The sequence below is a fragment of the Misgurnus anguillicaudatus genome, chromosome 14 (genome assembly GCF_027580225.2).
Source record: "Misgurnus anguillicaudatus chromosome 14, ASM2758022v2, whole genome shotgun sequence".
Taxonomy (NCBI): domain Eukaryota; kingdom Metazoa; phylum Chordata; class Actinopteri; order Cypriniformes; family Cobitidae; genus Misgurnus; species Misgurnus anguillicaudatus.
This window is the reverse complement of record NC_073350.2, coordinates 34,792,034-34,905,898: the sequence shown is the minus strand read 5'-3', so window position 1 is coordinate 34,905,898 and position 113,865 is coordinate 34,792,034. Positions and strand designations below refer to the sequence as shown.

Here is a 113,865-nt window from a genome sequence, read left to right as displayed (position 1 = left end):
AAAGAGGAAAAAAGTTTGAAAGAGAAAAAATTTTGAAAGAGAAAAAAGTTTAAGAGTAAAAAAATTTGAAAGAGAAAAAAATTAAAATAGAAAAAGTTTGAAAGAGGATTTTTTTAAAGAGACAAAAATTTTGAAAGACAAAAAAATTGAAAGACAAAAACAATTTAAAAGACGAAAAACAATTTGAAAAAGAAAAAAAATTGAAAGAGAAAAATATTTTGATAGAGGAAAAAAGTTTGAAAGAGAAAAAAATTAGAAAAAATTTGAGAAAACAAATTCAAAGAGATAAAATTCTTAGGCCTCGGAAAGAAAGAACAGCTATACAGAAAATCACTGAAGCACAAAAAGTACAAACTTTATAGAAATTAGAAAATCGGACCATTGTACAACAAAAAAAGTAAATAAGACCCATTATTACTATAATCTTTAATTGCTCAAAACATCTAATCATCCCAAAATGTGTTACATTAAAAAGGAAAAATGCTCAGACATGCCAGAGTTTATTTTTAAGGTTTTGTAAGAAATGCAACTTTGTGGGCAATTTAACATGATAACATTAACACCCTCTTCAAGATGCATTGCCCCATTTGAAAACCCTTCAGGTCAGTTTCATGACTTTATTCTTATTCTTCATTCTGTATTGTTTGTCAGGTGAAACCGTCAGAGAGAGAGAGAGACTTGGGTTCACTGATTCATGTCTTGTGCATACAGAGCAGATAGTAAACTAGCATGTTTTCTAAAATGAAGAGTGGCACAGTGACCCAGAGGAGACGCATTTAAAGCACATAAAACACAAAGATGAAGAAGAAAACGGTCTAGAGACGAAGCCTTCGGAGGAAAAGCCTCAGGAACAAATGGGTTTATTCTGACAGTGAATTCAGTCGAGGCCTCGTTTGATCTCACATCTCTGATAGATGAAATTTGGTATTCTCTCTGAGAAATGAAGGGGAAGAGAAAATAGCCCGAGGAGAACGAGCCTGAAGATGGAAAGAAGCGCTGAAGCTTGCGAGCAGACAAAAGGGAAACGGCTTGAGAACGAACAACAGTTATGATTTCAAAGACATAGCACAGACGTGACATCAGTGACCTAAAGTAAGAGTCACGTGTGGCGAAATTATACAAGATTATTACTCTGAATCTGGAGCAGTTTCTTTAATTTGCTTGTTAAAGGTGCCAAAGAATGCATGTTACTAATCTGTTAAATTGTTCTCTAATATCTATACAGAAAATGCAAAAATGATCCAGAGTCAGTTAGTCAGTTTTACATGTCCATTTACAACCCTGGGATTTGCCTTTAGATTGAAATGGTCTATACCTTATTTGAAAGAGTCATGAATAATAATGCTCTGCTGTGATTGGCTGTTTCTCCAAGCAGCTCCTTCAGTAGCTCTGTGTGTATGTATGCTTTATTTTTATAATAATTAGTATTTATTAATACACTACATTATTACTTCATAGAAAAAATGTCATGTTTTGAATTTCTGGAGTTTTGTATGATCTTAACATCATCAGTAACCTGGAGATGTCATCAGATAAAAGAGAAACCTGAAGAGATCTTTGAGTTTCACTGACAAAAATCTCATGAAATCTCACATCAGCTTTTGTATCTGTGTGCGTGTCTGTGTGCATGTCTGTGTGTGTGTGTGTGTGTGTGTGTGTGTGTGTGTGTGTGTGTGTGTGTGTGTGTGTGTGTGTGTGTGTGTGTGTGTGTGTGTGTGTGTGTGTGTGTGTGTGTGTGTGTGTGTGTGTGTGTGTGTGTTGTCTCACTCTGCAGTGTGTTAATTAGCCATCTCTTTGGTTGAGGTTAGTCACATCTTTAATTGAATAATTGTGCGTGCGTGCATGCGTGTGTGTGTGTGTGTGTGTGTGTGTGTGTGTGTGTGTGTGTGTGTGTTTCTCAGGCTCTGTTAATCCTTCACTCGGCTGTACACACAGACAGCAGCACTACATTACAGCCTCATTAGATCAGTGATCTCTTGAGCCCTGCTCTCAACACACCATTACAAATCTTTCTCTCTCTCTCTCTCTCTCTCTCTCTCTTCCTAAACCTTACATAATAATAACATTTAACAAGAAATATTAGGTTATAATGTTTAAAGGTGCAGTTCGTCAATTTTAGGATGATCTATTGACATGAGAAATTAAATATAATATGTATAACTATATTTTCAGTGGTGTATACAGCCCTTACACAATGATTTTTCATGTATTTATTACCTTAGAATGAGATATTTTTATATGTCTACACACACCGTGGGTCGCCATTTTGCACCGCCATGTTTCTACAGTAGCCTTAAATGTCCAAACTACTCTAAAGAGCGTGTTTCGTTACTGTTGTCTTTGATATTGATGTTTGTCCTATAGCGGCTACTGTAGCTTCTCTATCCGTTTTAAAAAGGGGGGTGAGCTTGAAAAGAGGAAAAAAAATTGAAAGAGAAAAACAATATGAAAGAGGAAAGAAGTTTGAAAGAGGAAAACATTTGAAAGAGAAAAACATTTTGAAAGAGAAAAAAATTGAGACAAAAAAAATTTAGCTGCTTTTTTATTAGTTTCTCTATGCGTTTTGATAAGGGGGGTGAGCTTGAAAAGAGGAAAAAATTGGAAAGAGAAAAAATTTTGAAAGAGAAAAAAAAAATCAAGAAAAATATTGAAAAAGAAAAACAATTTGAAGAGGAAAAAAGTCTGAAAGAGGAAAACAATTTGAAAGAGGAAAAAAATTTGAAAGAGAAAAAAATTTGAAAGAGAAAAAAAAAATCAAGAAAAATATTGAAAAAGAAAAACAATTTGAAGAGGAAAAAAGTCTGAAAGACAAAAACTATTTGAAAGAGGAAAAAAATAACTTGAAAGAGAAAACATTTTGAAAGAGAAAAAAATTTGAGACAAAAAAATTTTAGCGGCTTTTTTATCAGCTTCTCTATGCATTTTGAAAAGGGGGGTGAGCTTGAAAAGAGGAAAAAAATTGGAAAAAGAAAAAATTTTGAAAGAGAAAAAAAATGAAAGACAAAAACAATTTGAAAAAAGGAAAATTTGAAAAAGAAAAAACTATTTGAAAGAGGAAAACAATTTTGAAAGAGAAAAAAAATGGAAATAGGGAAAAAATTTGAAATAAAAAATTTAAATAAATAAAATTGTAAAGAGGTAAAAAAATTGAAAGACAAAAAATTGCCAGCCACAACAACAAAACAAAAAGTGAAAATCTGCACACTGCACCTTTAAATATATCAAGACTAAAGACATAAAACAGAAAAATTATAAAGAAAACAGACATGCTTGACTTTACAACTTACCAATATTATCCTGACCAGGTTTTTATATATATATGTGTGTGTGTGTGTGTGTGTGTGTGTGTGTGTGTGTGTGTGTGTGTGTGTGTGTGTGTGTGTGTGTGTGTGTGTGTGTGTGTGTGTGTGTGTATAGATATATTGTTGACAGCCATCCCAAACCTTTATATTACTATTTATTTAGTATTTATTTGTATTATTATCTATTTATTATTATGATCTCGAGCGTTGGTTGCTGCTTAGTCAGTATTGTGGCCGGTGTATTTGTTGCTTTGTTGTTTTGGTTTTATGCCAATCTATGGAAAATGACGTCACTGACAGTGTTTCTCTGTTTTTGTGTATGCTAATTAAGTGTTGACTTGTCTTGTTGATACAACTGGTGGGCTAAAAACTGAATTGCCCTTCGGGGATAAAATAAAGTTGTTTGAAAAAAAATAACCTGTATATATACAGTATATGGCTCTTCATAACAGAAACTAGTTTTAAACCCAGTTGAAGGTCTGGAGTAAAGACAGGGTCTGGGAATCCTCTCGCCTGACCCGTACCGGTCAAGAGCTCAGCTATTGTACTGCTTAATTCATAAGAGGTGAATGAGAGAGAGAGAGAAAGAGAGAGAGAGACCTCCTGAAGCACTCTTTAGTTTTAAACTCAATGCTCTTAACACTGGAAATGAGTTGGTGGCCTGCCGGTCGTCTCACACAGTGAAGAAATCTCAGATCTCTGTCTTGTTGCTCTCAGAGAGTCGCCTGCGGGCAGACCGGAGACACGGCTCTCCAGCGGTATTAATGGTGACATGTTGACTGAAAGACTATTGATGAAAGGGAAAGACGCCATTGGACGACGTAACGCTTTAAAGGAGCCGAGGATGGAGAGGCTCAGAGGTTCCTCATCAAACTCAGGTGCTTTATTCAGTGTGAGCTCTGAACGAGAGCGCCGGATCTCATGTTTTATTAGCACAGAACGCCACGCACCCTTTAATCTTTATAATAAAGAGCAGCGTGACGGCTCCTCCTCCATTCTGTCGTACAGATTTACTCCTGACAGCGCAGCAGAGGATTCTGGGTGTTCAGAGAACTTCTCCCCTGGTGGCATTGAACTCCTATCATCAGAGTCACATCAGATAGGACCAGAAAACACAAGAAATAATTCATTCAAATAAAATGATTTATTAAACAGCTGCATTTTTGTCATAAAATTTCTGCAGCTTTACAAACACAGCCGTTTCCAGCCATTTTACCACCCTAGATGAAACTCCTATTAGCACCCCCAAACAAGATCATACAATTTTACATACAATATTACAAACACAAATCATGTAAATATCATGTGATCGTGCAACACTTAAATCTTAAATGCATTCAATAAATTCAACAAAGCAGTTAAATATAAAATGACCTTTTTAATCTGTGTGCTGTTTACTGAACCAATTTTTTAATTTGCCTTTAAAATGACCTTTAAACGCATCTAATAAACTATTAAAATTTCCATGTAATTAATGATCAGGCAGTAATTCTCTGATCCAATGGCATAACGGCATCATATTGACAGTACCCAGCCTAATGGTGGATCACATGTTAGGGTGGCTGTGCCCACGTTGTGCCACTCGTTGGATAAGTTTTGTACTTAAGAGCCAAATTAGATTTTGAAATACATTTGATGACAAATTAAATTTTATTTATTCATCAACACTCAATTATTACTGTACTATACATGGACATTTATCTTTATCTACTGTCTACTGTTGGTGAAATATTTTGCTGTCCATTCTGTGTCCATGTTTATTGTACATAACAACACACTTGACAAATACTGTTAAAAATCTATATTAGTGTAATCACAAGTTCAGTGAATATAGTGAATACTTTAATGTAAGTACTGCAAGTAATACAAAGTTGTCAGTAAGCAGCACTTGTATTTTGTAAAGAGTCAGCAATCCAACTGCAAATGTTGCCAATTGCGTCATCTCTGGTGTCCTGTTCTTCCTCATACTCTTCATCTGCCTCTCAGACTGTTTCCAATTCACACAATTGGAAAAAAATACCATTAGTTATACCACGGGTCTGTTGAATGCTGCATTCTGATTGGCTGAGAAATGTTCTATGGGTGTTGATTATTTTTCTGTAAACCGCACACCTAATTTTTCAAATGTCTTAAAAATAGGCACCAGAGCAATGTTTGTGGTAACCGTGGTATAAGAGGAATAATTGACTCCGGTCCTTTGAATTGTTTGAAAATAGTGCACACCTGCGGTGTAACGGCACTCCGCTTCGCGTCGTGCCGCATTACCACCTTGGTGTGCATTATTTTCTTATAATTCAATGGCCCGTCGTCAATTATTCCTTACATAAAAGTGTGAAGAATTTTGAGTTGTTGTGTTTACTCGATGATAACGGTTGTAGTTGTTTTCAACTTTTGCCTGCCTGTGTTTAGCATTTATAAAACAATTGCATTGCAGTGTGAAATGTGTGTTTTAGTGAAAAGTTTGTTTAGAGTTTTGCAAAAAGAGTGCATGATTTGACAAAAGGGTTTAGGCCACTATGAATTTGGTTCAGAGATTGGGCTTTAGTGTTTTAGCAATTCAGAAAAACTGTAAGTCAATGAAGCATCAGTCAAAATGTATACGCACTCTTTGGTGCCCCCTGCAGCAGGTGATGCCCTAGGCAACCGCCTAGTTTGCCTATGCCTAGAAATGGCCCTAAATTAAAAATAAATTTATTACAATAAAGTAACTTTATTATTTACTTTTCTTCTCTCTGTAATGTTGCTTCAATGTTGCATTATGACTGACAAAATGTTTTTATGTCTGGAGCAAATATTTATTTGTTCTGATACATGTTAACAAATAATGTTATGTTACAGACTATTATTAAAATGCTAACGCTAAAGCAAAAGCATTTACAGAAATACATGAAGAATGTTGTTTCACTGTGGAAACCGTCACAGATGGCTTTTAAAGTGTCATGTGAAGGGGAAACATGAAACTCAAACCCTGATGAGGCCGGTAGAGACATGTCAAACATTACAAACACCAGAACAGAAGGACAGGCGGGTGGACGTACCGCGATATCTCTGAAAACTGTCTCTGCCTGTCTTTAAATGACTTAGGATTCTCATGTTTTGCTCAGATGTTCCTCTTTCATAGCCTGAGAGATCTAATAAAGTTAGATGTTTTATTCATTTCTAAAGGAGAAGAAAAATAAATACAAAGTCAATTGTTGACATACAGCAAAAATTTTAAACAATGAAATGAACGCAGATGCTTAGATTATTTGGCATTGGAATCTGATGAGAAATGTTTGACTAAGAAATCTGAGGTTTGATCTGAGACAGATTTCTAATACAACTAATCATAAAAATTGAGATCACTCAAATGAGAAACATCTGGGACGTGAAAAACTATTTAAGTGCATTGTATTGTGTTGTCTTTGAGGATTCATTGAGATATCTAAGAGGTCTAATTTGAAATTTTTCTCAGTAGTTAAGTGAAACATTGAAGGAATGGTGAAACGCAATCCAGAGGCAGAGCCAGAAGAAATCTTTCATGCAGTGGCAAATGATGAAGATCTTGTAAAAGTAAAGGTGGTATCCTGGAGGTGCGCGGTCCTCAGGGGACGATTTTTAAGACTTATTAATATCTCATGGCCCTGTCCCACTGACTTCTGCCACCCTCATTATAATAAAACCCCATCCAACCAATCAGAAGGTGCGGTTGATACCACAGTGAATGTTGAGGGTCAGGAGGGTTGGGTCTGGTGAATATTAATATTTCTAACTGCATTATTCTACGGGTCACAGATGAGACCCTGAGGCAGAAAACACACTGAATCTGACCCATTTCAGAGACACCACACTGAGAATAAAACACAAAGAAGATCTCGGAGTGTTTCGATCCCATACAAATCCTAATGAGATCAAATCAGACTAAACAAAACTTCATCACAGGTGCTTACTGTATGAGACTCACAGTTTAAAAATCAAAGAGATGCACATTATAAATGCATTTGTGTCGTCTCTATATCATTTCCATTTTTTATACACAGCTAGTTAGTGGTGCTTGCATTTATGCAAAGCATCACTATTACTATTGCTCATACTTATTATAATTTATTTATTATTCTTATATCTGGACACTTTTTCGGCGCGTAACTCGTCCCGCACGGTTTGTCGTAGACCAGTGAAACAGGGCTCAAAATGACCGGCTTATTGAGGACACGTCTGCTATGACTTTTATAAGGGATCGGGTGCAGGATTTCCGAAAGGGGGGCGAAAAACCACCCGAAAAATCCCATTGACTTAACATTGCGCCCAACTTTGACGAGTCATAGCTCCGCTCGAGGATTTTGTAAAAACATGTGGGTTACAACATTTGAAGAGGGTGGTAGGCTCTGTAACAACATGGATCACAATGGGGTGTAAGTTGTACCCCTGGGGTGTAAGAGGCACCCGAAAATTCCCATTGACTTATAATGGGGCAGGAAACATGCCCATATAAGGGAATAAAACAGTTCCAGATGGGATATCTTTGCTTTACAGTGTCGTAGAGATAAGTGGGTGGGCTCATTTCACTCGGGCATCCAATCAGTCTCTCAGGATCATCCCAGAGCTATTAAGCCACGCCCCTAGCAACAATTTTGGGCACCCTAGCAACATCTCCCATAGACTGCCATTATAAAATGCCCAGATGGATATCTTTGCTTTACAGTGTCATAGAGAGATGGGGGTGGGCTCATTTTACTCAGGCATCCAATCAGTCCCTCAGGATCCTTACATAGGTATTAAGCCACGCCCCTAGCAACCACTTTTGAGCACCCTAGCAACATAAAATTCAAACAGTTATATCTCAACATCCGAACATCGTAGAGACACGGGGGTTGGACCATTTTACTTGTGACTAGGGGTGTAACAATTGGGCACATCATTGGCCACCTCCAAGCCACGCCCCTAGCAACCAAATACAGTACCCTAGCAACAGAGTAAACAAAGCCTTATATCTCCGCATCAGAACATCGTAGAGACACAGGGGTTGGATCGTTTGACTCGTGATTCGGAGGGTAATCACTAGTGGATGCCGTTTTTTCCCTAGCAACCAAATACAGTACCCTAGCAACAGCGTAAACAAAGCCTTATATCTCCGCATCAGAACATCGTAGAGACACGGGGGTTGGACCATTTGACTTGTGACTCGAAGGGTAATCACTAGTGGATGCCATTTTTTCCCTAGCAACCAAATACAGTACCCTAGCAACAGAGTAAACAAAGCCTTATATCTCCGCATCAGAACATCGTAGAGACATGGGGGTTGGACCGTTTGACTTGTGACTCGGCATGTAATCACTAGTGGATGCCAATTTTTTCCCTAGCAACCAAATACAGTACCCTAGCAACAGAGTAAACAAAGCCTTATATCTCCGCATCAGAACATCGTAGAGACACGGGGGTTGGACCGTTTGACTCGTGACTCAGAGTGTAATCATTATGGGATGCCAATTTTTTCCCTAGCAACCAAATACAGTACCCTAGCAACAGAGTAAACAAAGCCTTATATCTCCGCCTCAGAACATCGTAGAGACACGGGGGTTGGACCGTTTGACTCGTGACTCGGAGTGTAATCATTATGGGATGCCAATTTTTTCCCTAGCAACCAAATACAGTACCCTAGCAACAGAGTAAACAAAGCCTTATATCTCCACACCAGAACATCGTAGAGACACGGGGGTTGGACCGTTTGACTCGTGACTCAGAGTGTAATCACTATGGGATGCCATTTTTTTCCATAGCAACCAAATACAGTACCCTAGCAACAGAGTAAACAAAGCCTTATATCTCCGCATCAGAACATCGTAGAGACATGGGGGTTGGACCGTTTGACTTGTGACTCGGTGTGTAATCATTATGGGATGCCAATTTTTTCCCTAGCAACCAAATACAGTACCCTAGCAACAGAGTAAACAAAGCCTTATATCTCCGCCTCAGAACATCGTAGAGACACGGGGGTTGGACCGTTTGACTCGTGACTCGGAGGGTAATCACTAGTGGATGCCATTTTTTCCCCTAGCAACCAAATTCAGTACCCTAGCAACAGAGTAAACAAAGCCTTATATCTCCGCATCAGAACATCGTAGAGACAAGGGGGTTGGACCGTTTGACTCGTGACTCGGAGGGTAATCACTAGTGGATGCCATTTTTTTCCCTAGCAACCAAATACAGTACCCTAGCAACAGAGTAAACAAAGCCTTATATCTCCGCATCAGAACATCGTAGAGACACGGGGGTTGGACCGTTTGACTCGTGACTTGGAGTGTAATCACCAATGGATGCCAATTTTCCCCCTAGCAACCAAATACAGTACCCTAGCAACAGAGTAAACAAAGCCTTATATCTCCGCATCAGAACATTGTACAGACACGGGGGTTGGACCGTTTTACTTTTGGCTTGGAGGATAATCATATATGTTACCCAGAATTTTGCCACGGCAAGCACCACTTCACATTTTCTTCAGGAAATGTACCTATCTAGTTATAAATACTAGCCAAACACACATGTATTTAAAACAAAACTTTATATTAAGATATATATTTGTACAATTGAGCACATTCTCAAAATGTGGTTTTACTCACTTTTGGGTACAGATTTACCCCCATAATATGGTGAAGACCCCCCCCATACACACATATAGCCCACTGTATATCTGATATGGGACAGCTTTTGTAGGAATGCTAACTCAAGTGTTTTAAGTTGGTTTAGATTTACCAGAAATAAGATTTAACCCCTCAGAAGCCCTGCGGGCATTGACAGCCCTCATCTGTACCTGCATACACAACCTCACTTTCCCATCAGACTCACTGCTCACAAACAACAGAACTGAATCAGGAGATCTGATCTGAGGTCAGTTCACAGCAGATGAGCACAGACACCTGAGAACAGGAAACAGGATGAAAAGAGAGATGATGTTTGTTTTAATGCAGCTTTCATGTGGCGGTACAGGACAGAGATACATCCCTGTGTGTGTGTGTGTGTGTGTGTGTGTGTGTGTGTGTGTGTGTGTGTGTGTGTGTGTGTGTGTGTGTGTGTGTGTGTGTTGATAATAAACCAGTTATTATTAGTGTTGGGGAAAGTTACTTTTAAAAGTAATGCATTAAGATATTAAGTTACTCTCCAAAACAGTAACTAATTGTGTTACTTAGTTACTTTTCATGGAAAGTAATTCTTGCATTACTTTTAAGTTACTTTTGCGTTACTTTTCCTTACTTGGATGAGGCTTGATCCCTTTCAGGCCTTGCAGGTGTTTTATGATCGCAAAAATGTCAATCTCTGGGCTGCCATCTCTGTTTCTGACTCAAACTGTTCCCGCTCAGACCCACAGAGCGTTAATATGTTCAGTTTAATTCAGTACATTATTTTATTTTTAAATTGAACTAATTAAACTGAAAAGTAATTTTTTTTAAAGAGTAACTCAAATATTAATGTGTACTTTTATAAAGTAATGCGTTACTTTACTCGTTACTTCAGAAAAGTAATATTATTATGTAATGTGTGTTACTTTAAATGCGTTACCCCAACACTGGGCTGTATCATACTGTATGTTTATAGTGTATTAAAGATTTTCTGTATTGTGACTGTAAGTAATTATCCAGAAAACACCAGCATGATGATTTCTGTACAGACAAACATTATTATCTGAAAATGTACAATCTAGGAATATTCTTTGATTGAAAGTGAATTGTGGTTATAATCGAAGTGCACAAAATAAGAACTGAATGAATGAAGGTGCATGTATGTCATGGTGCAAGAGTTTCTTACCTGGTTAAAGGAGGTTTACACAATCATTTAGAATCTGAGTGAATGTTTGAGCCTTTTACCTTTATTCAGAAAAGACATTTAAGAGTGACCAGAGACTTTATTAAAGGGACAATAAGTAGGATTTACCCCCATCTAGTGGTGAAATTGTATTTCGCATTCAACTCTCTAGCGCCTCACTTTTCCAAACGCGTGTTGCAACTATGGTTGCCGTTATGTAATCGCTGATCTCCTTGTCCGTTGCAGCTGGTTGACGTGTTCTGAATGAAATGCGTTGTGGAAATGCATTGGTAGGTTAGTGCTTTTTGTCCCTCACTGCTATTATAGTTTATCGGTATGGCGGAACGACATGGAAGCCTCCTTGGACTTACCCGTTCAATGCAAGTAAAGAGGAGAAATTCTAAGATTACCAAGAAAAGTCAGATCACTGGCAGAGGTCATTTGACACCAACGAGGACATATTTATGAATAAAGACATTGATTTTGATTAATAAAACACTTAAAACCTTACTTACTGTCCCTTTAAAGATTTTTGCAGCAATATGACATTTGTGAAAATAAGGCATTTTAATTACTGACCAATAACCTTTTCATTGTCTTTAAATCTGAACTCTTCATAAATCTTGATGATATTTGAATGAAAATGATATTTTAAACAGCACCAAAAGGCAGTTTTTTAATGTAAAAGAAGACACTTGTGTATATGAAGAGGTCTGTAAGTGGGACAGATACAAGAATATTTCTCATTTGTTTTTTCTTCTACCTTTAAGTTCAGCAGCAGCCCACGAGAGAAATTCTGCATTACAGGTCTGTCAGTGTCATGAAATAATGACACATAAATATTCATGCCATGTTTCTATGCAAAATAGCATCTGTTTTAAACTAACCTACCATCTGTTTTTGGGACTTCTAGGGACAATTGTGATACAGAGCTCTTGTGATATCTGATGTGAAGAGATGAATGCTTTTATTTCTCTTCTAGATCTCATATAATGAAAACCTCATCAAACAAGTAGAAATATTCACTGTCTGTTTTTATACTGTAGAGCTTGCGTGAAACACGACTGTTTCTGCTGTTTTATGATTTCAGGGCAGTCGGATAAAAGACAAATGGAGTTTTACTGCCAAAACAGAACTGGTTTTGTTACCGATCTGGGTTACCTGACATCACTGTTCAACTCACATGACCACTCATCTATAACCCATCTGTCTCATTTCATCCTTCTACGAATGAGGGAAAATGATAGCTGATCCTCTCAGTTAAATTTAGAGCGGATCTTCACAAACACCAGCAGCTTTTAGCACCCGAGTTGTTGAACACACACATTATAGGTGGGAAAACATTCCCAGTATCCCTTTGGCATGCAGGTCGGTGTGAATGCAAAGAGAAAGATGAGAAGAGCTGAGAGATCTGGTCAAGACCTTGAACGGTGATGTCGCGTCTGACGTCACTTTAATGAGAGAGCTTACAGTTCATAAGACTGATGCACACGATCATGAAAATGTGTCATATGATCAAATTCTGTTTATTATGTTTAATTATAAGAGAGGCTTCCAGTTATTATATCATCTTAATCTCTTCATTTTGGTAGTCTGGTCAAATAATAAGAAAATAGATGTAAAAAATGCAGTAAGAATGAACACATTGCATTATGGGAAACACATGTCCTGTGGCTGTATACGACACACGGGGGACACTGAATGTTTTTGGCCACAAAAGAGTTAAAGGGGGGGATTACTTTCCAGCCCAAACCTTCTTACCGTGATAAAACAAACAGCCAGAGACCATCAAAGCCCAACAGACACCTGACTTTCATCTACACACCACACGAGGTCAACAATCTAACAACGGTTTGAACATAAATAATGCAGCTCACATCTTCACAAACACTGAAGCGTTTCTGAAGAGAGAGAGAAATAAAGTTGCTTCAGGTAAAGTCAGATTTCAAACACAATCCTAAAATACCCAGAAAACAAATATGCATATCATTCACTAAGTGTATGTTTGACTGACATTTCTACTTGAATCTGAATTAACCATGAGGACCATAAACCAGTTTGACCGAAAACCAAATAAAATACAAAAACAACAAAATTCTTAAACCATGTTCTTTTATAGGTAAAGCTTTTGTTTCTATATTAATATAGCCGTTTAAACTTTTGGTAAGAATTTATTTTACGGTGTCTTTGTTACACGTGTAATTATTATAGTAATAACAGTAAATTATTCATATATTATGCAACTATATTGTTAATCATTATTTTATGCAATACTTAAATGTAGAATTATACAGAGCCCCTAAGGCGACATGGAGAAAAAATTAAATAAAGTTTAGTTTCGCGTGCGCACATGAAACTTATCGCATTTAGTTTCGCGTTTGCATGTGAAACTTTTGTGCGTGCACGTGAAACTTGAAAAAAAACTTCTGCACTTGAAGGTTTCACATGTGTGCACATGAAACTAAACTTTAGATTTTTTTACTCCAATGTCACCTTAAGGGCTCGGTAGATTACAATGTAAGGTAAACTAAATTAAAATAAAAGTAAAATAAAGTATCCAAACCCAAATTGTCTATTTAACAAAGATGCTGTTACTACGGAGCCCCTAAGGGGACATGGAGCAAAAATTAAATAAAGTGAAACTTTTGTGCGCGCAAAACTATCGAGTTTAGTATCGCGTGCTGCGAAAGTTTCACGTGAGCACACAAAACTAAACTTTAAAAAAAATTCTGCACATGAAGGTTTTGCGTGAGCACATGAAATTAAAAAATTCTTAGATTTTTAACTCCAATGTCACCTTAGGGGCTCAGTATGTTACTACAGACTGTTGAACTCAAATATAAACACCAAAAACTGAGGTATCATCCGACTCATTCAGTATATTGTAGTCTTCAGAGTAAACTCACAGTCAGTTCAGTACTGATCACTGATCAGTCTATTATATACGCTACATTTCCAAAGACATCTTCACAGACCCGTATACCAGCAGACATCGAGTGGTCAGTATCCAGCTCCTATAAGAGATCCTAACAATGACCTTAAATCCGACCAGAGGTCATCATCTCATCTATGTCTGTATAAGAGAAGAAGAGACGCGGGTCTGATAATATCTGATTATATTATATGCAGAGCAGCTCGCTCGGCCTGTCATGGTTTAATCATCAGCAAGGATGATAGATGGTGTTTATTTTACCATGATGGAACGCAACCCCCTGGATGATGATAATTGCAATAAAACGGACAGACCGAGCCGGACGACTTATTAAATTATCAAACTATAATTTGCATTAATGTCTGCGTTTTGGGGCTTCCTGACAGGCGACGACGTGGCCGCTGGCTGCTTGCAGTGGAAAGCGTTTCACCTTCACAGCTGTTACCCTTGACCTTTAACTCACATTACTAAAGCTTTCCTATCTATAAAATACACTTCCACACACAACCTCTTTAAATTCATATACATGATAGCAATATGCTCTCGTTTCCATGAGAAAACATCAGATTAAACAATGACAGAAACTAAATGTGTCCCAGGATTCAGTGGTCACCAACCAGACGGCTGAAAGTCTCAGGTGAAAGGGATTTAAAGATGAGATTTAACTCAAGTGATCCTGACACTCAAATCTGACTCTGTTTCTGGTATCATGAATGTTTATTAGTGGAACATCTTAACAGCACAATAAGGTTGTATTTGTTAATGCATTACACTGTAACAACTTTCTGTAGAAATGACAGTATTACTGCCAGCTGGTTGCCAGTAACTTACTGAAGATTTTACATTTATGTTATTTACTGGTAACAGTTTGTTCAAAGTTAAATGAACATTTTCAGTCTTTATCTTCACTGTAAAAAAGACCGTAGAAATTACAGTGTTACTTGCAGCTGTTTGCCGGTAATTTACCGTTTTAAATTGATGTTATTTAATGGCAACATTTTGTTCAAAGTTAAATGAACATTAAACATTTACAAGTCTTTGTATTTACAGAGTAAAACTAAAATAACAGCATCAAGCAAAGCATTCTGGGAAACAAAATCTGAAGCAAAAAAAAGTTTGATGATGATTCCTGGTTCCCAGAATGCTTTGCATGAAGCTTCTATTGTATAGTTTTATTCTGTAAAGATAAAGACTTGTTAATTTTTAAAATTGATTTAACTTTGAACAAACTCTTGCCAGTACATAACATAAATTTTAATCTATGGAAAGTTACCGGTAACCAGCTGCATTACAGCATTTTTTTCAGTGATAGCTAACATGAAATAACAATGAACAATACTTTCATAGCATTTGTTAATTTTAGTTTGTGTTATTTTCAGCATTTAAAACACATTTTGAAAATCAGAAGTTGTAACTAACTATTAGTTTAGGCACTATGAACTAACATGAACAACTGTACTGGCATTAACTAACATTGACAAAATTAATAAATGCTGAAAACTATGTTGATTATTTTTAGTTCACCTTATGATGCACTTATTAATGTTAACTAATCTTATTGTAAAGTTTTACATTGGTTTCTTAATCGTTTTAAATATAATCTTTTTATGAAAATATTTTTTTTATTAACTGCTTCTTCCCTAAAACATAATTTCAACATTAAACGTCATTATAGATGGCAATATCAAGTCCTTTACTTTATTTATAGTTTGATGATTTAACAATTACACACTGGAAAAAATCTTACACTTTTTTATTAAATCAACTCAGATTTACAAGTCATTTTAACTTACTATTATTTATCTTGACTAGAGCTACAACTTATTTTATAAGTTATAACAACTTATCTGTAGTTATAACAACTCATCCCTAGTAAAGATAAATAATGAGTTTATTTAATAAAAACATTTAAGGCAGCAAATAGTTTTTTTACAGTGCACTTAAATGTGAATAACAGTCCAAATGAAAAAGTGAAGTGTATCCGACTATCAGCTATAGTGTCACATCTGTATGATCTGAAGTTCAGATGCCCATGACACAGATTCAGCAGTTTGTAAAGCACATTTACTATTCAATCATGTAAAACAACATCAGTTGTCATTTTTAAGGAAGAATTTGAAGGAACTCACAGGAGAAAGGGAAACTCTGGTGAGATGCCAGCTGGACGGGAATGAAGAAGGAAAAAAACCAATGGTCCTGATGCTCTTTTAAGTGCCATCTATCAGAGGAATTCATAAATCTGATTTCTTTCTCTGTTTGACTGAAACCAATGTTGTTGTTAATCCAGAGAATAATTGGGGCAAATTCATAAAGCTATAACCCATTAGAGGACTGCATTACAGTTCAAACAAACATGTGAACGTGTTACGCATGCACTAAAGGGTTAACGACACGCCGTAATCTGAGGGTCTTTTAATATTACAGAAAACAAATCATTTCCTGTGAGGAATAAAAGAGAAGAGAACCTGCGTCCCGCTGATATCCTCCAGGCTTTAACCATTAACCGTGTTTATGATCACAAAACAAACAATAACAAACAACAGAAACAGCACCAGAGTCATTAACAGAGGTGGCAATTTCAAACAGATGTGAGGCGGTTTTGGCCGTGACCCAGTCGGTGTTAAATACAGAGACCGATCGACTGCAAAAGCTCCAAAAGCCTCTCGCAGCCAATCAGAGAGGTGCGTGTGTCTCTGATGGCCCCGGGGTCAGGGGTCACCTGAGCTAAAGCAGATCAGAGGGGCCGAGGGCCTGGAGCCCGGACACGGTCATAAATCCAACGGCTCAGAGGAAGCCATCCTTTACCCCACGGTTACATTAAAAACAATCAGGCACTTTCATCAGGCACCCGGTTCCTCAGAGACTCACCAAACCATCAGAGATTCATTGTGTTTCAAACGCTGCATGAGAAAACTCAATACAGCTGACAAAAAGGTTGAATAAAAGAAAAATATCTTCCGTATATTTCATTCTTTCAAACGAATTTATACACAAATTCACATTGATTGTTTAATTATTGGAGTTCTTTAAATTCAATCCCAAATTCAACTTTTGCAGTTTTAAGATGCTTAAGTGTCTGTAACGGAGGTTTGGCTCAGTTTATCCCCCGGTTTGTCTACTAACTGTTCAACAATAAAAGTGCATGCATGCAACAAGTTTTTTGTTCCACAGTCGCATTACTGAATCATTAAGAGTTCATGAATCCTCAGCACAACACTCCCTCTAGTGGAGCACACAAACATCAACATTAACATCTGCTCTTTTATTCATTTCTGCATGCAAAACACATGAAGTAAATATGTCAATACAAACAAAGGGGTGTTTTTATATTCATGATTTTATTTGATTGAAATCCACTGCAACAGTTTTGACTTTAATCCTTATTTCTAGATGTATTGTGCTCATTTTAGTCCAGCGTCTAACAAAAGCAAACATCAGAAGTGACAAAGTCAGCAAATGTAATAGACTGAGTGCATGACAAGACCATAAAAAACATTTTTCCTAAAATGCATGTAAAAACATTCATATTTTGTTAATGAAACATGAATTTGAACTTGTTTTCTCTGAAGTATTCAAGATTGGAAAACACTGCATCATTTTTTTGTTATTTTGACCATGTTTTCCCCATTTCAGTGTTCAGTAAATAAATGCAAATGTAGTCGACCGAATGAAACATAAATGATTATTTTACTTAAACACCTATAAATATTTAATCTAGAAAAATTTTCCTGCATTTTTTTCCGTGGCTCTATATGTTGCAAAACATGTGTCATAAATTCATCAAAGTATACATTTTTATCAGCAATCTGAATTAATTATAATCCGTTTAAAATCTTTTTAAAAGCGTACCACCACCCCAGTTCCAGCTTCTGTATGCATATTAAGATTCAACACTCATATCACAACCTGCTCCAATACCAAATATACCAAATGTGTTTTTCTTTACTTTGTAAAGCATCATTGCACCAGACGGGTGTTTTATTTCATCTACCGGTGGCTGAATCTCAGACTGAAGTGTTTCCAGTAAAGCTCCTGGTATGTTTGGTTATCTTCTCAGTTTCTTAAACCTTTAGGGGTGGTTTCCCGTACAGGCTTTAGATTAATCCAGGATTAGGTCTTACTTATATCAGGACATTTAAGTTGTTTTTACAAATACACTTTACAAAAAACAATACAGGTGTGCATCTTAAGACAAAACCACATATTTTAAGATATGTCAGTGCAAAATGTTTTTAAATGAAGGCAAGTTAAACGTGCACTTTAGTCTGAAACTAAAGCCCTGTCCGGGAAACTGGCCCATAAATTCTTGACCTCACAGACAAAACCATAATCATAATTTTTTAAAAGTTGGCTAATTCATATGAATTCGTACAAAGTGAATCATACAAAATCACAAAATGTTTAGAAAAAAACTACAATGATCCCTGGACCCTAAACCCAACGTCAGGGGGTTAATGCAAATCGCACAAAAATGTACAAAGTTGGTGGTAAAAATTCATATGTAAAGCTTGTAGGCCTGTGAATTGCCATGGGGCCGCGTTGGATGACCATTTTTTAAGGTACTTTTTTATGTGTACTTCTACTACACATTTAAAGCATGCACTTCATGACAGCCCAAATTTTGTAGACACGTGGTTTTGAGATCCTTCAATCTTCTGACGGTGTTTTAGGATTAAGGGTTCATAAACGTACAGGCCTAATGCTTCAGTCCACAACATACAAGCAGAGATCAAGCAGAAAGTGTGGTGGAGTGTTGTGTAAAAGTCACACCAGTACAGATCTGATGGTTGAGACAATGACATTGGGGGCAAATTGACTGCAATGCGACGGCTTTACATTTCATAGTCTGCCCAATTACATCTTCATAATCAGAATGGATGACAGAAGGGCCGATTCACCCCCGCCAGAATCCCAGTACACGAGACATCTACCGTCAATCTGACAGGCCTCACATGGGCCGAGGGAGCCGAGCACATACATATTAATCAGGCCCATTAGATGTGTTAAACGCGGGCCAGTACGGAGAGGTTCGGTGGGTGCCTCAGACCTCCAGGTCTGCATCTCATCACCGCGGCCTCCCTTCCTCCCAACATCCATCGGCGCGTCGACCCGCTCGGCTGCCGGCGTCTGCCGCAGTCCGCCCTTCCCAGCGTGCACCGCGGCGGGCGGACTCCCACGAGCCCGCGCTCGCTCCCTGCCATCTGCCGTGATTTATAGAAAACGAGCGATGATTTATGGTCCAGTCAGCGCACAATGAAGTCGTCCTCTTTCATTCGCGTGACCTCCGTGACCCAGCCGCCAGTCCCGGCCAGGTTTGGGAAATATGCTCTAATCATACACTAAAAAGATGTTTAAACAGCGAGGTCTGGCGGAGGGAATTGAGGCCTTTAATAGAATTAATTTCCTTCAGCTCAGTGAATGTTGATGAGGTAAAAGCTCGCGGTGGTGCAGCGGAGACTCAACGCGACCACCAGAGAGAGACGGGCAGCTAATGATAACTCCATACACCTCATCCTTAAATAAACTCTTACAGGTGTACCTACTGTGGGAATCTTGTGTAACAACACAGGTGAAATCTACAGCCAAAAAACAAATGAAAGCTTCATGTATGGAGAAATATATACTAAACCAAGCAAATATGAGATTAGTCATTTTAATCTAAGCCAAGTGGGTCTTTTTGATTCTGAATGAAGAAATGAATGACTTAATTTACACATGATCCATATACAGCACTTCAAAAAACCTATAGTGCCAAAAATGTATTGTGCAATGCCACATAATACAAATGAAAGAATTTTATATGCAAACATGGAAGCATAAAAGTTGACCTTAAAGTTGGGTTAATAATGTGCAAACTATGAGACTTTTTAGTGCAAAATATTATTAATCTGAGAATGAATCTTACAGTAAATCAATTTCTGCCTGTTAACAGATCTGTCAGCACAGACGCTGAAGAATAAATCTAGATATTACAGACTAATATAATCAGAGACATTTTCAGCTTCAGTGCATCTCTCATGGTAAAGATGATGTTTTTGATTTGACTATAAGAACAATGATGGGGTGTCATCTGTAGGCATTCATAATTCTGACTGTCATTGATAATTCACACATCGTTCTGTCATTCACAAAGAGCTCAGAGGACGATCAGATCTGTTGTTAAGCTACGTATTTGTATTATATTCACATACCATCATATTTCATCTTTCAACCAAAGCACACTAAAATACAACATCCCACAATCCACTTTTAGTGTGAGCATAATTTACCGTTTTACACAAAATCTTATTGAAAACAAATAAATGCATTCACTGTGCTGTGAAAGTTTTAGGAATTTTGTAAAGTAGGAATGCCTTCAAAAATTTATTTTGTAAAGCAATTTTAATTAACACTTAACTTTTTTTCCTCTTTCTTCATGTAATAATAGACAGATGCAATGATGGTGAGGCCAGATATGTGGACTCCTTGGGCTGTCACAATGATTAAATAATCACGTCATCGCGATTGTTTGCTCTCATCGCAATGATTTCAGATCACCGCAATGATTGCACATCTCCCTAAAAACACAAGAGGGAGCTGCAGGAATTTATTTTGTTTGCAGCCACTACAGACATGTGGTGCAGTACTAAAATGACCTTAGTAGGAATGACTACTATTTATGGCCTGTTCTGTGCATTTTTATTTTATTTATTTTTTTCAAACACTTTATTGTGTTTATTTCTTATGAAGAATTTTCAGTTTTTGAAAGATATATTCATTAAGTAATTACTTTTAAATATGTGTTATGTGTATTAATATTTACTGCCAGGTAAACCTTGAAAAAGATTTAATTTACATAATCACAACAATGTGTGAAAATTATTTCATGAACAAACAAAAATATATGAGAATTAAATGTCAAAGCAATAAAACAGGTGATTCATTGTCATAACCGCCACAACTTATTAGAAAATTAACCATCAGCCAAATTTCATAACCGTGACAGCCCTACTTGTGCATACAAAAATCTTACTGCATTATTAAAAATAATAGCAAACTGATGTTCCCTACATCTAAATAACAGTAAATAAAACTCAAACATGTCTGTATATAGTGTCATACACACATTAGCAGTGATTAGAAGAGTCTGAGCTGTTTTGTCGCCCTCTGCTGATCACATTCACAACTGCACATACATGACCTGTTAGTTTTATAAAGCATAACTCTCCATCAGTACAAAAATAATAATGATATCATGAAGTCGAATAAAATGAGCTTTGAGATCTGGAATTAAATGATGAAAACTACTTAATTTCACTAGTTTAAATCTTGAAATAAATGTCACTATTTATACATTATAAAATGATGTGTTATGCTATTTAACAAATTGGGGCGGTTTCCCGGACAGGGTTTAGGTTAATCCAGGACTAGGCCTTAGTTTAATTAGGTAATATAACTAGTTTTAACTAAAAACATTACTGGCGTGCATTTTGAGGCAAAACAAAGGGCACTGATGTACGTAATACCGAACCCCTAAGGTGACATTGGAGTAAAAAAATCAAACGTTTAGTTTCATGTGCTCACGTGAAACCTTCATGTGCAGAATTGTTTTTAAGTTTAGTTTCGCTATCCTGGTTCTACCAGACTCTCGTACATTTCATTGTAGTACTGAAGGAAAATGAAATTGAGCAGAAGTGTGTAGGAGGGCGCAGTCAGGCTAAAGTTTTGCACGCTCACATGAAACTTAACTTTATTTAATTTTTTCTCCATGTCCCCGTAGGGGCTCCGTAATACCAAGATATGTCTAAAATATAAAATATATATTTAAGACATGATATACATTTATTTTAGTCTAGGACTAGTCTAATCCCTGTTCAGGAAACTATGGGGCGGTTTCCCGGACAGGGATTAGACTAGTCCTAGACTAAAATAAATGTAAGAGCTGTCTAAACTGAAAACAACTTGCACTGACATGTCTTACAATACATCAGTGCACTTTGTTTAGCCTCAAAATGCACACAAGTAATGTTTTTAGTAAGGCATGTTTGTTAAAACTAGTTATATTTCCTAATTAAACTAAGGCCTATTACTGGATTAAGCTAATCCCTGTCCGGGAAACCACTCCCATATGTGTAAAATTGAGTTAAAAGTACGTGTACATTTTGTCCCATAAATATCACCGTTTGTGTTGTTTTTAACAGATGCATTTTTACAGTGTAGAAAAATAAAGTTATATTGGTAGATAACCGGGCTTGAGACATCTATAAAGTTAGATAGTTGTAAAGGTCTCAGCAGTGAATGTCCAGTGAGTGTTGAGACATCAGAAAGACATCAGATGAAAGAGAATCTCATTACATCTATCTGCTCTCCTCCATCACATCATCACATCACAGTCAATCTGAAGACTTTCTGAAGAGTCTGTCAGTATCTGCCAGCTTGTTTGGATGCGTTTTAAAACACAGCACATATAATAAAAGTGTGTTATTACTGCCTTCATTAACATATTAACAACTGTCTCTTATAAAGCACTCTTTCTTACTGATTTTGTGAAATATTTTGACCTATAACATTCATATAAATCTTTTAAAAGGACAGAAATGATTTCTAGTTTGGCTTCAGGCTGTTCTGGGTTCAGTTCATGTCTCTAACACTAATTAAATCTTCTCTGACGAAACATCCTGCAATTATAAACTCTTCAGATTGATCTGATCTCAATATAACACCTGCATGAATATTTCAACACGTGTGAGATGACAATCACTGCATTATCAAACTATTCATATTATATACTCAACATACTTGTCAAGTGGTTGATGTCCTCAAGGCAACATTATGTTGATTCTGACAACATTTCAATCAACCAATCAGATTTCAGAAATAAGATTAGTTTGTTTCAGGTTTAAGTTTAAAAGCAGGATCTGCTTCCAGATCAGTGTTTTTCACTTCATTGGGTTCATTTATGAGGTGGGGGTTTAGGTTTCATTTACAAAAATGTTGCCCTCGTGTCGGCACAATGTGTTCTCCTGAGGACATCAACCACTTGGCAAAATCAGGTCGAGCACAGATAGTCACAAAATGACACGTCCGTCACCCAATTTTTAAAAACTGAAATCTTTCTAAATAAGAAAAAACACTCACTGCACAGAAATGTCAAACTTTGAGGTTTAGTTTATTTGGAGTGAATCAAGTTTACAGACTGTAAGGTGAAAGTCAAAGAAAAGAAGTCAGATGTACAGCTTTAATAAAAGAATAAATCAGAGGATATTAAATCAACACTGCAGATGTCTTTTTGTACTGAAATGAAGAAAGTGTTTAAGTGTTTTAATCTCCCATCACTTCTGTACATGAACTTATTTTAGTCATATAGTTTGTGATCATGAGTTATACAGAGTTGCTCTTAATAATGTAGCTGAACTAAAGTCTCAAGTATCTTTATAATGCGTCATATTTAATAATTAGGGGTGAGCGGGGCAGAAACTAACACAGGGTACATCTTTATACAGTGCTGAGCAATCTGTGCTTTTAGTTTTTATCTCTTAACTGTCAGAAGATCTCCTGTGAAGTTGTGAAAAGTTTTGATGTGTTTTGGTTAAGCTATTGAATGTAATTGTAATTACAAATGTAAAGTGTCATTGTAGGTGTTTACAGTTTTTCTCAGTCGCTTTGGTACATTTCTCGAATCATACTCACAATTTGCAAAACAGTAAGTGCATTTCTCAAAACAATTCGGACAAGTAGCAAAACATCATGGATAACCTGCAAAAGCCACTCTTTTACTCAAAATACTTAGTTCATCTCTCAAAATTAAATATCTGTGTCAATGAACATGTTGGTGCCATCAGAATGACAAGTCCTTGTGTCATTGTGTACGGATAAGACAGTCAAATTGTTTAGTCATGTTGTCATTATAACAGTTACTCTGTAGGGATGTTCTGATGTAAACTATGGCTACAGTTTTGACGACAAGTATTGTAAATTGTAAGTTACACTTAGTATAAGTTATGTGTAAGTTTGATTGCATGAGACTTGACAAAATGTACATTTACGCTTTTACTGTTTGTACTGTAATTCGTTGAAAGACCATGTCATTGCCATAAAGAAAGATAAAGACAGCACTGCAAGCACTGCATAGCATAAAGAGAAAAAATGAGAAGAAATGTGAACATGATAGATGTCTAAAAGATGTCTAACCATAGCCCAAGAATAGATGATGCACATACTTTTAGAACATGTAAAAGAAATGAAAGCAAACACCTTGAACACACTTTGCTTACATGTTGGAATAACATACATCTTCAAGTTATTTTGGCAAAAATGGCATGTAACCAAATTCAAGGTTATTTAGGGTAGAAGTGGGTTACTCATAGCCGGACTATATTGGGTCAATAGTTAGCAGTCATTTCAACGTCTCGGTTTTTGCTTGCTGGGGACGTTTCTGTCTGTTAGAGAAAGTCAAGATTCACCTTGGAGCAATTTACCAATTCAGGACAGATTTAGAAAAAATGTCTAATGGAAATGTATAGAAATATGTTTGACCATATTCTGTATTTTGACAACATGTTCAACCATTTTGCATGTAAAGACTTATACTATGAACTGATGCCTAAATATTGTGGGGGGTGAGACTATTCAACAGAGACCCGTTATAATACATTTTGATCAACATGACATAAGCAACTGATAATGTAGGAAAAAGCAGAGAATTGTACATAATCATTTGCATGGATGTACCAAAGCATTTGCAACTTGTTCAAAGAAATGAGAAACTGCTTTTTTGATGTGCACAAGTGACACAATGATGTGAGAATTGAACAAGCAGTTTTGAGAATTTCAATTCTGATCTGAGAAATGTACCAAAGCGACTGAGAAAAACTGTATTTGTAGCAGAGATGTGTGTGTGTTGATTGTGTAAAAAAATTATTTATCTAACTAAATTTTTTTGAATGATAGAGCCAAAGTCAAAAAGCGTTAGTTTGTGCTCCGCTCCTACTCATATGAAATCAAAGATTTAAGGATCATTAAATATTCATGCTAAACATCTTGTAACTACTGTAACAAATCAAACTTTAAAATATATCATCTTCATCATTTCTGATAAATTAATCATTTATTTTGTGTGTGTGTCTCTGTGTTTGTGCATGTGTGTGCTTGTGTGTGTGTGTGTGTGTGTGTGTGTGTGTGTGTGTGTGTGTGTGTGTGTGTGTGTGTGTGTGTGTGTGTGTGTGTGTGTGTGTGTGTGTGTGTGTGTGTGTGCTCTTTGGGATTTCTAACTACAGTTTTAAGATATTGTCAGTGTGTTTTTTTAGAAATGGCTGTGAAAGTAAATGAAAGCAAAACGACTGAAAGACTAAAGTTAAACATTCAGAGTGAAACAATTAAGCACCAAGATTTAAAACAGTTTAACAAACAGCTACACAAACTTTACTAAAACCAGAAAACTGGGTATAAACAACATTTTGATGAATTAAATCCAATTTGGATTATTTTTGTTCAATCTATTTCTCTAAAGAGTTTCACAGATAACTTCACTTTTAGAGTGCATTTCATGACACTGCGTTTAGGTTAAATATAACAGACTATCAATATTTGTCCTGCAAGATAAGTAAAATCTTTAAATGGGAAAAGCACAACTCATTCAGATTTGCTCTTTGAGAGATTTCATGTATGTAACATTGAGATTTTTTTTCAATACTTCTGTTCAAAGGCTCTTAAATCACAAAATGAGAAACTCTTTCTGTCTCTCTTAGTGTTGAAATGTCACGGTCCTCTTAAAACACATTCACTAAACAAAAAGTGATTATAAACCAAATCTTTCTTCCACACTAACATCCAACAAAATCTTAATATTAGCACTTCATAACAATAATGTATAAATACAATCTTTTGTTCTTGCATATTTTTAAATGTTCATTCATTGTAATCCTCATCACAGACTGAAAGTAGTGTTTGTTTCTGTTAGAAACTCGACTGGAAGTCTTTCAGTGGATTTACATTCACTAATGCCGTAATATCTCCTCTTAAATGATTTGATGTAAAGTTAAGCATGTGCTTTAAACATGACGAGGATAAACATCACAGCAAAAGCTTTCAAATAAATGTGAAATACTTTGATTGTGATAAACATGAGAAACATCCTTCTGGTAAAGAATTAAAACCCCACTGATGCTTTCCTCAAATTGTTGTTTGCAGATTTTTGTTTAAACTCAAATACAGCCGATCACAAACCCGACAGGCTGCAGTTAAGTGTTAAAATATCATAAAAGAAAGCATATTTACATCATAGTGCCTAAACAAAATCTACATACATGATAAAGGACTGCAGCACTTATATGTGCAAAACTGCTTGTGAGCGTTTGGAAATGAGTCAGGATTAAAATGGATTCAATAACAGCGTGGACAGATGAGATACAGATGTGATGGGTACCAGATTCAGCTGTGTGATGAGATATCAGATGAGCTGCTACTGGTGCTGGTGGTGGTTTGAGCTCGTTTGATGTAAAGATTCAACAGTTTCATCTGCACAAAGAGAAAACACACAAAAAAACAAATCACATCTGATCCTAAACCAGCTGAGATACATTTTAAGACGTCATAGACACGTTTCCTTGGATTTCAATTCAGTTATATATATAATTCAGTACTAAACAATTCTCAGCAGAAAGAGTTTGTTGCATATTTTATTTATTAACTCTTTCCACGCCATTGACAAATTATCTTGTCAATTAAGAGAAAACATTTCCCTGCCAATGACGCTTTCCTGACGAGTTTTTAGGGTAATCTATTATTCACTAGATACATAATACCCAATTCATAAAAAAATGAAGCAAAAACTAATTTAATTAATTTTAAACTCTGTATATGTTTTGATCGTCGTTTTGAATCTGTTTTAAAAAAAATCCCTTTACAAAAATGCAATTATTTCAGCTTTTTGCTCAATTTTTTATATTTTTTACGAAACCTACCCATAGGTAGAAATGAAGATAAGATGAAAAGTTTTTTTCTTGTTTTGTTTGTTGATATATTTGTATGTTTATATTTATAGAAGAACATTTTCGTGGAAGGGATTTTGTAAAACTTCAAAAAATGCTGGTGGGCAACTTTTAAAAAGGCTGGCGGGAAATGAGTTAAAATGCTAACATCAAACTCTACTGGTGTCACTGTGTTTGATGTGAGTTGTGCTGTTTGTCTATTTTAATCTCTTTACTTCATTGGAGGCATTTAAAAATAAAACTAACCTGATAAACCTTCAATGCAATAAAAGCAAAAATATCAGATTTAACAAGATTGAGCGCAGTGGCGGATGGGGGGGCGGAACAGTCTATTTAAGTTTTAAATTTTTGCCAGATGTTTAGTGTTCTTACTCAAATCAGCCTGAGGGTGGCGCTCTGAGGTTGACTGGCAGGCACTAAAATTATATATTAAAAGCCCAAACAGACATTTAAGGAGATTGCCCAGGAATAAGTCTTTGTCATATAGTGAAAATTGCACTCCTATCAGTCCTGAATTTAGCAGTTGCCAAAATTGCCAATTCAGATTTGAGGACGCTGATTGGCTAAATTTGATGTCATATCATAATATGCGTTCATTTCTTGAATCAGCAGCTGGCTAAACTTCTACAAAGACCCGCCTCCTGTGGGCAATTTTTCGATTGCCCCACAGCTGAACTTGAGATGTGCAGACAGGCAAAGGGAACTATAGGGAAAAGCCACAAACGATTTTCTGTTATGTTACATCATATAAATATACATTTTTATATTTTACAAAATAAAAGTGATTTTATTTTTTGTGTGCAAGGCACGTGGGCAGCGCCCTAGCGCCCTCTATTGACCAGCTGCCACTGCCTATTACTATAAATAAAGAAATAAATAAATATATATATATATATATATATATATATTAGGGCCGGGACTCGATTAAAAAAATTAATCTAATTAATTAGAGGCTTTGTAATTAATTAATCTAAATTAATCGCATTTTAATCACATATAAATATTTGACCTGAGAACATTAAGAAGTATTTTTTTAAATTTTACATGGATTTTTAGTATACACTCTTAGAAAGGATGTGTTAATTTTTTACACATCATTGTGCGGTAAGCTTACATTATGTGTAATTTTAACACATTATGTGTAATTTTGTGTTGATTTTGTGTTCAAGTTTAACACATGTTAACACGCAGTTAGTGTGTTGTCCCAGAATCAACACTAATGTGTTGTTTTTAACACATTCGTTCTAAGAGTGTACCATGAATAATGACTGAATACATAAGCTTTAGCAACAAAATATTGTTTATTGAAGTATTGAAGTCCCCAGTATTGAAGTATTGAAGTCCCCAGTTCGTCAAAATATGACGCGAAAGGTATACCCTCCGCGTCAACATATTGACGCATGGTCAAGTGTCGTCAAATATTGACGCCATGGGGTGAGACAGAACCCGACCGAGGTTTTCATCTAACCCGCCCGCAACTCGGACCGCAAAGAAAAATATATATATATATTATACCCGACCCGCTTCCTGGCCCGCATTTCTTAAAGTAGTCATTTGTTTAATAATTGCAGGGTTTGGGACTTCTCAGGTTTTGACTGCCTGTGTTCCGGTACCTATTTGCGCGGATCCCCCACCTCACGTATAAAAACAACAAAACATAATATACTATATAGCCTATAATAAAATTAAAATATATAAAAAATATATTATGCACATTTTTAAGTTGCACATCGTTTATAGTTTTCTTAAGTGGGATTCGGATGTGAAAAGCGCTGCATAATGTACGCGCCTTTAGTCTTACCATTGAAACTTAACTAAATTAAAAAGTAAGAGGTGATTTATAGCTTTAGCCTACATAAATACTTATTGCTTTAATGTTGCGAGTTCCTCTTCAGCTTTTCTTGCTGTTATGTTTATAATAGTTCATTGTTCAGAGTTCATATTGATGATCTTATAGCCCATTTAAAAATGTTCTTACAAACTGACTCTATTCGTCAGAAAAACACAATTTAACTTTTTTCCTTTACCTGCCGTCGCTGTTCTCTGTGCGTGTCCTCCGTCAAAGTAGCCTATTAAAATTAATATGAAGTTGATTTTTAAAAGTCTTAAGCACACCGCAAATCAAATGTGCTGCTATTATGCTCTAAATGCGCGTGTAAATTTAATTTCTGGGCACTGCCAGGCTGATTTTTTGAAAAGTAAGTGATATAGGCTACTCACTGCATGTTTTGGCATTCGGTAGCATATGCATCAATGAGATGCACGGTGTTGCTTTTAATGTTCTTTTTAATTTATATTCACAAAACCTAACAACAAAACATTGTTTATAATTACGAGACAAATTATTTGAAACGAAATTCGTTTTAAAGTAGCAAACAAAACTTAAATTAAACTCGTAATAAGCTAAATAAATTGAAACAAAACAACATTACAACAATATTTAAACCCAACAATACTCAAACATTAACATATAACAGACATTAGGATACATGTTAAAATAATCTGTAGTTTGTTGGTATATGTTATTTGGGCAAAACCTCCGTTGCAAACCTCCATTTACCAGAATAAATCATTTTTACTTTGAAATTGATGCGTTGTCACGTTAAAATCAGCTGTTCGTTTAGGTTCCGTCTACTTTTATTTACACTGCAGCACAACCCCGGAGTTCACGAACTAAAACAGAGTCTGCAGCATTTACGAATGACTCCGTTAATAAGTGCGATTAAAATGCGTTAAAATGTTTAACGCGTTATTTTTTTTGTAATTAATTAATCTTAATTAACGCGTTAAAGTCCCGGCCCTAATATATATATATGATAATGCAATGGTTGTCTGTAGGAGGAGCTCTGTATAGGTAAGTGAGGTGCATGCAAAGTAGATGAAACCACCTACAAAATTTCAAAAACAAAAATTGATGTCAGGTTTTTTTAAGATTTTAGAGATATCTGTCTTTTCCCATTCAAGTCAAAATGACTTCAGTCTTTCCTGACTGAAATTACTGCCCAGAGGGATTGCCAACATGACCGCCTAGTGACACGACTCCTTAAAGGGAGTATGGTAAAAAAGTATGCCAACTAGCTTTAGTCAGTCCCTCAAGGATTTCGTGATTTATTTTTGTGCTTTTTGCGATCAAAATGACTGATTTTGTGGCAGTAATTTTCAGAAATTCCTTATTATGAAAATAATGCATTATACTAGCTTACAATTAAAAACTTTAAAATTAAAAAAGAGATAATGTAGGATATGTGCTCAGGAAATTGTGATTGACTATTTATTGTGGGGCGCAGGGTTTCTGGTAGTGGGGTGCAGCGTGCTTGTTTATGGGCGTTAGTAAAAAAAAGTCAGAAATGTTCACCAAGTTGTTTACTCTGTATCATCACAGAATATTACATAATTTTATAAAAAAATTATGAGACCTTTTGAATTTTTGCGATTATTTTGCAATGAACTAACAAATTATGCACAATCACAAAATAACACAACATATTGTGCTGTGTGTCGCGAAGGGAAGATTTAGTTTCCCTGTATGCTTGTTTACTGTGTTTGTTCTGTTTGACCTTGCTGCCTGTGAGCTGCTGTAGGTGTGGCTTCAGATCTTCACCAATCACAGAATAAATGGCCACCAGACAGAAGACGCTGGCCTTACGAACGCTGCTCTCTGTGTTATCATAGCCCTAAAACAAACACACACAAACACTTCAGTCTACACATCACACTGTCATCTACATGATTTAACAAACACCAGACAGGTGTGTACTGTACAACCACATTCACACAGCACTTTGGTCCCAAAATTTGGTCCCAGAGTCTTCTGTGAAACACAAACACATCCTGTAAATCGTGTTGTAGTGAGGACGAGCGTGTCATCGCAACAAGAAGTTATAGTTCAGTTCTTTGATACAGGGATTTAAACGCAGATCAACATTCACAATGAGAAATGTCTGCAAACTGGACTGAAGCAGAGATCAGGGAGCTCGTCACTATCAGCAATGAAGTTGAGATCATTCATCAGCATGACAGAACAGCGCTTCACACGCTCCTCGTCATAAATTAAAATGCATGCACAGATAATTATGAAACAATTTGAAAAAATATGTAACGTGTCTTTACAGGATCTTTACGGTATGTATGTGAATGCGGAAAATTATTGGCAGTGTGAATGAGCATTATCTGTGTATTTTCCGTATTCTCTGTGTGAAAATGAGTTACCTGTAGCAGACCTGGAATGATGTCAGGCAAGAGCTGAAGCAGGGAATCCTGGGAAATGCGCTCAATGACTCTAGTCTGCATTTTGATGGCTGCGAGGTCGATGGGATAATCTGCCGTCTGGATGATGGGACACAAAACTTTGACGCATTGTTCAGAATGAATGGAGTTGGCCAAAGTGGACGCCGTCTCTTCAGCGGCCCGAACCACCTGTGTGACATAAAAGACGCGTGACAGATCTCAGATACGCAGCATGCGATTAAAGACAAACTGATCTCACTCACCTCTTTATGACTGTCTTTATGAGCCTCCAGTGTTTTCATGATGGTCAGTTCTGCATAGTTTTTAAAGCGCGCAGGCTGACTGCGCATGATCTCTTTGAGTACGCGTAGAGCCAGCGCTCGGATGGTGTGCTGCACACAATACCACACGACGGTCAACGCTTTGACAGAAAAAACACTCGTGATACACGAAGACTAAAAATAACTCACGTCTTTGTCTCCCAGCGTCTCTAACAGCAACAGCAGCATGGTTTTAAAATGCTCTTCCCATACAGCCAGACTGTCATCACGGGTAACCTTTAGTAACTCCAGTAAAGCGGCCCGCCTCTCCTCCACACGCTCGCTGTGATTGGACAGCTCCTTCAGCAGGTCACCGACCATCTCCAGGTGAGGCCTGGGTCCTGTCCAATGACAATCAGCCATAGAGATAAATATAACACAACATTTGTGTTTTTTTGGTAAAAACAGAACTGTACTGTTTTTACTACAGTAATGTACTGTAGTGGACCACTTTAATAGGGTTTAAACTATTAGTTATCAATGGTGAAATACTTTAGTTTCAGTGACATCAATAACTCTGTATGTTTTATTATTAAAATGCTTTTCTTTTATCTCTGTTTGACAACAATATATTTTAGTGCTGGGCAAAGATTAATCGCGATTAATCGCATACAAAATAAAAGTGATTTTTGGCATAATATATGAGTGTGTGCTGTGTGTAATTATTATGTGTTTATAAATACACACACATTCACGTATGTATTTAAGAAACATTTACATGTGTACATATATTTATTTATATTTTTATATATTCTATATTATATATAAAAACAATAATTGATATATAAATAAAAAAATCTAAAATGAATATATGTATGTGTGTGTGGTTAAATATACATAATAATTACACACAATACACACACATATATTATGCAAAAAATCACTTTTATTTTGTGTGCGATTAATCTTTGCCCAGCACTAATATTTATACTTGCATGTAAAAGATATATTAATAATTTACACCTAGAAATATATTTAAGGTTTTTTCGACATAAACACAGACGTTTATTAAAGTAAATCTGACAGAACTGTGTGGTTTGTGACTAGGGCTGTCAAAACATTAATCGCGATTAATCGCAAACTAAATAAAAGTTTGTGTTTGCGTAATATATTTGTGTGTGAATTATTATGTATATATAAATACACAGATACATAAATCTTTTTTTATTATAATTATAATATTAAAATCTAAATAAAAAAAATATATGTATCACGATACGGTTCGCTGCGGTACATTGCAATACTTTTTCTTTTTTTATCACAAATGTAAAAAAATAGAGCAGATTGTTTTTCTTTTTTTAAAAGCCAAAGTACTTCCACACGTTGGCTTTGGAAGCTGCAGAGTTTTTAAATTTTCTACCATTTTCTCACTCCCGCTAACCTCTGAGACATATGTATACATATATACAAATGTGTAAATATATACAACTAATTACACACAGTGGACACACATATATAATGTAAAAACAAACTTATTTTGTACGCGATTAATCGCGATTATCTTTGACAGCCCTATATGTAACACGTGATTACATTTGAGAAACATTCTCATACCTGCAGAAAAGCTTTTAGCACGCATGATTTTGTTTTCACCGTGGTCGTGACCTGAGAAAGAAAAGAGATATTCATGTTGTGTTTGTGAAGCTCACAGAGCGCTTCAGCATCAGGACCGATGGATTATTTACCATCTCTGAGCTCTGTGCCATCTCTCACAGCAGGTGTTGTTTTCTCATAGACACTGATGGAGTCGCTGTAGTTATACGGGTTGTATTCTCTTGTGCCGCTGAATGACCGCGGGGATGGTGTGTTTAATAAAGATGTTTTATTGTCCAGAGCGGTGCGACCTCCTTCTGTCACTCCTGCTGATAGACGCGAGTCCACACCTGTCTGAAATACACAGACAGTCCGGACATCAGAAAAATATCAGACTAGCGTGAAGGTAAAGCTAATCTTTTACATAATAGCGATGACGCTGGACGCGACGATTCTCTCAGACCAATCAGTGATCTACAGTGTTTTCTACGAACTGCACCCAGTGGAAAAGCTCCCAAAAGAAAACTGACCTGACCAAACCCATGGGATGCTATGCAATGGAAAAGCGTCATTAGTTTTGGTAAATCATTCTCTGAAGCATGTGAAAAAATAGCTCATTGACATGTGGCTCCCCTTGTGATGTCAGAAGGGGATCTTATTAAAATAATACCACCCCTTAATCTGCACTATCCAACCACAGCACTGACATTTAGTGCAGAGATTATCTCATTTGCACTTTAAAAGACACCCCCCCACGCCAAAAAATGATACATTTTTGCTCACACCTACTAAGTGACATTTTTACCATGTTATAATGAATTATCTGTGGGGTATTTTGAGCTAAAACTTCACATACAAACTCTGAGGACACCAAATATTTATTGGACATCTTTAAAAAGTCTTGTTAAATGTCCACTTTAATAGTGTATAGGTATTTTGAAGGGGAAAAAAGCATCATGCAGAAACTCACTGTATCATCCCGCCTGCCGTCACGTTTGATCGGCTCTGTCATCTCCTCCTGATTGTGTAAGCTGAAGGTCTGGATGGCCTCTGTTACTCCTCTTAATGAGCTGAAGATCTCATCTGAGTTCATGTTTTCTGTGTCATACTCCAACATACTGCACACACACACAAACACATTGATATTAACAAGAGATCTGGCATTTTAACACCGGATGAGACGAGATGATGGGAATAATGGTGGGAATGTTGATGGGAATGTTTATACTGTTGAATGTTGCGATAACTGTATTTTTTGTGATATATCATTTTCCTAGAGAGATGCTATTTTTTATTATATAATTTAGATATGTAATTATCATACTGAAACAAACAGGTAATACATATTCTTCTGATGTAATTAAATCTAACTCAAAGCTAAAAAAAGCGAGTTTTCCTTGCTCGTCTCTACTCCTGCCATACTTATTTTCTGCTCTCTGCTTTGAGCCGATAGGTTCATCGTTACGCCTGCGATCTAGCCAATTGCATAACAGTATAAGACCTAATTGGCGGGTATTTAGTAAGGCCCTTTCTGATTTGGACAATCTAAGCATGCAACACACAAATGATAGACATGCAAAATAAATGTAAGTTATTGCAACTCTCTGCGATATGGATATCACATATACTGTTATCAAGATAACTATCATTTTTCGGTATATCGTGCAGCATTAGTTATGAATCAAAAAATTTTTTAAACATGATGCAATGACCTCCAGTGTTGGGGAAAGTTACTTTTAAAAGTAATGCATTACAATATTAAGTTACTCCCCAAAAAGTAACTAATTGCGTTACTTAGTTACTTTTCATGGAAAGTAATGCTTACGTTACTTTTAAGTTGCTTTTGTGTTACTTTTTCTTACTTGGATGAGGCTTGATCCCTTTCAGGCCTTGCAGGTGTTTTATGATCGCAAAAATGTCAAGCTCTGGCCTGCCGTCTCCGTTTCTGACTTAAACTGTTCCCGCTCACACTGAAAAAAATGATTCATTGAATTTAATAAATTTTTTTAAGGTAAATGGTTGCAATCAATTTATTTAAGCTACATTTAAACAAAAAAGATTAGTAAAGTAAAATAAAATATAAAACTTTTGTTTAAATGTAGCTTAAATAAATTGATTGCAACCACTTACCTTAAAAAAAAATATTAAATTCAATGAATCATTTTTTTCAGTGCAGACCCACAGAGCGTTAATATGTTCAGTTTAATTCAGTACATTATTTTATTTTTAAATTGAACTAATTAAACTGAAAAGTAACTCGCATTACTTTTTTAAAAAAGTAACTCAAATATTAATGTGTACATTTATAAAGTAATGCATTCAGAAAAGTAATATTATTATGTAATGTGCGTTACTTGTAATGCGTTACCCCCAACACTGATGACCTCAACTATGAGAATGAGATTTTTGCTTTTCTGCGAAAGAGATGAAGGACCCAGCACCCGGCCTTGGTGTGTTACCTGGGCGAGTGAGCTCTCCGATGAGCTCTGAGAGGAGGGGTGGAGGGGCCGGGGTAAAAGTGTGAGAGAGGAGAGGAAAACTTTGAGCTCCAGCCCCAGAAACCACTGAGACATGAACCACAGACGAAGACAGAAAGACAAAAGAATACTGAAAGACACTAGTTCTCCAACTAACTGACTAACCGAGTTAATCTTGCTGAATCATTTTGACGTTTGGAGCAAAACACAACGAGAAAAGTCATGCATTTGCCACACACCAATCCGTGCCCAGACAGAAACTGGTGACTTTGAATGTTACCTGAAGACAGCTAGTTTTCAATGTGTTTGCTGTGAGATGTACCTTGGAGAAAGTCCTTCACGTGAACAGTTTGTGGGTGACATCAGGGGGCTCGTCCGGGTAACGGGATGTTTTGGGGGGGTCCGTCCCATAGTGTTGCTGGGAGATGCCTGAGACTGAAAAAATACATCAGCAATATGAGTGAATAGCCCACTATGTTTCAGATAACACTCAGATGGTATTTTGATATGAACATCATCTGTACTACTGCGGTAGAGAGGGTGCTGTTCTTCAGATGGTTGTGGAGCAGTTTCGTGGCTCCGTCCTGGAAGGTTTTGGGCAGAGCGGCCAACAGCATGGTGAACTCCGGGGTGTTGAGCTCGAACAGGGAGATCAACACCATCTGAGCAGCCTGAAAAAACACAAACAACATGAACACACACAACCAGAACACACAAACCTACGGTGTCTTTCAAGTTCGTATCATCACAGCAGACCTCAGGCAGACAACATATTTAACTTGACATCAAATCAAGCTGTGATGGACAGCATTCAGTCTTTTAATACAGTCAGATACTAAACTGTCCTACGTGTACAGACTAGAGACATCTGGGCCACGAACAATACAGCATATAAGATTATATTAATACCAAAACACATTTGGTATAAGTTATTGGGTCTTATACCACGGGTCTGTTGAATGCTGCATTCTGATTGGCTGAGAAATGTTCTATGGGTGTTGATTATTTTTCTGTAAACTGCACACCTATCTTTTCAAATGTCTTAAAAGTAGGCACCAGAGCAATGTTTGTGGTAACCGTGGTATAAGTGGAATAATTGACTCCGGTCCTTTGAATTATTTGAAAATAATGCACACCTGCGGTGTAACGGCACGACGCGTGCATTATTTTCTTATAATTCAATGGCCCGTCGTCAATTATTCCTTACTTATTCACCAAGCATGGGTACACACGAATTTGTGATGTTTTCACAAACAAATCATGATTCAACAAAATCTTTCGTACTAAAATTTCTTGTAAATGAAATTTAGACAAATATCACACGTACGCAAATGATTAGTGAATGAGACCCATTGTGTCTTATCAGTCTCATAATCTGAAGGTTGTGAGTTCGTGCCTCACACGGGGCACCGTGACTTTTATGGGATGGTGATGGCAAGACACATGCCTTTGGTGACACACGCCACTGTGACACACCATTGTGTCCCTGAGCAAGACACTTGCGTGCGACCTCTGACATATATAGCAATTATAAGTCGCTTTGGATAAAAGCGTCAGCTAAATGAGTAAGTAAAGTGTCTAAATGGGGCATGAATGAACATTAGATTTAATTTATAGTCTGTTGAACAGTCTGTCCACAGCTTTGTTTTCATTGGTGTCAAATCTAATATGATTTCGACTCAGAACAATGCCAACAGTAACTTAATTTAAGTGTTACTGTAATATTAAAGAGTTATGGTACATTCACACAGGGCGTAAGCGTTAACGCTTCTCATTTACTTTGAACAGGTGATGTCATGCATTGCTAAACTAAATTGTGGATCCGTCTGCGTCACGTCCCTGCCGTTGCTCACGGCAGAAGTTGAACATTTCTCAACTTTTCAAGTGCCAACTTGTGCGTCAGCCAATCAGATCGCTTTTTGCAAATAACCTAGTGCAGAGCCAGCCAATTACGTTTATGCAAGACCGGAGAAGAGAGGAGCATGTGTTGCGGCCAGTGTGATTGGCTATTGGCCACGCTTCAGACACGCCTTCCCACAAGCGTTAACGCTGATGCCTTGTGTGAATGTACCATTAGAAATAAAGAAAGATTTGACCAGCTGCTCATAGCGTCACACAAACATGCTGATCGAGAATATTAGCAAACGTTGCATCAAAATGTTATCCTGTAGAGAAGGTGCACAATCCTTAATCTGAAGATCATCGCACAAAGCAGAAGTGTTAGAAAAGCCCAAGGGTGCAGATCACCTTCAGAGGTTAAAGGTGACAGTTCAGGGGTCACTACCTGCTTACAACTCTCCTCCAGATTACTTTCACCCGGCAGGGAGGCTACAGTGCTGCTCCTGCCAGACACCTCCTCATTCACCCAACTATAGAGGTTCTGACAGCCAGCAGGAGACACATCAGAACAATTTCTGACACACAACTATCGACAAACATGAATGTCCGTTTCATGAACCTACTGACCTTCCTCACATCTGAGCTCTTTGGTTCTGTGGTCCACGTGATGATCCGAGAGACGGCCAGACGCGTCTCGCTGGAGTTCACGAAGTCTGAGGTATCCATCTGCCTGGCCAAAGATTCAATGTATTTCAGGATGGCCACCTTTACCTGCACAAACACAAATGGCTCTTGGTGTTTTTGACCGGGTGTGCCTCATAAGTCTTGAAAAGTGAAGCCGCTGGCTCTTTGATCGCCCCCTGGTGGCTGGCTGCAGTACAAGTCATAAACCCCGCCCTCTCCATTCAAACGAATGGGACTCTTCTCTAAATAAAAATATTACTTACACTTCCAATAAAAGTTTCTGAAAGATGGTATTGGTCCTTTTTAGGTAGTTGTTACCACACTGATATATGTTCAATTGTTCATTTTTGTGATGCATTTTATTTTAGCTAGTAGACACGCGGCGTGTCGTTATGATTGCCGTGGTTGAATTGGGCACGCAAGCGTTTGGGTGGAAGTTTGATACTACAGCTCCGCCTCTGGCTCCACGGACGATTCCTTCTGCGCATGCCTTGGCTCCAAACTGCCTTTTTTACGTAACATGGCAGCGACCATGGTCAGACATTTTTGGCTTCAATTCATTACAATGGAGGGAGGCGACTTCGCGTCGTCCATCTATGTTTTTGACACAAACTCTACATTTAAAAGTTGAATGGCACAAATCCAACGCACAACCCATACGGCAAAAAAATACATTTTAAATATATGCTAAATACATTTTGTAGAAAGTAATGCTCAATTGAATATATTTTTGAATTTGAAAGTATACTTCATATATTAACATTATATTTCAAAATGTATTTCAGGGGCAACAAATATATTTCTAATTTTACAATCTATATTGCCAAAATATATTTTAAATATATGCTAAACACACGTTAACTCTTTCACCGCCATTGACGTGTTATCTCATCAATTAACTCTTTCACCGTCAGCGTTTTTAAAAACAGTTGCCAGCCAGCGCCAGCGTTTTTCATGATTTTCACCAAAGTTCAATGCCTTCCAGAAAATGTTCTTCTTTAAATATATAAACATACACTATACCAAATGAAAGAACAGACCCTCTGCTTTCAAAAAAAAAAAAAAAAAACGTTTTATCCTACCTTTAGTGTTTTTTTTTGTAATCAGCTTTTGAATATGGGTAGGTTTCTGCAAAAACACCACATTTTGAGCAAAAAGCAGAGATAATTCCATTTTTGTGACGAACTTTTCATAAAGATCCCATTCAGAGCGATCTTTAAAACAGACACGGACATGCAGCCGCTTGCCATAGGGCAATACTTCCGGGTTTAAAAAGTTGCGGAATTGCGGAAAGACGGAAAATCTCGTCATTGGCGGGGAAGCGTTTTCTCTTAATTGACGAGATATCTCGTCAATGGCGGTGAAAGAGTTAAGAGAAAACATATCCCTGCCAATGACTCTTTCATGATGAGTTTTTATGGTAATCTGTAATTCTGCTATTATCCACTACATGGCGATCTTACCCAAATTATTAAAAACGCAAGCAAAAACTGATTTAATTAATTTAAACTCTGTGTATGTTTTGATAATCATTCTGAATCTGATCTCTAACAAAAGTCCTTTACAAAAATGCAATTATTTTAGGTTTTTGCTGAAAATTTGGTATTTTTAAAGAAACCTACCCATATTAGTTTATAAAAAGAGAACAAATTAATATAGAATGAAAAGTTTTTTCCTGTTTTGTTTGTTTGAAAGCAGAAGGTCTGTTTTTTTTAAAGGCTGGCGGGGAATGAGTTAATTTTATAAAGTATATTGTTGAAGTTGAAAATATATTTAATTTTAACCTTTTTAAAACAAACTTTTATGTTTACAGGTTCATAACATAAACAAAGTTTTTCTTCCAATATAACTTAAATATATTTCCTTGGATTTAAATATATGGAGGGCAAAATATATTTGCATTATGCATTAAAATGTATTTATTTTTAAAATATATTTCAAAATATATCAAAAATATCCCAAAATATTTGTAGCAAATATATTTTCTGGCCATTTTTGTACATTTTGAAATATATTTAAAAACAAAAATTTGCTGTATGAGAAGCACAACAGCTACATTTTATGAAACTAGATGGCGAAAACTTTTTTTTGACTTTTTTGGATCCACATCACAACAAATCTACAGCAGGTGCAAGTGTTAAGCAGAGCTCCTGGGACCGACCTTGAGGTTTGGAGTTTGTGTCTGATCAACAATGAAGCGCATGAGGATGTTGAACTGTTGATCGTACGGGAACGAATCTCTGTGAAATACACAAGAAACAACAGACGTGAAGCAGAAACTCTGATGAAGAGCGCTGAAGATGAGTGAGAAGAGGCTGGAGAGAGACCTGGTGACATCTAGTGCCCTTTGAACTTTAGCCTGGACCGAGCCCAGAAGATCGGCTCCCATTTTCTTCAGCAGCTGTGTGAGCAGAACAAACAACCAATCCTGCAGCTCCTCTCTGTGAAGCAGAATAAAATCCACCAGCGTCTCGAGGAACATGCTGAACACCTGAAATCAAACCCAAGAGTTTTAAAACATCTGGAGAAATGTGTGGTATAAAAATGCTCAGATAAGCTTTAATATACTCACTCTCTGATGAAGCGGTCCAAACCAGCATGAGAAGATGAGACAGAAGATGATTATTATCAGATGACATAACATCACATGAAAACTCTAGATGTATGACTATATGATTTATGTCACCTTGCTGTGAGGATCTGCGAACATTCTGGTGAAGATCTCACACAATCTCTTCAGCTCCACACGACTGAAACACAAAGCCATGATAGCATCGTCTAATTCGAGGCAGATCCTGAGGTTTTGCTCTGTATGGAGCAGGTTTATGGAGTTTGTACCTGAGGACTCTTTGGCTCTTCAGAAGGTTCTGGAGTCCCAGAAGTCCTTCCTTCCTCTCAGACCAGTTGGAGCTGGCGCAATGATTCAGAATCTCGGCCACGTCCTCCGTCTGACGCAGGTAATGAGGAATCCCACCGCTTCGTGAGCTGAAGGAACGCTCTGAACACGCGCTGGACGCGTCACTTGTGGCGTCATCATCAGAACACATACCTGGAGATTCAAACCGGCGTCTCGTCGGCCTCCGCTATGAGCAGGTTGTAAACAAGCACGTTAATAATGAATATAATAGGAATGCTAAATAAATAAAGGCTTCATGACTTCAAAGCTTTATATTCATGAGTTATTCAGTCATTAACTCAATCCCCGCCAGCATTTTTTGTGATTTTAACAAAATGCCTTTCAGGAAAATTTTCTTCTATAAGTATATAAACATACCAACATCAAATGAAAAAACACCCTTCTTTTAAACAAACAAACAAACAAACAAAACAAGGAAAAACTTTCATCCTATCTTCATTTATCTTCATAAATATGGGTAGTTTTCTTCAAAAAGAACACATTTTGAGCCAAAAGCTTGCATTTTTGTAAAGGAATTTTGTTACAGAACGGTTATCAAAACGTACACAGAGTTTTAAATATTGAAAAATTTGTTTTTGCTTCAGTCTTTTATAAATTGGGTAAGAGCGCCAAGGTAGTGGATAATTAGAATTACAGATTACCGTAAAAACTCATCAGAAAAGGGTCATTGGCAGGAAAAGTTTTCTCTTAATTGATGAGATAACTTGTCAATGGCGGGGAAATAGTTAATCGAGCGCCGCAGGGATGATGTATTTTTGTAGGCTAACTCAGAAGTTAGTGGGACACCGGTTACCCCGCCAAAAAGCCCGTTCATTTTTCCAATAGATTTTTGGATTATCGCAAAAAATTTGCTCTGTGACACACATATTGTCAAATAAGTTAATCTTAACACATGAATATAAATTTTATGAATTTTGAAATGTAAATGCGTTTATTAATTGCCTAATTTTGACTTCAAAGTTGTGTTGATATCAAACTTTTGTTAAACACAAAGCTTATTTTTTGTGATAATTCAAAAGTCAAAAATGAATAGGCTTTTTTGTGAAGGAACCAGTGTCCCGTTAACGTCCGGGTTAGCCTACAAAAAACCATCATCCCTGTGCACTATATGGACTATATGGACATGCAACATATTATGAAAATTTTACCCAAAATATAAAGACAAACAAGAAATAATATTGATATGATCTACCTTATTCCTGGAGTCTCCTAAAAGCTGTCAATGGAGAGAGAGAGAGAGAGAGAGAGAATAGAAAGTAGTGAGAGATAAAAGTGTGAGTGTATGGTGTATGAGAGATGTCTGTAGCACTTGAGAAATAACATGAGTGGAAAAGATGAAGAAAAAGGTCAGATTGTGCTGAAAGATTATAAAGAATCAGAAATGTGTTTGAAGACAGTAAACAGGGTATATTTTGATGTTGATTCCTGAATCTCACCAGAGCATCAGCAACAGCAGCTTCCACCTCTGAGCCTGTATTTAATATCCTCATGGCATTAACAGATGCTGAGATACGAGCCTGATGGATAAGACCAAAGCGATCTGAGAGAGAAACAGAGACAGAACTTATTCAATCAAGAACTTCTTATTCGCCCACAAAACCTTCTGCAAATTATACATGAATTTGACTAATATGTGCAATAAACAATAAGATAAGAACATTTGAATGCAAATTTTCAAAATGTAAAAAACAGACTTACAATAAATAATAAAGCATAATAAAACCAGAGTTCACAGCACTGACCAATGAAAGGGAACATTTCACAAGACTTTTTAAAGATGTCAAATAAATATTTGGTGTCCCCAGAGCACATATGTGAAGTTTTAGCTCAAAATATCATATAAATAATTTATTATAACATGTTAAAATTGGTGTGAGCAGAAATGTGATGTTTTGTGTGTGTCCTTTAAATGCAAATGATCTGATCTCTGCACTAAATGTCAGTGCTGTGGTTGGATAGTGCAGATTAAGGGGCTGCATTATTATAATAAGATCCCCTTCTGACATCACAAGGGGAGCCAGATTTCAATGAGCTATTTTTTCACATACTTGCAAAGATTTGTTTACCAAAACTAAGTTACCGGGTTGATCTTTTTTCACATTTTCTAGGTTAATAGAAACACTGGGGACCCAATTATAGCATTTAAACATGGAAAAAGTCCGATTTTCATGATATGTCCCCAATAAGGATGTTTCTTTTAGTATTTTCAAAATAAATTTTTCACAGAAGTAAAATATATTTTATTGGCTAGAAGTTGCTGAATGTGAGTATTTTTGGGCAGATGTAATGGAAACCCTGAAATTTTCATTACATTTCACTGCCCAAAAATGATGCCGATTCAGATTATCAATGACTGTGGAAACTCTGTAATCAAACACATACACATGGAAACAAAGAAACAAAATAATCCAGTTCACATCCAGGACAACTGAACTGTATTATTTCACACTATTAAACCCTGCATCAGTACCAGTTTTTATCAAAAGATCAGAGTCTCTGGTGCCACCCTGTGGCGAAGCTTTGAACTCATGATGTCCTATTTCAATAAATCCTTATAGTCTCACAGTTAACCTGGATGTGTCTGGTTTCTGAATGTTTAATCTCTAATAAATGCTGGATCTGGTGCCGTGACCCGGATGACATGCAAGTCACCTGTCTGCAGCACGTCACCCGCCGTCAATGCGCTGGTGGAGCGAGAGTGCCTGTGGGATGCTGGGAAGGATCAGGAAGCATGTAAAACATCAACCCATATACAAGCTCATAAACACACTGACAGAGAAGCTTAAACCAAGAAAAGGTTTTTTAGAAGAGAACTTAGAAAAGACATGATTGAGTCACAGCCAGCGTTGGATGATAGATTATATTCATCTATTGTTCACCATCGATTTGTTCATGATGTAAATTGAGATAAAATTTTACAATTTGGTTATTGACTACTAAAAGGCTATAAACAGTGTCATTCAAATAGTTTTGTGACTTTTTATGAGAGCGCATTGATCAGTACGAGCTCACTGAACAGACATATTTAATCTGAATTAAACTTCAATAACAAAAACTGATACGTTTGATTCATTTGCATGAATTAGTTTCAACTTTTATTTATTTATTTTTCTTAAATTATACATGCATGTTTGTGTATTTATATATACACAGTAGTACACACATATATGATGTAAACACACATTTTTATTCCACAAACGATTAGTCGCGATTAATCGTTTTGCAACTCGAATGTCAATTATTGTTGATGTTTATTGTATCCTTATTGGTGCATATAAGAGAGCATTTAAGTTTATGCATTTGGCTCTCACATTTATCCATTATTTGAGATACAGGAAATATTTTAATATTATCATTTCTGCTGTTGTTTTACTGTTTAAAAAAACAGAAACAGGCCTTAATAACATTAAACTGTTTCTGGCTCTTACCCAGCGGACTGAACGCTCGTGCCGGGCTGGTGTCACGACTGCTTTCTCGGCTGGTGTCACGACTACAACCCTGACTCATGCTGGGCCGTGGGATGCGACTGCCCCGTACTTAAACACATACGGCAGGAGAACAGCAGGACAGAACAGAGAAAGAGACGAAGATGAGACGAGGAAGAAGAAGAGAGACAGCAGAGAGCATCAGACACAGATGTGTGTTTTAATGATTAGTAAAGGTTTATTACCCTCTCTGCCCCGGCTGGGACTCGTCTCTCGACTGCAGCCTTGACTCCGTGGGATCTTACTGCGTTTGTCCGATGGCGTTCCAGCTCCTCGAGGGATTCTTCCAGAAAAACGAGCCAAGAGCTTTCCAGGTGAAGTTGTGCGACTTCCGGCTGTGACAGTCACATGCAGATCATTAAAACACACTTTTTACGTAAGAGAATCAGTCGTACTGTAAATCCATATCTAACATCAATAAAGGCTGATGGGACAAAACAAGCAGATGACACGAAACACACAGATGAAATGACTGCAAAATAATATCAATAACATTATGAATGAAGCCAGAACGAACCAATCAGAAAATAACAAAACAATCAGCAGCTGCGCAGGTGGTGAAGCGTCTGCGCAGAGGGAAACACATGCAGACCATGAATTATGTTTTGTTGCATACCGTGACTCTTACCACCCACTGGATTTGCTGATCTGGATCCTTGATGCAGGACAGTGAAGACAGTCAATGAAACTACATTACCCATAACTGTCACATCAACATGAACTGATGGTTGCAATGGGCAACGATCTAAAGCACGCTGATGCTAATGAAACAGTAAAGGAGGAGAGATGTGCTGCATCTGAAAACGCCTACTTTCATACAATAAAAAATATGCGATTTCGGACGCAATGATGGCGTTTAATTGATGCAACCTGAATGTAACAGTGTCTTGTGATGTCATTTAAAAACTCACGTTGTGATTGGGACACAGTTTTGGCTCGGCTCCGCCCCCTGCTCTCTGTCACAGAGGCTCTGCCCCCAGCAGCGGTTTCTGAACTCTGTCGTCTTGTTCGCACACGACCTTCACATGGACAGAGAAAAACACAAAGAAGATGATGGATATGATTTAAAACCAACATATATCTACAAACATCACAAAATAATGAACAATAAACAACCCAGACACCAGACGACTCAGGGCCGGATCTGCGCCAAAGTCAACAGCTCCGGTGCAAATCCGGCCCAGATGATGAACATTTATAAGACTTAAATTCAATGTCAATGCTCAGCAAAGCAACACTGAACACAGATGCACGTACTCATCATGCTGTTTAACATATACACGAACAAATCTGATCACACGTGTATCTGATCTAATGTAAACATACACAACCGGTCCAGCTGAAACACACAGATCATCATATAAGCTTTAAATAAACACATGAGTGCAGGTGATTACTGAAATGATTTCTAAATGTTTTACGAAATTTTGTAACAAAACATATTTTTATTTAATGTACAAAACCAACCTTGGCAGATCTTTGGTCAACATCTAAAACTGAAACGCACACTTGCCTATAATCAATAATACCTGTATCAACCATATAACATTGTCTTCATATCTGTCTCATGAAGACTGACAACATTACAACACAAAACTGACAGCCATATAAACACACACGCATCTTACCCTTCACATTATTACCAGCAGCAGCATCTTTAAGTTCAGAGGAGGTGAGCAGGTGTAATAGATAGATATTAACATCCATTATAAACACTCTTTATCTATCATCATGTCTAATATTCACCTCCTGATGTATGTCTGTGAATGTGCAAGCGCTGGTTGTTTTACCCAGAGATGCGTAGGAGCCGGGCGGCAGGGCTGCGGCTGAGCTGAATGGGGTGGCAGTGGGTACAGCGGGCATGCGTGATTTGGCGCTGGTTGCTGCGTTGACATCGACATCACTGCGCGAGCGCTGCATCGAACCGGACGCAGAGGACGTGCGAGAACTCATAGATTTAGCTGTGAGAGACATTATTCAAATAAAAATAAAACATGAATTCTGATTCTTGACAGATACTGGAAAAAAATGATGTTCTTACATTTGTATAATACGCTATATGTACTAAAATGAGCTTACTTCTGCTTAAGTTGCTTGCGACAGGCGTTTTTGCAGGTAACGTCCGACTAAAAGACAAATTAAGAAAAATCAAAAGAGAGAAAGAAAAAATATGACACACTAGCGAGTGATCACTACAAAGGCAGCACACAGGTTTTCTTACTTAAGACTCTCTTGAGAGCTGGAGGACGAGCGGTCGGACAGAGGAAGAGACGCGACGCTGTCTGAACTCTTCATGTGAGACTGCAGAGCTTTCTGATAGGTCAATTCAAGAGCCTGAAACAGATGCTCCGCCTCTTTACTGAAGTGTGAATGAAAACCCCAGTAACACCTAAAACCAAACCATCAAGACAATGACAAACTGATATCGCTGTAATCGCAGATAATCAGACAAAAAGGCTTTCAGTTTCTCAAAAGGGAGGTGCTAATAATAAAATATTTGGTCAAATGCAAAGAAGGCAATCCCAGAATGTACTGAGACAAGCTAGATGACAATCCCCAGGGTGAAGAGGCCAAAGAAAATGTTATGTTTAAATCTAATCATTTAATTTTACTGAAAAGTATTAATAAAGTTCGTGGCTGTTAATTTATGAAAAACAGTAAACTTAAGAGATGTTATTGTCTGAGAAGACAGCTGTCTGTGTGGACACCACATCTGGGATTGAAACTGAAAATCAGTAACTACATTTACATGCAACCAAATAATCCATCTGTGATCGTATTGATGACTCAATCGGATTGTAAAGCCTCCATGTAAACACTATGATTGAGGTCGATCGGATGCAAATTTAGATTGGATGCAAATTTCGATCGTATTGAAAGGTGTGGTGTAGTTCGATCCGTGATCCGATTATCAGGAGAAAAGTATGCATGTAAACGCGTGAATCATAGTATTTTCTTAATCGAATGCAAAAATACGTTTGTGCACATGCAGAGAAGAATTGTGCTTAAGTTCATATCGTATATTTAACTTTTATTTACGCATCACATGATTCACAGAAACATGCAATACCAAGGCAATGGCAACACACATTATTTAGGTAATGGGGTCACACGCTGTACATTGTGCAGCATTCATGTCTTTTATAACATTAGGCTACAAACAGCAATAAAATAGTTCCTGCTTTTCCAAAAAAAAAAAAATGTTTGCCTATATCTGAAAACTTCTTAAGAACAACTTTCTCAAACTCAACTTTGACTTTGAACATTTATCCAGATACACTCACCTAAAGGATTATTAGGAACACCTGTTCAATTTCTCATTAATGCAATGGTGTGGGGGATGTTTTCTTGGCACACTTAAGGCCCTCTTAGGGCGCACTCACACTATCCAAACCGAACCGAGCTCGGGCACGTTTGACCCCCTAAGCCTGGTTTGTTTGACTAGTGTGATCGCTCTGTTCCGCGCCCCCCGCGACGCGGCCGGGTTGCAGAGGTGGGCCGGAGCGCGGTTCACTTGGGCTCAGGCGCGGAAGGCTGTGGTGTGAGCGCAATCGCGCCTGAGCGCGATTCAAAAGGTGAAGACGTCAGTTGCGCGACCACTCACCTTCATCTGTCTCCGTAAAAACCCTTTGATGCGCGCAGCGGGGTTACGTGAATGTCCGAGCAGCACACGTGACAGATCAAACTAAGCAATATGATATGACATGTGAGAGGGCTGTCTGTAATTGCGCACCAAACGACTCCGGGTAAAAAACACAGACTTATCATTACAGTGGGTTCCAGTGTTAAGAGAGAGCTTTCAGCAGGATAATTCACCATGTCACAAAGCTCGAATCATTTTAAATTGGTTTCTTGAACATGACAATGAGTTCACTGTACTAAAATGGCCCAATAGAGCATCTTTGGGATGTGGTGGAACGGGAGCTTCTTGCTCTGGATGTGCATCCCACAAATCTCCATCAACTGCAAGATGTTATACTATCAATATGGGCCAACATTTCTAAAGAATGCTTTCAGCACCTTGTTGAATCAATGCCACAGAGAATTAAGGCAGTTCTGAAGGTCAAACACAGTATTAGTATGGTGTTCCTAATAATCCTTTAGTTAAGTGTAAAGTGTGAACTCGACAAAAGATACATTGCCAAGTCCTCTGCTTTTTTTTGTGGAGCTCAGATTTGGTCTACTGTTAAAACGGGTTTCAGTGAGTTGATTTTTTTCTGTGTGTTAAAGGATTTCGTTTATGGGCTCTGAATAGTCTTTGAGATGCTTCTGGGTTAGTTTTGATTTGAATGTCCATTGGGCTGGTTTGATACGCTAATCTGGCAATCCTGGCTGTGCAGAGGATTGGTTCGAATTATATAGAATGTACATGTAAACAAACATTTGAATCGCATTGTAATGTTTAGGGTACACGGTACTGTCATTATCTGCAATTTGATTAAATTTAGTTGGATTGACAAAATGTTGTGCATGTGAACATAGCTAGTGAGAATCTGTTATCTCTATTATCAGTCAAACACACATACAGGAATCACTTACTTTCTCGCTACTGATCTGGCTTCAGCATCTGCATCATGAACTCCTTTCTTGATGGTCTCTACGAGAACAGTGATGTGTCTGCAGAATAATCATACAAAACCATCATTATAGCAAAACCTGATCCCCATTGACTCCTCTGCAAACTTCAATGATTTTAATGACATCATTCTGCACTTCAGATTCTCCTCAGATTCCAGGCTGTGAGCGAGACTATTGGCTTTTTAAAAAGAGGGAGGGGTCACAGAATATGCCCCGCCTTAACTTACTGTTTCAGTAAACATTATGTCAATGCACTGAACAAAGCACTTCTTTGGGTCTTTAAGCCACCTAAACTACTGTCACATGACTGAAAAATGGTTAGTCTCAGGTTTGTGTGTGTATAAACGTATAACTCACCTGTCTAATGAACTCGTCTGCCACTCCTGCAGCAAAAGATCCAAAAACTCAAAACATCGCCTGCAAGACAGAGAAAAGATTTCTGTTATCAATCACTCATATGAGTAAGGATGTGTTCATTTACGTGTGTGCGTGTGTGTGTGTGTGTGTGTGTGTGTGTGTGTGCGTGCATCTCTGTGTGTCTGTCTGTATGGTCCTCTCACCGTCTGACGGCCACAGATTTAGATGTGCAGTTGATGGTCATGATGGGAATGAGTCGAGGATAGTGAGTATGCTGAAACACATCACACAACATCACTAAAACACAAACACACAAGTTTACAGTGTTTTTCTAATATGACATTTATATTTTCTCATACAAACTGCACATTTATTATAAAACAATGCTGTTAAAAAGAGTTGGATTACAGTATGTCAGCTGTCCACTTCTAAACAGAGATACAGAATCACTTCTTTTGGTTTTCTCAATATTTATTGAATATTTATTGAACTGTCTTAAAGGTGTAAGATGAGATATATAACTAACATTCAGATTAATCTTATCAATCAGGTTTGTCATTCAACATCACACTTGGTTGTGTATCAGACAGGTCATGTGTGTTGTGTCTGTATAATAAACGCACTCGTATTATTAGTCGAATGGCAGCGACTCCAGACGTGGCCATGACTTTGGCACTATTAGGGACGAGATTCAGTAACATCGGCATGATGCTTTCTGCTCCGTGATCAAATTTATTCCCCAACACAGACGACAGATGCCTGAAAGAGAGAAGATAAGAGATAACAGTGAGCTGTCTACCTAGACAACACACGTGTGTTCATAATAAAACAGCTTCTGACCCGTTCATCTGTGTGCTTTTATGCTTATTAGAAAACATCCTAAAGAATAACATGTTAATGCCAAACTCACTTGTGAATAAAGTCTGTTGTGTGGCACATATATGATGTCTACATAAGCAGAGTTTAGTAAGAACATTATATGTGTGTGCTGTTTCATCAGTGAAGCAGATCTGAACATCATGCTGGAGTTCATCCAATGTTTAAAACAAAAGCACTTTAGTAAATTGACTCATTTCATTACACCTCAGTCAGTCAGAATCACTGCAGTCTTTAACTAAAACCAGGCACCACAAACATCTCCATCAGCAGAGATCATGTTACACTGTTTATACTAGGGTAAATACACAATACATGACTGAAATATTAAATAATGTCAAAACCAGGAAATCATTTAAGTTATGCTTGTTTACAAGTATGTATATAATCTTGAGTATATCAGTATGGATTGTTTTTTGCATCTGATGGAGCGTTTGGACCTGCAGGTTGTAGTGTGTGACGTCAGACCTAACAAGCATGTAATATAATAGACACACATGCTGATAACTTACCCGAGTGTAATACAGGCCTCACGCACCACCTGTGACCGCAGATCTTTGACAGAAAGTTTAAAAGCCCCTTCAAGCTGTCGTAACTGTTGGGTAAAACCCTCGTAGTGGGACGCACCGGCCAACACCAGGGAACGCACCTTCTTCAGCTGAAAACCAATCAAATACTGATTTACTCTACAGAGGTTAAAGGTCACAATCAATGCATCATCCTGAAATACTGGATTAGTGTAACACATATGAGACGCTCATTTAAAGTTACAACACAATCCCTATCAGAACCATTAAAGGTGCCACAGAATGCATTGTAATAATCTGTTCTCTGATATCTACACAGAAAGTTTGTGACTTTATTACATGTAAAAATGATCCAGAGTCAATTTTAAATGTCCATTTAGGATTTGTCTTTATAATGAAATGGTCTATTATTACCTTATTTGAAAGGGTCATGAATAATAATGTTGCTCTGATTGGCTGTTTCTCCTTCAGTAGCTCTGTGTGTGTGTAAACAGATCTTATGTTTGAGTCTGTATCAGATGAAGAGACAGATTTTGAGTAATAATCAATTGTTTAGAGATTGTTAATGGACGTTTCTGAGTGTTAAGTTTTTTTCAGTATGGACCTGCAAAACGTATGTAAGATAACGTCAATAGTAGAACTTCAGTTTAAACGTTAGCATATAGCATTAACTAGCATATAGCGCTAACTCAGCAGTCACAACTTTGTTTTTAGCTTTGTAACAACATTGTACTTAATTTAACGTAATGTATCTGGACTGTGACGTCACAGTTGGTGTTATGTTGTTATTGGTCTGTTTTCCAGCTGTCTTTTGCATGCACAAGGTTTACATAAGAAGAACAAAACAATCGTGTTTGAGGCTCATGATATGTCATTAACATGTACACAACTCTTATTATTCATCTATGCCTACAATAAATACAGTTTTACATTCTATGGCACCTTTAAGAACGGGAATTAAACACCCATGATCGACCAATCAGAATCAAGTATTCTAGAGCGACATCACTCACTGCAGTCACTCGCTGCTCCCAGTCGTGTTTGTCATCTGAGAGAGTTTCTCTGATCTTGTTCATGGATTCCTCCAGCTCACGGCCAGAGTAGATCTGTGAGGAAACAACAGCGTCATCAAACTTACTTACTGTACATCAAAGATCTGATGTCAGACTGGCTCATCTCCAGAGATCACTACTGGAAAAACCATCAGATCCAGTGTGGGCACAGGACGTCCTGTAACAGCCCATCAACATCAGCTGGGTATCGATCTGTCCTGATAGAGCTCCTGACATACAGATTCATTTAATAGTAAAGACTTATCTGTTCTTTAAAAAAAGAAAAATTCAAAACAACCCTTTCTAATTCATCATTTATTAAATAACTATATGCGCTCAGAAATCTTGACTTGTTTGACTGGCCCCGAAATATGCCAGGACGAGAGGTTAACCAAATGTAAAAGAGGTCACTGTTTAATAGCATAAGGGCAAATGATTAAAAATATCAATCATGATAAGTATTAAACTGGCCTGTACAGCAGGCACGTCCTCAAAGGCACGAATGAAGTCTTCTTCATCAACGCCTCCAGCACTCGAACCTTCTTTACCTGAAGAAAACACCATCAGGAGGATTAAAGAGAAATCTAAATCATCTGATGCACACAAACCGACAGATGGATCTTCACCTGAACTCTTTGAGCTCGTCCGCCGCAGGGATCCCGTCCGCCGCACCGATGACGCTCCTTTAGATAAAGACGAGGAACGTCCTCCATCCACAGATTCATCATCATCAATGTTCTTATCTAAAGACACAGAGAACAAATCAGCTTTCAATATCACAGATAAATAAATAAAAAACTTTCCAAGTATTATCTCATGAAATCCTACACACTGCAATTCTGTTGTGACCCAATTCAAAATAATCACACAGTTTGCAGTTTTCCACATCTTTTGATTGTCAGAATATAATCTGCCTCTTCATTGATGATTTTAAACAATCTGTCGATGTCTGATAGTGGAAGATAATGCATTTATCTGCCAATGCCGACCATTACAGGTCAATATATCAGTGTGCATATTTGTTTCAGCGCTGTCAGACTGTATCTGTTATATCCGAGATCAAACATTAGTCGGATATCTACACTGAACGACTTTGAAATATCAATGCAATTGCAAACAATTTCATGCTATCTGTGTTGTTTTATTCATGAGTGGTGGCTTTAAGAGCCCACTGTCCTCTCATCCATGTGAAATTGCTTAGGAAACCCCGCGTGGACGGATAATTCCCCTCGAGCAGCTCATGTGAAACACCAGCACTGAAATCTGACAGATCGACGATCAATTGCTTTGAATTATTTACACACACACACATTCATCATACAGTCGAGTCAACATCGCTCGCTCACAATCACCATTCAAACAAACTCCAGAAAATAAATACACACACTTACACATTACACTCATTGTGATGATAATTATACACATTTCAGAGCCAAAACCAGAAACCTAGCAGAAAACCTGATCAAACATTACTTTATAATCAACTGCTCATTTAATCTCCAAATGTCCCTAAAAAAAGGTTTGTCTTTAGTTTACATTCACCTGAACCCACACACACTATTATACACACACCAAGTCTTTAACATTATTTATGTGTCCTTCTGGAGACTGTAGCTGATTTTACTATGCCTGTGGGGACAGTTGATCATCATTAAAGTAGACAAAAAACAGAACCACAAATACACACACACACACACACACACAGCTCACAGACACACACGTGCAGTCCCCTGCATGCAGCATTTAATCAAAGCTATCAGATTTCACACACAGTTGCAGAAAGACAGAGAGAGATGCATGCAGCCCGCTAACATTCATGAACATCACACACAATCCATTCTGTGTTTAAGCAATAAAAACACACAACACAAAAACACTCATCCACCCTCCTTGTGTCTGACCACCATCCACCAAAAAAAACGTGTCGGCCGCTCGCATCCCCCTGTGACCTACTGATGCTGCCCTCTTCACCTCATCTCCTGTGTCTCTCGCTCTCTCTCTCTCTCTCTCTCTCTCTCTGTTCATGCAGTATAAAGTCAGATGCTTACAAGCACAGATTCTCCGACACACCAGCTTCCTCAACATACTGCCACGCTTTCCCACGCTGCCTCATTCTGATAGAGCATCCACCGGCGACCTGACCCCTCCCTGCTTCTCTCTCTCTCTCTCTCAACACAGGATCAGGTTAGGTTGATCCATCACTGATTAAGCCCCGCCCCACACTTCACCAATTGGAGAAGAAGATGCTGAAATATATGCATACTGCATAGAGTGCATACTACTAGTAGTAAAGTATAGCTCAAAGAGTAAAGTACAGCAACATCAAGGTCATGGGTTCATTTCTCATAAAACACAGCTAGTGATCACACACACATGCACAGAAACACACACACACACACACACACACACACACACACACACACACACACACATATCTTACATGTACTGAGACTAATTATCTGACAAATACAGAAATGTAAATATAGTAGACATTTTCAGTGGTCACTTGGCCGCATAACACATCATCTCAGTAATAAAGAGGATTATTTCTGCATTTTTAAGTTAATTTTTAGGCAGTCCCATGAAATAAATCAAGAAAATATTATTGATATTTATCTCAATTAAACACTTCATAAACATAGACATGGATGAAAAAGTCACACTAACAGCTGACTAAAGTTGTGTAATCCAAACCATCAGTTCATGACATCACACACAACAGCATGATGTCATCACCACTCACCCAATGATGTCATCATAACCTCAAATCTAATGCTGCAGTCCATGAAGCCATAAAAGTCATTATCAGCAACCTTACACTGATACAGTTATTATTGCATTGACATTTATGAGCTTTATATATTTATAATGATTGTGTTCAAAACTAGAAACAGGCTGCACCACCACATATAGGCGTGTTTTGAAAGCTTCTTATTCTTCTGAGACATTTATGTGTTTGTGTTTTAATACACATTCAAGACACTGGAAACAAATCCCTTCTTTAAATCAGTATAGGAAGATAAGTTACAACAAAAAACAATAATGAGTAACATCTAATCACAGCAGACACATCTGTGACACATCAACATTTACTATCAGATAACTTTACAATGTTATGAGCACATAAACGGATAAAAAGATCCTTCATCTTTTACAGAAAAAAACAAGGTATTCAAGGCAATAAAGTGTTAATAATGCTGATTCCCCATTCTGTCTGTAAATGAAAGAAATCAAACTAAAGAAAATGCGTTCAGACTGAAATGAAATGAGGTGATTACCAGAAGACAACAGATGAAACCCTAAAACACACGAAATCACAGATGCACCTGCAACCCTCGAGCACAAACACCTCGAAAAACATTTACCATGTTTGACTTTATATTACTCTGATCTTATCAATGATGAAAGGTCTGATGTGCAGTTACAAAGCTGTATACACGAGTACAGATGTTATCACTATATTCAGCTTCTTACGGTTATAATTTAAGCCTCAAACTGTGCAACAAGTACTTTTAAAAATGATCAGACGTGTAGATATCAAAGTGGTCCTACAGTAAAGCAATATGACAGACAGACAGACAGACAGTAATGTCTAACTCCACTATGCAGAAGACAACACTGAGATGAGGTAAACTGCTCAAAGCTAAAGTGTCTCATATTTACATAAATGATCTGAAACCAAACCTACCAACACAGACACACAGAGAGAAACTGGGACAGTGAGAAAACAATGAAATTAATCTTACCAGTGATGCTTTCACAAACACAAAGACATCATCTCATCTCATCATCTCTTAAAGATGCTCTGACACTTTATATACAGCACCTGAGGACCTGATGAGTCTTTCATCTTTTAATATACATCGCTCTCTCTTTCAAAAGCATTAAAGCACGGTTCATTCTCTCACCTGCAGACAGAATCATATTCCCAGACCTCTGAACATCATCAAATCTCTTAAAGATCAAGTTTAACCTGAAACAAACACATAAAAAAGGTTTGTTAGATCACATTGCAAGAAAGATAAATTACACAGAGTCAAAAGTTTGATCTGTCAAATGAGAAAGCACAGTAGATAAAAATAAAACTCATTTACAAACTAATCTGCTGCTCTGTTTTAGATAGTAAAATAATTATGTAATTATTGGGTCAGTTTTATTATGCAAGTTCATAAAACATTCATCCGTCAGCTACAATTTCGCCTACTTTTTGTTTATGAACATGTGCATAAATAAAAAGGTTAACAATCTGTTTGCCCTAAAAACACAAAATATACTTTAACTTATTTGCTTAAGTTAAATTATTTATTTTTTCTTAAAAATATATTTGATTTGTAAACATTATTTGTAAAAAGTGTAAAATGTTTGGACTGAGCTCTTGTTGCATTTACAACGTTTTCACCAGCAGGTGGCGCCATATTTAGGTGATTCGAGACAGTGAATCATTTTTCGGAGCAATTGGTTCAATTGATTCGATGCTTTGAAAAGCTTCGTTTGTACCATCACTAGCTGTTGTCGCTATTATTGATATAATACATATGCAGAATGGTTGTAAATAATACCGTGACTGTGGAAGGCCTTTTTTCCCCAAATCCATGCGAACTCTTTCTCCAACATGTCTGTAAATCTCCACCAAGCAATTCATGGCACCATCCCGAACCTGCAGTTCAGCCCACAGTAAACCATAAATAATCATTTAGATAGTTAACATGTCAACTTGTAAAACTAATTTAGCAAATCTTTGTCGTACTAAAACATAGCACGCTTTAATCAGCTAAATGTAAATAATTAAACTATTTTGAAGCAGTTCCTGTGTTCACCAGCAGAGGGCGCCCAAGACCGAAACATTATAAACCCAACTCTCCACAGTCACAGATGATCTCTTACCTGACTCGTGGGGTCTCCCAACAGATGACAAATATGAGGAACAATCTTGCTAAGTGTTAAACCTTGGGCCCCGTATCTGCAAAGTTATAAGACGTTGAGTAAAAGTAAAAAATGCTCAAAATGAAATCTGTATCATTGATATGCTGCACATACACATTAAGAGTTGAAATAAGACAAAAGCAAACAGCTTCTCTGGTCCGACTGTTTTTGTGTTTGAATCCAGCCAGCATTCGGTCCCAAACATACTGAAAATATAAGATTATTCATCAGTTTTTGTTCATCAGGTAACCTGTAGACAGTGTAATATAAAGCAGATGTTTCACCTGTGGAGTGGCGGATTGGTCCATCATTTTTAAGAGCAGTGTTTGTGCTTGGTCTCGAACCTGATCTTTAGTGTCACCTAAACGATCAATTAAACTAGGAAGAACTGAAAGACATGAAGAAACTGAAATATTTCAATATTATTGCTCTAAAAATCAACAACACATAAAAATCAATAATGCATGCACATAAAACATTAATAATGCACATTTGTTTACACACAAAATACAACACACAAAGTACAAAAAGGTTTAATAGCATATATTTCGAGTAATTATTTACATTATTTAATCTTTAACTATCATTTAAAATGACTTTACCTGTTCCTATTTGTGTTTTGAAGCGTTCCTGTAATCTGGTTATTAAAGCTGACACTATGTCCATCCCCAGCAAAGCCATCTTAAAAAGACAAAAATATATATTTGTCAACAAAAATAATCAATAACTTACATTAAAAAAGACATTTTGTGACATTTAAATTGTACAACATTTCTATAAACCCTTTTCTGTAAGTCAGAGACGGAATGCAAATCCCAGCAGCAAAGGATTATGGGTAATGGCCCAGTACTGTGTTTCATTGACAAATATTTAGATAATCAAGAGCTCTTTCTGGAAAATACTTTCTGATATGATTAAAATAAAACCTATTGATTCAGTCTAGCAAAACAAACCAGATAAATATCAATCTTTTTAAAAGTGCAGAGTTACCATCTATGTAAAGCCCAGCATGAGTTTGTGAAGGCAGATGCAGTACGACTCGCACTAACCTTCCTTGTCTTGGGGTGAGTGGGTTGATCAATGAGCGTCTAGCGAGATTAACCCTGCTAACACCTTACCAACACAACTAGCATCACCTGAACACTCCAGTTCAGGCTATGGTGCAATTTTTGGAACCCTTTACATTCACAAGTTTGTGAAAGAAAAACACGGAACAGCGCTCTCTAGTTTCAGTTTATAATAATGACGTAGAAGCTCCGAATCATTTGAACTGAATGCATCGATAAATGATTCACTGATTTAAAGCGCTCGATACATCTAAATTTACCACAAACAAACGTGATTAATTTTCGGTAAAGGAATGTTATATGAACTTGAAATTGACCCGACTTCAGCTAACCATATTAGACACTGGTCATTTTTGATAAACTCCCCCTAGTGGTGAACCATTGCATTTCCGAAACAGTTATGACGTAATGAATGCTCGTTTGCTAAAATCACGTGACTTGGCCAGTTGGAAACACGCTCCGAAGCACTGATTCGAAACAAACGATTCAAAACAGTTTCGAGGCTTCATGAAGCACTGTTTGAATTAATGACAACAACACTCAAAATAACTCAGAATCTGTACTTCAAATAAATGAACTCTTGATTTCAACAACTCTTTATGATATTAGAAGACATTTTTAGGCTACTTTGTGTTTTTATTAATCAGTATTTGAATCAGCAAAACTAAACTAAAACAAACTTGCACAATTTTAAATGTTTGAAAGCATTAATCTGCATTAAACAATATAAATACATTTTTTATAAATGATGTCTTCATGAATATTTCCTTTTATAGCAATATTATCTGTAGAGATATATGTATTTAGTGTGTCACTTGTCTTTTAGTACAGATGCATCTCACACATTCTCTATACACAAACTAAAATATATTTAAATACACATATAACCAATAAACACATTAATTTAATAATTCTCATCTTTGCACCATCTGATTGGACGGCTGTGTATGTGTGTGTCCTCATTACAGAATGGGGTGATCACTCTCACTGGAGTCTACTGGGTTTCCAGGCCGGCTGTGAGACGAGCGTTCTGATTGGATGAGGCAGCTCAGGTGTTTCTGAGCTGTCAAACGTTTGTTAAAGATCCCTAAAAGGTCTAAAGAACAAGATGACGATGCAAACAAACTCAAACTCATGGGCTAATTTGACTGAGAGGAAAAAGCAGTAAGACAGATTATCAGATGTATTTATAGACATCATTTATGTGCTAGTGTCAGTAGAGTAACTTTACTACTGTATCACTCTATAAGAAATTCATCAGATCTCTCAGTAACTCGCTCAAGTTAAACCTCACCTCCCTCCTACAAAGACCGACAGCATCTGACACTTAACAAACACAACAATCAAACACACACAGTTTGTCCAGACAGATGATATTATATGTATTATGTTTGAATCTGAACACTTTTCTGTGCTGACTGTGAAAGTAAATCAGATGAATACATTTAAAGATCCTCAAAGTCATTAAACATGGCTGAGTACACGCTGACTAAAGCTTTATTACTGGAATCAATCAATCAATTAATAAACAAACACATAATGGATGAAATGTAATCGTTTAATTGATAGATGTTTGGATTTATTCATTGTGAGTCAATGTGATGGTGGAGCTGAATGTGAATCTGTAGTGGAGGATTGTGAAGAAGATTAATCTACAATCCACTGCATTCATTCATTCATTTCTTTACTTTCTAGAAACTACAGTGTTTATTACATAAACAGGTCTACATTAGATTTCCTGTTTATATTCAGTATTAGTCAAGTTACATAAGTATTAGATAACCATCATCAGGTCACAGATAGTGTTATTCTCAGACTTGAATCATCATTTAGTTCTCTGCAGATATGTTCAGTGTCCACAAGCACAGACACCTACACTGATATAACATCTCTCTCTGTGTTGAGTTTTGTTTGGGTATTACCAGTGGCACTCTCAGGGGGGGACCGAGGGGCCACGGCCACCCATATAAAGACACTGGCCACTGATGTAGCCCACTATGAGGCTGTTTACACTTGGCGTTGACATGTGTTTTCGTCGATCGGATCACAAGTGGACGACGTTAATGCCAGGTGTAAACGGTGTTCAAGACGTTTTGAGCTCATCCACTTTCGACCACTTTCAACCACATCCAGAGGTGGTCGAAACCACTTTCGATCGGATCGCTTTGGAGATGCGGAACGCACATGTGATTGAATGCGTTCGAACAGCCACACGCGACCGCCTTCCCTCCGCCCATTTATCTAATCTGAGGTATTAAACACAAGTTTTACGTCTTTTTTGAATTCTGGCGTGAACATTCGGTGAACAGCGCTATTTTTAGCCTTTCATTGATAAAACTAAGCTGCTGATCTCCGTAGTTTCGTTTTGAATGCGTGTAAAAGTTGTGCGATCCTATTTCATCAATTGCGCTGAAAATTCAAAGAAAGCTCTTACATACTCATGTACAAAACACTGTGCAGCATGTTTACTTGCTAAACAAGCAGTGGACTCCGACATAATATTAGTTTGCGTCCATATAAACTCATAATTACTCCCGCTCGGGTTTGAATGACAAGCAGAGAGACTCGCCCACCGTCTCACAGACCACCCCCTCATAGTATTCAGCACAGAAGCGGTCGAAATTGGACAAAAGAGACGGATTTAAATACCAGGTGTAAACGTAATGTGTCTCTCTCGTCCACTTGTGATCCGATCGATGAAAACACATCTTAATACCAAGTGTAAACAGCCCCTATTACACACAAATTTGATTTCTCGCCTGCTTATATTCTCACCTACTTAAAGAGTAAGACTTAAGTGAATATAACAAATAATCAAGCAAATGCACATTTTCGCAATGAATGAATTTGAATGAATTACAGTGAAATGCCCCACATCCAAAAGCTAGAGGGTGCTTTCGTGCAGAAACACCATTTGTGCCACTGAAGAAGTATCATTACAAACACTATTTCAGGAAACGTCTATAGGCATATTAATATTGCTGTTCTTCAGATTGTTTCAGGTATTTTCAGGATAATAAAGAATATTTTGAATGATTGTGTTTGACGAGTGTTGATTTTTTAAATGCACATTGTAAACGACTTGTAATAATTTTAGATTGAAAAGGACTTAGTACACGCACAAGCTGCGCATGAAACACAGAATCGGAGTCTTGTAATTCAGAATCAATTTCAGATAGGTATGTTTATGGGAAACACGATGCATCGTCACCAGAATATAGACCGTTTTATCGGGCACAGTGCGGTCTGGTCTGGTCTGAACTTTACTTCCGGTTTCTGTTTGTTTAATGGTCTGACTAGTTGCTAAACCGGACCCTTCAACAAATACCTCGTCGAAAATAACAAACATTTTGGTTTCCTAATCTACGTGTTGTTTATTTTGCTTGCTATTAAAAGGACTTTGTTGTTATATATTCTTCGCGGAGTTTACCGGAAGTTACGTGAGAAACTCGAAAGCCGCTTGTTTATGTTGTTACTGCTGAAACTGTCTATATATCAAGTTATCAACATATCCACCGATGTCATTTTGCAAAGGACTACACTATTTACAGAGCAATTAATTGCTAATTAAAAGCATAATGTTACATTAACCAGAAACAAAAGTTAATAAGTATAACACACATGAATTTTGGTGCCACCCCATGGTTTGCTATGGCCTCCTTTTGCCCTTCCTATAACATTTTCTGGGGCGGCACTGGGTATCACTGAAGCAAACACACACTACTGAGTCTGACAAAGATGAACAAGGATAAAAAGACTTCAACAAAAAGCCCTAAACTGCCTTTTATTAAAATGACAAACTGAGCACATAAATTATTATTTAAATGTGCACAGATCACCCTTGAGATGTTTCTCCCCTGAGTCTCTGTGTTAAAGGCCGATGTTTAATTCATCGAGCTCATAAAACAACTTGCTGCTGACTCATGACACTAAACTTACCTTCAGATAAAACATAAAATGAACTTTATTTTAGCAAAATAGGGACGAAATACACAAAAACAGTGATGTTACAGAAAGAAAATGATAACTATGTTGGGGAAACTAATGTAATCTGTCTGGAACAAGCCTGTGATACTCTATCCCACAATGCATTCATATTGATTTGGTACTGTTGAATAGCCACATAATCTGAGCCCTAATGCAAGACTGTTATATTAGACATAAGACACCCATCCATCATTATATTCAAGTGGTCACGTGAAGTACATACAGCAGTACTATTGAATGTTAAACATGTGAACACAATGCTAATGCACATACAGAACCTCAAGACACACAACAATCACACCGCACTGAATTATTTATTTATAGACACACATAACGCTTTACTGTTTAATCAATACAGGTACAGGAAGGATAGTGTTTGAGAAATCTTATAAACAGCATACAGACAAAAACTAGTCCAAAAAACTAGTGTTTTAAGACAACATTGATTTCAAGACTTAAAATAAAAAGCATACTGTACAAGGCAGCTGGAAAATTTAATTTAGCATTAAAGGTGCCGTGGAATGTAAAACTGTATGTAGGCATAAATGAAAAATAAGAGTTGTGTACATGGTAATGACATATCATGAGCCTCAAACACGATTGTTTCCTCCTTCTTATATAAACCTTGTGCATGCAAAAGGCCGCTAGCCTGGCTCCGCCCTCCTACGTGCTTCCGCTTAATTTTCATTTCGCTTCAGTACAACGTCTGGGACTGCTGTGTAGAGTTTCATTTTCTCCGGCAAAAATCTGCAGGTCCAATCAGCAAACAGAGGGGGGTGGCTAAGAACGATGCCGTTGAGGTTGTGCGCCAGACTGAGTTACATACGTCACAACCAAACGTTAGTGATTGGTTATGGCAGATTGACTTCAACAGAGGACCCTCCTTAACAGAAGTAACGCTTTGCAATGGAGCGTGGCCAGACTCTCTGTACAAATGAAATGTACGAGAGTCGGGTTGGACCAGGCTAAAAGACCGCTGGAAAATAGTCCAATCTCAATATAACACAACTTTTTGTTGTAACTCAACTGTGATGTTACAATCAAGATGTACAACCCAACATTAAAATAATTACAACCTTGTTACAATGCTAAAAACAAAGTTGTGACTGCTAAGTTAGCGCTATATGCTAGTTAATGCTATATGCTAGCGTTTAGGCTACAGTTCTACTATTGACGTTACAGTTACATTTTGCAGGGCCATACTGAAAAAAACACAAAAGTATCACTCAGAAACGTCCATTAACAATCTCCAAACAATTATTCCTCAAAATCTGATCCAGACTCAAACATAAAATTACACACACACACAGAGCTACTGAAGGAGGTGCTCTGAGAAACAGCCAATAAGAGCAAAGCTCAACATTATTATTCATTACTCTTTCAAATAAGGTAATAATAGACCATTTCATTCTAAAGGTAAATCCTAGGGTTGTAAATGGACATGGAAAATATTTTTTGCACTTAATGAAGCCACATACCTGCTATGTAGATATCAGAGAACAATTTAACAGATTATTACAAGGCATTCTTTGGCACCTTTAATGTGTTGTACGTTGCTGTTACACATTTAACACGGTTGTCATATTACACTAAAATTTAATTAACTTCAACTAAATTAATTTTGCTGCGTCTGCAAGTCTAAGGAAACTCACTGCAGCTTATTTTTAGCAATCTGAAGCCTTTAGAATTAAACTTTAGACAGCTGGACTAAAAACATCCTACAGTTTGTTGAGAAGAAGAGATGTGATATTGCTTTCTACATGACAGATTTTCACGTGAAGGACAACACTGAATGAGGGATATGAGAAAGTGACTTTGGGTGGGCTGGGCTCTTTGATGGGACACTTGGAGAAATCGCCTGACACACTTTAACAACCATAAAACAACGCTATGAAAACCAGAAGTCAAATGACTGTAATTACATTCAATAAGGTAAAAATCTATTAGTCCATATGGTGGTTATGGTTATAGATGTCACAAGTAAACTCTAGCAGCTCAAATATCAGAAGAAACAGCTGCAACAACAGATGCTGTATAAGCATCTATAACAGTTTAAATACAAATGTGACTCAAGCAAGAGAAATAAACCACTCAAAACACTGAAACCAACAACCCATGGAGTTCAATACTTTATACTAACAAAATGCAAAGCCACCACAAAGGATAAGATAATTGCTGCCTATATAAAACTAGGCAGCAAGATCTATTGAAGTTACTGAAATATTGCAAATGTCAACTTAAAGCAACACTATGTAGTTTTTTTACCTTTAAATAATGTCTCTAAAATTATTTCAGTGATAGAACAACTTTTAACTGGACAAATTGTACTAATGCTGCAACCTGAGCAGCCTCCTAGCTGCTACAAGCACACTCTGAAAGTGGCGGTGGAGGGTAGGAAACACAGCCCCGCCCCTCCCCCTGTCTGCAGAAGAGTGTCTGATACCAGGCACTGTTGCGCTTTTCAACCACATGGGGGAGCTGTAAGTCATTTTTACATGGAAACTACATAGTGTTGCTTTAACTCCTGTACTCTGGTAATTGAGACCCGATGATCTCATCAGAATGGGAGTAACTCTTCCTGAAATGATAACAAAACACTTTAATCATCCTTCAAATCAACAATCATTTCCACAATAACTTCAGCGTCAACCAGATAAAAAATGAATACCAGCAGGATAAGGTTTGTTTGTAAGGGATATGAACACTAAAGCAGTAGTTACTAAAAAAACAAACCCAGATAATGTGATCAGAATCCAAAGACCTTCAACTACCAATCACATAATTACACAACTGAAAATAAAATATTGATTTAAGATGAAGTTGCTTACACACTTACAGCCAACACTGAAAAAATTCATTTAATTTACTCAATTTTTTAAGGTAAGTGGTAGATATTAATTTATTTAAGCTACATTTAAACAAAAATAATTAGAAAAACAAAACAAAAAACGTATGTTTAAATGTAGCTTAAATAAATTGATTGCAACTAATTACCTTAAAAAAATGGAGTAAATTAAATAATTAATTTTTTTCAGTGAATGAGATTGGATGCTTCACGTTTCCCAGTTTTCTTTGTAGAAACCTACCTTGAAATTACTTGAATTGACCCACGAAGTGGCCAAACTGTCCACCATCCGGTCCAGCATGGTCTGATCCTGTTCCAAGTCCTGTGACTTATGTCGGTCCAGGATGTAGTCTATGATTTCCGGTCCCACTTGAAATCGGCGTCCAACCTCTTTCTGCGTGACCTGTGTGATGATGTACTCCATGTTGGGCTCCATGTCCTCGTCGAGTCGGACCACAGCTCAAGACAACACATATAACCCTGGTCTGTAAAGCTGTGTTATGGATGTTTGGATGGGATTAATCCAGTATCCAATGGGCAGCAGCATGTGTTAAATGGAAGATGTTATAACAAACAGTTCCAGGATTGGTAACGTAAACTCTTCAGCAATGAAGTCTCATCATCTGTACAACTTTGCTTGAGTACTGCAATGCATATTTAAATATTCATCATTAGTATTTTAACAAGTTATCAGCATTATAACAGCAAAGTATAGTCACTTGACCAAATACCACATACTGTACATCTCAGTTTATAAGTATGATTCAGTTATTGTTATATAACCAATCAAAATATTGCTGGCTGTATCATAATGTATCAATAATGTCAGATGCAAATAATAGCATGCCACTGTAGTGTACTTCACACAGCATGCTTCTCCATCTTTGCCGTGTGCTAAAACTGTGGTGCTTTGTGTAAGCAACAAATGTCTAAATAAAAAGAAAATGATTATTGCACGTGTATCAGTGTGGCCACACATGCACTAATAAGAGAAGTATTTAAACAGATTAATGAAGCAGCTGTCTTGATTGCTCATCTAACTTTAGCACGGTTTAATTTCTCAGCAGTTGTGTAGCAGCTGTCTGGTTAACAAGCAGCGAGGCCAACAACTACACACCTTCAGCAGAGATTTATGGAGGTTTTATGCAATAAAACCCCAAAAATGAAAACCTTAGCAACCATGAACAGCTGGTTTCTTGATGTCGTTGCTTGGTAACGCGTAAAAATGTTGGTTGTTACTGGCAACAGCGAAAGAAACAAGTAAGGCGGTTGTGGCTAAAGCGGATACAGCTACGGCCAAGATCTTGCCGGATTAGCGCTGTTTTATCCTAATCCTACCCATAAAATCACCATTCCCTTGGATTTAGGCCGTAGCTGTATTCTATCCAACCAGAACCGCTGTTTGTCATCTTAATCCTAACCCTAAAAACACAAAATATCGCGAGATTTGGCCGTAGCTGTATCCCTTCTAGCCAGAACCACGGAAGGCCATCAGACGGCGTTGGCTGTGCAGACCTATCGGTGTATGACGTCAGAGTAACGCGAACGACTCGAGAGCTGTGCAAACGCGCAGGACTCACTATTTTAAACAGTCATTTATTTTTAAACTCACGACATTCTCTAAAGTTATATGATAAAGTTATAAAATAAACAATTCTTTAAAAAAATAAACAATTCTGGTTGTGCAATAAAGCGTTGAAAGTAGGTGTTATAAACTAAGAGTTGATTTTACAGTTCATCCATTACTGTACATAATTATGGCAATCATGAAATACCATTATTGTCAGATACTGTACAGCCACAGTAGCCTATTTTATATATCATTACAAGCTAAAATTAACTAACTTTCATGGTGTAAATTAAATCTTTCATTTATAATAAAACTGGCCAGAAGAATGCTAAAAAGCAAACATTTGTTTATACATAACATGCCTTTATATCAGCTTTTTATTTACTCACTTAAACTATAATCTTACTTTAGATTTTGTGATACAGATTGATTGATTCTCTTGCATCAAATACAAAATAGCTTGGAATTGCTACAAAAAATTCCCATGTTTAAAACCGTAAAATGTAAACCACCCAGTTGAGTTTACAGATTCAGTGGCATTATAATAAAGAAATCAACCCAGACACTGACAGGACAAAAGGAGGAGAAAACAATTCCCAAGCGAGACATTTGAGCTATTGATGCAACTGATACAACTCTGTTTTCAGAACATACTAGTTGTTTTGCATGCAAGAATGCATGCGGTGTGACACATGCTTATAAATATGTCTGTATGCAACAAACTGCTCTCATTTACAGTGTTTGCAGATCTGTGACAGCAAGCTGAGTCAGAACGCAACTAGTGATAAATCTGATAAAGCTCGTCTGAGTCTGATATCGGACATACCTGACATTTCGCTGAATCCTTCTGCCGTTTCCCGCAAGATGATGATCAGTTGGTTTTTGAAGGAAACAGCAGAGATCTCCGCCCATTGTGCGGCTTCAAACATAAAAACGACACTGGGCATGCGCGACAAACGATACAGGATAGATAGAGCGCCATCTGCTGTGCTGTCTGCTAACTCAACATTATTTTTACAGAACAGATAAGGAAAATAGAAACCCATCAGCTGCTGCTAAATTCATTTATCAGTTACACATCCTTTGAAACTAGTTACCTGATCTGTACAGTTTCTTTATATTTGACCTTTTATAGACTCTTTTAAGAAATGTATGCAAATGTTCATTTTAAACATTGTTAATATTCAATGATTCTATTTTATTTGCAGTAGTACTTCATCCATTACCCAATAAAACACCTTCAATAATTAGAAAATTGACAGAGTGCCACTTGCTGTCTGTTTAAAAAGGGCCCGTATCATTAAAATCGCGCTAATGTCACAATAAAACAACATATTTCCAACCAACCAACAATTAAATCCGACATATACCGGTACATATATCTTGTTTTATAAGCTCAATTTGTGATAAATTACTTTTTCCCAGGTTGCTGCAGCTACTGGGCATGCGCAAAAGTTAGATGATGTCATACGCCGATCGGTCTGCGCAGCGCTGCAGGAAGCTACAGTAACATTAAATAAGGCGCCGCCACCTGCTGTCTGTTTAGGTACAGGACAGTGGTGGAAAAGGTGATGAGTAAAACAGTTTTGTGTTTATGCGTATTTGGTTCTCTAAGATCATTTTGTGTCAAACTTGAACTCACCAGAGGTTTTGTAAGATTTTTCCAACATATGCTGTAGTTTAGTTGAATTTATACTAAAATGTATTACCTTAAATAATCCTTATACACCAAATACTACAGTACATACATTAAAACTATGTTTTATAATTATAGTTGTATCAGGGTTTCGTAATGTATGTATGTATGTATGTATGTATGTATGTATGTTGATGTTGTGACGTCACTCCTCCCTCCCGCAGATTGAATGATATCACTGCTCCGGGGCGCGCTCTTAAATCAAGCACGCGATCATGTTGTTTCACATTATCTGTCTAATTTTCCCTTATGATTGATATGCTTTACAGGTTCCTTTAAAACCAGAGAAAACAACACGTACCGACATTTCAAAAGAAATCTGATATTTCCTGAAGGGACTTTTGACTGTGCGCGCTCCCGTGAGTTTCTCCTTTACGAACTTTTACATTCTTAATAAACTAATGAGTTTAAAAAGCCTAACCATTTATAGTCCAAATGTCAGAAATGCTAAATGTAAAATTTTTGCACAATTTTAACAGTTTTTCAGGTGCCTATTTATATGTTTACATTATTTAATCAAGTCAAGTTTAATTTCTATAGCACAACGGAGTTGCGCAAAAGTGCTGTGCAGTAAAACAATATACATATAAAAGAAACATAAAAGAATCGATGCAGATTAATATAACACACGATAGAAATAAAAATAATAATGAAATAAAGTAAACGAATAAATAATGAAACCAAAGTAAAATAAAGTTATATAAATAAAAGATTTTAATATCTAATAGACATATTGACATTTTTAAATGAGTATAATATGTATGTATAACGCATATTTGTGGTTAGTGTGTTTGTTAAATATCAGAAGAAACATTTGAAGATGTTACACAGATTATCAAAGTCTCTTTATCAGAATGACTTCCTGACCACTGTCTGTTTTTTCCTGTTGATTTTAACTTTCTTTCTTTTTTTCATGACTGACTGATGAACTATCACTTTATTAAATTTGTCAAGCTTAAAAAGGCACAGAATTATCATCTATAAAGTTTAAAGGTTGATGTTTTGTGTAACCTGCTTGCATGACACTATCTCTGTTGTGGTCTGCAGTTTTGCACAAGCTGCAGATTTTGGGCACACAAAGACAAAGTCATAATGCAGTTTGTCCTATTTACAGAAGCTCATGGGACGGTGCATGGGTGGATTTAACTACATCGAGCTCTGCTTTTGACCTCTTTCTTTGCATGTAATACATGGTCACTGACGACTTGCAGAAGTCTTGGTTTCTGTCTGTCGGTTTAAAGGTAAGGTAACTTCTGTCTAGTGTCAAACTCAAAATCCTGCTTTTACATTATCCAGTACAGTCAGATATATAAAAATACGCCTTTAAATTCAAGGTCAGTTTTATTGCTTATTATGTATCAGTCAAGGTTACAGGTGAGATCATTGCTGAGATCTCCACACAATAGAAACATCTGATGTCCTGTTTCCTTGTCTTCAGACTCCTGACCCACATGGCACGGCCCGGTGAGCCGTACACGTCTCTAAACCGTCCTGAGGAGAACGACGAGACGAGAAGTCAAGAGTTTGAGTCAGAACATCTTCACAACACCAACAACCATTTCATGAGCAGACAGAGAACCACAGAAGAACAGAAGATTATCCTCCAACATGACACATTCAGCCACGATCATCTGTCTGCAGCATATACCCATCAGACGCCCTACACTGGGTGGCATGAACCCCATCGCAATGATTGGCAGTACTCTAGTATGGGACAGAGGGACGGTTCTCCTCATAGTTTACCCTCCTGCCTTCCATCAGCCGTGTATCAGACTATCTCAGAAGGTAGTTTGTTTTATCCCAGCAGGCCTCACTCACTTCCAGGCAGTTGTAGCCCCAGTCTCACTAGTCTTGAACATCCTCAATCTCTGCATTCATTCGTGCCATCTGCGCATTTTTATCCGCACGCCTCGTCCTCGTACATCGGCCCATACCAACATCCACAGTGCTGTCATCAGTTTGGTCAACCTCATCATCATTGTAACTCCAGACCTGGACATCAGCAGGCCTACAGACCTTCAGGTTAGTTCAACTGATGTTATCAAAGTACTTTAATTTAAAGGTGCAGTGTGTAACTTTAAGAAGGATCTCTTGACAGAAATGCAATCTAATCTACATAACTATATTATCAGTGGTGTATAAAGACCTTACATAATTAACCGTTTGTGTTTATTACATAAGAATGAGCCATTTTTACCTACATACACCGCGGGTCCCCTTACATGGAGGTCGCCATTTTGTGCCGCCATGTTTTTATAGTAGCCCTAAATGGACAAACTGCTCTACAAAGTGCATTTTGTCACTACTGTATTTTGTCTTAAACAACATGTTTGTCATTGCGGCAGCTACCGTAGCTTCTCTATGCGTTTCGGTGAACGGTGGACTGAGCCGTTGGTTGCAATTCACAATCTCACTGCTAGATGCCACTAAAATCTACACACTGCACCTTTAAAAAAAACATAGTATTGATTACCATATTTACATAGTAGTTTTGATACTAGTTAGTGTAAGAGTTGCACTGTCAGAATTGGTTTTATGCATACTGTACACATAGTATAGTATATATACTTGTTTTTTATTAACAGGCCCAGGACACTACAAGCAAATGGATTTACACACTCCTGAATGGTGGGTCATTTTAATACATTTTAATTATATTCAAACAAACTATTCTATGTAAAATGAACCTATAAAAATGAGTAAATACACATATAGGCAAGAAAATGTGTAATAAATGAAATATATGCAGTAACACGCATTAGTTAACACGAAATAACAATGAACAGCAAGTACTTCTACATCATCTTATTTTGTGTTATTTTTAGCATTTACTAACTTCACTAATACTTTTTTAAATCAAATCTTTTTTTTAAATAATAAAATAATTAATGCAGAATGAACTCTCATGAAGAATTGTATTTAACTTGTATTTTTTGTAGGGCTGTGAAAAGATTAATCGCGATTAATCGCATAAAAATTAAAGTTTGTGTTTGCATAATATATTTGTGTGTGTGATTATTATGTATATATAAATACACAAATACATATATACGTTTAATAAAAATCCTATTTATGTATATTTATGCACACACATATATTTTGCAAAATCAATCTTTTATTTTGTATGCGATCAATCGCGACCAATCTTTTGACAACCCAAATTTTTGTATTGGCATTAACATCGATTAATAAATGTTGGAAAACTATGTTGCTCATTGTTAGCTAATGCATTTAGTAAAGTTAACAAATACAACTTTATTGTAAAGTCTGAGCATATATGCACACTGGTTGTTTTTAAGAAGCTCACATCTTAAGATCGTGTATGTTCTTTGTCTTTTGTGTCTCTTCAGCAGTAATGTGTCTCCTAAACCCAAACGTGACGTGCTCAACATCACTCACCTGTCTCAAGAACAGAGTAAGTACTGCTTTATGTCCAAACAAAACCCCATTAAACATGATGTGTAACTGTTATCAGGTCATTCTCTTTAACAAAGTTTTATACAGTATGATATTGTGACCACAAGTCAGCACGTGTGTTTGATCTCTTTCACGTTTACTGCACGTGTTGCCCACACAGGGAAAGTGTTTGTCACATATGAGGCCGACAGTGAAGAGCACTTAAAAGAGATCATTAAGTTTGTGGCTTTGCTGAGGAACAACGGCTTTGACACGCACGTACAGTTGTTTTTGTTATTTACACAATTTAATGCACTTTTGTGCTGTCAGGACAGACGGTTGTACTGTAAAGTTTTCTCGAATCTTTGTGCCGACAGATCGACGTTTTCGAGGAACAGCTGAGCAGCATCAGTAAGATTGACTGTATGGAGAGATATCTCAATCAGGTAAATATATACAGGAAGTGATGTCACGAATGACGACTTCAGCTGTGTCCGAAATAGCTCCCTACGTGTCAAGACGAGGGAGTAGATTTGGCACACAGTGAAGCTAGCCGATGATTGTACATCAGTTGTTGTTGTGGTGTATTATGGGAAATCACTAAAAAACGGGGAGCTATAGGGACTGACTGCAGGTCTCTTTTTACATGCAGAAAGATTATCTTATCATCATCATCATCAGCCTGAAGTATTACAAGACCGTAACACACATTAACATCAGTGGAGACGACGATGAGAAGACATCCAACACAGTTTATATTCACAGACAGGTATTGTTAACTAAAAGTGCATTGCTACGGTTGTTATATTACAGTATAGATCAAGTTTATTTGTCCTCCATTAGTTGCAGAGTGAATTTATTCAGAACGGCTGCAGAAACTACAGGGTTATACCGGTCCTCTTCCCCGGGGCCAACAAGGTATTAATGATAAAAATTAACCACATTTTTTGTGAATAATAATAACACGAGTCAGATTCTTCACTAGTTTCTCATCTCCTGTTCAGAGTTACGTTCCCACCTGGTTAAGAAACACACACATCTACAGCTGGCCCAAAGATCGTGATGATATTCTGCGCAGGTTAATGCGTCTGGAGAAATACAGCCCTCCTCCTATCGGTCCTCTGCCCACTATCGTTCCGATTCCTCTATAGTTCTGCACCCCACATGTTTTACTGTGCGTTCACACTAGACACGAATGAAGCGAAAATATTGGACATTTTGAGCATGAAATTTGCGTCATTCGCGCGTAAAATGCAGAAGTGAATACACTCAATTTGCCGGCTTTAGCTAGCTTGTAGTCTCAATATGTATATATAAAGCTCAAATTGAGTAAAGAGCATTTTTTAGCAGATTGTCCGACCTCCTCACTCCCTTTCAAGATCCTTTTTCTATAAAAGTGTGAAAATGTGTCGTACAGCTCCAGGTGTCCACATACAGCAACATCCTCCATTGTTGTCTGGCATTTCGTATTCATTTTCATCTTGCTACATCATAATCACGTCACTACTAGAGCAAGCTAACATGTGCGAATATTCGCCAAAGTTAACATTTTCAACCGCTCAAAATGCTCAATTCGCGCTGCGTTATTTGTGCCGCCTCATTCGCGCAAAACGTCTTTGAATTGACTTAACATGTAAATCTTTTACGTTTAACGCTTCATTCGTATCTGGTGTGAACGCACCATTATGCTGCATACACACCAAACCCGAAGCATTGCATTCCTAGCTCTAGATTACTTGCAGGATTTAACTTTGTGTCGCATTTTGCACTTTTTTTGTTGAATGTTTTTCAATGCATTTGAGGCGAATAGTGCATTTTCGTGGCGATCGCGCAGCCCAAATTGCATCGCCCCTCATGACTTTGCGTCTATTCGCGTTTGGTGTGAACGTATCATTACAGTGTCAGTATTGTTCACAGTGACCTACTACACAAAATTGAACTGGAAGTACAAAATAATCATGTTTATTTCAGAGATGAATTTGATGTAAACATGTAACACAATGTGACAACAACGTAGCATATGAATGTTTGAACATTTATCATTGTAAACTCCATACAGACAGGTTTTCATTTTACTTGCCACTGGAGTATCAAGAGCAGAAATAATAAAATACATTTCATTTCTGTGAAAGCAGCATTGTGTGCTACTGTAAGCTTATTATTTGATCTTAATGTTTTATTCGTATCATTAAAGGTTTGGTACTAGAAAGAGTTTTGAAGCACATACAGATATAGTTTAATGTTCTCATATTTGTACCAGTTTGTTTTTTAAAGATGCTGAATTAAATTGTTGTCTAATAAAGATGAAATAAATGTATTCTGACTCTGATAAGTAATAAGTGGTGTATTATTTTATAAAGTATATTATCTAAAGTATTACAATAATAATACTTGAGTTTTGTATTCAGATTGATCTACTGAAGTGAGTGGATGTTAAATATCTGTACTGTAACAGAGATGTGCGTTTACTTTACAAGAACAATATTCATGTTTTAATACAAAAGCAAATATCACCATCATTGTACTGATCAAAATTAACATTTACATTAAATTAACCAATATAACACAATAAAATGTTTACAATACTAGTGTTAAAGATGAGTTGATCACACATACTTAGGATTGATCAGGGTCATATTGATCGTCTGCATTGTGATAGTTTATAATAGATTAGAGCATATACATGTAACCCATCGCACCAAATAAAAAAATGACATATTAGTGAAAAACCTTTCAGTAGTGTCTTACATCTGTAGTGATTTTTACTTTAACAACACAATAAAACTTGTTAAAGTGACTTATTTTCATTGCACCCATCAAATCAATTACAACAATTACTTACTATGTTCATAAAAAATAAATATGGCAACAGCAGCAGTAAAAAATAAAAACAATGAGAGAGAAAACACTTTTATCTGCACACAGTCCTATATGTGTGTATGTATGGTGACATTACCGTACTGTACTGTATGTACCGCAGTAAATATGTAGTAACAGAATTAAAGCTGTTAGTTGAACATGATGGATTCAGGATCCTGGTTTGTCATTTGGGCCATGTGCCGCAGAACGTCCTTCTTTGTAATGATTCCTAGTAAACGTCTGGGGAAGAGAAGTGTTGGTTTTAGTTATCAGCAAGTTTAACCACTAGATAAAGTGCTCAGATTAAAAAGCAAACATTTCCTCTCACAGACTTGTGACTATTACTATAAACACTCATCCAAGACATATTATCAGTGTTCCCACACCTTAGTTAACTTTCAATTCAAGGACCTTTCAAGGACTTTCCAGGTCCAATCCCCTCAAATTCAAGGACTAAATGTGGGGACACATTTCAATTGAGAACAAGGTTACATCGTGTTACCTTTTAAGATACATTGTTACAGTTTCCTTTTGAGGGAATTCGCGCTGCGTCACTGCGGTGACACTTTGGGACGCCTCCAGGGGTAAGTGCGTCTGAATGTGTATATCAAATTCAACCAATGGTGAGACTAAACGACAAAGACAGGGTGACACGGGAAACAGGAAGTATATCGCTATCTGAAATATTACCAAAGATGGCGTTACAGGGACGCTGGAAGTATGGCAGGGGAGACGCAGCGTCTCATTCCCTTCTCAGGGAACAACAGTTATATACGTAACCCGAGACGTTTTCATGTGTCAAACACAACTATGCAAAAAAGCATTTTGGTATGAATCAACATTCACATACAGAAGATATAAGCATTTAAAGTGAACAGTTTAGCACGTGTGCTAAAAAAAGTCTAGAATTTTTATGATATTAGACTTTTTTCCAGAAAACTTCTTGCATAAAATAGATTTAACCACTTTCAATGACCTGTATCTATGTATGAATATTTTCAAAAACTTTCCAGGACCTTGAATTATTTCCCCCAGATTCACAAACTTTCAAGGATTTCAAGGAGATATGAAGAGTTTGGTTCCAAAACGCAATAAATCCATTTTGACTAATTTGGGTAAAATCATGTTTTCTATACCAACAAAGTGACAAGATAAAAACCACTATTTTCTGTTACAAACTTTCACATATAATCTTTAGGTTATAATAACATTAAAAATTCAAATCCATAATTTAATTTCAAAGAATTATTATAAAAACAGATTATTTTTTCAGCAAAATGCAATAAATCCATCACAAGTTTTTTTTCCATGTTATATTCATTTAGTTGACTAGTGGTATACACTGTTTAAAAATAAACATTAATGGCATTAACCAAAACATTAACTTTGTCATATTAAGAACACTGTCATTGCTGCAGTTATACTTGGGACGTCGTCGCTAAACTTTTTTGACAGCGATCAGCTGTACAATGTTTTGGTCCTGCTTGATGCTGTCGTGTGAGAACAAGCACGAGCCGGCATTTTTTCATCTCCCGAGTGCCTCTCGGGTAAATTATTAGATGTTAATGGCTTCCGTTTTTTAACCCGCCACAGAAAACCATCACAGGTTTAGCAATGCCATCAAAATATTCTTTTGTTTTTGTTTGTTTGTTGATCACGAAGTACAAAGTTGATGAAAACTAGGATTCTGTGTGTATTCAACACATCACCGTTATTGTTTACAGTGTGTGGAATGGTGCGCTGTGATTTGTTGAGCGGATTTATTGCATTCTGCAGAGAAGGAGGAGTGACGTTTATCGCGTTTTGGGAAAAAAGGGAGAAAAGATAACAAAATAACACAGCGATTATTGGATTTTGCGTAAAATAATTAAATTAAAGAATTGATTTTAATACTGACCTGACACAATACTGACTTTGGTGTTAACATTATTTTTTTTGCACTGTTACTGTATACTGTACTACATTTTTATCCCAAAACTCCAGCTTTCATTACTGTGAAAAAATTGGTATTTAAATATGCTTAAATTTCTTTCTGTAAAATAATCATATTTCTTATGATTCGTTATTGAATTCTCATCAGACTGATATAAACTCATGCATATTATCAGTTTCTGCCAACAGTTGATCCTGATGTATTAGAAATAAAGTGTTTGTTACCCGCTGCGGGTGACCAGACACTGGCGAAGCCCCAGTTTGCGGAAGATGTCCACTACAGTCTCCATGGGCGTGTGATCGGTGACGGTGAAGGGGCTGAGATTCAGGATGCGTCTGAGTTTCAACGGTTGAGGATTTGATGCGGGAAGCTGCGGAGCTTCTTCAGTAAAATAAACCACTGAATTACTCACCACGCCATCCTGCTTCTGACGGGCACTTTCTGTACACAGGCAACATCAACATTTCTTAACATCACAGAAGTTATAACATTACGTGTAGTATTTGATACATCAGACACTAGACTGACTGTTGTTAACTAGTTTAAAAGCATGCGTTTGTATCTTACTAATGGCCAGGATAAGATCTCGTCTCTGCACGAAGCCGATAAGCCTCTCAGATTCACGCGAGACGACCACAGGGAAGCCGTTGTAATCCGTCTCTTTGATCAGCGTCTCCACATCCTCCACCGTGGTGCTGTCTTGCGTGAGGACGGACAGCAGAGGCTCGTTCCTGCGCGGACGCATCACATCCGTCGCCAGCGTTCGGTGAGTGAACTCATCTTGGTCCAGGTACGGATAACCGTTGAGCCGGATGTGAGCTTCATAAATGCTATCCTTACCGAACGCGTCGGCGACCCATTTACTGGTTACGACTGCGGCCATAAGGGGAACGATGTATTCTAACCCACCGGTCAACTCGAACATGATGACCACCAGAGAGACGGTCATACGGGTCACACCACCTGGACGAACACGAGTATATTGTATATATAGTATTTTTTTAAATAAAGTTAAGGTTCTGGTCATCTAACGTCTTACCCAAACACGCAGCAGCACCAACCATTGCGTACAAGCCTGGAGTGACACAATCGGCGCCTGGGCGACACCAGTTTTTAAAAATGATCCAATCGTGGTAGTGATACGCCATCTGCTCGACCGCGATCCCCACGATACGCCCGGCGATGGCACCCACTGCCATACTGGGAATGAACAGACCTGATGGGATCTGAGACACATCACATAATCAATATCACATATATTCAGATTTCTAAAAAAATAAGAAATCAAACTCACCTTCATCCCAAAAGTAAAAATTGTAATGACTATCTTGAAGATGAGTGCCAGCGTGAGCTGCCAGAGAGCGCTGTAGACCCCCGGCCCGGCGGGTCGGTCTGGGATGTCGTCCACCGGTCGGGTCATGTTGGGGTTGTTGACGTAATCGCAGAGCTGCGAGGACTCCAGCGCGCCGCAGTCGTTAAACAGCTCTGAGATCAGCTCACTGGTGCTGCGGCGCGTGTACGGGTTGGGGAACGCCAGGATGGCTGTGATGCCCGTGACCACGATCACCTCCAGCACCGGATATTTCCCCAGCAGCGTGGTCTTACGCCGCCGGCACCAGGCAATGTTACAGCGGATGAAAAGCGTTCCCCAGAGACCCCCGAATACGCCCAACAGGATGAAGGGTACCAGCTCGGCCATGTACCAGGGTGTGTGATACTCCACGTAAAACAAAACCAAACGATTGTTGCCGAACGGGTTGATGGAGCGAAGCGTGAAGGCAGCCACCAGCGCCGCGAAGAAAGAACGCCATAAAGTCTTCAAAGGGAAATAATAACTGACCTGCAGAAACACACATGATATTATTATTTACAGCCGGGGTCTTCAACTACTCTTCTTCGTGAACCAGATTTATGTAATATGATGCGGGCCAAGCTTTTACCTTTAATATATTTTTTACTTTTACCTATTATATATTATTATTATATATGTTATAACTTACATAACTTTTAGTTATAGGTCATATATTAAAAAAGATGCACACATGATCTTGTATCCAGTATTTTGCCTTTTAATGACTGAAAACTCTAATTTTCTTTTTTAATATTTTAAAAACAATTGCAGTTTAACATTACCAAACGTTAATTGTTCAACTAAGAACATTGTACAAAAAAAGTGCAAGTGTAAATAATCATCAAATGCAGAGCTCTTAAACTTGTTTTGTTTATAACTGTTTATAACTTTCATAAATTGTTTTATTTCAAGTATTCACAACATATAGCCAGTCTTCTCCTAATGACTCAAACTGCACTTCATGTTTTCTTTTTTTATATTTTAAAGATATATTGGCTAAACCACCTTTCCATTTTACACTACATTCGGACACGACTGTTATAGTTCGCCCCCTAGTGGCAGTCGTAATGAAATTTCAGTTTAATTGTCAATCCTTGTCAACATGGGACAGAAGCTCATTGCGGCACAAGAGCCTTTAATCTACAAATATATTTATACTTCATAATAATTTACTTATTAGTAATTAATCGTTTTTAAAGGTTTCAAGTGTTATTGATAAACTTAAACAAAAAAAAGGATTCATAATTTTCACCTTGCAAACAGTGTTTTGATTGGAACACACTGAAATACATCACTTCTGGTTGGTGCATCACACGTGGTGTAGTTGCACAAGTTTATTTTTTTTATGCATTCAAAGCTCAAATTGGATCCGAAAATTACGCACCCACAGGTGGATGGCACCCAACGCAAACCTGTTTTGTTGGTCGTCATTTGTCGTGTACAGTTGAAAGGCGGCTTTAAAGTGATCACGCTGATTTTAAATCAGACAAGAATGAACGGCGGGCCAGATAAAGATGATTGGCCACCAGTTGACTAGCCCTGATTTACAGTGTATGTTTAAAACGTATGAAACACATACACGCACATGTTTGTGAGGATTAATATTTTAAACACCCTGAGGTTGAATCACTCTTCATCACTACATTTATTCAACTCATCAACAGTGACACTAAACCTTATAAATAAATAGTGTTTATGTGTTTCTATGTGTGCATGCATGCACCTCCTCCAGACTGAAGAGTACTCCTCCGATCGGAGCTCCAAACGCAACAGACACACCAGCAGCCGCAGCAGCAGACAGGACCTAAAACAGATAAATTCAGCATTCATACTTAATCGTTTTTAAAGGTTATAACTATAACTATCATACAACTGTAACATTTACTACGGTACAAAGATTGTATTCACCTCTCTGCGTTTCCCTTCATTCGTGCTGTATTTTGAGAACAGGCTACAGAAGAGATTACCACAGCAACACGCCAAGTGGGCGAGCGGACCTTCCTTTCCGAGACTGAGACCAGACGATACGGCCAACACCAGCGTGACCGTCTTTATGAGCAGAGTCCACTTCCCCAGATATCCTCGAATGATGAAGCCACTCAAGATCGTCTTTATCTAAAGAGTATAAACCATGCAGTGTCCTCCATGTTAAATGCAACTTACAAAAACATATCCTTAACTATTATGTGTCGGTTCAAACATATTGAGCCTTATAGCACGTACACACCAAATGCGAATTTAACAATTTGCTTGAGTAGATTACATACAAAGTCAATGCAAAGACACAAATAGAAGCAAACTTACACAGGGTGATGCAAATTATGCAAACTGCAATTGCCACAAAAATACGTACTATTCGCATCAAAGTTGAAAATATTTAACTCAAGCAAAAAATTTGCATGACACAAAGTTAAATCCTGTGAGTAATCTAGAGCGACGAATGCAATGCTTTGTGTTTGGTGTGTATGCAGCATTACACAAATCAACAAATTATCATTACAGCACTTTTTAAAAATGTGTTTGTGAATCACTGGCTGATCATTTTTCATGTATTTTTGTTGGGTTTATTTATAAATCTATACATCAGATGGACAAACACTAGCAGTATTTCTTTTCTCTAATTTGTGTTGCATTTGTCAGAGGCCTTTCATCTAATGACATTAACACAGATAAGGTCAGTAAGCCATCATATCGCACTAAAATCATGTTGATATGTATAATGTAAAGATCGTGGCCACAATTTAACACAGTTTCTCACTGTCTCATATTGAACCCAACAGTTTTATTTTCCATCTGTGCACCTCTGGAATTCCCGATCCGCAGGCGTAGGGGGCGAACACTCGGACCAGAGACACGGCCAGAAAAGAGAAAAAGAGAGCCCACATCACGTAGAGAAAGTAGTTCAGCACATAGACCCCAGCGCCCTGATGACAAAATGACAGCAGTATATTTATAACAGACAATACACTTCTGAGTAAAGGTAACGACAGACCAAACACATGACAACAAAGTAGTGCACACTGTGAGGTCGGCTCACATTGCCCGCATGCTGGTTGTGTCTCGGTCCAAAGTTGCCCTGACACACCAAACAGACGGTGGCCATGTAGCATGTTTGTTTCGCTGCGTAAGATGCAATAACTTTCTGAACCAGCAGGTGGCAGTAGTTGGTGTTCAGCATTACTCAAAATGTGAAACTAGAAGAGCTAGTGACTGATACAAAACATAAACAAAGCAGCGCACGCTTACAAGTGTCAGACAAATCTTACTCATCGGCACCACAGACGGATTTGTGATATATCTGTAAGGTTTCATAAGCCATTTTTATCGAATTTTCTTCCTGTACGTGCACTGGTCAGCTATGCTGAACAGTCAATCAGAATGATCCGACTCCCAGACTAGTGCCACCGTCAATTCGAAATGAATTGGCTAAAAAAAACTGACGTGACTGACTTTAGCGGACGGTGAAAAAATGAAGTCAGATGAAGCTCACCAGATGCTTGCTGTGTCCCGGGCTTAACACAGCTCTGTCTCATTTAAAGATCTCATTTACCTCCGTGTAGCCCGTCATCAGTTCGGCCCATTTCTGCCACTGTGGGCATTTGTCTCTGTCGGCAAATGTGGTCTCATTGGAGGTCCAGCAGCATTGCTCGTGACTGTACCAGAAGACTGATAGACACACCCCCTCCTTAAGATCTGTCATCCAATCAACAGCCAGATCAATCACTCCAGCCAATGTGCCTGTGAAACCACACACATATCATAGCTTTGTTGAGTGATGTCATGTGTGCTGATGTCAGAAGTGGGTGTGTCTCCATACCTGACAGCAGACCAATCAGAAGCATCACCAGCCATCCCGACCAGGCGTCTAGTAGACTCTTCACAAACTCCCAGAGGGATTCTTTACTCTTAATAGTGATCTGCAAATATACAAAATAATCACAATAAATAATCACCTGGATGATCATTAAACAGCACACAGACAAACACTGAAACTTATAACACCAGACCATAATAGGTATGTATGTAACTGCGAAGTGTTTTACCTTCCTGTGTCTGTCTGTGTCTTTGGATTTCTCTCTCAGCCAGTCAATAGTGTGAAAGTCCTCATAAGTTCCCACGTCTGGAAACGGCTCATCTAGAAAATCCATAAGGTTCCCCGAGCCGTTCATCTCCTCGGTGGGAGTCGCACCGCTGACGTCTGCACACAACAAACCACAGGAATCAATTAAAACACATTTATTTCCTTATAGAATAATAATAAAATCTCAAAATGATAAATTAACACAGATGGAGAGTAAGGAAATTATTAATTTTTTTAAAAATCTTGCATGATGTAGCAGATAGTGAAGACAAAAGCAGCTAACTCAACAATAAAACGTTAAGACATTTATATACTAAATTAGATAACATCAGTAATGTCAAAACTGTACACATATATTCAGTGTTTTTAAAATTCATACTGGTACTTTATAAGACAATATGTATTACAGTCTAACAATGACATGTGTGATATCTGAGAGGTGATTTAAAGAATACAGACAAACATCGTTTGCAAAATAAAAGTTTTTATTTACATCATATATGTGTGTACTGTGTATAATAATTATGTATATAAATACACAAACATGCATGTATATATTTAAGAAATATATAAATATTTATAGGTTAATATAAATTATATATAAATATAAAAATGTAAATATACTTCTTAAATATCTACATGCCTGTGTATTTATTTATGCATAATTATTATACACAGTACACACACATATATGATGTAAACAAAAACTTTTATTTTGCAAACGATTAGTCGCCATTAAATATTATGCAGCCCTACAAAATACATGTCCCAGGTATTTAAAGAATGACTTTTTTAAATATCCAAAATATGGTAAATGCTATAGTAGTTCGTGTCGGAGCTTTATATAATACAAAGCTTTAAACTGTCTTATGATGTAGGAGACGTGTGGTTCATGTAAACACTAATGTAACACTAATAATACAGATGATGTTGACATGATGACGATACGGAGAAAACAAACAAGAAAATCCTCTCTGATGTTACGCATATATGTATGAACAAATACAAAGACATTAATAACACTGAATGAATGAAATAAACACGAGTGTAAGGCTCGGATCAGGTGCATTATGATGTCATCATACAAATACAGTCGCGTGCGTTAATCTCACCCTCCGCCATCGCGCGTGACCGCGTGTGTTTTATATAGCCGGAGATGCGGTGACTGTTATGACTGTCTGTCCATCATAACGTCAGATTTAACATCAGACTTAATTTCAGACTCATCTGACCGCAGACATAAAGCAAGACAGGTTCTGCTGCGATGACGTCAGCGCGCTTCCCATGACGCAGCACGCTTGGGTGTGTTAACAGGTTACTGCGCATCAGCAGCTGCCCAGCGCTTGCGCAGTAGAAAATACATACAAAAAGACTCAAAAATGAGTCCTCTACTGAAGTTTTATTGTAGAAATGTAGAAAGTACGCGTTTCATACACAAATGCAAGACTATAAAAATAGATTTCTTAAGAAAATTAACCAGGATTTACTACAGTTAATAGTTTTGCTAATAGTTAAAAACATGGTTACTACACTTCCTACACACACAAAAAACATGTTTAATTTTGATTCATGGATTATCTACCTCCAGTAACAGAAAGGCTACTAAAACATTTTAATGTATTTGCACTTTTGGTGTTTTTATATCATTTTGTATTATTGTTTTTTTTCTCAATTCAGAGTTATGTTATGTATCATTTGGCTGTCCTGGAAGCCTTGGCTCTTCTTCCTTTTTCTTTTTGTTTGATGATTGTTGTTCTCTTTACCTTTATATTATATTATATAGTGACATTAAACTGTTGGGTGATTTTTTTTTCTTCTGTGGAGCAGCATTTGTTCAATGTAAGTGAGCTAATCACATTGCTTTTTTAATATTCAAATTGCTTTATCCAAAGACTATTTTACCAATACTGTTCATTCATAGTACTCTCATATGTTAGCTATCACTGTTATTCCCATATGAAAAAAATATCTGGCCAAAATATGTTTTAAATATATGCTAAATACATTTTCTAGAAAGTAAAGCTTAATTAAATATATTTTGAACTTGAAAAATTATAAAAAAATATGAGTATATTTTTGCAGTTGAAAATATATTTAATTTTAATCTTTTCAAACCTGTTAGGCCTAGGTTTACAGGTTTGTAACATACAAAGTTTTTCTTCCAATGTGACGTGAATATATAAATGCTTTAAAATATATTTATTTTTTAAAATATATTTCAAAATATACAAAAAATGGCCAAAAATATATTTGTGAAAAAAAATTTGTAAACATTTAAAAATATTTTTCAGCACATATATTTTTTCGCTATTTTTTGTATATTTTGAAATATATTTAAAGTTAAATTTTTACCATAAGGGTTAACAAAAGAAAATAAAAAATAAACTCTTTCTGTTCTTGAACAAATGTTTTAACTAGACTATTACTGATTTACAGGTCTTTCAGACTGGTCAACATAATATTTAGCTGGTTGGCAATCGTTCAATTTGTTTTCATTAGACCATTACGTTGATTAAAGAAGATCCCAATGAGGATTAAACATGAAACTTTGGTTAATGGTAAATTGGTGTGGTGGACCCTTAGGAAAATTAACTGTGTTTTCATAGAAAAGTATGATCATTCTAAAACTATTTGTTAATTTTTGTAAGGGGGGTTTTAATTTCTGGTCAAACATTAAAGTTTAAACTCAGATCCTGAAAGTGACCTGCATTGAGTTGAATGAAAACCAATTAGTTTCATGTAAATTAAATAAAAGTCTTAATTTAAGACATTCAGACACACTTTTCTCCTGTTGATCGGATCAAAGTTCGGACTACACCACTCCTTTCGATACAATCAAAATTTGCATCCGATCGACCACAATCATATTGATTAAAGTGTTTATGAAGGCTTTTCAATTGGATTGAGCTATCAATACAAATACAAACCGATTATTTGGTTGCATGTAAACATGGAGATTTCTTTTTCTGGAGTATTTTTAAATCTTTATCTTTTACATCAGTTCCCTGCTGAAAAAAACAGCATACCAGCAAGACCAGCATATGTTGTGTTTTGGTGCTGGTTTGCTAGTGAACACCAGCTAAACCAGCATCAAACCAGCATCAGCACCAGCTAAACCAGCACCAAACCAGCATTAGAACCAGCTAAACCAGCATAGACGAGCATAATTTCCATGCTGGTTTGATGCTGTTTTTTTCAGCAGGGTTGTGGAGGGTTTTAGGTGTTCCTGCTCAACATTAAACCTGCAGGTAAACACCATCTTTTCTGTAGAGATTTGTTATCTTTGAAATAACCTGCACTTATTGTCATGCCATTTGTGAAGTCCAGTATGTGTACTTTCACGTATCATCCAGTCTGTTTGCTGGAGTAGGATCTGTATGTATGTGTGAATGATGTTGTTGTTTGCGTCTCTGTTGAGGGAGATCAAATCTTTGCTTCCCAGTGTGAAGGGAGGGAGACGTCAGAGCTCTTCTGCCCACCCGACCAAAGATGACGCCAGATTTATCACAGCCATAAACCTCATTACAGCTCAGTATAGTGTGTCTTTCTGTTAGGTTGAAGTTGTCAGGAGAGTATCTGGTGAAGTGAGAGGAGGAGGAGAGAGCGCATGGACTGAAGTGAAATGGACCCTGGAGTTTGTGCTCTTGAGTTGTCGGGTGTTTTCATCTCACTGGGAGCTTGGTTCTGTTCATTGATAACCACCATGATGTCTCAATGGCTCACGTTCTCCACAGAACTGCTGCCCACCGAGAGCTTCGAGCTGGGACTCTGGGAAACGTGTGTGGTTCAGGAGCTGGGGGTTACGCAGTGCAGGCCGTACGACAGCCTGTTGGGTCTCCCTTCGGACATCCGTCTGGCCAGAATCCTCATGTGTACCGCGGTGGTGACCGGTCTCGTCGGATTGATGTTTGCTGTTCCTGGCATCTACCTGGTGAACAGCTGCAAACACGCAGAGACCCTCGAAGGCAAACGGACCCTGAAAATGCTCGGTGGGATCTTAAGCTTTATCGCAGGAGTCCTCGGACTCGTGCCCGTATCGTACGTCGCTCACCTGACGGTTCTGCGCTTCTTCGATGAAAGCGTGCCCAGTGTAGTTCCACGCTGGGAGTTTGGGAATGCGCTCTTCTTTGGTTGGACAGCAGGGTGTTTGCATTTATTGGCTGGTTTCCTTCTGGTCACCTCCTGTGTATATTTACAAGGTGAACCATGCCCGCTACTTTCATCCATAGGGCTTCATCAAGCAGATCTCATGAATTCACAACACTCTTCACACAGGACGACAGAGTATGTTTGATGGATCTTTTCTCTGGTTGGTTAAACGCACATTACAACACTGTTCGACTTAAGCTAATGTCTTGTTGCATCATTTTGCTGATCAATGAAGTTCTTTTATATTGATCAGATCTGATAGTGAATGTGATGCTGCTATCTCCTGCTTAGATTTATATTTATATTTGATGATATAATGTCGATTACAAATCATGTTTGCATTGTTGCTTTGGTTTTGAGAATCATTTTCATTTATATATTTTTCTGTGGTTCTAATGATGTTCTACTAATTATTAAAAAAAAATACACAAACTTTCTAAGAAAGTGCAACAGACTTTTAAAGCAACTCAATTATTTTTAATAAAGACAATTTAATGCTAATTATCCAAATATTACTCTGATATTCTGAACTATTTTTATATCTTAAAACGGTCAGAGAGAATTGTATAGTCTTGTAAATGTACTCAGATATGTTGAAGCAAAGTTGTCATTATTGGTAAATAAACAAGCTGAATGTTTGTCTGACTTCTATGATTTATGAAGAGATGAGCTGATTTTATGTATAAATTCTTATCAGTGCTTATAAAATAAATTAATAATATATGTAATAAATAATATTAAATATTCCATTTAAAAGAAACAAACTTTTTTTAAAGCAAAATTGTATAAGAACTTTCAGAAGTTGCTTTAAATCCTGAATTATGTTTGTTTCTTATCCCACTAGGTTTTTTTTGTTTAAAGGGGATATATAATGAAAATCAAACTTTTTCCACGTTTGGGTGCTATGGTTGGGTCCCAGGTGCTTCTATCGGCCTAGAAAATGTGATAAAGATCAACCCAGTAACTTGGTTTTGGTGGACCGTTCTCTGCAAGCATGTGAAAAAATAGATAATTGAAGTTTGGCTCCCCTTGTGGTGTCAGAAGGGGATTTTATTATATTGCACTATCCAACCACAACACTGTCATTTACATTTAAAGGTCCCACATCTTAAAAACGTCTTGTGAAATGTCCCCTTTAAAATGTAAACTATTGTTTAAACAGAGTTTTATTTTATGATAATAAGATATAATGTATTATTTCAAAATAGTCTCAATATTGTAGGCAATTTAGCTTTAATTAGTTGTAACAATTTTTAGCTTGGATGTTTGTTTTACAAAAAAATGATAATTTATTTATATTTCATGTTCATATTCTGCAGAATGTTTCTGCAAGATCAGCAAATATTGCAGACTTTATCTCACACTCATTCAGTGAAACACTTGTTTTATGTCTTGACTAATATTCTGACAGTGACAGTACAGACAAGAGTTTAACCTGCAGAAGATTTTAGTGATACAGATGGATGTTTTATCACAGAATCTAAACTGAGAAATGACAAGACAGATCTCTTTAAGTGTCTGATCTATCATGATGCTCATCATTCAATTTTATGCAGGTTTGTGTTTGTTCTGCTCATGTTGTACATCTAAGGGCTGCTGTTAAATGAAACTTCTCTTTGTTGGGCATATACAATAGAGTCATTATAGCGTTGTATGCTAATCTTTCCATCGGTTGCATACAAAGGTTTCTTTAGCAACATTGTGCAACATATCCAGCCCACTTCCTTTATGATAATGAGCCATACGGATGCGATTATTGAGTTATTCATTAACTAAGAATACGACACAAAGTTGTCGTGTGACATCAGAAGCACATAAATCCCATCGACTGATTTCATGATACTTTTGATCTTTGGTCGTGTGAGTTATTCAATGGTAAAGAGCTGTGTTACATCTGAAAGATAACAGTTTGTGGGTTTAAGTACAATGAGACAATGGTCATATTTGAATGAACTCTCAGGTTTAAACATAACAGAATGTACTGTAGCTTCACCGATACGTCTGCTGGATTTATTCGGACACAGCGTCCTGTTAATGCGCAATAGAGGCCTTTTGTTCTTCGGCCGTCCGTCTTGGCACAATGTGGAGCTCAGAGAGAGCGGCTTTGGCACAGACTACACTTCCAGCCTAACAATTAGTGTAGTGAAGTCTTTCACGTGCCCTGCCACCGCCATCCTCCACATCAGTTCACATGAGCCGGGTCTCTGGAGAGGTCAACATCTGAGCTACACACCTACCAACATGGACTGAGTCCAGCAGCTGACATCACTTCCTGTACAATCATCTGTCATCTCTAAGGTGTTAAATTATCCAGCAGACTTCAAACACATCTCAATAAAATCATTAGTGCCACAGTTGTGTCCCACACTGTAAAAAATAAAAAGTTTTCAAGGCAACTTGCTGCACAGCTTTTTTGAGTTTACTCAACTTTTGGATGATGTAGTTCACCTAACTCAATTTACTGGGTAATATCAACTTAAACCAACAAGTTGAACCAACTTAAAGTGATTAGACAATAAGCAAATTTCTGTGTTTACTCAACTAGTGACTTAAGTCTTCTTGACTAAGATTGCGACTAACACCATTCCAGCATCTATCCATAAAGATAATCCACACCCAAGTTGGGTAAAATGCAATTTAGTATATCTAATTTGACTAACCTGCATATTTTGGACTTAAGGAGTGTACACAGAAAGTTATAAATACAACATATAACTAACATTAACAACATGGCATAAATAAAGCATGCATCAAACATTAAAAGTAAATTTTTAGTAAATATTAACCAAAGAAGTGAACATGTCGCTATGCATCCTGGGAACCATTCACACCATTGTTTTTTTATTGCTTGTTCAGATTACTCAGTTTGGCAAGTTGGGTAAATTGGACAAAAACTTATATATCTAAGTCCAGTCAACAAAATAATATTTGTTAGCTGGATGATTATGCTTATTTGATTCAGTGAACACAAAATAATGAATTGATCCCCTTCAACTTTGTTCAAGTTACTTAATTATGTTTGTTGAAGGAACATTTTGAAGTTGGATTTTTTTCTAACTGTGTGAGGGTTATATTAGTGCATCTATAGAAGTCCAAGGGCCTTGTTTGTAAAGCGTGCATATGGCAATGTTCATTTTATGAAAACCTTATTTTGACGCGGAAAAGTACTTAGCACCATGTCCGATGTATGAGCAGACTTTTGCTTGCCAGACTGGTGCAGGTTTTTGAAAATAAAAGCCATTCTGTCTGCTTGCTTCTGACTCACGGCCTGTAAGTTAACTCCTGTCAGCATTGCATTGTGACCGAATCTTTCGAATATGATGACATCAGAGGTATTTAGACCAATCACAACATACAGATTAGTTGGCCAATCAGAGACACAGCACTTTTCAGATCAATGAGTTTTGTAAAAAATCAAAGCGTATCAGGAAAGCAGTATATATTTGGAGCTATAATAATACGGTATGTGAAAAATAATGTGTTTTATATACCACATAAACACATTGTACAGCAAATACACAAAATAAAGTTGTTATTCAGCAACAAAATAGGTGCTCTTTAAAATGAAACAATAAATTATAAAAATGATCATTAAATCATTAAAATTGATAAAAAGTGTGTTTTACAGTAATGAGTACATAAGTACGTACTGTAAGTTGATAGTACTGCAGCACACTGTAAGTCATGTTTAGTTTTGTGACAAAATTTTCTGCTGCTTCTGTCGAAAGGAAAACAATGGCGTGATATCAGAATAGCTGATTATGTTAATGTTCATGGCTGTATTGCTATTACAGTTATATTATTATGTTATAGAGTACATCACACTTTCATTGCACACTGAATCTCAATCTACTTTAAACTTGATTCTTATCTCTGCCAAAATGTAATTTTACACACAAAAGCCTTTAGGGACAAAAACTCAAAAAACTTGAAACAAACATTAATGTGGTCATCATGATTTAATATGAACATAACTGACTGTTGAGGAATAGATTATTAAAAGGGACATTTCACAAGTTTTAAAGTTGTAAAATAAATCTTTGGGGTCCCCAGAGTACGTATGTGAAATTTTAGCTCAAAATACCCCACAGATCATTTATTATAACATGTTAAAATTAGTGCTGGGCAAAGATTAATCACGATTAATCGCATATAAAAGTGATTTTTGGCATAATATATGAGTATGTGCTGTGTGTAATTATTATGTATAAATAAATACACACACATTCATGTATGTATTTAAGAAACATTTACATGTTTATATATACTTATTTATTTATATATTCTATATTAAAAATAAATTTAAAAAAATTATATATAAGTAAAACAATTATGAAATGAATATATGAATGTGGTTAAATATACACAATAATTAGACACAGTACACGCACATATATTATGCAAAAAAATCACTTTTATTTTGTATGCGATTAATTTATCATCTTTTTATCATCAATTAATCTTTGCCCAGCACTAGTTAAAATTGAATGTGCCATTTTTGGGGTGGTCCTTTAAAATGCAAATGAGCTGATATCTGCACTAAATGGAAGTGCTGTGGTTGGATAGTGCAGATTAAGTGGCGGTATTATTATAATAAGATCCCCTTCTGACATCACAAGGGGAGACAAATCTATTTTTTCACATGCTTGCAAAGAATGGTTTACCAAAACTAAGTTTGATCTTTTTCCCATTTTCTGGGTTAATAGAAGCACTGGAGACCCATTTATAGCACTCAAACATGTAGTCAGATTTTCATGATGTCTCCTTTAAAACTGAATTCACACAACATGTGCTGAACAGATACATTTTTATTTGTATTCACTTTCAATGATTACACTCATAGTTTTGTTATTGTTCATAACAAAAACAAACAAAACTCTGGAAACATGATTAAAAAAAGTAAAAAGCATAAAATACAATAAAGTACAATAAACAGTTAGGCTTTTAGATAAATATATAAAAAAGAGTATTATTTTATCTATGGGAATATCCATGGGGTGAAGGTTTTTTTTTGTTTGTACAGTAATGGTTATCCTGTTGTCTTCATAAAGGCCCTCCAGGGGCCTGAAACCTTAACGCAGCATTTTAATACCCGACCATCTCCTACAGGATAAACATGCACACATCTCAGATCCATCACAACACATATATAATACTCAGATTTGCTTTAAATCAACCTTACATTTAACATGATATTTTATATAATATATTTAACAGCATTAAACAGTTTAGTCACTCATCTCTTCTCGTAAAAGTTGGATTGTCTGTTCCCTTATTACTCATGTGACGTCTGTGTTCATCCTCTGGTTTCACTTTCTGGACACAAGTGGACCCAACTGGAATCCTGTAGGACAGAAAGATCAGCCCACTACAAACCACCAGGAAAGACGCCAAAATCCCAATAGCGATTCCTGGTCCGATGTGCTGGTTTTCAGGGGCAGGAGGCATGAGAAACGTTGGGGGGAAAATGATAGTCTGGTTGTTAACAACAGAACTGAGATTCCAAAAAACTGGTATGAGAGAAGAAACTCCAGTGAGGACGTGAAGAGCACCACCGGCACAAAGAGCCAATCTGATGGGCTTAAACTTACCCAATCCAAAATAAATGTTCCTGATGCCGTAAACCACGCTGACATTACCCATGAGCCCCAAAATCACAGCTACTAACATGAGCACCTGAGCGGCAATGATCTCAGGTGGTGTGAAAGATTCAAACGGACCGAGCTTCTGACAAAACATCACTTCATTTCCTGATAAGATTGGAGCGTGACTATAAAAACACACTCTCCAAACACCCACCCAGGCCAGACCGGAGGATATGACGGACAGGTCGGATACTTCCCAGACCCTCCACTCCACCATTCCCATAGTCACTATGATGAGAATCCAGCCAACCGTACTCAGCCAAAGAGCCACGAACTGAGCATGAGCCGTGTGGACGAGGTAAGGCATGACACCCTGACTCGTGTTGTTACTCTGACAACTACAAATTTACTTCCTCTGAATAAAGTTCAATCCTGAAGAGAAGCATTTTGTTGATGGTGTCTTCATTGAGTTTACAGGAGGATGTGACTCATCTAACCTGTTGTGCTTTTAACTAACCCATGCTGTATCCAAGACACCTGGCAAACAAACAGCTCGCATCCCTCTGAGAGAGAGAGAGAGAGAGAGAGAGAGAGAGAGAGACTGAGAATTGGTTTAGATTTAAATTTAAAATGACCTATTGATTTACAAACCAATCTGGGAAACATGATGCAAAAATATACCAAAGTAACCAGAAATTTTTGCCATTTTTTAATGAATTTACTAATGCTTCATGTTAAATATTATGAGCTAAACTACATGTTCAAATATTAGGTTAAAAATAAAGAATTATTAAAAAAATTTTTTACAAGATCTGGGTACTTACAACACAGTTACTGAAGAAGAAGTTTTATTTATTTTGTGCCTTTCAATATAGCTCAAAGTCGCAAAGTAGCACTACACCAACATTAACACAATTTAATTATTACTTTAACTAATATCAAAACAAAAATGACATAAGTTAATCTACTAACAAGAGTATGAAGCTTCAGTGTTTTTTCTTGTTGATGACAACAGTGACTAAGTTACTGCGGTTTTGTTGTATCAAGTGGTTAGAAGAAGACTACAATTACCATAGTAAACATTCAAAATGTTAAATCCTCTCTTATTTTTAGTTGCTTTTGACGAAAGTGATTGCTTAATAAATGAAAGTAAACACACTTCAGTTACAGAAATAATCTCTGAATAATGACAAAAGTATCACATTACTGTGTTTTATTCAAATCATGTATCATTACTTTATTCATGCATTCATGTTTATAGTCCTCCAGTAATGTATTAAAAGAAATGTTTTCATACATCATCATTCAAAGATCGAAATGTTGTCAGACTAATAATAATAATCATCACATTTAATAAAGTCACATAAATGAAAATAAAATTACCATATGAGCAGATGTTAGTTTCTCCAGTGTGTAAGTCACTCATGTGGGTTTATTCATCTACTGGAAACAGGAAAAACTCGACTTCCTCTCTCTCTCTCTCTCTCATACACACAAACACGGTGTATTAATAATGTTGTGATATATCTCTGTAAATGATTGACTTACTGTCAACATCATAAAATGACAGAATATATGACAATAAGACAATCATTGTTTTTGGAAATCACAATGACACATACAGAAAAAATAAAAGTGTAATGAGGGTTTTTATCGTAATGCAAAATATTTGTGAAACGTTTCTAAAAAATATGTAAGAAAAAGACTAAAAAGAGTGAACCAGCTGAAAACGTTTCAGTCTAGATCAGACTCAATATAAATCTACTGTATGTACTGCTAGTTAAGAACAATAGTAAGCACTGTTGATCTAAACACTTCTAGTGTCTCAGTTATCAGCACTTCAGTCATTCTGTCACAAAATAATTTAACATTTATTCACAACTTTTAAACTGTATGCAATTAATTGCGATGAATCTTTTGACAGCCCTAGTTTATATACAGTTAAACTCACAGACTTGAGCCTTCATTCAATAAATATCCCTGAAATCTCAAAGATCATCACATGATTCTGTATATTTAAAGAAAACCAAAAAACAATGAAGAAAATTTAAACAATCAGAAACTGAATCAATACTAAAAGCAGATAGAAAACACTACCTGTTAGAGAACAGCGTATACATCAAAAGAGTAACATTGCTTCATCATGGTTTACCAGAGTGTAGTCTGGTTCAGTAAAAAATCAGTACGGTTACCAGCATGCAGTCCGGTTAAATACGGATCAGTCCGATTTACCAAGGTCTAGTCTGGTTCAGTACAGATCAGTTTGGTTTACCAGAGTGTAGTCTGGTTCAGTACAAATCAGTATGGTTTACCAGGGTGCAGTCTGGTTCAATACAGATCAGTAGGGTTTACCAAGGTGTAGTCTGGTTCAGTACGGATCAGTACAGTTTACTAGGGTGTAGTCTGGTTCAGTGCAGATCAGTACAGTTTACCAGGGTGTAGTCCGGTTCAATATTGATCAATACAGTTTACCAGGGTGTAATCTGGTTCAATACGCATCAGTAAGGTTTACTAGAGTGTAGTCTGGTTCAGTACAGATCAGTAGGGTTAACCAGGGTGTAGTCTGGTTCAATACAGATCAGTACAGTTTACCAGGGTGTAGTCTGGTTCAATACAGATCAGTAGGGTTTACTAAGGTGTAGTCTGGGTCAATACAGATCAGTAAGGTTTACCAGAGTGTAGTCTGGTTCAGAACGGATCAGTACAGCAGTCTCTGGTCCAGCGGTAGACTGTCTTTCAGACATTTGAGCTGTTCCTCACCCAGTTTGATCTTGTCTTCTAGTTTCCTTTGCTCAATGATGAGCGCTGACTTCATTTTCACGAAATACTGATAGTCTGCGAGATGTTCCTCACTGAGATAACCAGTAAGAATGTCATACACCAGACGTTCTCTTCGGTCCAAGTTCTCCTTCAGCTCTTTAGCATCTTCATGTTGACGAATCAGCAGTTTGCGCTTCTCCATCAAAGTTTGCTGAAAGTACAGTATGACATCAATAATGCTAACATAAGTTTGTTAGATGCTGATGTCATAGTCTAAACCAGTGGTCACCAATCCTGGTCCTGGAGGGGCGCCGCCCCCGCAGAGCCCAGCCCCAACCCCAATCAGACACACATGAAGCAGCTAATTAAAGTGCTTCAGGTATGTTTGATTAAGGTTAGAGCTAAACTGTGCAAAAACACCGGCCCTCCAGGACCAGGATTGGTGACCACTGGTCAAAACATCTCAATCACCTTCTCATCAGCTGACGTCCCATCGTCCAGGTAATCCAGAGCGTTCTCCACACGTGCCAGTCTGCCCGACAGCGACAGCAGGAGACTCACCACTTTATCCAGATCTCCCACAAACATGCAGAACTTCTCCAGTTCATTGGGTCTGCAGACGGAGCGCACGGTGGCCTCCACCTCCTCACCCAGAACGTTATTATCCTGAATGTCCTCCTGTAGACTCGCCCTCGCCTCACGCAACACCTGCAGCTTCCTGCTTAAACTGACCATCAACTCTTGCTACATCAACACAAAAATCACAAATGGAAGCACCTTCATGATGAGATGAGACGAAATCTACCCACACATTTAGCTCTTGAATTAATAAATATTGAATCCACCCATGCGTTCACCCGGTTTAATCTGTGGTAAACTAGTTTAAGAACCGTCAGCGCCTGACAGTGCTTACCTTTTTGTTGGAGAGATCCAAGTCGAGATCATCATCCGAGTCTTGCTGATTCAGATGTTCTTGCATATCCTTCATCTTGATGAGCAGCTCGGCTTTAGGTGCAGATGTGCTGTAGTATGATGAACTGCTCAGTAATGTCACAGAAGAAGTCAAACTCTCCTCCACCCTTCATAAAAACAAACAAACATACGCTGAGTTTAGTTTACTGCTGACAAATAACGATCACAAGAACAGAAATATCTCATGTACAGAATTAAGAAATGCCTATTCAAAGATACTTAATGAACTTCACTCCTCCATCACATGTTGTGTACCTCTGTAGTGTGTTTTTTGTATCTGTCTGTTTGGCTGTGGATTTCTTCCTCTGCTGTGCTCCTTCCAGAAGCTGCTCACCATGAGGAAAGATCCCCTCCATCAGATCCATGGTAGTCTTCATCTTACTTTGATCCAAGATGTCCACAAGACTCTTGTCTTTCCCCATGATGTCTCTGGCCAGTTCTTCTCGTTTCAGGTCCTCCGCAGAATATTCAGCCGGGTCACTGGTCCTCATCGGCTCTGTGTCAAGTGATTCTGTCTCATCATTGATTTGTTGTTCTGAGGAACTCTGCTCTTTTTTGCTGTTCTTCATTCGGGATGTTGTGGACACCTCATGTCCTCCTGATGATTCACCATGTCGCAGATAGTTTCTGCTTTCCTTCTCTGAATCATTTTCTGCACAGAAGATCTGTATGGGCACAATCTGCTTAGCAGTGCTCTTCTTTGATGTTTCCTTCAACTTACAACTGCACGAGAAGACAATTGAGTTAATTATGGTGCCAAACACTAAAAAGTTCTAGATGTTCCTGTTTCTAGGCAAACTAGGGGTCATATACTTTTTTACCCTGTGGTCAAATGTTTACACTATTCCAACACTTTACAGTCATATTTCAGTTTTTCTATAACCATTTTCTCTCTCTTGAATCAGCATATCTGCAAAGCAAATATGGGAAATTGGATTTTTCATGATATGACCCCTTTGATATCAAATGTTCAAGTTACCTGTGTGAATCTGTTTTCTGCACAGGTGGTTCATCTGTTAGACTCTCTAGACATAACAGAGGAGACGGGGAGCATTTTCTATTAGATGAGCTTTTGCTCAGGTCAAGGTTCTGTTGGGGAGACATTGAGGAATGACCTAAAACAGCTTCCCGGCTTTCTGATTTCTGACCGTCCTCTGGTACTGTAGTCAGGCACATTTCTCTTTCCAATGGTTCTGTACAGTAAAGTGAAGAACAAAACAATTGGGGGGTTTGAGTTGGCTCAGGGGAAGCGGGTCTAAACCTCACCGCTGAGATCCCCTGTGCACTGGGTTGCACTGCCTGTGTGGTTCTCGCAGGACATGGGATCTCCAGATGTGTCGGAGTGTCCGGCCTGGACGTCTGTGGTTCAGGCCCCTTATTTTTTGGAACTTTCTGCTCAGAAACAGGAACCTGAAGATGATGTGAGGATAGACGTGTTAGCTCTCTGGAATCAGGTCTGAGTCTTGGGTTGGATGAATGAAGAGCGTCCACAGCTTCATTTTTTAGAGTGCTCAGGGTGACTGGCTCAGAGATGCTAAATGGACCCTGTTTCCTTTTAGACAGATAACACAGAAATTATGTTGAAATACATACATGCAGGCAAAATCAGAGAGGGCTTCATTTCAGGAAAAAGGTTAAAACAGCCTAGAGGTGGTTAGCTGATCGACCAGTCTGGTAAAGTTGGCTAGGGTGGTCTGTTTTGCTAGTTAAAGTCAGATGATCAGCCTGGGAGACCAGCTAAACCATTATAGACCAGTTAAGGTCACATCAGGATGCTTTCTATGCTTTTATCAGGCTCAGTAATTCTGCCTATTTGTTAAGCATTCAATATTAATGCATATAATGAAAATACAGGCAATGTAGGCAGATAAGTGGCCCTAACCTTGAGACATAACTCTCCTTCTGGTCCTTGTGTTCAGATGGAGATTCCAGAGCATTCAGGGTGGGTGGCAGTGAGATTTTCTAATAGAATTGTGAAATGGTTTTAGTCAATGCATTAACACAAATGCCGGAAATTATTATCTTCTAGATTTTATGACATTCGTGTGTCCTCAATGCCAACAGTATGTGGCTGTACAGCTATTATAAAACAATAAAATGATATACCCAAAGAATTCATGGTGTATCTAATAAAACCGTAACCTCTCAATATCTTTCTTATCTTGCGTACAAGTAGAAATCATAACTAAACACATAAAGTAGTGGTCTATCTTCATACCTCAGAATGAATGTCAGCACATGGAGAAGATCGAGATCTTTCATGAACGCACATTGTGCCGCTAGATTCTTCCATGCCTGAATCCAGAATGTTTTCAGCTGAGTGATATCTGCCCGTGGTTCTTCTTTCTAGTGGGTTCTTCTGCATGTTCCACGTAGCCTCATATTCAGCAAATGTCCCAAGTCGTTGTTGCTCTTGAATATTAAGGTAAGAATCGTTTGATTTACTCTGTTTAAATGAAGCTGTAGAGATCCTCTCATTGTCCCTTGTTAGTGTGGTCTTTCTCTCATTGTGGTCTTCCCTGGGACTGAGTAGAGACTGCTTGAGAATGGGCTTTTGGAAATTCGGTTTGCAAGAACCCTCAAAGAATTTATAACGATCCACAAAGGACCCAACTGCCTTATCTTCAACTCCTACTTCATTGATTTTCTCTGGTTCAGAGAAAGAACGCATTTTCTTATCCATAGAAAACCGTTTACGTCCGCCAATACGGGTGAGCTGGCCATGAACAGACCCAAGGTTTTTTGGAGGTTGGCCTGTTGAAGTTTCATTCCCAGAAAGTTCCAAGTCTTTCCTCATAAAAGATGTAGCCTTCAGGACTTTGGCTTGGGCTTCCTTTAGATGATCCTTGTATGTGTTGGTAAAAGAACCATCAGATGAGGATGTAGAAGTCTCATTGGACTTCCAGACAACAGAGTCCTCTTCGATTTCATTTGAGCAGATCAAGTTAGCTGCACTTCTGCTTTTTTGCAGCTGGGCTTTCTTTTGTTGGATCTCATTGCGTAAAGTGGTGGCATAGCGGTCACTTCGTCTTTCTAGCTTGCCACCAGTGAAATCAGACTCTTGACGGACTCCTCCTTTGGCTGTTACTAAAGATTTCTCTGCCATCTTCTTGCTCTCCTGGGTCAAAGAGTATAACAAGGGGGTCTTATGTGGACAGATTTTCTCCTCCTGCTTGCTGATCCAAGGACTGTCTTGGTGATGAGTGGAGATGGTTTTTTTCTGCTCTGTCTGGTGGTTTGGCTCATGCATGAAGACCTCCTGCTTACCGATCCCATTTTTACTCTTTTCATCTTTATCTCTCGCTCTCTCTCCAGAACTGGACTTTGAAATTACATATTTTGGTCCAGGACATGTAGCTATAGTTGGAGAATGACTTACGGTCTGTTTGTTGCAACCACTAGAGCCCTTGTTCTCAGTCAAAGTAAGGTAAGGTTGGGGACACGTTGTCTTAATAACCTTTTGAGAACCAACAAAGCTTCTATCTGTGGCACTCTGGGTGCTCCCTGCTTCTGTCCTCCTTTCATCTCCCTTCCATCCCTGTGTTATAGTAGAGGATTCTAGGGATGGCTGCTGGGCAGTGATGCAGTAGTAACGGAAGTGAGCCTGGCCTTCATGGTTGTGGTCAAAGGCTGTTGAGGTTCTTGATTGGTTTCGATTGCCTGAATTGGTTGGCAAATGTTGAAGACTTCGGTAGTAGTTCCCAACACTCTGAGTCTTTGATGGGCATGCTGTACTGGGGTGCACTGAAAAGGGACTCTCATCACTATGCTGTCTCTGATGCAGAACCTCGTATGTAAACGGGTTCTGACCTTGCCTTACATCAGTGCTTGAGAGGGACAATAGTTTGTTAGGGTTTAGCTGATTTGGGTTGTAGTCCTCAACTGATAGATATGGATGAAGAGAGTCTTTTTTTGGAGGTGGGTTATAAGTATGCCGTGCTTCACGTCCTCTTTCATTGGTGTGGATATTTTCAAACTGTTGGTCTGCAGATCTGCAGTGAGGTTTCTGTTGTGAATATACAGAACGTCCTTCAGGGAAAGTTCCCATCAAGCTTTTCTCATGAACTCTGGTCGCAGTGAAACTATCACTACGCAATGGAGGAGGAGGTGCAAGAGGATCCTGAGCAGTTGAAAGCTTCTTTTCAGGAACATGCCACACAGGCCCAAGGTTTGATCTCCCAGTTGGGGAGAATTTAAAGCCAGTGTGCTCCTCCATGCTGGGACTCACACGTCCCCCTGTACTCATGGGAATCTGCAGGTATCTATGACAGTCACTGGTAACTCCTAGTTCATTTGGACTGCCTCTGTAAAACATGCTTTCTGTGGAGGTCATACCCCGAGGCGTACCGTGATCAGTTTTGCCTGACAATAATGCACTATAAGCAGACGTAGGTTTGCCGAGACCCCTCTCAACCACTGGGTTGTCCGCTCCGGCCTTGGGCTTGTCCGACTGTGATTCTTTTGAGAAAGCGTGAGGTAAAGGCTCTACACTTTCCATATTTCCCACTGAGCTGAACTGACAGGATACTTGTCGAAGATTTGCCTGTCCCCAACAGCTGGTGTAGTCTTTGGAGTGTGAACTAGAAAAGGAAAAAGACATCTGATGAGACTATTACCACAACACTGGCAAAATTCAACACTACATCAATACCACATAAACTTTACCCTTCATCATATTTTGTCTGCCAAGAAGATTCTGCTGCAGGGTCGGCTTCAGATTTTGGAATATCTGTGTTGAGGTTTTCTGTGGATTTGGAGTGCCAAGATTGGGGCCTACATGAAGACTCATTCCTTCTGTAAAGCAAATAAACATGTTGAAATAAAGAATACATTTCAGGAATGTTGTGCAAATTTGAGCGTTATAATCAGAGCTTTATCCTTAAAGTTCTGGAATTGTAAATAACATCTCTAACTACCCAACTAATCCCAATCATTTAATAACAATCACCAATACAGAAGGACACATACCCTTTGAAGCGGTTTTTCCTGATATGCATGTGAGAAAGAGGGGGAAATTAGTTTATAAAGGAACACAGTCATAACATCGTCTTATTTTTGACACATAATCATCGTACATAACACGTCACAGGACGACACGAATGATGCTGTGTTAATGCTGGTGAGTTCTACAGGCCAGTGAAAATAACAGCACGCTAATCAGATAAAGCAGGTAATCCCCATCCGGCACATGAAAACCACGATTACACGATGCCACACGGCAGAGGATATAACACTGAAATCTGGCAGGGTAAGACCGGCTGATGGGTGACATCTACAGGGTCATGAAGGGATAAGATTGAGGGTCACCAGTGAGACAGGTGCACAATACCTCATAGAACTTCTCAAAATCTTCGTAAGAAAATTCCTAGCCACGTGTACTTCATTTTCTGCAGGCATCGTATGCGTTACAATATCCACCATATTAATCTTCCTATATGGCAGGGGAAACACAACATGCTTTGTGAAAGAGTCGAACAAGAGCCACATTAACATGTTAGGGGATCACTGCCAATTTCAGTGATCAAAACAGATAAACAGATAAAAGATAAGTGAATTCCATCAGTTTTAAACTAAATTACATAATAATAATTCTGTTTAAGTCTGCTGTGTTCTGAATGGCTAAAGTAACTATTACTGTACTCTATTTTCAGAGAGTGTGTGATGTCTTCTACTTCAATCTGCAATTCGTAACATTTTTGGTTAAAAATAAAAATCATTAACCAGGAACATGATCAAATCAGTGTTTAAAACGTAAAGATAATTATGTAAAGTAACCAGCAATTTAGTTTTTATGCAGTGTATAAATTATGTCAAAGATTATGGGGTTTCCCCTAGCTAACAAAATGACAGCATTTCCATTAACCAATGCTATGCGATTAAAGTTCTAGTACATACTGCGTCACCTTCAAATAATGATTATGTTATTTACTTACATCAGTTGACCTAAAAAAATGTGAATAAAATGTTTCCGTTGCAGTTTTCCGAAATACAGCTTTCCGAATTGGCTGAAACCCCCCCAAAAAAGTTTGTATACTGTGCAAATGTTTTGTGATATATGCGAGTAGGGTTGTGCGGTATGACGCTATTTGATCGTGGACAATTAAAATGTCTCCATGATCCACTTTTTCGGAAACATAGTTGTTTTCTGTTTTTTCCAACAAACAACATAGTTGTTTTTTCCGCGTCCACGGAGCTTTCAAAGTATACTCACTGCGGCTACGTGCGGATGGCAGTGTTCAAAACATACGCAAATTATTACTCTACCAGGCCATCAGGGCAACACTGATTTGCAAAATTTACAGTGCATTAAAAAATTTTGGATAACTGAAGAAAAGTAGCCGATCCACCATTGCAAAGAAAGTTTCGAACAAACATCAAGAAAACAAAGAACATGAATCAAATATTATGGTGACGAAAATGCTTCACAGCTTTATGTTCTTGGAAGAAGTGCAAAAAAAGTAGAGAAACGATAGTGTGTTCTAGAAATCTTTTGGATCGTTTATTGCAAAATTGGGACAAATAACAGATAGTATCGCTTTGTGGCAGCTCAGCACCAGAATTTTTAATTCATATACATTTTAATTTTAATAAAAACCAGAGGACCCCCCAATTAATATTTTTGTGCCTTATAGGGGGTCAGGGACCACCCTAGCCCCCCCTCCCTCAATTCGAACACTGTTTTATGTAGAAACAAAGTTACAGATCGCACCTTTAAAATCAGTTTAGATTTAAAAAATCATGTAATGTAGTACAGGCTTAATAAATGTACAGTCCACTCGGAGGTTAACTACGGTAAAACCAGGTTTCTGGATGGATGGATCACCATATGCCATCTGTACAACAGTGTTGAAACTGCATGTGATAATGGGAGCTAAGCTTTCAATCTGCTATAAAGAAAGATCAGCAGTTACATTCTTCTCAATCTGTTGCCATCTGTAAGGCTCATTCATCACATCAGCTTTTTATTATCTGCCCCTTTTGTCTGTCTAGATTTCTGCTTTCTATCATCTAACTAGATGCAAGCAGTTAAACATGGTAAAATAACAGAACACGGTCATCTAAACCTGAGAGTCTTTTAGCAATAATGGCTCTCATGTTGGCCTTGTTTGTTTATGATCGTCAAAATGAGATCAAATCAGCAGTATTTGGTGTCATGATCAAACTATTACTTGTTTTTTAATTCATATTTAGTGTCTTTTGTGTTGTTATTGTTTTGGCGCGAGGTAAAAGTTAATAAAACTATTTGTATAACGTTACTATAGCTTTCTCATTTATTCTTAACGTGATACGAGCACTCGATTATTATTATTAAACTTTGTTCTTGTCAGTACTATACAAAACTGTTTTTTATAAGTGTCAGAGAGTTGTTTTTGCATGCTGCTTATAAATATACCAGTGGCGATATCTCATAACATGTTTTAATAGTCAGGTCACGATAAAGTCAATGATCAATGTCCACATTTAAAAGCTGCGGGGCTTACCTGCTGTTTCACGGTGTTTTCGCGTTCTGATAAAAGATATAGCTCCAGAAAAAAACGAGTGTTTATATTCCTCTTTCCAAGTGTTAAGCGTCCACACGATGTGACAAGACATTTCTCCCATTAACTGTAACGTAACATCCAAGAGCGCTGATCTTTGACGGAATAATACTTCTGATTGGGGATTCACAGACTGATTTATGAGCTAGTAAACTAATGAGACACACACACGGAGAGTGATTCACACAGCGCGTCTGTGTTTTTCCATTCAGAGATGAGCCTGCTTAGGACCTCCATTCACTAGGTGGCGGAATAATACGAAAGGTGAAGCGGCTACAGTGCCGTTATCAGTACAATATCGTATAGCTCTTAGCCAATCAGATTCGAGAACCAGAGAGAACTGTTGTATAATCAAACATATGCAAACCTAGGACAACATAAGCTCACAAGTCTTAAATCTTACATTTTCATAATTTTATTATACTTAAAAATAATAATAAATCTAATTTAAAATCTAAATCTAAAAAACGTAAAAAAATTTAAGGCAGAAATAAAAGTAATATCCCTGCTGAACACAAGAAAATACATTTTGAAGAATGTTTGTGAGTCCCATTTACTTCCATAGTATTCTTTATTTCTATTATGGAAGTGAATGAGGTTGACAAATGGTTTGGTTACAAACATTCCTTAAAGGGACTGTAAGTAGAGTTTTAAGTGTTTTATTAATACAAATCAATGTCTTTATTCATAAATATGTCCTCATATGACCTCTGCCAATGATCTGACTTTTCTTTGTAAGCTTAGAATTTCTCCTCTTTACTTACATTGAACGGGTAAGTTCCGCTGTATTGATAAACTATAATAGCAGAGAGGGACAAAAAGCACTAGCCTACCAACGCGTTTTCATTCATTACACGTGAACCAGCTGAAACGGACAAAGAGATCAGTGATTACATAACGGCTATCGTAGTTGCAACACACATTTGAAAAAGCAAGGCGCTAGAGAGCACTGTTTGTTTGAATGCAAAATACAATTTCACCACTAGATGGGTGAAAATCCTACTTATTGTCCCTTTAAAATATCTTCCATCAGAACAAAGACATTTATACAGGTTTTTAACAATATAAGAGTGGGTAAGTGATGACAGAATTTTCATTTTTGGGTGAACTATCCCTTTGGTTGATATCTGAGTCACACTGATCCCAGACTCAATACTGAATACATTCAGACCAATCACAATAGAAAGTGCTGTGATAATCACCAACAGGATTACAACTGATACAGGAACCATACAGGAACAAAAGACCTGAGTGTTTTTGTGCTAGAGAGCGAGCGAGATCATTGTGAAGTGTGTATTTTGTATATTAAACATCCGAGACATTTAAAACATCCAACATAAGAGAAATCTGAAAGCTGAAAACCTACAATCACTATATGACATCACATCTGTGTTGATAGTGTAAAAGAGTTACAATACAGAGATCTAAATACAGTGAAGAAATCCCTGAGCTTCATTAAACAAGCTCATGATGTAAGAGGCATTACGGTAACTGAGGACACCGTCTGACTAACATGTTTACATCTCATAATCTTATCCTACCGCAGAAGTCAAACTTATAGCAAAAATAAAACTGAAACTTCTGAGTACAACAACAACAAATATATATATATATATATATATTTTTTTATATATATTCTATATTATATATACATTTAAAAAAATAATTATATAAATAAAACATTTCTGAAATTAATATATGTATGTGTGTGTGGTTAAATATACATAATAATTACAACACAGCACACACTACTATATTTTATTCCAAAAATGGCTTTTATTTTGTATGCAATTAATTTTCCTGTATTTATCAGCAGTGGGTCATGTGACCTGTACTGTGTAGAATATAGTAAATTAGAAAAAATCACTTAATCTGGGTTTTCAGGTATATGAAGACAACATCAAAGACATGTTATATAAACCAATGACATTTACATATTTTAGGTCTACAAATACTTTATAGGACCACAGTAAATCTTTCAAACATATCTGTGTGTGAACTCATTAATGACTCTAGATGGCGCTGTAGAGACTTTATAGAGGTGATGTGGCTGTGATGAAAATTAAGCTGACCAATATCTGTTTCACAAAGTCATTATGAGCTGTACTGTATATACTGTCACTACTTTATAGTAAACTGTGATTAAAAAATAGGGGCTGTTGTTACACATATTTAAAAGTGTCAAATCATTACACTTTAAAATCTTTCCTCTTCTACCCAAAAGAGACATCATGTCTACTATCTATTAATTTAATCATATTTTCATTTTAGGACTCCATGAGGACTGTCATTATACAGCCAGAGCGAATCATAGCGTCCCATCGGGTCTATACTCGCCCCTGACAGCTGTCTGTGGGGATATGTGACCTCAGATCTGTATAATGTAATTATATGACCGACTCTCAGGACTCTTTTGTGTAACCGGCACACAATAATGATGCTCTTTTGTTCCACAACTCACAAACGCCAGACTGAGTTTTGCCATAACGCCACTGTAAAACACACAGTGACAGCATCACACGAAGACCAAAAACTATAAGAGAGCTACATTATCTAAAGTTTTACACAAACACAGTTTACCATAAAGATACGATGGAGCTAATGTAAATCTACAGTACATAGATACTGTACACGGTTCACAAATAACAGATCGAGAATCTCATATCAGTCTAAACATTACAATACAGAAAATACCAAAATAAGATTATTTATATCTTATATAAGTTAAACTCTTAGTTAAAGCTAATTTATAATATTAATAATGGTTATCAAGATCTAAAGTGTGTCCCTGGAGGGGAAACAAATGTACAATATAATCAAACTCATAAAGTGAGGTCAGGTGTGATTTTTAAAGTACAGGTGGGTCAGTCAGTGTGTGTGTATAAGTGAAGTTCAGCTGAAACTCAACACCTGGAGACCAAACCCATCATTGTGTCCGCCAGCAGTCTGATCTACACAAATACTGAAGACACACTACAGTGTCACAATATCAACAACATAATCCTACATTATACAGTGTGTTATACTGATGCAACTAAAATTCCAGCATCGGAGGATGCCGCCTATATGACAGCTGATCAGAGGGGAGGGGCTTGATGAGGTCATCAGAACAGTAAAGTTATTACATTATGATTGATTAGAGATGATGAAGTTGTTTATATTTAGAATAAGTTGTATTGATAAATTGTTGACATTTCTATTCTGATGATGAGATCTCACTGTATAACGTCTTACCGTTTAATACCCAGATAGAGATTCTTATAAGAGCGTTTGACCAGACCAATCGCCTCCTGTCTGTAACCGCTGAGAAGAACTGAGTTAACGCTGATGATCTCATCACCGATCTGGAGTCGGCCCAGCGCTGCTCGACTTCCATCCTCCACCTCAACAAACAAACAAATAAACAAACAGATTGAGCTGAGAAACTATTGACATCTGCTAAAAACATCACAGCTTTATTTAATGATTCAAAGAAAGAAATGAAAGAATCATTAACAATGACAGAATAAACCATCACATCAGTCATTTCCTCTTGATAACAAAGTGGAAATAAAAAACACTCTCATTTGAGTTGTTCCAGGTTTCCTGTCTGTCTTTCTGACTCTTGACACCGCTCATGTTATTGTGTATGGACTGTATCTGATTGTAGCTTCTATGTTTGGATGAATGTGGTTTGTGGGAAGCTCTTTGCTCAGAACAAACATTTGATCAACAAAACACAGTCTTCTTTAAAATATTTCAATGCTTTTGGACCCTTAAAAATCTCTAAATGTTATTAAAAAATAGCTCCCATAACACACGCTGTACTCTAAAGCAGTGGTTTTCAAACTGGGGGCCGCGAGAAGGTGCCGGGGGGCCCCAGTTTTATAACATTTTATAAAATACATTCATTTATCATGAATTCTTTGTAATTAAACCTAAAAAATAATAGCCCAACTAACCAACAGCACTACTAGGTATAATTTTATATTTTTTGTTTAATTAAAATATTACATTTTAAAACTGTTTTGTCATAAATTTTGTTTCGGGGGGCCGCGAAAAAATGCACTGTACACAAGGGGGGCCGCACGCTGAAAAAGTTTGGGAACCACTGCTCTAAAGTACCTATAGAGTACTATTGCATCCTTCATATCTCCAAAGAGTCTTTAGTTTTCAGCTCTAGCGATTGTTTCCGGAAAAGCACGAGATCCCAGAGGCGTCCAGCGGGAGGAGTGAGTCACGAGCAAGCAACACACAAAACATTCATATCCAGAGTAGAGGTCTACGCGGAAGACCCAAGGACCCGTGATCTGTACGGGTTCGGGTCTATATTTTAAATGATCAGGTCCCAATCTATTATTTTGAGTCCCGGGTCTGTTTAACATTGTGAGAGGCGTTTCTATATCTGGTTGTCATAAACAAATAAGTAACGTCCACTTCAAGAGACGGATGATGTGAACTCCACTGCTTCGTTCTCATTGGAAGTCGCTCCGGAAAGTCATAATTCAAAACTCATAATTTGCAAAAAGTTAAACATTTCTCAACTTTGTTGCATGACTAGACACGCCCCATCCAATCGCCATCGATCACTGTCACTCATGTCACCAGAAGTTGCCAAGCTTCCGTTAAAATCAACAAGATCACGTCACTGCTAGTCTGAATGCAGCTTATCTCATCAGTTAAAGGGATACTTCACCGATTTAGCATTCAGCTTTGTATCTGTAGAAACCCGGCAGTATTACTGAATGACCATGTTTCCCTCCCTCATTTCCCCCTGAGAGGAGAGATATCTGCATTTTGGTTCTGCAAAAAAGTCCTCCGATGATGTAATATGACGATTTTTGCATCATCGGAGGACTTTTTTGCAGAACCAAAATGCAGATATCTCTCCTCTCAGGGGGAAATGATGGAGGGAAACATGGTCATTCAGTAATACTGCCGGGTTTCTACAGATACAAAGCTGAATGCTAAATCGGTGAAGTATCCCTTTAAGTACTAAATAATAAGTACTAAATCGCCATCACCTGCTTTCAGATGGAGCGGCATTTACTACACAGAGCTGTTTTTCACAAAGAAGCTAAGCAAAATCTCATACATTATCGGAGGCTAGCTTTTGCTAGCTTCTCGTTGAAATGAGACATGCATGAGAATCGGAGAATAGCAGGGGATTTTTTTTGCCCAGCTTTATTGTGCATGACAGTCAGGTAGAAGTGTTAAGGCCATATGGACAAAAAGTTTAATTATCACAACTTGTTATTGACTTATTTATAGCATTTAGCTGAAGAATATTTGTGGATAAAGTCGGGTCTGTGTCTTCCTGGATGAGTTCGGGTCCAGCTTTCAAATAGTAGACTGGTCCGTGTCAATTTCAGGAAGTACATTTTTGACATTTCTCTGTTCTGCATAGATCCGTATCCAACTTTTAAAATAATAGCCGGGTCCGGGTCGGTTCAGTGTAGCACATTCACGGGTCTCTTGGGGTATGAATTTTTGGACCGTGTAGATCTCTAATCCAGAGATAGTAGGAAAACAAGGCTTTCTTGTCTTTACAACCAAAAACTCACTTCTTCTTCTTTCATGCCATTGTTGAGTCTTGATATAAAACAAAGCTATTGCGTGCAGTGATGTCTGTGACTTCTACTCAAAGGAACAATGCTAATGAGCGTCATCGTCCTTGCTCTCACACTGATTGACGTGTGGGCATGCCTTTCCGGGGAAAGTGCCCATAAAAGGAATAAGGGGTCACTGATACATAACGGGTACCCATGTTCGAAAAAAACTTTTTTAGAAATTTGTAGGAAAGAGGCGGCGTAAATTTGACCAAGAAATACTCACAAGCTCAACTGCTTTTTTTGACACTTTGCATTTGTTTAGCATGAAGATTACAACTCTTTAACTGTGTTAATAGTATTCTTAAAAACAGAAAGCATGAAATAGCATTAAACACCCCTTTAAAATGGCCAAAACAAGTGTCTATTCTCAGAAATAACTTTACTTCTTTTTTTTGTAATAACAAATGTCGTAAAGGTGATTTTCAGAAGATGTTGAAGTCATGTAAGTGTCTAAATAGATTTTGTGGATATTTTATTTTTTTAACCCACAGTGACAGACTCGTCATAATACTTTAAAGTCGTAATGTTACAGATGATTGAAGTTTGAATATACAGTATGAGAAAACCATATAATTTTTAGGCATTTTCTCCTTTATTATAGTCACATTTATATTAACAAACTGACTGAGCAGCAACTCCTGAACACTGAACCTTCACGAGCGCTGTGGTTAAACAGCTCAGACAGTAACACATGGAACAGATGTCACCATCATCATCATCATCACAGTACCTCTGTGAGACCTGAGATCAGATGTTAAATATTCAGAAGGTTGAAACTTGAGATTTCTCCTGCAGAGTCCTCCATTAGCCCTGACTGCAGATCAGGTTACCATCACAATACAGAAACAAAAAAAGCATTGGATTTTAAAAGTAAAAGTTTAAGATGCTTGCTTAAACGCACACACAATGTAAAGATAATGTACACATATAATCTACACATACAGTACAACAAATGTACGCTTCATACTCAAACACATCCACTTTAATCTGTGTTTACTATAAACTTCATTACAGAAAGACTGTGATCAGCTGTATATTCTCATCTAATGTCTAATGTAGGCTTCTCACGTCTACCTGTATGTGTTTGGAGATATCTCACACAGGTTCCTCTGCTGTTCCTGACACCTCCTATAACAACATCAACACTGTGTCTGTCACACACTATCAATCAATCCTTTACTTTTTGTTTGGACACAAAGTGCCGAAGAGTTTGACCCTAATGTACTGTATATGCAGGATGATATAACACGTGATTTTCTCCAAACACTCCAAAACACAACCCAGCAAGAGTTTCCTGTGAGATAAGCAGCATCTGTCCGGTCACTGATATCTGCTCCTCATGACATACAGACGTCTAAACATCTCCACATCAGGATGAAGGACAGGCTGCTATCACAGTGTGTCAGTAAATGTTAGCGGATGTGAGGTTTAGAAACCAAACATACAGTAAAGTGACATGGCAAATACACTAGAGCCTAATATAAAATATCAATATTAACCAGATCTCACTTATCAAAACTGGGGACAGTTTCATCGGACACGTGCGGTGACGCGATTACGCGTCTGGTCGGAACTTTACTTCCGGTTTCTGTTTGTTTAATGGTCTGACTAGTTGCTAAACTGATCTCTTGAACAAATATCTCATCAAAACTAACAAATGTTTTGGTTTCCTAGGTAATCTATTTGTTGTTTATTTTGTTATATAAATAAACTATTTTAAAAAGACTTTGTTATTTATTCTTAGTGGAGTTTACCAGAAGTTACGTGATGACCACGAAAGCCGCTTGTTTATGTTGTTACTGCTAAAACCGTCTATAAAAAAGATTATGTATGTATTTCAGAATGAGACAAACAAAATATCATGGTACAGAAAATGTAGGTTTGTATAAAATGTATAAGTATTTATAAAATATCAAATTATAAGTGTATTTTTGCAGTGAAAAATAAAATATATTTAATTTCAATCTTTTTAAACCTGTTATATTTACAGGTTTGCAACAAAAAAGTTTTTCTTTCAATGCAAAGTCAATATAAAGGCTTTAAAATATATTTATTTAAAAAAAAAATCAGAATATACAAAAAATGGCCAAAAAATATTTGTTGAAAAATACATTTTTGGAAATATTTTTCAGTACATTTATACCACGGGTCTGTTGAATGCTGCATTCTGATTGGCTGAGAAATGTTCTATGGGTGTTGATTATTTTTCTGTAAACCGCACACCTATCTTTTCAAATGTCTTAAAAATAGTCACCAGAGCAATGTTTGTGGTAACCGTGGTATAAGCAGAATAATTGGCTCCGGTCATTTGGATTATTTGAAAATAATGCACACCTGCGGTGTAACGGCACTCCGCTTCGCGTCGTGCCGCATTACCACCTTGGTGTGCATTATTTTCTTATAATTCAATGGCCCGTCGTCAATTATTCCTTACATATTTTTTGCCATTTTGAGAAATATTTAAAATAATGTTTGAACATTTTTTTTGCCATGGGATCTGGTAAAACCAAAGTATTTTATATAAAATTCCACATTAAATCAGACAAAAGTTCAACATTGGTTGGTATGGTATTTACAGCTATCCAAGGTATTAACTCTCATATAAATAGTCTTCTTTAGGTTAAAATCATTATTAGTTTGATCTCTGGTGGGACTAGTAAACCCATCTTCAACTCTATTGAGGAGACTGAAGAAGTCATTAGAGACTTATACTGTATACAAATCTGCATTCAAATCCAGACTGAGAAATTATGATATATGATCATTATACCATTGAGAAAACAATCATCTAATGGTGTCTTTGTAACCGTACTAGTGTAGATGAAATACCTTTGTTATGATGAGAGGTTCATGATACTCGAGTCCTCCTCTGACAGTAAAACCCCACGGTGATCCACCAGATAACATCAACTCCACAAACACAACAACATCATCTTCATCCTCACGATCTTCTTCTAATAAAACTACTGTAGACTTTATTTCCATAACGCCAGAACATTATTAACTTTATCTTCACGCAATACAGTCGCTTATTTCTGACGATCTCCATTCATCATCGCGGTTTGTAAAAATCAATGAAAGTTTCATTATAAGAGATGATGAGACCTTCAGTCAGGGTAAAGACTTTGCTTTGATGGATGATGATGATGATGTTTCTCTCATTCAGACAATGAGTTTGTGAGAGTTTGAGCTCCTGAACTCAAACATAAAGAACCACTGCTGAGATCCTTCAGCGCCACCTGTTGACATTTCACACACAAAACATATAAACACATAAAAAACTCCTATAACAAAAAAACTTTCATTTGTTTCCTATAAAATTATTTTTAGTTTCATAAACTCAACTTTAACTTTGCTTATTATTTATTTATTGTTTATTTCTTGTATCATCGCGCATCTAATACAAAATGATCCTGTCATCATCAGCAGGTGGCGCTGTGAGATCACATCTCAATTAGGATCCCGCTGGATTGTGCTGGATTGTAGACTGTCACTGTGCTGGTTTCAGGTGGATTGTAGACTGTGCTGGTATCAGGTGAACTGTGGACTGTGCTGGTCTCAGGTGGATTGTAGACTGTGCTGGTGAATTGTAGACTGTGCTGGTGAATTATGGACTGTGCTGGTCTCAGGTGGACTTTAGACTGTGCTGGTCTCAGGTGGATTGTAGACTGTGCTGGTTTCAGGTGGATTGTAGACTGTGCTGGTATCAGGTGAACTGTGTACTGTGCTGGTCTCAGGTGGAGTGTAGACTGTGCTGGTGAATTGTAGACTGTGCTGGTGAATTGTGGACTGTGCTGGTCTCAGGTGGATTGTAGACTGTGCTGGTTTCAGGTGGATTGTAGACTGAGCTGGTGAATTGTAGACTGTGCTGGTGAATTGTGGACTGTGCTGGTCTCAGGTGGACTGTAGACTGTGCTGTCTCAGGTGGACTGTAGACTGTGCTGGTTTCAGGTGGATTGTAGACTGTGCTGTTATCAGGTGAACTGTGTACTGTGCTGGTCTCAGGTGGAGTGTAGACTGTGCTGGTGAATTGTAGACTGTGCTGGTGAATTATGGACTGTGCTGGTCTCAGGTGGACTTTAGACTGTGCTGGTCTCAGGTGGATTGTAGACTGTGCTGGTTTCAGGTGGATTGTAGACTGTGCTGGTTTCAGGTGGATTGTAGACTGTGCTGGTCTCAGGTGGACTTTAGACTGTGCTGGTCTTAGGTGGATTGTAGACTGTGCTGGTGAATTGTAGACTGTGCTGGTGAATTATGGACTGTGGTGGTCTCAGGTGGACTGTAGACTGTGCTGTCTCAGGTGGATTGTAGACTGTGCTGGTTTCAGGTGGATTGTAGACTGTGCTGGTATCAGGTGAACTGTGGACTGTGCTGGTCACAGGTGGATTGTAGACTGTGCTGGTGAATTGTAGACTGTGCTGGTGAATTGTGGACTGTGCTGGTCTCAGGTGGACTTTAGACTGTGCTGGTTTCAGGTGGATTGTAGACTGTGCTGGTATCAGGTGAACTGTGGACTGTGCTGGTCTCAGGTGGATTGTAGACTGTGCTGGTTTCAGGTGGATTGTAGACTGTGCTGGTATCAGGTGAACTGTGTACTGTGCTGGTCTCAGGTGGAGTGTAGACTGTGCTGGTGAATTGTAGACTGTGCTGGTGAATTATGGACTGTGCTGGTCTCAGGTGGACTTTAGACTGTGCTGGTCTCAGGTGGATTGTAGACTGTGCTGGTTTCAGGTGGATTGTAGACTGTGCTGGTTTCAGGTGGATTGTAGACTGTGCTGGTCTCAGGTGGACTTTAGACTGTGCTGGTCTTAGGTGGATTGTAGACTGTGCTGGTGAATTGTAGACTGTGCTGGTGAATTATGGACTGTGGTGGTCTCAGGTGGACTGTAGACTGTGCTGTCTCAGGTGGATTGTAGACTGTACTGGTTTCAGGTGGACTTTAGACTGTGCTGGTCTTAGGTGGATTGTAGACTGTGCTGGTGAATTGTAGACTGTGCTGGTGAATTATGGACTGTGGTGGTCTCAGGTGGACTGTAGACTGTGCTGTCTCAGGTGGATTGTAGACTGTGCTGGTTTCAGGTGGATTGTAGACTGTGCTGGTATCAGGTGAACTGTGGACTGTGCTGGTCACAGGTGGATTGTAGACTGTGCTGGTGAATTGTAGACTGTGCTGGTGAATTGTGGACTGTGCTGGTCTCAGGTGGACTTTAGACTGTGCTGGTTTCAGGTGGATTGTAGACTGTGCTGGTATCAGGTGAACTGTGGACTGTGCTGGTCTCAGGTGGATTGTAGACTGTGCTGGTTTCAGGTGGATTGTAGACTGTGCTGGTATCAGGTGAACTGTGTACTGTGCTGGTCTCAGGTGGAGTGTAGACTGTGCTGGTGAATTGTAGACTGTGCTGGTGAATTATGGACTGTGCTGGTCTCAGGTGGACTTTAGACTGTGCTGGTCTCAGGTGGATTGTAGACTGTGCTGGTTTCAGGTGGATTGTAGACTGTGCTGGTTTCAGGTGGATTGTAGACTGTGCTGGTCTCAGGTGGACTTTAGACTGTGCTGGTCTTAGGTGGATTGTAGACTGTGCTGGTGAATTGTAGACTGTGCTGGTGAATTATGGACTGTGGTGGTCTCAGGTGGACTGTAGACTGTGCTGTCTCAGGTGGATTGTAGACTGTGCTGGTTTCAGGTGGATTGTAGACTGTGCTGGTATCAGG

The 113,865-nt window shown here is 37.6% G+C and overlaps 6 protein-coding genes and 1 non-coding gene across 10 annotated transcripts; 3 read left to right on the top strand and 4 right to left on the bottom strand.

The window, feature by feature from the left end:
* Nucleotides 1-25,116: 25,116 nt before the first annotated feature.
* LOC129427489 (CLIP-associating protein 1) lies at nt 25,117-67,220 on the bottom strand. Its single transcript, XM_073876411.1, has 41 exons — nt 67,069-67,220; nt 64,914-65,316; nt 57,376-57,454; nt 57,058-57,161; nt 56,888-56,979; nt 56,735-56,810; nt 56,410-56,507; nt 55,759-55,823; nt 52,322-52,593; nt 51,812-51,904; nt 50,784-50,929; nt 50,019-50,154; nt 49,599-49,669; nt 49,396-49,455; nt 49,000-49,077; nt 46,682-46,849; nt 46,540-46,586; nt 46,251-46,421; nt 45,372-45,479; nt 45,077-45,115; nt 44,646-44,795; nt 44,404-44,511; nt 42,412-42,515; nt 42,168-42,191; nt 40,897-41,141; nt 40,745-40,808; nt 40,631-40,633; nt 40,386-40,549; nt 40,220-40,298; nt 38,002-38,145; nt 36,060-36,206; nt 35,858-35,970; nt 35,518-35,622; nt 34,029-34,176; nt 33,211-33,412; nt 33,080-33,130; nt 31,676-31,866; nt 31,469-31,597; nt 31,188-31,394; nt 30,536-30,652; nt 25,117-26,505 (listed from the first exon to the last, which is right to left on the bottom strand). Exons 2-41 carry the CDS (start codon nt 65,106-65,108, stop codon nt 26,419-26,421), a joined length of 4,680 nt encoding a protein of 1,559 aa, XP_073732512.1. The 5' UTR covers nt 65,109-65,316; nt 67,069-67,220; the 3' UTR covers nt 25,117-26,418.
* LOC129428377 (U4atac minor spliceosomal RNA) lies at nt 57,821-57,950 on the top strand. Its single transcript, XR_008639016.1, has one exon. It is a non-coding gene; the product is annotated as a U4atac minor spliceosomal RNA (small nuclear RNA).
* A 905-nt stretch (nt 67,221-68,125) lies between the features above and the next one.
* On the top strand, nt 68,126-73,284 carry traf3ip2b (TRAF3 interacting protein 2b). Of its 2 annotated transcripts, none has more exons than XM_055184384.2 (10): nt 68,126-68,297; nt 69,053-69,179; nt 69,377-69,960; nt 70,524-70,566; nt 71,289-71,353; nt 71,516-71,613; nt 71,712-71,780; nt 71,987-72,103; nt 72,178-72,252; nt 72,339-73,284. In XM_055184384.2, exons 3-10 carry the CDS (start codon nt 69,390-69,392, stop codon nt 72,483-72,485), a joined length of 1,185 nt encoding a protein of 394 aa, XP_055040359.2. In that variant the 5' UTR covers nt 68,126-68,297; nt 69,053-69,179; nt 69,377-69,389; the 3' UTR covers nt 72,486-73,284. The 2 variants fall into 2 exon arrangements, with proteins under 2 accessions (XP_055040359.2, XP_055040360.2); XM_055184385.2 differs by having other exon boundaries at nt 68,127-68,297; nt 71,292-71,353.
* An 822-nt stretch (nt 73,285-74,106) lies between these two features.
* clcn4 (chloride channel, voltage-sensitive 4) lies at nt 74,107-82,856 on the bottom strand. The gene is made up of 12 exons (XM_055184383.2): nt 82,671-82,856; nt 81,521-81,675; nt 81,295-81,394; nt 81,028-81,215; nt 80,279-80,401; nt 79,386-79,592; nt 79,201-79,281; nt 77,421-77,966; nt 77,166-77,352; nt 76,694-77,089; nt 76,351-76,567; nt 74,107-74,433 (listed from the first exon to the last, which is right to left on the bottom strand). Exons 1-12 carry the CDS (start codon nt 82,678-82,680, stop codon nt 74,343-74,345), a joined length of 2,301 nt encoding a protein of 766 aa, XP_055040358.1. The 5' UTR covers nt 82,681-82,856; the 3' UTR covers nt 74,107-74,342.
* A 1,938-nt stretch (nt 82,857-84,794) lies between these two features.
* Nucleotides 84,795-86,357, top strand: LOC129427714 (putative claudin-24). Its single transcript, XM_055184394.2, has one exon. It carries the CDS (start codon nt 85,181-85,183, stop codon nt 85,850-85,852), a length of 672 nt encoding a protein of 223 aa, XP_055040369.1. The 5' UTR covers nt 84,795-85,180; the 3' UTR covers nt 85,853-86,357.
* Nucleotides 86,358-90,939: 4,582 nt separating this feature from the next.
* LOC129427819 (claudin-34) lies at nt 90,940-91,659 on the bottom strand. Its single transcript, XM_073876439.1, has one exon. The coding sequence runs from the start codon at nt 91,657-91,659 to the stop codon at nt 90,940-90,942; it is 720 nt and encodes a 239-aa protein (XP_073732540.1).
* On the bottom strand, nt 91,660-111,793 carry shroom2b (shroom family member 2b). 3 transcript variants are annotated; one of them, XR_012373311.1, is made up of 11 exons: nt 110,983-111,793; nt 105,797-105,945; nt 99,690-99,818; nt 97,243-99,604; nt 96,907-96,986; nt 96,004-96,576; nt 95,280-95,747; nt 94,966-95,131; nt 94,524-94,796; nt 92,676-94,263; nt 91,660-91,855 (listed from the first exon to the last, which is right to left on the bottom strand). XR_012373311.1 is itself a non-coding variant. In XM_055184578.2 (10 exons), the coding sequence occupies exons 1-10, from the start codon at nt 111,136-111,138 to the stop codon at nt 93,991-93,993; spliced, it is 4,629 nt and encodes a 1,542-aa protein (XP_055040553.2). In that variant the 5' UTR covers nt 111,139-111,793; the 3' UTR covers nt 92,491-93,990. The 3 variants fall into 3 exon arrangements, 1 of the variants encoding a protein (XP_055040553.2); XR_012373312.1 differs by lacking the exons at nt 105,797-105,945; nt 110,983-111,793 and adding exons at nt 99,993-100,010; nt 100,354-100,604; XM_055184578.2 differs by lacking the exon at nt 91,660-91,855 and having other exon boundaries at nt 92,491-94,263.
* Between the last annotated feature and the right edge of the window lie 2,072 nt (nt 111,794-113,865).

Coding starts and splice junctions, on each gene's coding strand:
- LOC129427489 (XM_073876411.1), bottom strand. CDS start 65,108: ATGGAGCCCAACATGGAGTACATCATCACACAGGTCACGCAGAAAGAG. Junction 49,670..50,018: donor CCATTCGACTAATAATACGA/GTGCGTTTATTA, acceptor GATGTGTTTCAG/CATACTCACTATCCTCGACT. Junction 49,078..49,395: donor CAGACGAGTTCATTAGACAG/GTGAGTTATACG, acceptor ATTATTCTGCAG/ACACATCACTGTTCTCGTAG.
- traf3ip2b (XM_055184384.2), top strand. CDS start 69,390: ATGGCACGGCCCGGTGAGCCGTACACGTCTCTAAACCGTCCTGAGGAG. Junction 69,961..70,523: donor GCAGGCCTACAGACCTTCAG/GTTAGTTCAACT, acceptor TTTTATTAACAG/GCCCAGGACACTACAAGCAA. Junction 70,567..71,288: donor GATTTACACACTCCTGAATG/GTGGGTCATTTT, acceptor GTGTCTCTTCAG/CAGTAATGTGTCTCCTAAAC.
- clcn4 (XM_055184383.2), bottom strand. Junction 80,402..81,027: donor TGATGACGGGCTACACGGAG/GTAAATGAGATC, acceptor TTTTGTCATCAG/GGCGCTGGGGTCTATGTGCT. Junction 79,282..79,385: donor ATGAAGGGAAACGCAGAGAG/GTGAATACAATC, acceptor TATCTGTTTTAG/GTCCTGTCTGCTGCTGCGGC.
- LOC129427714 (XM_055184394.2), top strand. CDS start 85,181: ATGGACCCTGGAGTTTGTGCTCTTGAGTTGTCGGGTGTTTTCATCTCA.
- LOC129427819 (XM_073876439.1), bottom strand. CDS start 91,659: ATGCCTTACCTCGTCCACACGGCTCATGCTCAGTTCGTGGCTCTTTGG.
- shroom2b (XM_055184578.2), bottom strand. CDS start 111,138: ATGGAAATAAAGTCTACAGTAGTTTTATTAGAAGAAGATCGTGAGGAT. Junction 99,819..105,796: donor CTCTATCTGGGTATTAAACG/GTAAGACGTTAT, acceptor TTTGCTTTACAG/AAGGAATGAGTCTTCATGTA. Junction 94,264..94,523: donor GGACGTCAGCTGATGAGAAG/GTGATTGAGATG, acceptor CTGTACTTTCAG/CAAACTTTGATGGAGAAGCG.